Genomic DNA, 144179 nt, shown 5'->3' on the forward strand with positions numbered 1-144179 from the left:
CGCACCTTCATCAGGCTAAATGCCCTCATCACATAGTACAGGGGAACGCGCACCTTTATCAGGCTAAATGCCCTCATCGCTCAGTACAGGGGAACGTGCACCTTCATCAGGGTAAATGCCCTCATCGCACAGTACAGGGGAACGCGCACCTTCATCAGACTAAATGCCCTCATCACACAGTACAGGCGAACGCGCACCTTCATCAGGCTAAATGCCCTCATCGCACAGTACAGGGGAACGTGCACCTTCATCAGGGTAAATGCCCTCATCGCACAGTACAGGGGAACATGCACCTTCATCAGGCTAAATGCCCTCATCACACAGTACAGGGGAACGCTCCCCGCACCTTCATCAGGCTTAATGCTCTCATCGCACAGTACAGGGGAACGCACACCTTCATCAGGCTAAATGCCCTCATCACACAGTACAGGGGAACGCGCACCTTCATCAGGCTAAATGCCCTCATCGCACAGTACAGGGGAACGTGCACCTTCATCAGGGTAAATGCCCTCATCACACAGTACAGGGGAACATGCACCTTCATCAGGCTAAATGCCCTCATCGCACAGTACAGGGGAACGTGCACCTTCATCAGGGTAAATGCCCTCATCACACAGTACAGGGGAACGTGCACCTTCATCAGGCTAAATGCCCTCATCGCACAGTACAGGGGAAAGCGCACCTTCATCAGGCTTAATGCCCTCATCACATAGCAAAGGGGAACGCGCACCTTCATCAGGCTAAATGCCCTCATCACACAGTACAGGGGAATGCGCACCTTCATCAGGCTAAATGCCCTCATCGCACAGTACAGGGGAACGCGCACCCTCATCAGACTAAATGCCCTCATCACACAGTACAGGCGAACGCGCACCTTCATCAGGCTAAATGACCTCATCGCACAGTACAGGGGAACGTGCACCTTCATCAGGGTAAATGCCCTCATCGCACAGTACAAGGGAACATGCACCTTCATCAGGCTAAATGCCCTCATCACACAGTACAGGGGAATGCTCCCCGCACCTTCATCAGGCTTAAAGCTCTCATCGCACAGTACAGGGGAACGCACACCTTCATCAGGCTAAATGCCCTCATCACACAGTACAGGGGAACGCGCACCTTCATCAGGCTAAATGCCCTCATCGCACAGTACAGGGGAACGTGCACCTTCATCAGGGTAAATGCCCTCATCACACAGTACAGGGGAACATGCACCTTCATCAGGCTAAATGCCCTCATCTCACAGTACAGGGGAAAGCGCACCTTCATCAGGCTTAATGCCCTCATCACATAGCAAAGGGGAACGCGCACCTTCATCAGGCTAAATGCCCTCATCACACAGTACAGGGGAACGCGCACCTTCATCAGGCTAAATGCCCTCATCACACAGTACAGGGGGACGCGCACCTTCATCAGGCTACATGCCCTCATCACACAGTACAGGGGGACGCGCACCTTCATCAGGCTAAATGCCCTCATCACATAGTACAGGGGGACGAGCACCTTCATCAGGCTAAATGCCCTCATCACACAGTACAGGGGAACGCGCACGTTCATCAGGCTAAATGCCCTCATCACACAGTACAGGGGAACGCGCACCTTCATCAGGCTAAATGCCCTCATCGCACAGTACAGGGGAACGCGCACCTTCGGCAGGCTGAATGCCCTCATCGCACAGTACAGGGGAGCGCGCAACTTCATCAGGCTAAATGCCCTCATCGCACAGTACAGGGGAACGCGCACCTTCATCAGGCTAAACGCCCTCATCGCACAGTACAGGGGAACGTGCACCTTCATCAGGGTAAATGCCCTCATCACACAGTACAGGGGAACATGCACCTTCATCAGGCTAAATGCCCTCATCGCACAGTACAGGGGAACGTGCACCTTCATCAGGGTAAATGCCCTCATCACACAGTACAGGGGAACGTGCACCTTCATCAGGCTAAATGCCCTCATCGCACAGTACAGGGGAAAGCGCACCTTCATCAGGCTTAATGCCCTCATCACATAGCAAAGGGGAACGCGCACCTTCATCAGGCTAAATGCCCTCATCACACAGTACAGGGGAATGCGCACCTTCATCAGGCTAAATGCCCTCATCGCACAGTACAGGGGAACGCGCACCCTCATCAGACTAAATGCCCTCATCACACAGTACAGGCGAACGCGCACCTTCATCAGGCTAAATGACCTCATCGCACAGTACAGGGGAACGTGCACCTTCATCAGGGTAAATGCCCTCATCGCACAGTACAAGGGAACATGCACCTTCATCAGGCTAAATGCCCTCATCACACAGTACAGGGGAATGCTCCCCGCACCTTCATCAGGCTTAAAGCTCTCATCGCACAGTACAGGGGAACGCACACCTTCATCAGGCTAAATGCCCTCATCACACAGTACAGGGGAACGCGCACCTTCATCAGGCTAAATGCCCTCATCGCACAGTACAGGGGAACGTGCACCTTCATCAGGGTAAATGCCCTCATCACACAGTACAGGGGAACATGCACCTTCATCAGGCTAAATGCCCTCATCTCACAGTACAGGGGAAAGCGCACCTTCATCAGGCTTAATGCCCTCATCACATAGCAAAGGGGAACGCGCACCTTCATCAGGCTAAATGCCCTCATCACACAGTACAGGGGAACGCGCACCTTCATCAGGCTAAATGCCCTCATCACACAGTACAGGGGGACGCGCACCTTCATCAGGCTACATGCCCTCATCACACAGTACAGGGGGACGCGCACCTTCATCAGGCTAAATGCCCTCATCACATAGTACAGGGGGACGAGCACCTTCATCAGGCTAAATGCCCTCATCACACAGTACAGGGGAACGCGCACGTTCATCAGGCTAAATGCCCTCATCACACAGTACAGGGGAACGCGCACCTTCATCAGGCTAAATGCCCTCATCGCACAGTACAGGGGAACGCGCACCTTCAGCAGGCTGAATGCCCTCATCGCACAGTACAGGGGAGCGCGCAACTTCATCAGGCTAAATGCCCTCATCGCACAGTACAGGGGAACGCGCACCTTCATCAGGCTAAACGCCCTCCTCGCACAGTACAGGGGAACGCGCACCTTCATCAGGCTAAATGCCCTCATCGCACAGTACAGGGGAACACGCACCTTCATCAGGCTAAATGCTCTCATCACACAGTACAGGGGAACACGCGCAGCACCTTCATCAGGCTAAATGCCCTCATCGCACAGTACAGGGGAACGCGCACCTTCATCAGGCTAAACGCCCTCATCGCATAGTACAGGGGAACGCGCACCTTCATCAGGCTAAATGCCCTCATCGCACAGTACAGGGGAACGTGCACCGCACCTTCATCAGGCTAAATGCCCTCATCACACAGTACAGGAGAACGTGCACCTTCATCAGGCTAAATGCCCTCATCACATAGTACAGGGGAACGTGCACCTTCATCAGGCTAAATGCCCTCATCACATAGTACAGGGGAACGCGCACCTGTATCAGGCTAAATGCCCTCATCGCACAGTACAGGGGAACGTGCACCTTCATCAGGCTAAATGCCCTCATCGCACAGTACAGGGGAACGCGCACCGCCCCTTCTTCAGGCTAAATGCTCTCATCACACAGTACAGGGGAACGCGCACCTTCATCAGGCTAAATGCCCTCATCACACAGTACAGGGGAACGCGCACCTTCATCAGGCTAAATGCCCTCATCACACAATACAGGGGAACGTGCACCTTCATCAGGCTAAATGCCCTCATCGCACAGTACAGGGGAAAGCGCACCTTCATCAGGCTTAATGCCCTCATCACATAGCAAAGGGGAACGCGCACCTTCATCAGGCTAAATGCCCTCATCACACAGTACAGGCGAACGCGCACCTTCATCAGGCTGAATGCCCTCATCGCACAGTACAGGGGAACGCACACCTTCATCAGGCTAAATGCCCTCATCGCACAGTACAGGGGAACGCGCACCTTCATCAGGCTGAATGCCCTCATCACACAATACAGGGGAACGCGCACCTTCATCAGGCTAAATGCCCTCATCGCACAGTACAGGGGAAAGCGCACCATCATCAGGCTTAATGCCCTCATCACATAGCAAAGGGGAACGCGCACCTTCATCAGACTAAATGCCCTCATCACACAGTACAGGGGAATGCGCACCTTCATCAGGCTAAAAGCCCTCATCGCACAGTACAGGGGAACGTGCACCTTCATCAGGCTGAATGCCCTCATCACACAGTACAGGGGACCGCGCACCTTCATCAGGCTAAATGCCCTCATCGCACAGTACAGGGGAACGCGCACCTTCATCAGGCTAAATGCCCTCATCGCACAGTACAGGGGAACGCGCACCTTCATCAGGCTAAATGCCCTCATCGCACAGTACAGGGGAATGCGCACCTTCATCAGGCTAAATGCTCTCATCGCACAGTACAGGGGAACGCGCACATTCATCAGGCTAAATGCCCTCATCACACAATACAGGGGAACGTGCACCTTCATCAGGCTAAATGCCCTCATCACACAGTACAGGGGAACGTGCACCTTCCTTAGGCTTAATGCCCTCATCACACATTACAGGGGGACGCGCACCTTCATCAGGCTAAATGCCCTCATCACACAGTACAGGGGAACGCGCACCTTCATCAGGCTAAATGCCCTCATCACACAGTACAGGGGAATGCTCACCTTCATCAGGCTTAATGCCCTCATCACATAGCAAAGGGGAACGCGCAACTTCATCAGGCTAAATGCCCTCATCACACAGTACAGGGGAACGTGCACCTTCATCAGGGTAAATGCCCTCATCGCATAGTACAGGGGAACATGCACCTTCATCAGGCTAAATGCCCTCATCACACAGTACAGGGGAACGCTCCCCGCACATTCATCAGGCTAAATGCTCTCATCACACAGTACAGGGGAACGCGCACCTTCATCAGGCTAAATGCTCTCATCACACAATACAGGGAAACGTGCACCTTCATCAGGCTGAATACCCTCATCGCACAGTACAGGGGAAAGCGCACCTTCATCAGGCTTAATGCCCTCATCACATAGCAAAGGGGAACGCGCACCTTCATCTGGCTAAATGCCCTCATCACACAGTACAGGCGAACGCGCACCTTCATCAGGCTAAATGCCCTCATCGCACAGTACAGAGGAACGCGGACCTTCATCAGGCTGAATGCCCTCATCGCACAGTACAGGGGAACGCGCACCTTTATCAGGCTTAATGCCCTCATCACATAGCAAAGGGGAACGCGCACCTTCATCAGGCTAAATGCCCTCATCACACAGTACAGGGGAACGCGCACCTTCATCAGGCTAAATGCCCTCATCGCACAGTACAGGGGAAAGCGCACCTTTATCAGGCTTAATGCCCTCATCACATAGCAAAGGGGAACGCGCACCTTCATCAGGCTAAATGCCCTCATCACACAGTACAGGGGAACGCGCACCTTCATCAGGCTAAATGCCCTCATCGCACAGTACAGGGGAAAGCGCACCTTCAGCAGGCTGAATGCCCTCATCGCACAGTACAGGGGAGCGCGCACCTTCATCAGGCTAAATGCCCTCATCACACAGTACAGGGGAACGTGCACCTTCATCAGGCTAAATGCCCTCATCACATAGTACAGGGGAACATGCACCTTCATCAGGCTAAATGCCCTCATCGCACAGTACAGGGGAACGCGCACCTTCATCAGGCTAAATGCCCTCATCGCACAGTACAGGGGAACGCGCACCTTCATCAGGCTAAATGCCCTCATCGCACAGTACAGGGGAACGCGCACCTTCATCAGGCTAAATGCTCTCATCGCACAGTACAGGGGAACGCGCACCATCATCAAGCTAAACGCCCTCATCGCATAGCACAGGGGAACGCGCACCTTCATCAGGCTAAATGCCCTCATCACATAGTACAGGGGAACGCGCACCTTCATCAGGCTAAATGCCCTCATCACATAGTACAGGGGAACGCGCACCATCATCAAGCTAAACGCCCTCATCGCATAGTACAGGGGAACGCGCACCTTCATCAGGCTAAATGCCCTCATCACATAGTACAGGGGAACGCGCACCTTCATCAGGCTAAATGCCCTCATCACATAGTACAGGGGAACGCGCACCTTTATCAAGCTAAACGCCCTCATCGCATAGTACAGGGGAACGCGCACCTTCATCAGGCTAAATGCCCTCATCACATAGTACAGGGGAACGCGCACCTTCATCAGGCTAAATGCCCTCATCACATAGTACAGGGGAACGCGCACCTTTATCAGGCTAAATGCCCTCATCACACAATACAGGGGAACGTGCACCTTCATCAGGCTAAATGCCCTCATCACACAGTACAGGGGAACGTGCACCTTCATCAGGCTGAATGCCCTCATCGCACAGTACAGGGGAAAGCGCACCTTCATCAGGCTTAATGCCCTCATCACATAGCAAAGGGGAACGCGCACCTTCATCAGGCTAAATGCCCTCATCACACAGTACAGGGGAACGCGCACCTTCATCAGGGTAAATGCCCTCATCGCATAGTACAGGGGAACATGCACCTTCATCAGGCTAAATGCCCTCATCACACAGTACAGGGGAACGCTCCCCGCACATTCATCAGGTTAAATGCTCTCATCACACAGTACAGGGGAACGCGCACCTTCATCAGGCTAAATGCTCTCATCACACAATACAGGGAAACGTGCACCTTCATCAGGCTGAATGCCCTCATCGCACAGTACAGGGGAAAGCGCACCTTCATCAGGCTTAATGCCCTCATCACATAGCAAAGGGGAACGCGCACCTTCATCTGGCTAAATGCCCTCATCACACAGTACAGGCGAACGCGCACCTTCATCAGGCTAAATGCCCTCATCGCACAGTACAGAGGAACGCGGACCTTCATCAGGCTGAATGCCCTCATCGCACAGTACAGGGGAACGCGCACCTTTATCAGGCTTAATGCCCTCATCACATAGCAAAGGGGAACGCGCACCTTCATCAGGCTAAATGCCCTCATCACACAGTACAGGGGAACGCGCACCTTCATCCGGCTAAATGCCCTCATCGCACAGTATAGGGGAAAGCGCACCTTTATCAGGCTTAATGCCCTCATCACATAGCAAAGGGGAACGCGCACCTTCATCAGGCTAAATGCCCTCATCACACAGTACAGGGGAACGCGCACCTTCATCAGGCTAAATGCCCTCATCGCACAGTACAGGGGAAAGCGCACCTTCAGCAGGCTGAATGCCCTCATCGCACAGTACAGGGGAGCGCGCACCTTCATCAGGCTAAATGCCCTCATCACACAGTACAGGGGAACGTGCACCTTCATCAGGCTAAATGCCCTCATCACATAGTACAGGGGAACATGCACCTTCATCAGGCTAAATGCCCTCATCGCACAGTACAGGGGAACGCGCACCTTCATCAGGCTAAATGCCCTCATCGCACAGCACAGGGGAACGCGCACCTTCATCAGGCTAAATGCCCTCATCGGACAGTACAGGGGAACGCGCACCTTCATCAGGCTAAATGCTCTCATCGCACAGTACAGGGGAACGCGCACCATCATCAAGCTAAACGCCCTCATCGCATAGCACAGGGGAACGCGCACCTTCATCAGGCTAAATGCCCTCATCACATAGTACAGGGGAACGCGCACCTTCATCAGGCTAAATGCCCTCATCACATAGTACAGGGGAACGCGCACCATCATCAAGCTAAACGCCCTCATCGCAAAGTACAGGGGAACGCGCACCTTCATCAGGCTAAATGCCCTCATCACATAGTACAGGGGAACGCGCACCTTTATCAAGCTAAACGCCCTCATCGCATAGTACAGGGGAACGCGCACCTTCATCAGGCTAAATGCCCTCATCACATAGTACAGGGGAACGCGCACCTTCATCAGGCTAAATGCCCTCATCACATAGTACAGGGGAACGCGCACCTTTATCAGGCTAAATGCCCTCATCACACAATACAGGGGAACGCGCACCTTCATCAGGCTAAATGCCCTATTCACACAGTACAGGGGAACGTGCACCTTCATCAGGCTGAATGCCCTCATCGCACAGTACAGGGGAAAGCGCACCTTCATCAGGCTTAATGCCCTCATCACATAGCAAAGGGGAACGCGCACCTTCATCAGGCTAAATGCCCTCATCACACAGTACAGGCGAACGCGCACCTTCATCAGGCTAAATGCCCTCATCGCACAGTACAGGGGAACGCGCACCTTCATCAGGCTGAATGCCCTCATCGCACAGTACAGGGGAAAGCGCACCTTCATCAGGCTTAATGCCCTCATCACATAGCAAAGGGGAACGCGCACCTTCATCAGGCTGAATGCCCTCATCACACAGTACAGGGGAACGAGCACCTTCATCAGGCTAAATGCCCTCATCGCACAGTACAGGGGAACGCGCACCTTCAGCAGGCTGAATGCCCTCATCGCACAGTACAGGGGAAAGCGCACCTTCATCAGGCTTAATGCCCTCATCACATAGCAAAGGGGAACGCGCACCTTCATCAGGCTGAATGCCCTCATCACACAGTACAGGGGAACGAGCACCTTCATCAGGCTAAATGCCCTCATCGCACAGTACAGGGGAACGCGCACCTTCAGCAGGCTGAATGCCCTCATCGCACAGTACAGGGGAGCGCGCACCTTCATCAGGCTAAATGCCCTCATCGCACAGTACAGCGGAACGCGCACCTTCATCAGGCTAAATGCCCTCATCGCACAGTACAGCGGAACGCGCACCTTCATCAGGCTAAATGCCCTCATCACACAATACAGGGGAACGTGCACCTTCATCAGGCTGAATGCCCTCATCGCACAGTACAGGGGAAAGCGCACCTTTATCAGGCTTAATGCCCTCATCACATAGCAAAGGGGAACGCGCACCTTCATCAGGCTAAATGCCCTCATCACACAGTACAGGCGAACGCGCACCTTCATCAGGCTAAATGCCCTCATCGCACAGTACAGGGGAACGCGCACCTTCATCAGGCTAAATGCCCTCATCACACAATACAGGGGAACGTGCACCTTCATCAGGCTGAATGCCCTCATCGCACAGTACAGGGGAAAGCGCACCTTCATCAGGCTTAATGCCCTCATCACATAGCAAAGGGGAACGCGCACCTTCATCAGGCTAAATGCCCTCATCACACAGTACAGGCGAACGCGCACCTTCATCAGGCTAAATGCCCTCATCGCACAGTACAGGGGAATGCGCACCTTCATCAGGCTTAATGCCCTCATCACACAGTACAGGGGAACGCGCACCTTCATCAGGCTTAATGCCCTCATCACACAGTACAGGGGAACGCGCACCTTCATCAGGCTTAATGCCCTCATCACACAGTACAGGGGAACGCGCACCTTCATCAGGCTAAATGCCCTCATCACATAGCAAAGGGGAACGCGCACCTTCATCAGGCTTAATGCCCTCATCACACAGTACAGGGGAACGCGCACCTTCATCAGGCTAAATGCCCTCATCGCACAGTACAGGGGAGCGCGCACCTTCATCAGGCTAAATGCCCTCATCGCACAGTACAGGGAACGCGCACCTTCATCAGGCTAAATGCCCTCATCGCACAGTACAGGGGAACGCGCACCTTCATCAGGCTAAATGCCCTCATCGCACAGTACAGGGGAACGCGCACCTTCATCAGGCTAAATGCTCTCATCGCACAGTACAGGGGAACGCGCACTTTCATCAGGCTAAACGCCCTCATCGCATAGTACAGGGGAACGCGCACCTTCATCATGCTAAATGCCCTCATCACATAGTACAGGGGAACGCGCACCTTCATCAGGCTAAATGCCCTCATCACATAGTACAGGGGAACGCGCTCCTTTATCAGGCTAAATGCCCTCATCGCTCAGTACAGGGGAACGTGCACCTTCATCAGGCTAAATGCCCTCATCGCACAGTACAGGGGAACGCGCACCTTCATCAGGCTAAACGCCCTCATCGCATAGTACAGGGGAACACGCACCTTCATCAGGCTAAATGCCCTCATCACATAGTACAGGGGAACGCGCACCTTCATCAGGCTAAATGCCCTCATCACATAGTACAGGGGAACGCGCACCTTTATCAGGTAAATGCCCTCATCGCTCAGTACAGGGGAACGTGCACCTTCATCAGGCTAAATGCCCTCATCGCACAGTACAGGGGAACGCGCACCGCCCCTTCTTCAGGCTAAATGCCCTCATCGCACAGTACAGGGGAATTCGCACCTTCATCAGGCTAAACGCCCTCATCGCACAGTACAGGGGAACGTGCACCGCACCTTCATCAGGCTAAATGCCCTCATCACACAGTACAGGGGAACGTGCACCTTCATCAGGCTAAATGCCCTCATCACACAGTACAGGGGAACGTGCACCTTCATCAGGCTAAATGCCCTCATCACATAGTACAGGGGAACGCGCACCTTCATCAGGCTAAATGCCCTCATCACATAGTACAGGGGAACGCGCACCTTTATCAGGCTAAATGCCCTCATCGCTCAGTACAGGGGAACGTGCACCTTCATCAGGCTAAATGCCCTCATCACACAGTACAGGGGAACGTGCACCTTCCTCAGGCTAAATGCCCTCATCACATAGTACAGGGGAACGTGCACCTTCATCAGGGTAAATGCCCTCATCACACAGTACAGGGGAACGCGCACCTTCATCAGGCTAAATGCCCTCATCACATAGTACAGGGGAACGCGCACCTTTATCAGGCTAAATGCCCTCATCGCTCAGTACAGGGGAACGTGCACCTTCATCAGGCTAAATGCCCTCATCGCACAGTACAGGGGAACACGCACCGCCCCTTCTTCAGGCTAAATACCCTCATCGCACAGTACAGGGGAACACTCCCCGCACCTTCATCAGGCTTAATGCCCTAATCAAATAGTACAGGGGAACGCACACCGCACCTTCATCAGGCTAAATGCCCTCATCGCATAGTACAGGGGAACGCATAACTTCATCAGGCTTAATGCCCTCATCGCACAGTACAGGGGAACGCACACCGCACCTTCATCAGGCTAAATGCCCTCATCACACAGTGCAAAGGAACGCGCACCTCCATTAGGCTAAACGCCCTCATCGCATAGTACAGGGGAATGCGCGCCTTCATCAGGCTAAACGCCCTCATTGCACAGTACAGGGGAACGCACACCGCACCTTCATCAGGCTAAATGCCCTCATCACACAGTACAGGGGAACGCTCCCCGCACCTTCATCAGGCTGAATGCCCTCATCACACAGTACAGGGGAACGTGCACCTTCATCAGGCTAAATGCCCTCATGACACAGTGCAAAGTAACGCGCACCTTCATTAGGCTAAACGCCCTCATCACACAGTACAGGGGAACGTGCACCTTCATCAGGCTTAATGCCCTCATCGCACAGTACAGGGGAACGAGCGCCTTCATCAGGCTAAATGCCCTCATAGCACAGTACAGGGGAATGCACACCTTCATCAGGCTTAATGCCCTCATATCACAGTACAGGGGAATGCGCACCTTCATCATGCTAAATGCCCTCATCACACAGTACAAGAGAACGCGCACCTTCATCAGGCTAAACGCCCTCATCACACAGTACAAGGGAACGCGCACCTTCATCAGGCTAAATGCCCTTATCACACAGTTCAGGGGGAATGCGCGCCTTCATCAGGCTAAACGCCCTCATTGCACAGTACAGGGGAACGTGCACCTTCATTATGCTAAACGCCCTCATCACTCAGTACCTGGGAACGCGCACCTTCATCAGGCTAAACGCCCTCATCACACAGTACAGGGGAATGCGCGCCTTCATCAGGCTAAACGCCCTCATTGCACAGTACAGGGGAACGCACACCGCACCTTCATCAGGCTAAATGCCCTCATCACACAGTACAGGGGAACGCGCACCGTCATCAGGCTAAATGCCCTCATCGCACAGTACAGGGGAACGCGCATATTCATCAGGATAAATGCCCTCATCGCACAGTACAGGGGAACGTGCACCTTCATTATGCTAAATGCCCTCATCACACAGTACCAGGGAACGCGCACCTTCATCAGGCTAAACGCCCTCATCAAACAGTACAGGGGAACGAGCGCCTTCATCAGGCTAAATGCCCTCATCGCACAGTACAGGGGAACGCGCACCTTTATTATGCTAAATGCCCTCATCACACAGTACAAGGGAATGCGCACCTTCATCAGGCTAAACGCCCTCATCACACAGTACAGGGGAACGTGTGCCTTCATCAGGCTAAATGCCCTCATTGCACAGTACAGGGGAACGCACACCGCACCTTCATCAGGCTAAATGCCCTCATCACACAGTACAGGGGAACGGGCACCTTCTTCAGGCTAAATGCCCTCATCGCATAGCATAGGGGAAAGCGCGCACCTTCATCAGGCTAAATGCCCTTATCGCACAGTACAGGGGAACACTCCCCGCACCTTCATCAGGCTAAATGCCCTCATCGCATAGTACAGGGGAACGCGCACCTTCCTCAGGCTTAACGCACTCATCACATAGCACAGGGGAACGCGCACCTTCATCAGGCTAAATGCCCTCATCACATAGTACAGGGGAACACGCACCTTCATCAGGCTTAATGCCCTCATCACATAGCACAGGGGAAAGCACGCACCTTCATCAGGCTTAATGCTCTCATCACATAGTACAGGGGATCAATCCCAGCACCTCATCATGCTAAATGCCCTCATCACATAGCACAGGGGAACGCGCACCTTCATCAGGCTGAATGCCCTCATCACATAGTACAGGGGAACGCGCACCGCACCTTCATCAGGCTGAATGCCCTCATCACATAGTACAGGGGAACACGCACCTTCATCAGGCTGAATGCCCTCATCGCACAGTACAGGGGAATGCGCACCTTATTCAGGCTTAATGCCCTCATCGCATAGCACAGGGGAACGCACGCTGCACCTTCACCAGGCTATATGTCCTCATCACATAGCACAGGGGAACGCGCGCAGCACCTTCATCAGGCTGAATGCCCTTATCACACAGTACTGGGGAACGCGCACCATCTTCAGGCTAATTGCTATGCAGTTAGGTATTTTACTCACGGCATTACAAGGTTTTTTCTGCGTTCTGGCGATCGTAATGTGATTGACAGGAAGTGGGTGTTTCTGGGCGGAAACTGCCCGTTTTATGGGTGTGTGTGAAAAAACGCTACCGTTTCTGGGAAAAACGCGGGAGTGGCTGGAGAAACGGAGGAGTGTCTGGGCGAACGCTGGGTGTGTTTGTGACGTCAAACTAGGAACGACACTGACTGAACTGATCGCAGATGCCGAGTAAGTGTGGAGCTACTCAGAAACTGCTAAGAAGTGTCTATTCGCAATTCTGATAATCTTTCGTTCGCAATTTTGATAAACTAAGATTCACTCCCAGTAGGCGGCGGCTTAGCGTGTGCAAAGCTGCTAAAAGCAGCTTGCGAGCGAACAACTCGGAATGACCCCCAATGTGTGATGTAATGTGTAACGTGTGATGTACTGTGTAATGTAATATGTAATGTCTGATGTAATGTAATATAATATGTAACGTGTGATGTAATGTGTGATGTAATATGTAATGTGTGACGTAATGTGTAACGTGTGATGTAATGTGTAATGTAACGTGTGATGTAATATGTAACGTGTGATGTAGTGTCTGATGTAATGTAATGTAATGTAATATGTAACGTGTGATTTAATATATGTAATGTGTGATGTAATATAGGATATAATGTCTGATGTAATGTAATATGTAATGTGTAACGTGTGATGTAATATGTAATGTAATATATAATGTGTGATGAAATGTGCAATGTAATATGTAATGCAATATGTAACGTGTGATGTAATGTGTGATGTAATATGTAATGTGTGATGTAATATGTAATGTGTGACGTGTGATGTAATGTGTAACGTGATGTAATGTGTAATGTAACGTGTGATGTAATATGTAACGTGTGATGTAATGCCTGATGTAATGTGATGTAATGTGTGATGTAATGTAATATGCAGAGGCGGATTGGCCATAGGGTTTACAGGGAAGATTCCCGGTGGGCCGACGCACCCGTGGGGCCTGTTTTGTTTGAGGACATGTGGTCCTTTTTATAGACATAATGAATAAGATGTAAAATAATTTGCATATATGAAAATGACTTTGCCACTTAGCCTGTGATTGCAGATGATCTAGTGTATGCTCTGTCTGCTTGCCTGACGTATAAGATTGAGTGAATAGTGATTGGGATACGGTTGATGTAATAAGCAAGAAAATTTATCTTTCTAAAGAATGATATAGTGTCCTAAATTCTGAAGGTGTATCCTATAATGTGCTCATAATATTTAATTGTATTTCTTTTTAACTTCCCCCTTGATGCTGGACATGCCCACTATCTGGAAACTCTTGGGGGTACGGGGCTGCTGCCATGGCCCATGTCTAGACCGTACACCTCTGGTGCTGCCCATGTGGGGCCACTAGTACAAATTTTTCCAGGGCCGCTTTTTGTTCCCAATCCGCCCCTGGTAATATGTAACGTGTGATGTAATATATGTAATGTGTGATGTAATATAGGATATAATGTGTGATGTAACGTGTGATGTAATATGTAACGTGTGATGTTATATGTGATGTAATGAAGGATATAATGTGTGATGAAATATGTAATGTAATATGTGATGTAATGTAATATGTACTGTGTGATGTAATATGTAGCGTGTGATGTAATGTAATATGTAATGCAATATGTAATTTGTGATGTAATATGTGATGTAATGTAGGATATAATGTGTGATCTAACGTGTGATGTAATGTAGGATATAATGTGTGATGTAATATGTAACGTGTGATGTAATATGTAACGTGTGATGTAATATGTGATGTAATGTAGGATATAATGTGTGATGTAATATGTAACGTGTGATGTAATATGTAACGTGTGATGTAATATGTGATGTAATGTAGGATATAATGTGTGATCTAACGTGTGATGTAATATGTAACGTGTGATGTAATATGTGATGTAATGTAGGATATAATGTGTGATGTAATATGTAACGTGTGATGTAATATGTAACGTGTGATGTAATATGTGATGTCATGTAGGATATCATGTGTGATGTAATATGTAACGTGTGATGTAACGTGTGATGTAATATGTGATGTAACGTAACGTGTGATGTAACGTAACGTGTGATGTAATATATGATGTAATGTAGGATATAATGTATGATGTAATATGTAACGTGGCGCGGTACAGGTTGGAGTAACCGAGTGCTTTCTTGTCTTATGAAGGAGAGGAGGAGTGACGCGCAGGACTCTGGAGATGTACACACTAATGGGAGGCGGTCTGCTCTGCGCAGTCTCTGGATTGGTTCTGCTCATAGTGGCCACAGCGACTGATTTCTGGATGCAGTACCGGTACTCAGGGAATTTGAGCAATCAGGGACTCTGGAGATTTTGTGTGGCGGGGAAATGTCACACTCACACCATCACAGTTGGTAAGAAGACAATCTATGATAAGACAACACGAGCATTACAGAGTAGGCGGAAACATGCTCTATGTACATAGATGCTACAAGGAGCGCACAGAACAGGACACGGACTGTGAGGTGGACGGGCACACATGCCATGGGGCAGGCGATGGTGGTGGGGTAAATCAGTAGGCGTTCCTCTTGCAGATCCACAGACCCTGTCATTACCCCCACATATTCTGAGTTACGGTGTGTACACACGGGGAGATAAATCTGTAAGACTATATAGTCAAACTCTTAAGGAAAGTTAGTGCATATCTCATGGTGTTAGGCAGCTTGCGATACCGATTCAATCCTGATGCGCGCTCCCGTGGGGTCCGTATCGTAAGGCTAGATAGACTGTGCAGGCAAGTCAATCTCCACTATCTAGTACAAAGTATAGCCACAATGCTCTGCTCCTGCTCTTCCCTCTTACTGTATGATTACCATCACCTGTGCTGTACCCTAATACTGACCCAGTGCTCATACCTATGTCATACCTCCCAACATGACCTCTCCAGGAGGACACAATGCTCTGCTCCTGCTCTTCCCTCTTACTGTATGATTACCATCACCTGTGCTGTGCCCTAATACTGACCCAGTGCTCATACCTATGTCATACCTCCCAACATGACCTCTCCAGGAGGACACAATGCTCTGCTCCTGCTCTTCCCTCTTACTGTAGGATTACCATCACCTGTGCTGTACCCTAATACTGACCCAGTGCTCATACCTATGTCATACCTCCCAACATGACCTCTCCAGGAGGACACAATGCTCTGCTCCTGCTCTTCCCTCTTACTGTATGATTACCATCACCTGTGCTGTACCCCAATACTGACCCAGTGCTCATACCTATGTCATACCTCCCAACATGACCTCTCCAGGAGGACACAATGCTCTGCTCCTGCTCTTCCCTCTTACTGTATGATTACCATCACCTGTGCTGTACCCCAATACTGACCCAGTGCTCATACCTATGTCATACCTCCCAACATGACCTCTCCAGGAGGACACAATGCTCTGCTCCTGCACTTCCCTCTTACTGTATGATTACCATCACCTGTGCTGTACCTAATACTGACCCAGTGCTCATACCTCCCAACATGACCCTCTCCAGGAGGACACAATGCTCTGCTCCTGCTCTTCCCTCTTACTGTATGATTACCATCACCTGTCCTGTACCCTAATACTGACCCAGTGCTCATACCTATGTCATACCTCCTAACATGACCTCTCCAGGAGGACACAATGCTCTGCTCCTGCTCTTCCCTCTTACTGTATGATTACCATCACCTGTGCTGTACCCTAATACTGACCCAGTGCTCATACCTATGTCATACCTCCCAACATGACCTCTCCAGGAGAACACAATGCTCTGCTGCTGCTCTTCCCTCTTACTGTATGATTACCATCACCTATGCTGTACCCTAATACTGACCCAGTGCTCATACCTATGTCATACCTCCCAACATGACCCTCTCCAGGAGGACACAATGCTCTGCTCCTGCACTTCCCTCTTACTGTATGATTACCATCACCTGTGCTGTACCCTAATACTGACTCAGTGCTCATACCTATGTCATACCTCCTAACATGACCTCTCCAGGACACAATGCTCTGCTCCTGCTCTTCCCTCTTACTGTATGATTACCATCACCTGTGCTGTACCCTAATACTGACCCAGTGCTCATACCTATGTCATACCTCCCAACATGACCCTCTCCAGGAGGACACAATGCTCTGCTCCTGCACTTCCCTCTTACTGTATGATTACCATCACCTGTGCTGTACCCTAATACTGACTCAGTGCTCATACCTATGTCATACCTCCTAACATGACCTCTCCAGGAGGACACAATGCTCTGCTCCTGCTCTTCCCTCTTACTGTATGATTACCCTCACCTGTGCTGTACCCTAATACTGACCCAGTGCTCATACCTATGTCATACCTCCCAACATGACCTCTCCAGGAGGACACAATGCTCTGCTCCTTCTCTTCCCTCTTTCTGTATGATTACCATCACCTGTGCTGTACCCTAATACTGACCCAGTGCTCATACCTATGTCATACCTCCCAACATGACCTCTCCAGGAGGACACAATGCTCTGCTCCTACTCTTCTCTCTTACTGTATGATTACCATCACCTGTGCTGTACCCTAATACTGACCCAGTGCTAAGACCTCCCAACATGACCTCTCCAGGAGGACACAATGCTCTGCTCCTGCTCTTCCCTCTTACTGTATGATTACCATCACCTGTGCTGTACCCTAATACTGACCCAGTGCTCATACCTATGTCATACCTCCCAACATGACCTCTCCAGGAGGACACAATGATCTGCTCCTGCTCTTCCCTCTTACTGTATGATTACCATCACCTGTGCTGTACCCTAATACTGACCCAGTGCTCATACCTATGTCATACCTCCCAACATGACCTCTCCAGGAGGACACAATGCTCTGCTCCTGATCTTCCCTCTTACTGTATGATTACCATCACCTGTGCTGTACCCTAATACTGACCCAGTGCTCATACCTATGTCATACCTCCCAACATGACCCTCTCCAGGAGGACACAATGCTCTGCTCCTGCACTTCCCTCTTACTGTATGATTACCTTACCATCACCTGTGCTGTACCCTAATACTGACTCAGTGCTCATACCTATGTCATACCTCCCAACATGACCTCTCCAGGAGACAATGCTCTGCTCCTGCTCTTCCCTCTTACTGTATGATTACCATCACCTGTGCTGTGCCCCAATACTGACCCAGTGCTCATACCTATGTCATACCTCCTAACATGACCTCTCCAGGACACAATGCTCTGCTCCTGCTCTTCCCTCTTACTGTATGATTACCATCACCTGTGCTGTACCCTAATACTGACCCAGTGCTCATAACTATGTCATACCTCCCAACATGACCTCTCCAGGAGGACACAATGCTCCTGCTCTTCCCTCTTACTGTATGATTACCATCACCTGTGCTGTACCCTAATACTGACCCAGTGCTCATAACTATGTCATACCTCCCAACATGACCTCTCCAGGAGGACACAATGCTCTGCTCCTGCTATTCCCTCTTACTGTACGATTACCATCACCTGTGCTGTACCCTAATACTGACCCAGTGCCCATACCTATGTCATACCTCCCAACATGACCTCTCCAGGAGGACACAATGCTCTGCTCCTGCTCTTCCCTCTTACTGTATGATTACCATCACCTGTGCTGTACCCTAATACTGACCCAGTGCTCATACCTATGTCATACCTCCCAACATGACCTCTCCAGGAGAACACAATGCTCTGCTCCTGCTCTTCCCTCTTACTGTATGATTACCATCACCTGTGCTGTACCCTTATACTGACTCAGTGCTCATACCTATGTCATACCTCCCAACATGACCTCTCCAGGAGGACACAATGCTCTGCTCCTGCTCTTCCCTCTTACTGTATGATTACCATCACCTGTGCTGTACCCTAATACTGACCCAGTGTTCATACCTATGTCATACCTCCCAACATGACCTCTCCAGTAGGATACAATGCTCTGCTCCTGCTCTTCCCTCTTACTGTATGATTACCATCACCTGTGCTGTATCCTAATACTGACCCAGTGCTCATATCTATGTCATACCTCCCAACATGACCTCTCCAGTAGGATACAATGCTCTGCTCCTGCTCTTCCCTCTTACTGTATGATTACCATCACCTGTGCTGTATCCTAATACTGACCCAGTGCTCATATCTATGTCATACCTCCCAACATGACCTCTCCAGGAGGATACAATGCTCTGCTCCTGCTCTTCCCTCTTACTGTATGATTACCATCACCTGTGCTGTACCCTAATACTGACCCAGTGCTCATACCTATGTCACACCTCCCAACATGACCTCTCCAGGAGGACACAATGCTCTGCTCCTGTACTTCCCTCTTACTGTATGATTACCATCACCTGTGCTGTACCCTAATACTGACCCAGTGCTCATACCTATGTCATACCTCCCAACATCTCTCCAGGAGGACACAATGCTCTGCTCCTGCTCTTCCCTCTTACTGTATGATTACCATCACCTGTGCTGTACCCCAATACTGACCCAGTGCTCATACCTATGTCATACCTCCCAACATGACCCTCTCCAGGAGGACACAATGCTCTGCTCCTGCTCTTCCCTCTTACTGTATGATTACCATCACCTGTGCTGTACCCTAATACTGACCCAGTGCTCATACCTATGTCATACCTCCCAACATCTCTCCAGGAGGACACAATGCTCTGCTCCTGCTCTTCCCTCTTACTGTATGATTACCATCACCTGTGCTGTACCCTAATACTGACCCAGTGCTCATACCTATGTCATACCTCCCAACATGACCTCTCCAGGAGGACACAATGCTCTGCTCCTGCTCTTCCCTCTTACTGTATGATTACCATCACCTGTGCTGTACCCTATTACTGACCCAGTGCTCATACCTATGTCATACCTCCCAACATGACCTCTCCAGGAGGACACAATGCTCTGCTCCTGCTCTTCCCTCTTACTGTATGATTACCATCACCTGTGCTGTACCCTAATACTGACCCAGTGCTCATACCTATGTCATACCTCCCAACATGACCTCTCCAGGAGGACACAATGCTCTGCTCCTGCTCTTCCCTCTTACTGTATGATTACCATCACCTGTGCTGTACCCTAATACTGACCCAGTGCTCATACCTATGTCATACCTCCCAACATGACCTTTCCAGGAGGACACAATGCTCTGCTCCTGCTCTTCCCTCTTACTGTATGATTACCATCACCTGTGCTGTACCCTAATACTATACCAGTGCTCATATCTATGTCATACCTCCCAACATGACCCTCTCCAGGAGGACACAATGCTCTGCTCCTGCTCTTCCCTCTTACTGTATGATTACCATCACCTGTGCTGTATCCTAATACTGACCCAGTGCTCATACCTATGTCATACCTCCCAACATGACCCTCTCCAGGAGGACACAATGCTCTGCTCCTGCTCTTCCCTCTTACTGTATGATTACCATCACCTGTGCTGTACCCTAATACTGACCCAGTGCTCATACCTATGTCATACCTCCCAACATGACCTCTCCAGGAGGACACAATGCTCTGCTCCTGCTCTTCCCTCTTACTGTATGATTACCATCACCTGTGCTGTACCCTAGTACTGACCCAGTGCTCATACCTATGTCCTACCTCCCAACATGACCTCTCCAGGAGGACACAATGCTCTGCTCCTGCTCTTCCCTCTTACTGTATGATTACCATCACCTGTGCTGTACCCTAGTACTGACCCAGTGCTCATACCTATGTCATACCTCCCAACATGACCTCTCCAGGAGGACACAATGCTCTGCTCCTGCTCTTCCCTCTTACTGTATGATTACCATCACCTGTGCTGTACCCCGATACTGACCCAGTGCTCATACCTATGTCATACCTCCCAACATGACCCTCTCCAGGAGGACACAATGCTCTGCTCCTGCTCTTCCCTCTTACTGTATGATAACCATCACCTGTGCTGTACCCTAATACTGACCCGGTGCTCATACCTATGTCATACATACCAACATGACCTCTCCAGGAGGACACAATGCTCTGCTCCTGCTCTTCCCTCTTACTGTATGATTACCATCACCTGTGCTGTACCTAATATTGACCCAGTGCTCATACCTATGTCATACCTCCCAACATGACCCTCTCCAGGAGGACACAATGCTCTGCTCCTGCTCTTCCCTCTTACTGTATGATTACCATCACCTGTGCTGTACCCTAATACTGACCCAGTGCTCATACCTATGTCATACCTCCCAACATGACCCTCTCCAGGAGGACACAATGCTCTACTCCTGCTCTTCCCTCTTACTGTATAATTACCATCACCTGTACTGTACCCTAATACTGACCCAGTGCTCATACCTATGTCATACCTCCCAACATGACCCTCTCCAGGAGGACACAATGCTCTACTCCTGCTCTTCCCTCTTACTGTATAATTACCATCACCTGTACTGTACCCTAATACTGACCCAGTGCTCATACCTATGTCATACCTCCCAACATGACCTCTCCAGGAGGACACAATGCTCTGCTCCTGCTCTTCCCTCTTACTGTATGATTACCATCACCTGTGCTGTACCCCAATACTGACCCAGTGCTCATACCTATGTCATACCTCCCAACATGACCCTCTCCAGGAGGACACAATGCTCTGCTCCTGCTCTTCCCTCTTACTGTATGATTACCATCACCTGTGCTGTACCCTAATACTGACCCAGTGCTCATACCTATGTCATACCTCCCAACATGACCTCTCCAGGAGGACACAATGCTCTGCTCCTGCTCTTCCCTCTTACTGTATGATTACCATCACCTGTGCTGTACCCTAATACTGACCCAGTGCTCATACCTATGTCATACCTCCCAACATGACCTCTCCAGGAGGACACAATGCTCTGCTCCTGCTCTTCCCTCTTACTGTATGATTACCATCACCTGTGCTGTACCTTAATCCTGACCCAGTGCTCATACCTATGTCATACCTCCCAACATGACCTCTCCAGGAGGACACAATGCTCTGCTCCTGCTCTTCTCTCTTACTGTATGATTACCATCACCTGTGCTGTACCCTAATACTGACCCAGTGCTCATACCTATGTCATACCTCCCAACATGACCTCTCCAGGAGGACACAATGCTCTGCTCCTGCTCTTCCCTCTTACTGTATGATAACCATCACCTGTGCTGTACCCTAATACTGACCCGGTGCTCATACCTATGTCATACATACCAACATGACCTCTCCAGGAGGACACAATGCTCTGCTCCTGCTCTTCCCTCTTACTGTATGATTACCATCACCTGTGCTGTACCTAATACTGACCCAGTGCTCATACCTATGTCATACCTCCCAACATGACCCTCTCCAGGAGGACACAATGCTCTGCTCCTGCTCTTCCCTCTTACTGTATGATTATCATCACCTGTGCTGTACCCTAATACTGACCCAGTGCTCATACCTATGTCATAACCTCCCAACATGACCCTCTCCAGGAGGACACAATGCTCTGCTCCTGCTCTTCCCTCTTACTGTATGATTACCATCACCTGTGCTGTACCTAATACTGACCCAGTGCTCATACCTATGTCATACCTCCCAACATGACCCTCTCCAGGAGGACACAATGCTCTGCTCCTGCTCTTCCCTCTTACTGTATGATTACCATCACCTGTGCTGTACCCTAATACTGACCCAGTGCTCATACCTATGTCATACCTCCCAACATGACCTCTCCAGGAGGACACAATGCTCTGCTCCTGCTCTTCCCTCTTACTGTATGATAACCATCACCTGTGCTGTACCCTAATACTGACCCGGTGCTCATACCTATGTCATACATACCAACATGACCTCTCCAGGAGGACACAATGCTCTGCTCCTGCTCTTCCCTCTTACTGTATGATTACCATCACCTGTGCTGTACCTAATACTGACCCAGTGCTCATACCTATGTCATACCTCCCAACATGACCCTCTCCAGGAGGACACAATGCTCTGCTCCTGCTCTTCCCTCTTACTGTATGATTATCATCACCTGTGCTGTACCCTAATACTGACCCAGTGCTCATACCTATGTCATAACCTCCCAACATGACCCTCTCCAGGAGGACACAATGCTCTGCTCCTGCTCTTCCCTCTTACTGTATGATTACCATCACCTGTGCTGTACCTAATACTGACCCAGTGCTCATACCTATGTCATACCTCCCAACATGACCCTCTCCAGGAGGACACAATGCTCTGCTCCTGCTCTTCCCTCTTACTGTATGATTACCATCACCTGTGCTGTACCCTAATACTGACCCAGTGCTCATACCTATGTCATACCTCACAACATGACCCTCTTCAGGAGGACACAATGCTCTGCTCCTGCTCTTCCCTCTTACTGTATGATTACCATCACCTGTGCTGTACCCTAATACTGACCCAGTGCTCATACCTATGTCATACCTCCCAACATGATCTCTCCAGGAGAACACAATGCTCTGCTCCTGCTCTTCCCTCTTACTGTATGATTACCATCACCTGTGCTGTACCCTAATACTGACCCAGTGCTCATACCTATGTCATACATCCCAACATGACCTCTCCAGGAGGACACAATGCTCTGCTCCTGCTGTTCCCTCTTACTGTATGATTACCATCACCTGTGCTGTACCCCAATACTGACCCAGTGCTCATACCTATGTCATACCTCCCAACATGACCCTCTCCAGGAGGACACAATGCTCTGCTCCTGCTCTTCCCTCTTACTGTATGATTACCATCACCTGTGCTGTACCCTAATACTGACCCAGTGCTCATACCTATGTCATACCTCCCAACATGACCCTCTCCAGGAGGACACAATGCTCTGCTCCTGCACTTCCCTCTTACTGTATGATTACCATCACCTGTGCTGTACCCTAATACTGACCCAGTGCTCATACCTATGTCATACCTCCCAACATGACCTCTCCAGGAGGACACAATGCTCTGCTCCTGCTCTTCCCTCTTACTGTATGATTACCATCACCTGTGCTGTACCCTAATACTGACCCAGTGCTTATACCTATGTCATACCTCCCAACATGACCTCTCCAGGAGGACACAATGCTCTGCTCCTGCTCTTCCCTCTTACTGTATGACTAGGTGCATCATCGCGCCCTACGGGCACTCTTCACACCATCGAAAGGGGCTACGCCCCCTTAACCCCTGCACGCCTTGCTGCGGTTCAATATTTGTATGAGTATTACCTGCATTCCTAGGTTTGTTAGTGGTAAATTATTGCACGACGAAAGTGCTTCCAATGGTGAAGGGGGCGTAGCCCCTTGCGACGGCGTGAGCAGTGCCTGCAGGGCACGATGTACAGAATGTAGCGGGTGCGGGGGGGGACCGCGGATGAGGCAGGGAGTATGTAGATGCTGCGAGTGGACGGGGAGGTGGATGCAGGTGTGGGGGGAGGGGGTGTGGGACCTATACCTATGTCATTTTGTTTGTAACAATATATAGGACACGGATAAGGATGTATGTGATATAGACCTACCCGCATGAAGAGGCAAATAGTGTCATTAGACACAGAGGGGAGTGCTGGTACAATGCGGAGCAGGGGCAGCTGTGTCCTCTCTCTACACCGTACCATCCTTCAGGTGTAGCAACACGGACATGTTGCGCACGCAAGGTCTCCATGTTGCGCACGCAAGTTCTCCACGCGGCCGCAGGTGCACTAGTCCCCTCTGCATGCGCTATGTGCGCGCCCCCCTCAGGTGCAGTAGGAGGAGGAAGCGATGGCTGGAGCTGGTACCAGGGCCAATGGGCATGGACTGCGCGGTCATGTGCTCGGTGCTGGGCTTGCGCCCTGCGCTTGCTGTGTGAGGGATAGGGAGGAGGCGGCAGAGCGGAGCATCACCGATATACCGGTAACTATGGGGGGCACCGCAGGGGGTTATGGCTCCTGTACTCCTGGTGAGGGTTTGTCAGGGAAGTATGAAGGAGCCAGTGGTATGGACCGTGTATGGGATACAGGGCGGTAGGGAGGGGATACAGAGACGCGGGGCGGTAGGGAGGGGATACAGAAACGCAGGGCGGTAGGGAGGGGAAACAGAGACGCGGGGCGGTAGGGAGGTGATACAGAGACACAGGGCGGTAGGGAGAGGATAGAGAGACGCAGGGCGGTAGGGAGGGGATAGAGAGACGCAGAGCGGTAGGGAGGGGACACAGAAACGCAGGGCCGTAGGGAGGGGATACAGAAACGCAGGGCCGTAGGGAGGGGATACAGAAACGCAGAGCGGTAGGGAGGGGATACAGAGACACAGGGCCGTAGGGAGGGGATACAGAAACGCAGGGCCGTAGGGAGAGGATACAGAAACGCAGAGCGGTAGGGAGGGGACACAGAGACACAGGGCGGTAGGGAGGGGATACAGAGACGCAGAGCGGTAGGGAGGGGATACAGAGACGCAGGGCGGTAGGGATGGGATACAGAGACGCAGAGCGGTAGAGAGGGGATACAGAGACACAGGGCGGTAGGGAGGGCACACAGATGCAGGGCGGTAGGGAGGGGATAGAGAGATGCAGGGCGGCAGGGAGGGGATAGAGAGACGCAGGGCGGCAGGGAGGGGATAGAGAGACGCAGGGAGGTAGGGAGGGGATAGAGAGACGCAGGGTGGTAGGGAGGGGATACAGAGATGTGGGGCGGTAGGGAGGGGATAGAGAGACGCAGGGCGGTAGGGAGGGGATAGAGAGACGCGGGGCGGTAGGGAGGGGATACAGAGATGCAGGGTGTTAGGGAGGGGATACAGAGACGCGGGGCAGCAGGTAGAGGATACAGAGAGGCGGGGCGGCTAGGAGGGGATAGAGAGACGCAGGGTGGCAGGGAGGGGATAGAGAGACGCAGGGTGGTAGGGAGGGGATAGAGAGACGCGGGGCGGTAGGGAGGGGATACAGAGATGCAGGGTGTTAGGGAGGGGATACAGAGACGCGGGGCAGCAGGTAGAGGATACAGAGAGGCGGGGCGGCTGGGAGGGGATAGAGAGACGCAGGGTGGCAGGGAGGGGATAGAGAGACGTGGGCGGTAGAGAGGGGATACAGAGACTCGGGGGAGCAGGTAGAGGATACAGAGAGGCTGGGCGGTAGGGAGGGGATAGAGAGAGACGCGGGGCGGTAGGGAGGGGATAGAGAGAAGCGGGGCGATACGGAGGGGATAGAGAGATGTGGGGCGGTAGGGAGGGGATACAGAGACGTGGTGCGGTAGGGAGGGGATAGAGAGAAGCGGGGCGGTAGGGTGGGGATACAGAGGTGTAGGGAGGAGGGGATACAGAGACGTGGGGCGGTAGGGAGGGGACACAGAGACGTGGGGCGGTACGGAGGGGACGCAGAGACGCGGGGCGGTAGGGAGGGGATAGAGAGACGCGGGGCGGTAGGGAGGGGATAGAGAGACGCGGGGCGGTAGGGAGGGGATAGAGAGATGTGGGGTGGTAGGGAGGGGATAGAGAGATGCGGGGCGGTAGGGAGGGGACAGAGAGATGCGGGGCGGTAGGGAGGGGATAGAGAGATGCGGGGCGGTAGGGAGGGGATAGAGAGATGCGGGGCGGTAGGGAGGGGACAGAGAGATGCGGGACGGTAGGGAGGGGATAGAGAGACGCGGGCGGTAGGGAGGGGACAGAGAGATGCGGGGCGGTAGGGAGGGGACAGAGAGATGCGGGGCGGTAGGGAGGGGATAGAGAGACGCGGGGCGGTAGGGAGGGGATAGAGAGATGTGGGGCGGTAGGGAGGGGATAGAGAGATGTGGGGCGGTAGGGAGGGGACAGAGAGATGTGGGCGGTAGGGAGGGGATAGAGAGATGTGGGGCGGTAGGGAGGGGATAGAGAGATGTGGGGCGGTAGGGAGGGGACGCAGAGACGCGGGGCGGTAGGGAGGGCATAGAGAGACGCGGGGCGGTAGGGAGGGGATAGAGAGACGCAGGGCGGTAGGGAGGGGACAGAGAGATGCGGGGCGGTAGGGAGGGGACAGAGAGATGCGGGGCGGTAGGGAGGGTCCCCAGTGAGGAAGCTGATGAAGGGAGGGGGGGGGGGGGGGAATAGTGGAGGAGGAGGGCACCATTAGAGGAGACTTGTGTAAAGTGGGGACCACACATAGCATCAGTGGGTAGGATGGCCGGAGGTACTCACCGTTGGGGCTGTGGGCGGCTGCTGCAGGCTGGTAAACGGTACAGTGTTCAGAGACAGTCTGTGCTACTATTACACACATTCCCCCCCTGCTCGTGATGCGCGGTGGATGAAAAGGGGGCGTGGTCTGCTGTGAAAGGGGCGTGGCCTCGCGGGTCTTTTCTCTCTCGCTCCGGGGGTGTTTCCAGCTTGCCTGTAGATGCTGGCAGCCCCCGGAGAGAGACTGGAGTGTGTGTGGCGGCTCTTCTCTGTGACAGGAGGCGAGTGCTGCAGGAGATGACGTCACTGCAGCACTCGGCTCCTGTCACAGCAGGAGAGCGGACAGCTGGATGTGTGCGGAGGAGGCGGCGGGTCTGTGTACGCGGGGCAGGGAGGGCAATGAAAGCCTTCTCCTGCGCCACCCGTCCCTCCTAATGTGTATGCCGGGGGCGGCATCAGCCGTTGTTGTTGGCCCGGCGCCGCAGCCGGGGAGTCAGAGCTGCTGATGGGTGGGGGGAGGGGAGAGAGAGATGGACAGGCAGCAGGAGCAGAGACTTGCTGACTCCGCCCACCGCTGTGACTCCACCCAGTGTTACGGCCAGGCACAGAGTCACAGATGTAGCCAAATATATAGGAGATTACCATCATCATGTGAAAAAGAGCATTTTGTCCCTCCTGGAAAGGGTCTTGTTGGGAGAAGGCTTGTGCTCTGGTGGACAATCCCAGGAGAAAGTAAAACCAGAAGAGAGAGGGTTAAGTCCTTACATGGGGGGTAAGGGGGACAGCATGGCACTATTTGTGTAATCCTAGACCCACCCCTTGCAATATTTCCTATTATTCTTACCATTATGCTGTGTGGGCAGTGCCACTATGATGTGACTCACAGCAAATCTTGTTTCCACCAGTCTTCACCCCGCTACTCCCATCAGACCCCACCACTCCCATATGCCACCACTTCTCCCATCAGACTCTCCCTACTGCCATCAGACCCCTGCACTCACATATGCCACTACTTCTCCGGTCAGACTCCCTCCTACTGCCATCAGACCCCTGCACTCACATATGCCACTACTTCTCCGGTCAGACTCCCTCCTACTGCCATCAGACCCCGCCACTCCCGTGGGCCACTTCTACTCCCATCAGACCCCGCCACTCCCGTGGGCCACTTCTACTCCCATCAGACCCCGCCACTCCCATATGCCACCACTTCTCCCATCAGACTCTCCCTACTGCCATCAGACCACTCCACTCCCATCTGCCACTGCCACTCCTGTTAGACCCCGCCACTCCCGTCAGACCCCGCCACTCCCATCTGCCACTGCTACTCCCGTCAGACCCTGCTTCTCCCATCTGCCACTCCAGTCAGACCCCACCACTCCCATATGCCACTACTTCTCCGGTCAGACTCCCTCCTACTGCCATCAGACCCTGCCACTCCCATCTGGCACTGCTACTCACGTCTGACCCACCACTCCCATATGCCACCACTACTCCCGTCAGACTCCCCCTACTGCCATCAGACCCCACCACTCCCGTCTGCCACTTCTACTCCCGTCAGACCCTGCTTCTCCTGTCTGCCACTGCCACTCCCGTCAGACCCTGCCACTCCCATCTGCCACTCCCGTCGGACCCCCCCACTCCCATCTGCCACCACTTCTCCCGCCAGACTCCCCTCCTACTGCCATCAGACCCCGCCACTCCCGTGGGCCACTTCTACTCCCGTCAGACTCCCCCAACTGCCATCAGACCCAGCCACTCCCGTCTGCCACTGCATCTCTCGTCTGCCACTTCTACTCCATTTAGACCTTGCTTCTCCCATCAGACCCCGCCACTCCCGTCTGACCCCGCCACTCCTCTCCTACTGCCCTCAGACCCCGCCACTCCCATCTGCCACCAATTCTCCCGTCAGACCCTGCTACTGCCTTCAGACATAAAAAACCCAAATGCTATCTAGAAAAAAACAAAAACCCACGCTGTATTTCCAACACCCTCTCTTCTTCATACAAGAGGAAAGACTTATATTATACACACAGAGAGGATTAAATATAAAAAGTGATTTCATCTATGTGGCTATAAGAGGGTCCAATGTTTCCAGGAAGAGACCATGTAAGTAAAAGTCATACTGGTAATGTAACCCCAGCAAGAGGCGGAAATGTTACACAGAAATCCTGGAGAATGAGTGGGGGGGAGGGGGCACTGCGCTCCTGGAGGATGGGTGGGGGGGGAGGGGGCACTGCGCTCCTGGAGGATGGGTGGGGGGGGAGGGGGCACTGCGCTCCTGGAGGATGGGTGGGGGGGAGGGGGCACTGCGCTCCTGGAGGATGGGCGGGGGCACTGCACTCCTGGAGGATGGGCGGGGGCACTGCACTCCTGGAGGATGGGCGGGGGGAGGGGGCACTGCGCTCCTGGAGGATGGGTGGGGGGAGGGGGCACTGCGCTCCTGGAGGATGGGTGGGGGGGAGGGGGCACTGCGCTCCTGGAGGATGGGCGGGGGCACTGCACTCCTGGAGGATGGGCGGGGGCACTGCACTCCTGGAGGATGGGCGGGGGGAGGGGGCACTGCGCTCCTGGAGGATGGGTGGGGGGGAGGGGGCACTGCGCTCCTGGAGGATAACCGGGGGCACTGCACTCCTGGAGGATGGGCGGGGGCACTGCACTCCTGGAGGATGGGCGGGGGGAGGGGGCACTGTGCTCCTGGAGGATGGGCGGGGGGAGGGGGCACTGCGCTCCTGGAGGATGGGCGGGGAGAGTGCACTTACAGTAGTACATGTATTTCTGAGTATTTATACACATTGCTCTGCTCTATACCTTTCTTTACCATTGCTGCATTCTATATACTTTTGTTTTGTTCTATAACTGTTGTTCTAATTGTAAAGCGCAACGGAATATGCTGCGCTATATAAGAAACTGCTAATAATGATGATAATAATAGTAATAATAATAATAATAGTAATAAAAATAATGATAATATTATACCTGGCTTCTGCGTTCTCTCCTGTTTTCCAGCTTTCTGGGACGCCACACGAGCGTTCATGTTATTGTCCATCCTGTCCTGTTTCGCTGGCATCATCCTGGGGCTCACGGCGTTCTCCAGTGGGGCCAAATCTGCGAGGACGCGCTCTGCGGGCGTCACGCTGCTAGTTGCAGGTAAGTAGCCGGTGTGTAAGACTGTCATTAGGCGTCTTGTAGGGAATGTAGTAGAGATGAGCGGGTTCGGTTCCTCTGAATCCGAACCCGCCTGAACTTCAGTTTTTTCTTCACGGGTCCGAGCGACTCGGATCTTCCCGCCTTGCTCGGTTAACCCGAGCGCGCCCGAACGTCATCATCCCGCTGTCGGATTCTCGCGAGACTCGGATTCTATATAAGGAGCCGCGCGTCGCCGCCATTTTCACACGTGCATTGAGAGTCATAGGGAGAGGACGTGGCTGGCGTCCTCTCCGTTTAGAGAAGAGAGAGACACAGTAGAGACGAGAGAGACACAGTATTTTGGGGAGCATTATTACTATTAGGAGGAGTACTACTATACTACTATACTACTTGCTGAAGTGATATAGATTAGATAGTGTGACTGTAAGTGTATTGTATTATCTGACTTGTGGGGGAGACACTGACAGTGGGGAGCAGTTAGAGTCTGAGAGCAGGACTCAGGAGTACATATAACGTACAGTGCACACTTTTGCTGCCAGAGTCAGTGCCACACTGCCATTGTTGTGACCACACTGACCACCAGTATAATAATATATTTTGTGATTGTCTGCTTAGGACTCGGAGTACTAGTTGCAAGTTGCAACGTGACCTGACCACCAGTTTAATAATCAATCACCACCAGTTTAATATATATATATATATATATATATATATATATATATATATATATATAAAATTGTATATAATATATATATATATATATATATATATATATATAATATTGTATACCACCTACCGTGGTTTTTTTTTTTTTTCATTCTTCTTTATACATACTACTATAGTAGCTTACTGTAGCAGTCTGCGGTGCTGCTGACCTGACAGTGTCCAGCAGGTCCGTCATCAGTCATTACATAATAAATATATATACCTGTCCGGCTGCAGTACTAGTGATATTATATTGATTTCATCTCATTATCAATAATTTATCATCCAGTCTAGACTCTATATTAGCAGCAGACACAGTACGTTAGTCCACGGCTGTAGCTACCTCTGTGTCGGCACTCGGCAGTCCATCCATAATTGTATACCACCTACCCGTGGTTTTTTTTTTTCTTTCTTCTTTGTACATACTACTATAGTATAGTAGCTTACTGTAGCAGTCTGCGGTGCTGCTGAGCTGACAGTGTCCAGCAGGTCCGTCATCAGTCATCATTACCTAATAAATATATTATCTACCTGTCCGGCTGCAGTACTAGTGATATTATATATACATACATATATATATTGATTTCATCTCATTATCAATCATCCAGTCTATATTAGCAGCAGACACAGTACGTTAGTCCACGGCTGTAGCTACCTCTGTGTCGGCACTCGGCAGTCCATCCATAATTGTATACCACCTACCCGTGTTTTTTTTTTTCTTTCTTCTTTGTACATACTACTATAGTATAGTAGCTTACTGTAGCAGTCTGCGGTGCTGCTGAGCTGACAGTGTCCAGCAGGCCCGTCATCAGTCATCATTACCTAATAAATATATTATCTACCTGTCCGGCTGCAGTACTAGTGATATTATATATACATACATATATATATTGATTTCATCTCATTATCATCCAGTCTATATTAGCAGCAGACACAGTACGGTAGTCCACGGCTGTAGCTACCTCTGTGTCGGCACTCGGCAGTCCATCCATAAGTATACTAGTATCCATCCATCTCCATTGTTTACCTGAGGTGCCTTTTAGTTGTGCCTATTAAAATATGGAGAACAAAAATGTTGAGGTTCCAAAATTAGGGAAAGATCAAGATCCACTTCCACCTCGTGCTGAAGCTGCTGCCACTAGTCATGGCCGAGACGATGAAATGCCAGCAACGTCGTCTGCCAAGGCCGATGCCCAATGTCATAGTACAGAGCATGTCAAATCCAAAACACCAAATATCAGTAAAAAAAGGACTCCAAAACCTAAAATAAAATTGTCGGAGGAGAAGCGTAAACTTGCCAATATGCCATTTACCACACGGAGTGGCAAGGAACGGCTGAGGCCCTGGCCTATGTTCATGGCTAGTGGTTCAGCTTCACATGAGGATGGAAGCACTCAGCCTCTCGCTAGAAAACTGAAAAGACTCAAGCTGGCAAAAGCACCGCAAAGAACTGTGTGTTCTTCGAAATCCCAAATCCACAAGGAGAGTCCAATTGTGTCGGTTGCGATGCCTGACCTTCCCAACACTGGACGTGAAGAGCATGCGCCTTCCACCATTTGCACGCCCCCTGCAAGTGCTGGAAGGAGCACCCGCAGTCCAGTCCCTGATAGTCAGATTGAAGATGTCAGTGTTGAAGTACACCAGGATGAGGAGGATATGGGTGTTGCTGGCGCTGGGGAGGAAATTGACCAGGAGGATTCTGATGGTGAGGTGGTTTGTTTAAGTCAGGCACCCGGGGAGACACCTGTTGTCCGTGGGAGGAATATGGCCGTTGACATGCCTGGTGAAAATACCAAAAAAATCAGCTCTTCAGTGTGGAGGTATTTCAACAGAAATGCGGACAACAGGTGTCAAGCCGTGTGTTGCCTTTGTCAAGCTGTAATAAGTAGGGGTAAGGACGTTAACCACCTCAGAACATCCTCCCTTATACGTCACCTGCAGCGCATTCATAATAAGTCAGTGACAAGTTCAAAAACTTTGGGTGACAGCGGAAGCAGTCCACTGACCAGTAAATCCCTTCCTCTTGTAACCAAGCTCACGCAAACCACCCCACCAACTCCCTCAGTGTCAATTTCCTCCTTCCCCAGGAATGCCAATAGTCCTGCAGGCCATGTCACTGGCAATTCTGACGAGTCCTCTCCTGCCTGGGATTCCTCCGATGCATCCTTGCGTGTAACGCCTACTGCTGCTGGCGCTGCTGTTGTTGCTGCTGGGAGTCGATGGTCATCCCAGAGGGGAAGTCGGAAGACCACTTGTACTACTTCCAGTAAGCAATTGACTGTCCAACAGTCCTTTGCGAGGAAGATGAAATATCACAGCAGTCATCCTGCTGCAAAGCGGATAACTGAGGCCTTGACAACTATGTTGGTGTTAGACGTGCGTCCGGTATCCGCCGTTAGTTCACAGGGAACTAGACAATTTCTTGAGGTAGTGTGCCCCCGTTACCAAATACCATCTAGGTTCCACTTCTCTAGGCAGGCGATACCGAAAATGTACACAGACCTCAGAAAAAGACTCACCAGTGTCCTAAAAAATGCAGCTGTACCCAATGTCCACTTAACCACGGACATGTGGACAAGTGGAGCAGGGCAGGGTCAGGACTATATGACTGTGACAGCCCACTGGGTAGATGTATGGACTCCCGCCGCAAGAACAGCAGCGGCGGCACCAGTAGCAGCATCTCGCAAACGCCAACTCTTTCCTAGGCAGGCTACGCTTTGTATCACCGCTTTCCAGAATACGCACACAGCTGAAAACCTCTTACGGCAACTGAGGAAGATCATCGCGGAATGGCTTACCCCAATTGGACTCTCCTGTGGATTTGTGGCATCGACAACGCCAGCAATATTGTGTGTGCATTAAATATGGGCAAATTCCAGCACGTCCCATGTTTTGCACATACCTTGAATTTGGTGGTGCAGAATTTTTAAAAAAACGACAGGGGCGTGCAAGAGATGCTGTCGGTGGCCAGAAGAATTGCGGGACACTTTCGGCGTACAGGCACCACGTACAGAAGACTGGAGCACCACCAAAAACTACTGAACCTGCCCTGCCATCATCTGAAGCAAGAAGTGGTAACGAGGTGGAATTCAACCCTCTATATGCTTCAGAGGTTGGAGGAGCAGCAAAAGGCCATTCAAGCCTATACAATACAATTGAGCACGATATAGGAGGTGGAATGCACCTGTCTCAAGTGCAGTGGAGAATGATTTCAACGTTGTGCAAGGTTCTGATGCCCTTTGAACTTGCCACACGTGAAGTCAGTTCAGACACTGCCAGCCTGAGTCAGGTCATTCCCCTCATCAGGCTTTTGCAGAAGAAGCTGGAGACATTGAAGGAGGAGCTAACACGGAGCGATTCCGCTAGGCATGTGGGACTTGTGGATGGAGCCCTTAATTCGCTTAACAAGGATTCACGGGTGGTCAATCTGTTGAAATCAGAGCACTACATTTTGGCCACCGTGCTCGATCCTAGATTTAAAGCCTACCTTGGATCTCTCTTTCCGGCAGACACAAGTCTGCTGGGGTTGAAAGACCTGCTGGTGAGAAAATTGTCAAGTCAAGCGGAACGCGACCTGTCAACATCTCCTCCTTCACATTCTCCCGCAACTGGGGGTGCGAGGAAAAGGCTCAGAATTCCGAGCCCACCCGCTGGCGGTGATGCAGGGCAGTCTGGAGCGACTGCTGATGCGGACATCTGGTCCGGACTGAAGGACCTGACAACGATTACGGACATGTCGTCTACTGTCACTGCATATGATTCTCTCACCATTGAAAGAATGGTGGAGGATTATATGAGTGACTGCATCCAAGTAGGCACGTCACACAGTCCGTACTTCTACTGGCAGGAAAAAGAGGCAATTTGGAGGCCCTTGCACAAACTGGCTTTATTCTACCTAAGTTGCCCTCCCACAAGTGTGTACTCCGAAAGAGTGTTTAGTGCCGCCGCTCACCTTGTCAGCAATCGGCGTACGAGGTTACATCCAGAAAATGTGGAGAAGATGATGTTCATTAAAATGAATTATAATCAATTCCTCCGTGGAGACATTGACCAGCAGCAATTGCCTCCACAAAGTACACAGGGAGCTGAGATGGTGGATTCCAGTGGGGACGAATTGATAATCTGTGAGGAGGGGGATGTACACGGTGATATATCGGAGGATGATGATGAGGTGGACATCTTGCCTCTGTAGAGCCAGTTTGTGCAAGGAGAGATTAATTGCTTCTTTTTTGGTGGGGGTCCAAACCAACCCGTCATTTCAGTCACAGTCGTGTGGCAGACCCTGTCACTGAAATGATGGGTTGGTTAAAGTGTGCATGTCCTGTTTATACAACATAAAGGTGGGTGGGAGGGCCCAAGGACAATTCCATCTTGCACCTCTTTTTTCTTTAATTTTTCTTTGCGTCATGTGCTGTTTGTGGAATGTTTTTTGGAAGGGCCATCCTGCGGGACACTGCAGTGCCACTCCTAGATGGGCCCAGTGTTTGTGTCGGCCACTAGGGTCGCTTATCTTACTCACACAGCTACCTCATTGCGCCTCTTTTTTTCTTTGCGTCATGTGCTGTTTGGGGAGGGTTTTTTGGAAGGGCCATCCTGCGTGACACTGCAGTGCCACTCCTAGATGGGCCCGGTGTTTGTGTCGGCCACTAGGGTCGCTTATCTTACTCACACAGCTACCTCATTGCGCCTCTTTTTTTCTTTGCGTCATGTGCTGTTTGGGGAGTGTTTTTTGGAAGGGCCATCCTGCGTGACACTGCAGTGACACTCCTAGATGGGCCCGGTGTTTGTGTCGGCCACTAGGGTCGCTTATCTTACTCACACAGCTACCTCATTGCGCCTCTTTTTTTCTTTGCGTCATGTGCTGTTTGGGGAGGGTTTTTTGGAAGGGCCATCCTGCGTGACACTGCAGTGCCACTCCTAGATGGGCCCGGTGTTTGTGTCGGCCACTAGGGTCGCTTATCTTACTCACACACAGCTACCTCATTGCGCCTCTTTTTTTCTTTGCGTCATGTGCTGTTTGGGGAGGGTTTTTTGGAAGGGCCATCCTGCGTGACACTGCAGTGCCACTCCTAGATGGGCCCGGTGTTTGTGTCGGCCACTAGGGTCGCTTATCTTACTCACACAGCTACCTCATTGCGCCTCTTTTTTTCTTTGCGTCATGTGCAGTTTGGGGAGGGTTTTTTGGAAGGGACATCCTGCGTGACACTGCAGTGCCACTCCTAGATGGGCCCGGTGTTTGTGTCGGCCACTAGGGTCGCTTATCTTACTCACACAGCTACCTCATTGCGCCTCTTTTTTTCTTTGCGTCATGTGCTGTTTGGGGAGGGTTTTTTGGAAGGGACATCCTGCGTGACACTGCAGTGCCACTCCTAGATGGGCCCGGTGTTTGTGTCGGCCACTAGGGTCGCTTATCTTACTCACACAGCTACCTCATTGCGCCTCTTTTTTTCTTTGCGTCATGTGCTGTTTGGGGAGGGTTTTTTGGAAGGGACATCCTGCGTGACACTGCAGTGCCACTCCTAGATGGGCCCGGTGTTTGTGTCGGCCACTAGGGTCGCTTATCTTACTCACACAGCTACCTCATTGCGCCTCTTTTTTTCTTTGCGTCATGTGCTGTTTGGGGAGGGTTTTTTGGAAGGGACATCCTGCGTGACACTGCAGTGCCACTCCTAGATGGGCCCGGTGTTTGTGTCGGCCACTAGGGTCGCTTAGCTTAGTCATCCAGCGACCTCATTGCGCCTCTTTTTTTCTTTGCGTCATGTGCTGTTTGGGGAGTGTTTTTTGGAAGGGCCATCCTGCGTGACACTGCAGTGACACTCCTAGATGGGCCCGGTGTTTGTGTCGGCCACTAGGGTCGCTTATCTTACTCACACAGCTACCTCATTGCGCCTCTTTTTTTCTTTGCGTCATGTGCTGTTTGGGGAGGGTTTTTTGGAAGGGCCATCCTGCGTGACACTGCAGTGCCACTCCTAGATGGGCCCGGTGTTTGTGTCGGCCACTAGGGTCGCTTATCTTACTCACACAGCTACCTCATTGCGCCTCTTTTTTTCTTTGCGTCATGTGCTGTTTGGGGAGGGTTTTTTGGAAGGGCCATCCTGCGTGACACTGCAGTGCCACTCCTAGATGGGCCCGGTGTTTGTGTCGGCCACTAGGGTCGCTTATCTTACTCACACAGCTACCTCATTGCGCCTCTTTTTTTCTTTGCGTCATGTGCTGTTTGGGGAGGGTTTTTTGGAAGGGACATCCTGCGTGACACTGCAGTGCCACTCCTAGATGGGCCCGGTGTTTGTGTCGGCCACTAGGGTCGCTTAGCTTAGTCATCCAGCGACCTCGGTGCAAATTTTAGGACTAAAAATAATATTATGAGGTGTGAGGTGTTCAGAATAGACTGAAAATGAGTGGAAATGATGGTTTTTGAGGTTAATAATACTTTGGGATCAAAATGACCCCCAAATTCTATGATTTAAGCTGTTTTTTAGGGTTTTTTGAAAAAAACACCCGAATCCAAAACACACCCGAATCCGACAAAAAATATTCGGTGAGGTTTTGCCAAAACGCGGTCGAACCCAAAACACGGCCGCGGAACCGAACCCAAAACCAAAACACAAAACCCGAAAAATTTCCGGTGCACATCACTAGAATGTAGTCAGGATCACAACAGTCACAGTCCTGACAGTGGAATCCCGACGGTGAGTATTAAGGGGGGTACACACTAGCGCGACGTCGGAAGGAATCCCCGATAGATAGTGTGTACACACTGGGACATGTTCCGTCACCCATTAGCATAATACAAGACGCAGCACATAGAACCAAGCGTCCATCGCTAGTGGCCGCAGGAGCGCGCAATCACCCATACACACTGAGCCATGTAGGCAAAATGTCGTTACGAAACGGCAATTCATGTTGACATCGCTCTACTGTGTACCCACCTTAATTGTTAATTTTAGGGTTGGGATTAGGGGGAGGCACTAGGGGGAGGCACTAGAGGAAGAGGGTTCCGATGAGGCACTAGGGGGAGGGTTTGGGTGAGACACTAGGGGGAGGGTTAGGGTGAGACACTAGGGGGAGGGTTAGGGTGAGGCACTAGGGGGAGAAGTAGGGTGAGGCACTAGGGGGAGGGTTAGGGTGGGGCACTAGGGGGAGGGTTAGGGTGAGGCACTAGGGGGAGGGTTAGGGTGAGGCACTAGGGGGAGGGTTAGGGTGGGGCACTAGGGGGAGGGTTAGGGGGAGGCACTAGGGGGAGGGTTAGGGTGGGTCACTGGGGGAGGGTTAGGGTGAGGCACTAGGGGGAGGGTTAGGGTGAGGCACTAGGGGGAGGGTTAGGGTGAGGCACTAGGGGGAGGGTTAGGGGGAGGCACTAGGGGGAGAAGTAGGGTGAGGCACTAGGGGGAGGGTTCGAGTGAGGCACTAGGGGGAGAAGTAGAGTGAGGCACTATGGGGAGGGTTAGGGTGAGACACTAGGGGGAGGGTTCGAGTGAGGCACTAGGGGAAGAAGTAGGGTGAGGCACTAGGGGAAGGGTTCGAGTGAGGCACTAGGGGGAGAAGTAGGGTGAGGCACTTGGGGCAGGATTAGGGTGAGGCACTAGGGGGAGTGTTAGGGTGAGACACTAGTGGGAGGGTTAGGGTGAGGCACTAAGGGGAGGGTTAGGGTGGGGCACTAAGGGGAGGGTTAGAGTGAGGCACTAGGGGGAGGGTTAGGGTGAGGCACTAGGGGGAGAAGTAGGGTGAGGCACTAGGGGGAGAATCCGAGTGAGGCACTAGGGGGAGAAGTAGGGTGAGGCACTAGGGGGAGGGTTAGGGTGGGGCACTAGGGGGAGTGTTAGGGTGAGACACTAGCAGGAGGGCTAGGGTGGGGCACTAAGGGGAGGGTTAGGGGGAGGCACTAGGGGGAGGGTTAGGGTGAGGCACTAGGGGGAGGGTTAGGGTGAGGCACTAGGGGGAGAAGTAGGGTAAGGCACTAGGGGAGGGTTAGGGTGAGGCACTAGGGGGAGGGTTCGAGTGAGGCACTAGGGGGAGTAGGGTGAGGCACTAGGGGGAGGGTTAGGGTGGGGCACTAGGGGGAGGGTTAGGGTGGGGCTCTAGGGGGGAGGGTTAGGGTGGTGCTCTAGGGGGGAGGGTTAGGGTGGGGCACTAGGGGGAGGGTTAGGGTGGGGCACTGGGGGAGGGTTAGGGTGAGACACTATGAGGAGGGTTAGGGTGAGGCACTAGGGGGAGGGTTAGGGTGAGGCACTAGGGGGAGGGTTAGGGTGAGGTACTAGGGGGAGGGTTAGGGGGAGGCACTAGGGGGAGGGTTAGGGGTAGGCACTAGGGGGAGGGTTAGGGTGAGACACTAGGGGGAGGGTTAGGGTGGGTCACTGGGGGAGGGTTAGGGGGAGGCACTAGGGGGAGGGTTAGGGTGAGGCACTAGGGGGAGGGTTAGTGTGAGGCAAAAGGGTTAGAACACTCCCCTGGATCCTTTGGAATTGTGTCCATTGGGATTCTCACCATCAGGATCCTCTCCGCCGGCATTTCATATCCATCCCTCTTATACTTTCTATATTAGACTATACATGTAACCTTCCTTATACTGACTACACAGCGATGGTAACATGCATCCGGCTATTACACGTCACTGACACCGCACAGAACGGGGATTGCGTTATCCGGCAGCCGCAGTAATGTAGGTTATGCGTGTGCGCTGCATACGACAGCCTGTCCCTCCCACTGTTAATCAGCCATCTCTTGTATTTGAAACAACAGCTACCACGAGTCACGCCCCTTCTTCCGTCACGGTAGACAGTCCCTCTGTCTCCCTTGAATAGACCCTGCTATGTAGCCTCCCAACTGCACCCCGCCAACCACCACCACCACCCCCCACCACCACCACCACCGCGGGACACTGCAGTCCGCGGGTGGGACAGCGGGACAGTTTGGAGGTATGCCATATGAATCAGAGTGCTGTCAGTCTATAAGGATTCCGCCCTCCATCTGGACAGTGTACACAGATAACCTGTACAATGAGCAAGAGTGTCTCTCATTTATACACGGCCAGAGTTTTGTACCTAGTGTGGCACCCCAGAAAGTGGTGTGTGTGCGCCCCTTCAAGGCTAATATGCAGCAGTGAGGGTATAGTGCTTCACAGCAGGGGTTCAGGACGGACTCTAGTCTGATCACATGGTCCAGATACTGGTTGCGGACTGGACAAGGCAGTCTGGAAGCAGAGGAGACATCTGGGAAGAAGGAGAAGGAGTCTAATGGAAGTTGCAGGAGATCCTGGGTCATGCTGAGCGGAAAGCGGGAGCTGGGTAATGGATGCCAGCTATAGGGTCACGCTGAGTGAGGAGCGGGAGCTGGGTAATGGATGCCAGCCGCAGGGTCACGCTGAGTGAGGAGCGGGAGCTGAGTAATGGATGCCAGCCGCAGGGTCACGCTGAGTGAGGAGCGGGAGCTGGGTAATGGATGCCAGCTATAGGGTCACGCTGAGTGAGGAGCGTGAGCTGAGTAATGGATGCCAGCCGCAGGGTCACGCTGAGTGAGGAGCGGGAGCTGGGTAATGGATGCCAGCCGCAGGGTCACGCTGAGTGAGGAGCGGGAGCTGAGTAATGGATGCCAGCCACAGGGTCACGCTGAGTGAGGAGCGGGAGCTGAGTAATGGATGCCAGCTATAGGGTCACGCTGAGTGAGGAGCGGGAGCTGAGTAATAGATGCCAGCCGCAGGGTCACGCTGAGTGAGGAGCGGGAGCTGAGTAATGGATGCCAACCGCAGGATCACGCTGAGTGAGGAGCGGGAGCTGAGTAATGGATGCCAGCCACAGGGTCACGCTGAGTGAGGAGCGGGAGCTGGGTAATGGATGCCAGCCACAGGGTCACGCTGAGTGAGGAGCAGGAGCTGGGTAATGGATGCCAGCCGCAGGGTCACGCTGAGTGAGGAGCAGGAGCTGAGTAATGGATGCCAGCTACAGGGACACGCTGAGTGAGGAGCGGGAGCTGGGTAATGGATGCCAGCCACAGGGTCACGCTGAGTGAGGAGCAGGAGCTGGGTAATGGATGCCAGCCACAGGGTCACGCCGAGTGAGGAGCGGGAGCTGAGTAATGGATGCCAGCCGCAGGGTCACGCCGAGTGAGGAGCGGGAGCTAGGTAATGGATGCCAGCCACAGGGTCACGCTGAGTGAGGAGCGGGAGCTGAGTAATGGATGCCAGCCGCAGGATCACGCTGAGTGAGGAGCAGGAGCTGGGTAATGGATGCCAGCCACAGGGTCACGCTGAGTGAGGAGCGGGAGCTGAGTAATGGATGCCAGCCGCAGGATCACGCTGAGTGAGGAGCGTGAGCTGAGTAATGGATGCCAGCCACAGGGTCACGCTGAGTGAGGAGCGGGAGCTGAGTAATGGATGCCAGCCACAGGGTCACGCTGAGTGAGGAGCGGGAGCTGAGTAATGGATGCCAGCCACAGGGTCACGCTGAGTGAGGAGCGGGAGCTGAGTAATGGATGCCAGCCGCAGGGTCACGCTGAGTGAGGAGCGTGAGCTGAGTAATGGATGCCAGCCACAGGGTCACGCTGAGTGAGGAGTGGGAGCTGAGTAATGGATGCCAGCCGCACGGTCACGCTGAGTGAGGAGCGGGAGCTGAGTAATGGATGCCAGCCGCAGGGTCACGCTGAGTGAGGAGCGGGAGCTGAGTAATGGATGCCAGCCGCAGGGTCACGCTGAGTGAGGAGCGGGAGCTGAGTAATGGATGCCAGCCGCAGGGTCACGCTGAGTGAGGAGCGGGAGCTGAGTAATGGATGCCAGCCGCAGGGTCACGCTGAGTGAGGAGCGGGAGCTGAGTAATGGATGCCAGCCACAGGGTCACGCTGAGTGAGGAGCGGGAGCTGAGTAATGGATGCCAGCCGCAGGGTCACGCTGAGTGAGGAGCGGGAGCTGAGTAATGGATGCCAGCTATAGGGTCACGCTGAGTAAGGAGCGGGAGCTGAGTAATGGATGCCAGCTATAGGGTCACGCTGAGTGAGGAGCGGGAGCTGAGTAATGGATGCCAGCTATAGGGTCACGCTGAGCGGAAAGCGGGAGCTGAGTAATGGAAGCCAGCCACAGGGTCACGCTGAGTGAGGAGCGGGAGCTGAGTAATGGATGCCAGCTATAGGGTCACGCTGAGTGAGGAGCAGGAGCTGAGTAATGGATGCCAGCCACAGGGTCACGCTGAGTGGGGAGCGCGAGCTGAGTAATGGATGCCAGCCGCAGGGACACGCTGAGTGAGGAGCAGGAGCTGGGTAATGGATGCCAGCCACAGGGACACGCTGAGTGAGGAGCGGGAGCTGAGTAATGGATGCCAGCCGCAGGGTCACGCTGAGTGAGGAGCAGGAGCTGAGTAATGGATGCCAGCCGCAGGGTCACGCTGAGTGAGGAGCGGGAGCTGAGTAATGGATGCCAGCCGCAGGGTCACACTGAGTGAGGAGCAGGAGCTGAGTAATGGATGCCAGCTATAGGGTCACGCTGAGTGAGGAGCGGGAGCTGAGTAATGGATGCCAGCCACAGGGTCACGCTGAGTGAGGAGCGGGAGCTGAGTAATGGATGCCAGCTATAAGGTCACGCTGAGTGAGGAGCGGGAGCTGAGTAATGGATGCCAGCTATAAGGTCACGCTGAGTGAGGAGCGGGAGCTGAGTGATGGATGCCAGCCACAGGGTCACGCTGAGTGAGGAGCGGGAGCTGAGTAATGGATGCCAGCTATAGGGTCACGCTGAGTGAGGAGCGGGAGCTGAGTAATGGATGCCAACCGCAGGATCACGCTGAGTGAAGAGCGGGAGCTGAGTAATGGATGCCAGCCACAGGGTCACGCTGAGTGGGGAGCGCGAGCTGAGTAATGGATGCCAGCCGCAGGGACACGCTGAGTGAGGAGCGGGAGCTGAGTAATGGATGCCAGCCGCAGGATCATGCTGAGTGAGGAGCAGGAGCTGAGTAATGGATGCCAGCTATAGGGACACGCTGAGTGAGGAGCGGGAGCTGAGTAATGGATGCCAGCCGCAGGATCACGCTGAGTGAGGAGCGTGAGCTGAGTAATGGATGCCAGCCGCAGGGTCACGCTGAGTGAGGAGCGGGAGCTGAGTAATGGATACCAGCCGCAGGGTCACGCTGAGTGAGGAGCGTGAGCTGAGTAATGGATGCCAGCCACAGGGTCACGCTGAGTGAGGAGTGGGAGCTGAGTAATGGATGCCAGCCGCAGGATCACGCTGAGTGAGGAGCGGGAGCTGAGTAATGGATGCCAGCCGCAGGGTCACACTGAGTGAGGAGCAGGAGCTGGGTAATGGATGCCAGCCGCAGGGTCACGCTGAGTGAGGAGCGGGAGCTGGGTAATGGATGCCAGCCACAGGGTCACGCTGAGTGAGGAGCGGGAGCTGAGTAATGGATGCCAGCTATAGGGTCACGCTGAGTGGGGAGCGCGAGCTGAGTAATGGATGCCAGCCGCAGGGACACGCTGAGTGAGGAGCAGGAGCTGGGTAATGGATGCCAGCTATAGGGTCACGCTGAGTGAGGAGCGGGAGCTGAGTAATGGATGCCAGCTGTAGGGTCACGCTGAGTGAGGAGCGGGAGCTGAGTAATGGATGCCAGCCGCAGGGTCACACTGAGTGAGGAGCAGGAGCTGAGTAATGGATGCCAGCTATAGGGTCACGCTGAGTGATGAGCGGGAGCTGAGTAATGGATGCCAGCCACAGGGTCACGCTGAGTGAGGAGCGGGAGCTGAGTAATGGATGCCAGCTATAAGGTCACGCTGAGTGAGGAGCGGGAGCTGAGTGATGGATGCCAGCCACAGGGTCACGCTGAGTGAGGAGCGGGAGCTGAGTAATGGATGCCAACCGCAGGATCACGCTGAGTGAAGAGCGGGAGCTGAGTAATGGATGCCAGCCACAGGGTGACGCTGAGTGGGGAGCGCGAGCTGAGTAATGGATGCCAGCCGCAGGGACACGCTGAGTGAGGAGCGGGAGCTAGGTAATGGATGCCAGCCACAGGGTCACGCTGAGTGAGGAGCGGGAGCTGAGTAATGGATGCCAGCCGCAGGGTCACGCTGAGTGAGGAGCAGGAGCTGAGTAATGGATGCCAGCCGCAGGGTCACGCTGAGTGAGGAGCGGGAGCTGAGTAATGGATGCCAGCTGCAGGGTCACACTGAGTGAGGAGCAGGAGCTGAGTAATGGATGCCAGCCGCAGGGTCACGCTGAGTGAGGAGCGGGAGCTGAGTAATGGATGCCAGCCGCAGGGTCACGCTAAGTGAGGAGCGGGAGCTGAGTAATGGATGCCAGCCGCAGGGTCACGCTGAGTGAGGAGCGGGAGCTGAGTAATGGATGCCAGCTATAGGGTCACGCTGAGTGAGGAGCGGGAGCTGAGTAATGGATGCCAGCTATAGGGTCACGCTGAGTGAGGAGCGGGAGCTGAGTAATGGATGCCAGTCGCAGGATCACGCTGAGTGAGGAGCAGGAGCTGAGTAATAGATGCCAGCCACAGGGTCACGCTGAGTAGGGAGCGCGAGCTGAGTAATGGATGCCAGCCGCAAGGTCACGCTGAGTGAGGAGCGGGAGCTGGGTAATGGATGCCAGCTATAGGGTCACGCTGAGTGAGGAGCAGGAGCTGAGTAATGGATGCCAGCCACAGGGTCACGCTGACTGAGGAGCAGGAGCTGAGTAATGGATGCCAGCCACAGGGTCACGCTGACTGAGGAGCGGGAGCTGAGTAATGGATGCCAGCCGCAGGATCACGCTGAGTGAGGAGCAGGAGCTGAGTAATAGATGCCAGCCACAGGGTCACGCTGAGTGGGGAGCGCGAGCTGAGTAATGGATGCCAGCTATAGGGACACGCTGAGTGAGGAGCAGGAGCTGAGTAATAGATGCCAGCCGCAGGGTCACGCTGAGTGAGGAGCAGGAGCTGGGTAATGGATGCCAGCCACAGGGTCACGCTGACTGAGGAGCGGGAGCTGAGTAATGGATGCCAGCCGCAGGATCACGCTGAGTGAGGAGCTGGAGCTGGGTAATGGATGCCAGCCGCAGGGTCACGCTGAGTGAGGAGCAGGAGCTGAGTAATAGATGCCAGCCACAGGGTCACGCTGAGTGGGGAGCGCGAGCTGAGTAATGGATGCCAGCCGCAGGGACACGCTGAGTGAGGAGCAGGAGCTGGGTAATGGATGCCAGCCACAGGGTCACGCTGAGTGAGGAGCGGGAGCTGAGTAATGGATGCCAGCCGCAGGGTCACGCCGAGTGAGGAGCGGGAGCTGAGTAATGGATGCCAGCTATAGGGTCACGCTGAGTGAGGAGCGGGAGCTGAGTAATGGATGCCAGCCGCAGGATCACGCTGAGTGAGGAGCGGGAGCTGAGTAATGGATTCCAGCCACAGGGTCACGCTGAGTGAGGAGCAGGAGCTGAGTAATGGATGCCAGCTATAGGGTCACGCTGAGTGAGGAGCGGGAGCTGAGTAATGGATGCCAGCCGCAGGGTCACGCTGAGTGAGGAGCGGGAGCTGAGTAATGGATGCCAGCTATAGGGTCACGCTGAGTGAGGAGCGGCAGCTGGGTAATGGATTCCAGCCACAGGGTCACGCTGAGTAAGGAGCGGGAGCTGAGTAATGGATGCCAGCTATAGGGTCACGCTGAGTGAGGAGCGGGAGCTGAGTAATAGATGCCAGCCACAGGGTCACGCTGAGTGGGGAGCGCGAGCTGAGTAATGGATGCCAGCCGCAGGGACACGCTGAGTGAGGAGCAGGAGCTGGGTAATGGATGCCAGCCACAGGGTCACGCTGAGTGAGGAGCGGGAGCTGAGTAATGGATGCCAGCCGCAGGGTCACGCTGAGTGAGGAGCAGGAGCTGAGTAATAGATGCCAGCCGCAGGGTCACGCTGAGTGAGGAGCTGGAGCCAAGTAATGGATGCCAGCTATAGGGTCACGCTGAGTGAGGAGCGGGAGCTGGGTAATGGATGCCAGCCGCAGGGTCACGCTGAGTGAGGAGCAGGAGCTGGGTAATGGATGCCAGCCACAGGATCACGCTGAGTGAGGAGCAGGAGCCGAGTAATAGATGCCAGCCGCAGGGTCACGCTGAGTAAGGAGCGGGAGCTGAGTAATGGATGCCAGCCGCAGGGTCACACTGAGTGAGGAGCAGGAGCTGAGTAATGGATGCCAGCCGCAGGGTCACGCTGAGTAAGGAGCGGGAGCTGAGTAATGGATGCCAGCCGCAGGGTCACGCTGAGTGAGGAGCGGGAGCTGAGTAATGGATGCCAGCCGCAGGGTCACGCTGAGTGAGGAGCGGGAGCTGAGTAATGGATGCCAGCCGCAGGGTCACGCTGAGTAAGGAGCGGGAGCTGAGTAATGGATGCCAGCCGCAGGGTCACGCTGAGTGAGGAGCGGGAGCTGAGTAATGGATGCCAGCCGCAGGGTCACGCTGAGTGAGGAGCGGGAGCTGAGTAATGGATGCCAGCCGCAGGGTCACGCTGAGTAAGGAGCGGGAGCTGAGTAATGGATGCCAGCCGCAGGGTCACGCTGAGTGAGGAGGGGGAGCTGAGTAATGGATGCCAGCCGCAGGGTCACGCTGAGTGAGGAGCGGGAGCTGAGTAATGGATGCCAGCTATAGGGTCACGCTGAGTGAGGAGCAGGAGCTGAGTAATGGATGCCAGCCGCAGGGTCACGCTGAGTAAGGAGCGGGAGCTGAGTAATGGATGCCAGCCGCAGGGTCACGCTGAGTGAGGAGCGGGAGCTGAGTAATGGATGCCAGCTATAGGGTCACGCTGAGTGAGGAGCGGGAGCTGAGTAATGGATGCCAGCTATAGGGTCACGCTGAGTGAGGAGCGGGAGCTGAGTAATGGATGCCAGTCGCAGGATCACGCTGAGTGAGGAGCAGGAGCTGAGTAATGGATGCCAGCCGCAGGGTCACACTGAGTGAGGAGCAGGAGCTGAGTAATGGATGCCAGCCGCAGGGTCACGCTGAGTAAGGAGCGGGAGCTGAGTAATGGATGCCAGCCGCAGGGTCACGCTGAGTGAGGAGCGGGAGCTGAGTAATGGATGCCAGCTATAGGGTCACGCTGAGTGAGGAGCGGGAGCTGAGTAATGGATGCCAGCTATAGGGTCACGCTGAGTGAGGAGCGGGAGCTGAGTAATGGATGCCAGTCGCAGGATCACGCTGAGTGAGGAGCAAGAGCTGAGTAATAGATGCCAGCCACAGGGTCACGCTGAGTGGGGAGCGCGAGCTGAGTAATGGATGCCAGCCGCAGGGTCACACTGAGTGAGGAGCGGGAGCTGAGTAATGGATGCCAGCCGCAGGGTCACGCTGAGTGAGGAGCGGGAGCTGAGTAATGGATGCCAGCTATAGGGTCACGCTGAGTGAGGAGCGGGATCTGAGTAATGGATGCCAGTCGCAGGATCACGCTGAGTGAGGAGCAGGAGCTGAGTAATAGATGCCAGCCACAGGGTCACGCTGAGTGGGGAGCGCGAGCTGAGTAATGGATGCCAGCCGCAGGGTCACGCTGAGTGAGGAGCGGGAGCTGAGTAATGGATGCCAGCTATAGGGTCACGCTGAGTGGGGAGCGCGAGCTGAGTAATGGATGCCAGCCGCAGGGACACGCTGAGTGAGGAGCAGGAGCTGGGTAATGGATGCCAGCTATAGGGTCACGCTGAGTGAGGAGCGGGAGCTGAGTAATGGATGCCAGCTATAGGGTCACGCTGAGTGAGGAGCGGGAGCTGAGTAATGGATGCCAGCCGCAGGGTCACACTGAGTGAGGAGCAGGAGCTGAGTAATGGATGCCAGCTATAGGGTCACGCTGAGTGATGAGCGGGAGCTGAGTAATGGATGCCAGCCACAGGGTCACGCTGAGTGAGGAGCGGGAGCTGAGTAATGGATGCCAGGTATAAGGTCACGCTGAGTGAGGAGCGGGAGCTGAGTGATGGATGCCAGCCACAGGGTCACGCTGAGTGAGGAGCGGGAGCTGAGTAATGGATGCCAACCGCAGGATCACGCTGAGTGAAGAGCGGGAGCTGAGTAATGGATGCCAGCCACAGGGTCACGCTGAGTGGGGAGCGCGAGCTGAGTAATGGATGCCAGCCGCAGGGACACGCTGAGTGAGGAGCGGGAGCTGGGTAATGGATGCCAGCCACAGGGTCACGCTGAGTGAGGAGCGGGAGCTGAGTAATGGATGCCAGCCGCAGGGTCACGCTGAGTGAGGAGCAGGAGCTGAGTAATGGATGCCAGCCGCAGGGTCACGCTGAGTGAGGAGCGGGAGCTGAGTAATGGATGCCAGCCGCAGGGTCACACTGAGTGAGGAGCAGGAGCTGAGTAATGGATGCCAGCCGCAGGGTCACGCTGAGTGAGGAGCGGGAGCTGAGTAATGGATGCCAGCCGCAGGGTCACGCTAAGTGAGGAGCGGGAGCTGAGTAATGGATGCCAGCCGCAGGGTCACGCTGAGTGAGGAGCGGGAGCTGAGTAATGGATGCCAGCCGCAGGGTCACACTGAGTGAGGAGCAGGAGCTGAGTAATGGATGCCAGCCGCAGGGTCACGCTGAGTGAGGAGCGGGAGCTGAGTAATGGATGCCAGCCGCAGGGTCACGCTAAGTGAGGAGCGGGAGCTGAGTAATGGATGCCAGCCGCAGGGTCACGCTGAGTGAGGAGCGGGAGCTGAGTAATGGATGCCAGCTATAGGGTCACGCTGAGTGAGGAGCGGGAGCTGAGTAATGGATGCCAGCTATAGGGTCACGCTGAGTGAGGAGCGGGAGCTGAGTAATGGATGCCAGTCGCAGGATCACGCTGAGTGAGGAGCAGGAGCCAAGTAATAGATGCCAGCCACAGGGTCACGCTGAGTAGGGAGCGCGAGCTGAGTAATGGATGCCAGCCGCAAGGTCACGCTGAGTGAGGAGCGGGAGCTGGGTAATGGATGCCAGCTATAGGGTCACGCTGAGTGAGGAGCAGGAGCTGAGTAATGGATGCCAGCCACAGGGTCACGCTGACTGAGGAGCAGGAGCTGAGTAATGGATGCCAGCCACAGGGTCACGCTGACTGAGGAGCGGGAGCTGAGTAATGGATGCCAGCCGCAGGATCACGCTGAGTGAGGAGCAGGAGCTGAGTAATAGATGCCAGCCACAGGGTCACGCTGAGTGGGGAGCGCGAGCTGAGTAATGGATGCCAGCTATAGGGACACGCTGAGTGAGGAGCAGGAGCTGAGTAATAGATGCCAGCCGCAGGGTCACGCTGAGTGAGGAGCAGGAGCTGGGTAATGGATGCCAGCCACAGGGTCACGCTGACTGAGGAGCGGGAGCTGAGTAATGGATGCCAGCCGCAGGATCACGCTGAGTGAGGAGCTGGAGCTGGGTAATGGATGCCAGCCGCAGGGTCACGCTGAGTGAGGAGCAGGAGCTGAGTAATAGATGCCAGCCACAGGGTCACGCTGAGTGGGGAGCGCGAGCTGAGTAATGGATGCCAGCCGCAGGGACACGCTGAGTGAGGAGCAGGAGCTGGGTAATGGATGCCAGCCACAGGGTCACGCTGAGTGAGGAGCGGGAGCTGAGTAATGGATGCCAGCCGCAGGGTCACGCTGAGTGAGGAGCGGGAGCTGAGTAATGGATGCCAGCTATAGGGTCACGCTGAGTGAGGAGCGGGAGCTGAGTAATGGATGCCAGCCGCAGGATCACGCTGAGTGAGGAGCGGGAGCTGAGTAATGGATGCCAGCCACAGGGTCACGCTGAGTGAGGAGCAGGAGCTGAGTAATGGATGCCAGCTATAGGGTCACGCTGAGTGAGGAGCGGGAGCTGAGTAATGGATGCCAGCCGCAGGGTCACGCTGAGTGAGGAGCGGGAGCTGAGTAATGGATGCCAGCTATAGGGTCACGCTGAGTGAGGACCGGCAGCTGGGTAATGGATTCCAGCCACAGGGTCACGCTGAGTAAGGAGCGGGAGCTGAGTAATGGATGCCAGCTATAGGGTCACGCTGAGTGAGGAGCGGGAGCTGAGTAATAGATGCCAGCCACAGGGTCACGCTGAGTGGGGAGCGCGAGCTGAGTAATGGATGCCAGCCGCAGGGACACGCTGAGTGAGGAGCAGGAGCTGGGTAATGGATGCCAGCCACAGGGTCACGCTGAGTGAGGAGCGGGAGCTGAGTAATGGATGCCAGCCGCAGGGTCACGCTGAGTGAGGAGCAGGAGCTGAGTAATAGATGCCAGCCGCAGGGTCACGCTGAGTGAGGAGCTGGAGCCAAGTAATGGATGCCAGCTATAGGGTCACGCTGAGTGAGGAGCGGGAGCTGGGTAATGGATGCCAGCCGCAGGGTCACGCTGAGTGAGGAGCAGGAGCTGGGTAATGGATGCCAGCCGCAGGGTCACGCTGAGTGAGGAGCAGGAGCTGAGTAATGGATGCCAGCCGCAGGGTCACACTGAGTGAGGAGCAGGAGCTGAGTAATGGATGCCAGCCGCAGGGTCACGCTGAGTAAGGAGCGGGAGCTGAGTAATGGATGCCAGCCGCAGGGTCACGCTGAGTGAGGAGCGGGAGCTGAGTAATGGATGCCAGCCGCAGGGTCACGCTGAGTGAGGAGCGGGAGCTGAGTAATGGATGCCAGCCGCAGGGTCACGCTGAGTAAGGAGCGGGAGCTGAGTAATGGATGCCAGCCGCAGGGTCACGCTGAGTGAGGAGGGGGAGCTGAGTAATGGATGCCAGCCGCAGGGTCACGCTGAGTGAGGAGCGGGAGCTGAGTAATGGATGCCAGCTATAGGGTCACGCTGAGTGAGGAGCAGGAGCTGAGTAATGGATGCCAGCCGCAGGGTCACGCTGAGTAAGGAGCGGGAGCTGAGTAATGGATGCCAGCCGCAGGGTCACGCTGAGTGAGGAGCGGGAGCTGAGTAATGGATGCCAGCTATAGGGTCACGCTGAGTGAGGAGCGGGAGCTGAGTAATGGATGCCAGCTATAGGGTCACGCTGAGTGAGGAGCGGGAGCTGAGTAATGGATGCCAGTCGCAGGATCACGCTGAGTGAGGAGCAGGAGCTGAGTAATGGATGCCAGCCGCAGGGTCACACTGAGTGAGGAGCAGGAGCTGAGTAATGGATGCCAGCCGCAGGGTCACGCTGAGTAAGGAGCGGGAGCTGAGTAATGGATGCCAGCGGCAGGGTCACGCTGAGTGAGGAGCGGGAGCTGAGTAATGGATGCCAGCCGCAGGGTCACGCTGAGTGAGGAGCGGGAGCTGAGTAATGGATGCCAGCTATAGGGTCACGCTGAGTGAGGAGCGGGAGCTGAGTAATGGATGCCAGCTATAGGGTCACGCTGAGTGAGGAGCGGGAGCTGAGTAATGGATGCCAGTCGCAGGATCACGCTGAGTGAGGAGCAAGAGCTGAGTAATAGATGCCAGCCACAGGGTCACGCTGAGTGGGGAGCGCGAGCTGAGTAATGGATGCCAGCCGCAGGGTCACACTGAGTGAGGAGCGGGAGCTGAGTAATGGATGCCAGCCGCAGGGTCACGCTGAGTGAGGAGCGGGAGCTGAGTAATGGATGCCAGCTATAGGGTCACGCTGAGTGAGGAGCGGGATCTGAGTAATGGATGCCAGTCGCAGGATCACGCTGAGTGAGGAGCAGGAGCTGAGTAATAGATGCCAGCCACAGGGTCACGCTGAGTGGGGAGCGCGAGCTGAGTAATGGATGCCAGCCGCAGGGTCACGCTGAGTGAGGAGCGGGAGCTGAGTAATAGATGCCAGCCACAGGGTCACGCTGAGTGGGGAGCGCGAGCTGAGTAATGGATGCCAGCCGCAGGGTCACGCTGAGTGAGGAGCGGGAGCTGGGTAATGGATGCCAGCTATAGGGTCACGTTGAGTGAGGAGCAGGAGCTGGGTAATGGATGCCAGCCACAGGGTCACGCTGACTGAGGAGCGGAAGCTGAGTAATAGATGCCAGCCGCAGGGTCACGCTGAGTGAGGAGCTGGAGCCAAGTAATGGATGCCAGCTATAGGGTCACGCTGAGTGAGGAGCAGGAGCTGGGTAATGGATGCCAGCCGCAGGGTCACACTGAGTGAGGAGCAGGAGCTGAGCAATGGATGCCAGCCGCAGGGTCACACTGAGTGAGGAGCGGGAGCTGAGTAATGGATGCCAGCCGCAGGGTCACGCTGAGTGAGGAGCGGGAGCTGAGTAATGGATGCCAGCCGCAGGGTCACGCTGAGTGAGGAGCGGGAGCTGAGTAATGGATGCCAGCCGCAGGGTCACGCTGAGTGAGGAGCGGGAGCTGAGTAATGGATGCCAGCCGCAGGGTCGCGCTGAGTAAGGAGCGGGAGCTGAGTAATGGATGCCAGCCGCAGGGTCACGCTGAGTGAGGAGGGGGAGCTGAGTAATGGATGCCAGCCGCAGGGTCACGCTGAGTGAGGAGCGGGAGCTGAGTAATGGATGCCAGCTATAGGGTCACGCTGAGTGAGGAGCAGGAGCTGAGTAATGGATGCCAGCCGCAGGGTCACGCTGAGTAAGGAGCGGGAGCTGAGTAATGGATGCCAGCCGCAGGGTCACGCTGAGTGAGGAGCGGGAGCTGAGTAATGGATGCCAGCTATAGGGTCACGCTGAGTGAGGAGCGGGAGCTGAGTAATGGATGCCAGCTATAGGGTCACGCTGAGTGAGGAGCGGGAGCTGAGTAATGTATGCCAGTCGCAGGATCACGCTGAGTGAGGAGCAGGAGCTGAGTAATGGATGCCAGCCGCAGGGTCACGCTGAGTGAGGAGCGGGAGCTGAGTAATGGATGCCAGCTATAGGGTCACGCTGAGTGAGGAGCGGGAGCTGAGTAATGGATGCCAGCTATAGGGTCACGCTGAGTGAGGAGCGGGAGCTGAGTAATGTATGCCAGTCGCAGGATCACGCTGAGTGAGGAGCAGGAGCTGAGTAATGGATGCCAGCCGCAGGGTCACGCTGAGTAAGGAGCGGGAGCTGAGTAATGGATGCCAGCCGCAGGGTCACGCTGAGTGAGGAGCGGGAGCTGAGTAATGGATGCCAGCCGCAGGGTCACGCTGAGTGAGGAGCGGGAGCTGAGTAATGGATGCCAGCTATAGGGTCACGCTGAGTGAGGAGCGGGAGCTGAGTAATGGATGCCAGCTATAGGGTCACGCTGAGTGAGGAGCGGGAGCTGAGTAATGGATGCCAGTCGCAGGGTCACGCTGAGTGAGGAGCGGGAGCTGGGTAATGGATGCCAGCCGCAGGGTCACGCTGAGTGAGGAGCGGGAGCTGAGTTATGGATGCCAGCCGCAGGGTCACGCTGAGTGAGGAGCGGGAGCTGGGTAATGGATGCCAGCCGCAGGGTCACGCTGAGTGAGGAGCGGGAGCTGGGTAATGGATGCCAGCCGCAGGGTCACGCTGAGTGAGGAGCGGGAGCTGGGTAATTGATGCCAGCCGCAGGGTCACGCTGAGTGAGGAGCGGGAGCTGAGTAATGGATGCCAGCCGCAGGGTCACACTGAGTGAGGAGCAGGAGCTGGGTAATTGATGCCAGCCGCAGGGTCATGCTGAGCGAGGAGCGGGAGCTGTGTAATGGAAGCCAGCCGCAGGGTCACGCTGAGTGAGGAGCGGGAGCTGAGTAATGGATGCCAGCCGCAGGGTCACGCTGAGTGAGGAGCGGGAGCTGGGTAATTGATGCCAGCCGCAGGGTCACGCTGAGTGAGGAGCGGGAGCTGGGTAATGGATGCCAGCTATAGGGTCACGCTGAGTGAGGAGCGGGAGCTGAGTAATGGAAGCCAGCCGCAGGGTCACGCTGAGTGAGGAGCGAGAGCTGAGTAATGGATGACAGCTATAGGGTCACGCTGAGTGAGGAGCGGGAGCTGAGTAATGGAAGCCAGCCGCAGGGTCACGCTGAGTGAGGAGCGGGAGCTGAGTAATGGATGCCAGCCGCATGGTCACGCTGAGTGAGGAACGGGAGCTGAGTAATGGAAGCCAGCCGCAGGGTCACGCTGAGTGGGGAGCGTGAGCTGAGTAATGGATGCCAGCCGCATGGTCACGCTGAGTGGGGAGCGGGAGCTGGGTAATGGATGCCAGCTGCAGGGTCACGCTGAGTGAGGAGCGGGTGCTGGGTAATGGATGCCAGCCGCAGGGTCACACTGAGTGAGGATCGGGAGCTGGGTAACGGATGCCAGCCGCAGGGTCACACTGAGTGAGGAGCGGGAGCTGAGTAATGGATGCCAGCCGCAGGGTCACGCTGAGTGAGGATCGGGAGCTGAGTAATGGATGCCAGCCGCAGGGTCACACTGAGTGGGGAGCGTGAGCTGGGTAATGGATGCCAGCCGCATGGTCACGCTGAGTGAGGAGCGGGAGCTGAGTAATGGATGCCAGCCGCAGAGTCACGCTGAGTGGGGAGCGTGAGCTGAGTAATGGATGCCAGCCGCATGGTCACGCTGAGTGGGGAGCGGGAGCTGGGTAATGGATGCCAGCCGCAGGGTCACGCTGAGTGAGGAGCTGAAGCTGAGTAATGGAAGCCAGCCGCAGGGTCACACTGAGTGAGGAGCTGGAGCTGAGTAATGGAAGCCAGCCGCAGGGTCACGCTGAGTGAGGAGCGGGAGCTGTGTAATGGATGCCAGCCGCAGGGTCACACTGAGTGAGGAGCGGGAGCTGAGTAATGGAAGCCAGCCGCAGGGTCACACTGAGTGAGGAGCGGGAGCTGAGTAATGGAAGCCAGCCACAGGGTCACGCTGAGTGAGGAGCAGGAGCTGAGTAATGGATGCCAGCTATAGGGACACGCTGAGTGAGGAGCGGGAGCTGGGTAATGGATGCCAGCCGCAGGGTCACACTGAGTGAGGAGCGGGAGCTGAGTAATGGAAGCCAGCCGCAGGGTCACGCTGAGTGAGGAGCGGGAGCTGTGTAATGGATGCCAGCCGCAGGGTCACACTGAGTGAGGAGCGGGAGCTGGGTAATGGATGCCAGCCACAGGGTCACGCTGAGTGAGGAGCGGGAGCTGAGTAATGGATGCCAGCCGCAGGGTCACGCTGAGTGAGGAGCGGGAGCTGAGTAATGGATGCCAGCCGCAGGGTCATACTGAGTGAGGAGCAGGAGCTGAGTAATGGATGCCAGCCACAGGGTCACGCTGAGTGAGGAGCGGGAGCTGAGTAATAGATGCCAGCCGCAGGGTCACGCTGAGTGAGGAGCGGGAGCTGGGTAATGGATGCCAGCCGCAGGGTCACACTGAGTGAGGAGCGGGAGCTGAGTAATGGAAGCCAGCCACAGGGTCATGCTGAGTGAGGAGCAGGAGCTGAGTAATGGATGCCAGCCGCATGGTCACGCTGAGTGAGGAGCAGGAGCTGGGTAATTGATGCCAGCCGCAGGGTCACACTGAGTGGGGAGCGGGAGCTGAGTAATGGAAGCCAGCCACAGGGTCACGCTGAGTGAGGAGCAGGAGCTGGGTAATGGATGCCAGCTACAGGGTCACGCTGAGTGAGGAGCGGGAGCTGGGTAATGGATGCCAGCCGCAGGGTCACACTGAGTGAGGAGCGGGAGCTGAGTAATGGAAGCCAGCCACAGGGTCATGCTGAGTGAGGAGCAGGAGCTGGGTAATGGATGCCAGCCGCAGGGTCACGCTGAGTGAGGAGCGGGAGCTGAGTAATGGAAGCCAGCCACAGGGTCATGCTGAGTGAGGAGCGGGAGCTGGGCAATTGATGCCAGCCGCAGGGTCACACTGAGTGGGGAGCGGGAGCTGAGTAATGGAAGCCAGCCACAGGGTCATGCTGAGTGAGGAGCAGGAGCTGAGTAATGGATGCCAGCTATAGGGACACGCTGAGTGAGGAGCGGGAGCTGGGTAATGGATGCCAGCCGCAGGGTCACACTGAGTGAGGAGCGGGAGCTGAGTAATGGAAGCCAGCCACAGGGTCATGCTGAGTGAGGAGCAGGAGCTGAGTAATGGATGCCAGCTATAGGGACACGCTGAGTGAGGAGCAGGAGCTGGGTAATTGATGCCAGCCGCAGGGTCACACTGAGTGAGGAGCGGGAGCTGAGTAATGGAAGCCAGCCGCAGGGTCACACTGAGTGAGGAGCGGGAGCTGGGTAATGGAAGCCAGCTGCAGGATCACGCTGAGTGAGGAGCGGGAGCTGAGTAATGGAAGCCAGCCGCAGGGTCACACTGAGTGAGGAGCGGGAGCTGGGTAATGGATGCCAGCTGGCAGGATCACGCTGAGTGAGGAGCGGGAGCTGAGTAATGGAAGCCAGCCGCAGGGTCACACTGAGTGAGGAGCGGGAGCTGGGTAATGGAAGCCAGCCGCAGGGTCACACTGAGTGAGGAGCGGGAGCTGGGTAATGGATGCCAGCCGGAGGGTCACGCTGAGTGAGGAGCGGGAGCTGAGTAATGGATGCCAGCCGCAGGGTCACGCTGAGTGAGGAGCGGGAGCTGAGTAATGGATGCCAGCCGCAGGGTCACACTGAGTGAGGAGCGGGAGCTGGGTAATGGATGCCAGCCGCAGGGTCACGCTGAGTGAGGAGCGGGAGCTGAGTAATGGATGCCAGCCGGAGGGTCACGCTGAGTGAGGAGCGGGAGCTGAGTAATGGATGCCAGCCGCAGGGTCACACTGAGTGAGGAGCGGGAGCTGGGTAATGGATGCCAGCCGGAGGGTCACACTGAGTGAGGAGCGGGAGCTGAGTAATGGATGCCAGCCGCAGGGTCACACTGAGTGAGGAGCGGGAGCTGGGTAATGGATGCCAGCCGCAGGGTCACGCTGAGTGAGGAGCGGGAGCTGAGTAATGGATGCCAGCCGCAGGATCACGCTGAGTGAGGAGCGGGAGCTGAGTAATGGAAGCCAGCCGCAGGGTCACACTGAGTGAGGAGCGGGAGCTGGGTAATGGAAGCCAGCCGCAGGGTCACACTGAGTGAGGAGCGGGAGCTGGGTAATGGATGCCAGCCGGAGGGTCACGCTGAGTGAGGAGCGGGAGCTGGGTAATGGATGCCAGCCGCAGGGTCACGCTGGCTGGTGAGAGCAGCAGAGCAGAAGCAGCGGGGTGATACCAGTAAGCAGAGAGCCAGATGAGGCGTGACAGGTAGCAGTGGGGTCTGGACACTGCCAGGCCTACAGCTGCAGCCATCTTGTGCAGTGAGGAACCACTGAGACAGGTCCAGCTCGTGAGTACACAGAGACCGCTACTGTCATGAGCAACAGGCAAACCAAGTGCTTAGCCCAAGTGTCCATTTAGTCACATGCTGTGCACTATAAAGGGAACAAGCAATGTAGTACAGACCTGGTGTGTGTTGCTGTGGGGGCAGAGAAGCACTTGGTGTGTGCTGCTGTGGGGGCAGAGAAGCACTTGGTGTGTGTTGCTGTGGGGGCAGAGAAGCACTTGGTGTGTGCTGCTGTGGGGGCAGAGAAGCACTTGGTGTGTGCTGCTGTGGGGGCAGAGAAGCACTTGGTGTGTGCTGCTGTGGGGGCAGAGAAGCACTTGGTGTGTGCTGCTGTGGGGGCAGAGAAGCACTTGGTGTGTGTGTTGCTGTGGGCAGTAGCGGATCTTGCCACGGGCAAGCAGGACTTTTTGCCCGGGGCGCCGCCTTCCGGAGGGCGCCGCACCATGGCAAGATCCGCTACTGTGCCCCCCGCTGTGTTCCCCGCTGTGTCGGGAACTAGACGCTACCCGTCTAGTTTCCCTTCGTGGAGAGGACCTTTGCTGTGCGGTGCGCGATGATGTCGTTGCGCACCGCAAAGCATTGTGGGACTGACACAGGCGCTAGGGGTCATAAATGACCTCTAGTGTCTATCTATGCTGTGCTATGGGAGAGACGTCATGACGTCTCTCCCATAGATCCGAGGAGAGGAGCGGCGCCGGCGTAGGCCTGCAGCGGTCGGGAATCAGGAGCGGGGATAGTAAGTATTATTTTTTTTTTTTTTGTATAAGCGGCGCTTCTCCTACAGGGGGCACAAATGGGGGCACAACTCTACAGGGGGCGTGACTGACCACGCCCCCTGTATGAAGCCAACCCCTATTTTCCGTCCGGGGCGCCAAAAGGGCTAGAACCGGCAGAGAAGCACCTGGTGTGCGCTGCTGTGGGGGCAGAGAAGCACCTGGTGTGCGCTGCTGTGGGGGCAGAGAAGCACCTGGTGTGCGCTGCTGTTGGGGCAGAGAAGCACCTGGTGTGCGCTGCTGTGGGGGCAGAGAAGCACCTGGTGTGCGCTGCTGTGGGGGCAGAGAAGCACCTGGTGTGCGCTGCTGTGGGGGCGCTGCTGTGGGGGCAGAGAAGCACCTGGTGTGCGCTGCTGTGGGGGCAGAGAAGCACCTGGTGTGCGCTGCTGTGGGGGCAGAGAAGCACCTGGTGTGCGCTGCTGTGGGGGCGCTGCTGTGGGGGCAGAGAAGCACCTGGTGTGCGCTGCTGTGGGGGCAGAGAAGCACCTGGTGTGCGCTGCTGTGGGGGCAGAGAAGCACCTGGTGTGCGCTGCTGTGGGGGCAGAGTAGCACCTCGTGTGCGCTGCTGTGGGGGCAGAGAAGCACCTGGTATGTGCTGCTGTGGGGGCAGAGAAGCACCTGGTGTGCGCTGCTGTGGGGGCAGAGAAGCACCTGGTGTGTGTTGCTGTGGGGGCAGAGAAGCACCTGGTGTGCGCTGCTGTGGGGGCAGAGAAGCACCTGGTGTGCGCTGCTGTGGGGGCAGAGAAGCACCTGGTGTGCGCTGCTGTGGGGGCAGAGAAGCACCTGGTGTGCTGCTGCTGTGGGGGCAGAGAAGCACCTGGTGTGTGTTGCTGTGGGGGCAGAGAAGCACCTGGTGTGCGCTGCTGTGGGGGCAGAGAAGCACCTGGTGTGCGTTGCTGTGGGGGCAGAGAAGCACCTGGTGTGCGCTGCTGTGGGGGCAGAGAAGCACCTGGTGTGCGCTGCTGTGGGGGCAGAGAAGCACCTGGTGTGCGCTGCTGTGGGGGCAGAGAAGCACCTGGTGTGCGCTGCTGTGGGGGCAGAGAAGCACCTGGTGTGTGTTGCTGTGGGGGCAGAGAAGCACCTGGTGTGCACTGCTGTGGGGGGGCAAAGGAAACCTCCCACTACTCTAAGAACCACTGAACTAAAGGCTGCAGATATACTTCAAAGTCCAGGTAGTATTTAATCTTCCACTGGATGGCACTAGAAAACTGTGCGTCTAAATCACACGTACAGTATAATATATATATATATATATATATATATATAGATGATAGATAGATAGATAGATAGATAGATAGATAGATAGATAGATAGAGCGCGCGAGAGAAAGTAAAAATGTACAATATATATTAGTGATATATGCAACATTTATTTATTAACAACCGTGATAATACTAAATTGAGTAATAGACATAGAGGTAGGATATGAGGTGTATATTAGTGGTGATGATGTATATGAGGTGTATATTAGTGGTGATGTATATGAGGTATATATTAGTGATGTATAGGAAATGTATATTAGTGGTGATGATGTATATGAGGTGTTTATTAGTAATGATGATGTATATGAGGTGTATATTAGTGGTGATACATATGAGGTATATATTAGTGGTGATGTATATGAGGTGTATATTAGTGATGTATATGAGGTGTATATTAGTGATGTATAGGAGGTGTATATTAGTGGTGATGATGTATATGAGGTATATATTAGTGGTGATGATGTATATGAGGTGTATACTATATTAGTGGTGATGTATATGAGGTATATATTAGTGGTGATGTATATGAGGTGTATATTAGTGGTGAGGTATATGAGGTGTATATTAGTGATGATGTATATGAGGTGTATATTAGTGATGATGTATATGAGGTGTATATTAGTGATGTATAGGAAATGCATATTAGTGGTGATGTATATGAGGTGTATATTAGTGATGTATAGGAGGTGTATATTAGTGGTGATGATGTATATGAGGTGTTTATTAGTAATGATGATGTATATGAGGTGTATAATAGTGGTGATGTATATGAGGTGTATATTAGTGAGGTATATGAGGTGTATATTAGTAATGATGTATAGGAGGTGTATATTAGTGGTTATGTATATGAGGTGTTTATTAGTAATGATGATGTATATGAGGTGTATATTAGTGGTGATGTATAGGAGGTGTATATTAGTGGTTATGTATATGAGGTGTTTATTAGTAATGATGATGTATATGAGGTGTATATTAGTGGTGATATATAGGAGGTATATATTAGTGGTGATGTATATGAGGTGTATATTAGTGATGTATAGGAAATGTATATTAGTGGTGATGATGTATATGAGGTGTATATTAGTGATGATTATGTATATGAGGTGTATATTAGTGGTGAGGTATATGAGGTGTATATTAGTGATGATGTATATGAGGTGTATATTAGTGATGTATAGGAAATGTATATTAGTGGTGATGATGTATATGAGGTATATATTAGTGGTGATGTATATGAGGTGTATATTAGTGATGTATAGGAAATGTATATTAGTGGTGATGATGTATATGAGGTTTATATTAGTGGTGAGGTATATGAAGTGTATATTAGTGATGATGTATATGAGGTGTATATTAGTGGTGAGGTATATGAAGTGTATATTAGTGATGATGTATATGAGGTGTATATTAGTGGTGATGTATATGAGGTATATATTAGTGGTGAGGTATATGAGGTATATATTAGTGGTGATGTATATGAGGTGTATATTAGTGATGTATAGGAAATGTATATTAGTGGTGATGATGTATATGAGGTGTATTTTAGTGGTGATGTATATGAAGTGTATATTAGTGATGATGTATATGAGGTGTATATTAGTGGTGAGGTATATGAAGTGTATATCAGTGATGATGTATATGAGGTGTATATTAGTGGTGATGTATATGAGGCGTATATTAGTGATGATGATGTATATGAGGTTTATATTAGTGGTGAGGTATATGAAGTGTATATTAGTGATGATGTATATGAGGTGTATATTAGTGGTGAGGTATATGAAGTGTATATCAGTGATGATGTATATGAGGTGTATATTAGTGGTGATGTATATGAGGTGTATATTAGTGGTGAGGTATATGAGGTATATATTAGTGGTGATGTGTATGAGGTGTATATTAGTGATGTATAGGAAATGTATATTAGTGGTGATGATGTATATGAGGTATATATTAGTGGTGATGTATATGAGGTGTATATTAGTGATGTATAGGAAATGTATATTAGTGGTGATGATGTATATGAGGTGTATATTAGTTGTGAGGTATATGAAGTGTATATTAGTGATGATGTATATGAGGTGTATGTATATTAGTAATGATTTAATATTTATTTATTAGCAGTTTCTTATATAGCGCAGCATATTCCGTTGCGCTTTACAATTAGAACAACAGTTATAGAAAAAAACTGGGCAAAGACAGACATAGAGGTAGGAAGGCCCTGCTCGCAAGCTTACAATCTATAGGATGATGATGTATATGAGGTGTATATTAGTGGTGATGTATATGAGGTGTATTAGTGGTGATGTATATGAGGTGCATATTAGTGGTGATGTATAGGAGGTGTATATTCGTGATGTATAGGAAATGTATATTAGTGGTGATGATGTATATGAGGTGTATATTAGTGATGTATAGGAGGTATATATTAGTGGTGATGTATATGAGGTGTATATTAGTGGTGTTGTATATGAGGTGTATTAGTGATGATGTATATGAGGTGTATTAGTGGTGATGTATATGAGGTATATATTAGTGGTGATGTATATGAGGTGTATATTAGTGGTGATGTATATGAGGTATATATTAGTGGTGATGTATATGAGGTGTATATTAGTGGTGATGTATATGAGGTGTATATTAGTGATGATGTATATGAGGTGTATATTAGTGGTGATGTATATGAGGTATATATTAGTGGTGATGTATATGAGGTATATATTAGTGGTGATGTATATGAGGTGTATATTAGTGGTGATGTATATGAGGTGTATATTAGTGATGATGTATATGAGGTGTATATTAGTGGTGTTGTATACGAGGTGTATATTAGTGGTGTTGTATATGAGGTGTATTAGTGATGATGTATATGAGGTGCATATTAGTGGTGATGTATATGAGGTGTATATTAGTGATGATGTATATGAGGCGTATATTAGTGATGATGATAGAAACATAGAAACATAGAATTTGACGGCAGATAAGAACCACTTGGCCCATCTAGTCTGCCCCTTTTTTATTTTATCCTTTAGGCAATCTCAACCCTTTTTTAACCTCAATTCTTTGTAAGGATATTCATATGCCTGTCCCAAGCATGTTTAAATTGCCCTACAGTCTTAGCCTCTACCACCTCTGATGGGAGACTATTCCACTTATCCACTACCCTTTCTGTGAAGTAATTTTTCCTTAAATTTCCCCTGAACCTCCCCCCTCCAGTCTCAATGTATGTCCTCGAGTTCTAATACTTCTTTTCCTTTGAAGAATGTTTCCCTCCTGAACTTTGTTAAGACCCTTGATATATTTGAAAGTTTCTATCATGTCCCCCCTTTCCCTTCTCTCCTCCAAACTATACATGTTAAGATCTTTTAGCCTTTCCGGGTAAGTTTTGTGATGTAGGCCATGCACCATTTTAGTTGCCCTTCTTTGTACACTCTCTAATGTATTTATATCCTTCTGGAGATATGGTCTCCAGAACTGGACACAGTATTCCAGATGGGGCCGCACCAATGACCTATACAGTGGCATTATTACTTCTTTCTTTCTGCTGCGGATTCCTCTCCCAATGCAGCCAAGCATCTGACTTGCCTTTCTCATTGCTTTGTTGCATTGCTTTCCTGCCTTCAAGTCACTTGAAATAGTGACTCCTAAATCCCTTTCCTCCTCAGTAGTTTCCATTATAGTACCCTTGATACTATATTTAGCCTTTGGGTTTTTGAGACCCAAGTGCATGATTTTGCATTTTTTAGCATTAAACTGTAGTTGCCACAGCCCCACGTCTCTGTATCCCCTCCTCCCTACACCTCTGTATCCCCACCCTACCGCCCCGCTTCTCTCTATCCCCTCCCTACCGCACCACGTCTCTATATGCCCTCCCTACCGCCCCACGTCTCTCTATCCCCTCCGTACCGCCCCGCATCTCTCTGTCCCCTCCCTACCGCCCCGCATCTCTCTGTCCCCTCCCTACCGCCCCACGTCTCTGTATCCCCTCCTCCCTACGCCTCTGTATCTCCACCCTACCACCCCGCTTCTCTCTATCCCCTCCCTACCGACCAGCGTCTCTGTATCCCCTCCTCCCTACGCCTCTGTATCTCCACCCTACCGGCCCGCGTCTCTATACCCTCCCTACCGCCCCGCTTCTCTGCGTCCCCTCCGTACCGCCCCACGTCTCTGTGTCCCCTCCCTACCGCCCCACGTCTCTCAATCCCCTCCCTACCGCCCTGCGTCTTTCTATCCCCTCCCTACCGCCCCGCGTCTCTCTATCCCCTCCCTACCGCACCACGTCTCTGTATCCCCTCCCTACCGCCCCGCGTCTTTCTATCCCCTCCCTACCGCCCCGCTTCTCTCTATCCCCTCCCTACCGCACCACGTCTCTGTATCCCCTCCCTACCGCCCCGCGTCTCTGCGTCCCCTCCGTACCGCCCCACGTCTCTGTGTCCCCTCCCTACAGCCCCACGTCTCTGTATCCCCTCCTCCCTACACCTCTGTATCCCCACCCTACCGCCCCGCTTCTCTCTATCCCCTCCCTACCGCACCACGTCTCTGTATGCCCTCCCTACCGCCCCACGTCTCTCTATCCCCTCCGTACCGCCCCGCATCTCTCTGTCCCCTCCCTACCGCCCCACATCTCTCTGTCCCCTCCCTACCGCCCCACGTCTCTGTATCCCCTCCTCCCTACGCCTCTGTATCCCCACCCTACCGCCCCGCTTCTCTCTATCCCCTCCCTACCGCCCCGCGTCTCTCTATCCCCTCCCTACCGCACCGCGTCTTTCTATCCCCTCCCTACCGCCCCGCGTCTCTCTATAACCTTGCTACTGCCCCGCATCTCTCTGTCCCCTCCCTACCGCCCCGCGTCTCTCTATCCCCTCCCTACCGCCCTGCCTCTCTCTATCCCCTCCCTACCGCCCGCGTCTCTCTATCCCCTCCCTACCGCCCCGCATCTCTCTGTCCCCTCCCTACTGCCCCGCGTCTCTCTATCCCCTCTCTACCGCCCTCCCTCTCTCTATCCCCTCCCTACCGCCCCACATCTCTCTATCCCCTCCCTACCGCCCCGCGTCTCTCTATCCCCTCCCTACCGCCCCGCTTCTCTGCGTCCCCTCCGTACCGCCCCACGTCTCTGTGTCCGCTCCCTACCGCCCCACGTCTCTGTATCCCCACCTCCCTACGCCTCTGTATCCCCACCCTACCGCCCCGCGTCTCTCTATCCTCTCCGTACCGCCCCGCGTCTCTGTGTCCCCTCCCTACCGCCCCGCGTCTCTGCGTCCCCTCCGTACCGCCCCGCATCTCTGTCCCCTCCCTACCGCCCCGCGTCTCTCTATCCCCTCCCTACCGCACCACGTCTCTGTATCCCCTGCCTACCGCCCCGCGTCTCTCTATCCCCTCCCTACCGCACCACGTCTCTATATCCCCTCCCTACCGCCCCGCATCTCTCTGTCCTCTCCCTACCGCCCCACGTCTCTCTATCCCCTCCCTACCGCACCACGTCTCTCTATCCCCTCCCTACCGCCCCGCGTCTCTGCGTCCCCTCCGTACCGCCCCACGTCTCTGTGTCCCCTCCCTACCGCCCCGCGTCTCTCTATCCCCTCCCTACCGCCCCACATCTCTCTATCCCCTCCCTACCGCCCCGCGTCTCTGCGTCCCCTCCGTACCGCCCCACGTCTCTGTGTCCCCTCCCTACCGCCCCGCGTCTCTCTATCCCCTCCGTACCGCCCCGCGTCTCTGTGTCCCCTCCTCCCTACGCCTCTGTATCCCCACCCTACCGCCCCGCTTCTCTCTATCCCCTCCCTACCGCACTACTTCTCTGTATCCCCTCCCTACCGCCCCGCGTCTCTGCGTCCCCTCCGTACCGCCCCACGTCTCTGTGTCCCCTCCCTACCGCCCCACGTCTCTGTATCCCCTCCTCCCTACACCTCTATCCCCACCCTACCGCCCCGCTTCTCTCTATCCCCTCCCTACCGCACCACGTCTCTGTATCCCCTCCCTACCGCCCCACGTCTCTCTATCCCCTCCGTACCGCCCCACGTCTCTGTATCCCCTCCCTACCGCCCCACGTCTCTCTATCCCCTCCTCCCTACGCCTCTGTATCTCCACCCTACCGCCCCGCTTCTCTCTATCCCCTCGCTACCGACCCGCGTCTCTCTATCCCCTCTGTACCGCCCCGCGTCTCTCTGTCCCCTCCCTACCGACCCGCGTCTCTGTATCCCCTCCCTACCGCCCCGCATCTCTCTATACCCTCCCTACCGCCCCGCGTCTCTGCGTCCCCTCCGTACCGCCCCACGTCTCTGTGTCCCCTCCCTACCGCCCCACGTCTCTGTATCCCCTCCTCCCTACGCCTCTGTATCCCCACCCTACCGCCCCGCTTCTCTCTATCCCCTCCCTACCGCCCCGCGTCTCTCTATCCCCTCCCTACCGCCCCGCGTCTTTCTGTCCCCTCCCTACCGCCCCGCGTCTCTCTATCCCCTCCCTACCGCCCCGCGTCTTTCTATCCCCTCCCTACCGCCCCGCGTCTTTCTATCCCCTCCCTACTGCCCCGCATCTCTCTGTCCCCTCCCTACCGCCCCGCGTCTCTCTATCCCCTCCCTACCGCCCTGCCTCTCTCTATCACCTCCCTACCGCCCCGCGTCTCTCTATCCCCTCCCTACTGCCCCGCATCTCTCTGTCCCCTCCCTACCGCCCCGCGTCTCTCTATCCCCTCCCTACCGCCCCGCATCTCTCTATCCCCTCCCTACCGCCCCGCGTCTCTCTATCCCCTCCCTACTGCCCCGCATCTCTCTGTCCCCTCCATACCGCCCCGCGTCTCTCTATCCCCTCCCTACCGCCCTGCCTCTCTCTATCCCCTCCCTACCGCCCCACATCTCTCTATCCCCTCCCTACCGCCCCGCGTCTCTCTATCCCCTCCCTACCGACCCGCGTCTCTCTATCCCCTCCTCCCTACGCCTCTGTATCCCCACCCTACCGCCCCGTTTCTCTCTATCCCCTCCCTACCGCCCCACGTCTCTATATCCCCTCCCTACCGCCCTGCCTCTCTGTATCCCCTCCCTACTGCCCTGTGCCGCTGTATCCCCTCCCTACCGCCCCGCGTCTTTCTTTCCCCTCCCTACCGCCCCGCGTCTCTGTGTCCCCTCCCTACCCCCCTGTGTCCCATACAGGGTCCATACCACCGGCTCCTGGATAACTCCCTGATAAACCCTCACCAGGAGTACAGGAGCCATAACCCCCTGCGGTGCCCCCGTAGCTACCGGTATATCGGTGATGCTTCGCTGTGCCGCCTCCTCCCTATCCCTCACACAGCACCTGAGGGGGGCGCGCACATAGCGCATGCAGAGGGGACTGGTGCACCTGCGGGCGCGTGGAGACATTGCGTGCGCAACATGTCCGCGTTGCTACACTGAAGGATGGTACGGTGTAGAGAGAGGACACAGCTGCCCCTGTTCCGCATTGTACCAGCACTCCCCTCTGTGTCTAATGACACCATTTACCTCTTCATGCGGGTATGTCTAAATCACATACATCCTTATCCGTATCCTATATATTGTTACACATAACATCACATAGTTATAGGTCCCGCACCCCCCCCCCCCCACCTGCATCCACCCCCCCTCCACCCGCAGCATCTACATACTCCCTGCCCCCCCCTCCGCACCCGCTACATTCTGTACATCGCGCCCTGCAGGCACTGTTCACGCCGTCGCAAGGGGCTACGCCCCCTTCACCATCGGAAGCACTTTCGTCGTGCAATATTTAACCACTAACAAACCTAGGAATGCAGGTAATACTCATACAAATATTGAACCGCAGCAAGGCGTGCAGGGGTTAAGGGGGCGTAGCCCCTTTCGACGGTGTGAAGAGCGCCCGTAGGGCGCGATGAAGCGCCTAGTATATGTATATACTGGCTAGGAGGAAAGGGGACACACACACACATATATATATATATATATATTGGCTAGGAGGAGAGGGGGCACACTAACATACATATATATATATATATATATATATATATATATATATATACACACATACTGGTTAGGAGGAAAGGGGGCACACTAATGTATATACAGCCTAGTGAGCGGGAGCACACATACATATACAGAATAGGGAGGGGAGGCAAACTGATGAATACTGCATACAGACTAGGGAAATATCCCTAATACTAACATTATTACTGCTAATATATAATATGTATGTGCCTATGTATAGGTGTCTTGTTGAGTGCGTACATAAATGGAAAATATTTATTATATATGTTTGCCCCATTTTTTTTCTTTTTTCTGAGCACCTATTGTAGTAGGATGTAGTGTAGTGCCATGGTGTCCCCAGCCAGTGTTGGAATATAGGAGAGCTGCCTCAGGATGAAAAGCTTCTGAATAATACAGATAGTACACGGAGGAATGCATAGCAATAGCTTCATTGGGGTTAATTCAATTTAGCGCGGATTGAATAGCTCCGGGAAGGAGCTCCTGGTGCTATTAAATTCATCACACGGTTATGTCGGATAAGGCCGGTTCTTGCGGTGTTTAGTCAAGAGAACTGGCATTCTCCGAACTAAGGTGGTCATTCCGAGTTGATCGCTAGCTGTTCTCTTTTGCAGCGCATGCGTATGAGGCGCAATGCGCATGCGCGACGTACTTTCACAACAGCCAAAGTAGTTTCACACAAGGTCTTGCGAAGCTTTTCAGTCGCACTGCTGGCTGCAGAGTGACTGACAGGAAGTGGGCGTTTCTGGGAGGTAACTGACCGTTTTCTGGGAGTGTGTGGAAAAATGCAGGCGTGGCTGGCCGAACGCAGGGCGTGTTTGCGACGTCAAATCCGGAACTAAACAGTCTGAAGTGATCGCAAGCGCTGAGTAGGTCTGGAGCTGCTCAGAAAATGCACAATCTTTTTTGTAGCCACTCTGCGATCCTTTCGTTCGCACTTCTGCTAAGCTAAAATACACTCCCAGAGGGCGACGGCTTAGCGTTTGCACGGCTGCTAAAAGCAGCTAGCGAGCGAACAACTCGGAATGAGGGCCATAGTGCCCGGCGCGAAGCAGTTTCCGCCATGCTAAGCATCGCGACAGTACTTTTGTCAGATTTATGCTCCACGAGAAAAAAATCCTCTTGGCGGGCATCACATCGCTCTGAATTGAATAACTCCGGGAGCTCTATCCCCGGCACTGTTCAATAGGTACTGAATTGAATTGACCCCCATTGAGAGATAGGAAAGCTTAATTTAAGAAATAAAGGCCCAGATTCCTCAAACCTTGGAGAGTGATAAAATACCAACCAACCAGCTCCTAGCTGCCATGTTACAGGCTGTGTGTGAAAAATGACAGGAGCTGCTTGGTTGATACTTTATCCCCGTGCAATTTATCACTCTCCAACCAAGGCTTGATAAATCTGGGCCAAAATGTTTTACTATTCTCTTCTGGTGTTTTTTCTTCTTCAGATTTTGGAAAGGATATTTGTGTGTCACTTCTGGGTCAGGGCGTCCTGGTGAGTGAGGATATGACATTGGGTCAGTTGCAGTATGTGGTCAGGGAGTAGAGGTATAAAGTATTTCAAAGTTTTAGAGCAATTGTTCTCAACCTCAAACCTCAGGTTTTCCAAACCGGTCCAAGGCCCTCATTCCGAGTTGTTCGCTCGGTAAAAATCTTCGCATCGCAGCGATTTTCCGCTTAATGCGCATGCGCAATGTTCGCAGTGCGACTGCGCCAAGTAAATTTGCTATGCAGTTAGGAATTTTACTCACGGCTTTTTCATCGTTCTGGTGATCGTAATGTGATTGACAGGAAATGGGTGTTACTGGGCGGAAACTGGCCGTTTTATGGGCGTGTGGGCAAAAACGCTACCGTTTCCGGAAAAAACGCAGGAGTGGCCGGAGAAACGGGGGAGTGTCTGGGCGAACGCTGGGTGTGTTTGTGACGTCAAACCAGGAACGACAAGCACTGAACTGATCGCAGATGCCGAGTAAGTCTGAAGCTACTCAGAAACTGCTACGAGGTGTGTAATCGCAATATTGCGAATACATCGTTCACAATTTTAAGATGCTAAGATTCACTCCCAGTAGGCGGCGGCTTAGCATGAGCAAATCTGCTAAAATCCGCTTGCGAGCGAACAACTCGGAATGACCCCCCATGTTCTGAGAATTTCTGTCTGTGGAACAGGTGAGATAATTACTGATCTAGCAAAATAGATTGATAAATATCCACAAGCATGCCATGTTGGTGGCATGGAGAAGTGGTGCTGAGAACTGCTGGTGTGAGGAAGGGTTGTGAGTGAGGATTAGTTTATTGGTGGAGATGAGGGGTTGGGGGTAATAGAGGTTTGTCAGTGTTAGGAGAATATTATGTGTAAGTTGTAGTGGGAAGAGATTGCTGTATATAGATAGATAGGCGAGGTGTATAGCAGTGAGTGGGTGGGTGGTGTATTTGGTGAGGGGTATGTGTGATGGATGAGGTAGTGTTGTACAGCGGCAATAAATACACCTGAGCGTGCAATGACAGTGTCTGTCTCTGGTGCTCTATTTGGTCCAGGGCCCTAAAATGTATTGTTACAGCTCGCACACTACTAAACATCATGGGCCGGTGTCCATTGTCTGCGCTCTTGCGTTACACACTACACTGACGCTCGCAGAATCACACCGGTCAGTCAAGGACAGGCAACCATTCTGCGGTGCGGCTTAGGCTGGTCTTGCAGAGGATGCTGGGATGGAGGGACAGGAAGTGGGGTATTTCTATGTGTACTGTCAGCTGCTCAAGGCAAAGTCACAAAGCAGGTGATTGGTGGAAAGTATAACTAACACAGCACATGTGATCTACCGCCTCCTCCACCGTATGGTATCGTGCTCAATGCCCCCCTCAATGTCAGTGCAATCCTCGCCATCTGGGAGAGGACTAACACATTGGGGGCAGCAGGAAGTGGCTGGTACGAGGAGAGCACATGAATGAATATATATATGGGAGGGTGATCACACTTTAATATATAGATGGGGGAGCAACCATAGCTTGTGTTTTATTTTTTATTCTTTTTTTATTTAGTGATCAATAAAATGACAGGCGGTGCTTGTTTCATATAAAGCGAGGAGGAGAGGGAGATTGAGCTAGTTTAAGGTAGGTGTTAGCTATGCCCTCCATGGTGCTAGCCACACCTCACGGCACAGGCTATGCCCACAACCCATGTGTAGGTCACCTCCCACACAGCACTGGTCACACCCCCACATCACTAGTCACCCCCCCACATCACTAGTCACCCCCCCACATCACTAGTCACCCCCCCACATCACTAGTCACACACATATAGCGCTGGTCACACCCTCACATCACTAGTCACCCCCCCACATCACTAGTCACACCCCCACATCACTAGTCACCCCCCCACATCACTAGTCACACACATACAGCGCTGGTCACACCCTCACATCACTAGTCACACACATACAGCGCTGGTCACACCCTCACATCACTAGTCACACACATACAGCGCTGGTCACACCCTCACATCACTAGTCACACACATACAGCGCTGGTCACACCCTCACATCACTAGTCACACACATACAGCGCTGGTCACACCCTCACATCACTAGTCACACACATACAGCGCTGGTCACACCCTCACATCACTAGTCACACACATACAGCGCTGGTCACACTCTCACATCACTAGTCACACACATACAGCGCTGGTCACACTCTCACATCACTAGTCAACCCCCACATCACTAGTCACACACATACAGCGCTGGTCACACTCTCACATCACTAGTCACACACATACAGCGCTGGTCACACTCTCACATCACTAGTCACACACATACAGCGCTGGTCACACCCTCACATCACTAGTCACACACATACAGCGCTGGTCACACCCTCACATCACTAGTCACCCCCCCACATCACTAGTCACCCCCCCACATCACTAGTCACCCCCCCACATCACTAGTCACACACATACAGCGCTGGTCACACCCTCACATCACTAGTCACCCCCCCACATCACTAGTCACCCCCCCACATCACTAGTCACCCCCCCACATCACTAGTCACCCCCCCACATCACTAGTCACACACATACAGCGCTGGTCACACCCTCACATCACTAGTCACACACATACAGCGCTGGTCATACCCTCACATCACTAGTCACACACATACAGCGCTGGTCACACCCTCACATCACTAGTCACACACATACAGCGCTGGTCACACCCTCACATCACTAGTCACACACATACAGCGCTGGTCACACCCTCACATCACTAGTCACACACATACAGCGCTGGTCACACCCTCACATCACTAGTCACACACATACAGCGCTGGTCACACTCTCACATCACTAGTCACACACATACAGCGCTGGTCACACCCTCACATCACTAGTCACACACATACAGCGCTGGTCACACTCTCACATCACTAGTCACACACATACAGCGCTGGTCACACTCTCACATCACTAGTCACACACATACAGCGCTGGTCACACCCTCACATCACTAGTCACACACATACAGCGCTGGTCACACCCTCACATCACTAGTCACACACATACAGCGCTGGTCACACCCTCACATCACTAGTCACCCCCCCACATCACTAGTCACCCCCCCACATCACTAGTCACCCCCCCACATCACTAGTCACACACATACAGCGCTGGTCACACCCTCACATCACTAGTCACCCCCCCACATCACTAGTCACCCCCCCACATCACTAGTCACCCCCCCACATCACTAGTCACACACATACAGCGCTGGTCACACCCTCACATCACTAGTCACACACATACAGCGCTGGTCATACCCTCACATCACTAGTCACACACATACAGCGCTGGTCACACCCTCACATCACTAGTCACACACATACAGCGCTGGTCACACCCTCACATCACTAGTCACACACATACAGCGCTGGTCACACCCTCACATCACTAGTCACACACATACAGCGCTGGTCACACCCTCACATCACTAGTCACACACATACAGCGCTGGTCACACTCTCACATCACTAGTCACACACATACAGCGCTGGTCACACCCTCACATCACTAGTCACACACATACAGCGCTGGTCACACCCTCACATCACTAGTCAACCCCCCACATCACTAGTCACACACATACAGCGCTGGTCACACCCTCACATCACTAGTCACACACATACAGCGCTGGTCACACTCTCACATCACTAGTCACACACATACAGCGCTGGTCACACCCTCACATCACTAGTCACACACATACAGCACTGGTCACACTCTCACATCACTAGTCACACACATACAGCGCTGGTCACACCCTCACATCACTAGTCACACACATACAGCGCTGGTCACACCCTCACATCACTAGTCACACACATACAGCGCTGGTCACACCCTCACATCACTAGTCACCCCCCCACATCACTAGTCACACACATACAGCGCTGGTCACACCCTCACATCACTAGTCACCCCCCCACATCACTAGTCACACCCCCACATCACTAGTCAGCCCCCACATCACTACTAGTCACACACATACAGCGCTGGTCACACCCTCACATCACTAGTCACACACATACAGCGCTGGTCACACCCTCACATCACTAGTCACACACATACAGCGCTGGTCATGCCCTCACATCACTAGTCACACACATACAGCGCTGGTCACACCCTCACATCACTAGTCAACCCCCACATCACTAGTCACACACATACAGCGCTGGTCACACCCTCACATCACTAGTCACACACATACAGCGCTGGTCACACCCTCACATCACTAGTCAACCCCCACATCACTAGTCACACACATACAGCGCTGGTCACACCCTCACATCACTAGTCACACACATACAGCACTGGTCATGCCCTCACATCACTAGTCACACACATACAGCGCTGGTCACACCCTCACATCACTAGTCACACACATACAGCGCTGGTCACACCCTCACATCACTAGTCACACACATACAGCGCTGGTCACACCCTCACATCACTAGTTACACAATACAGCGCTGGTCACACCCTCACATCACTAGTCACACACATACAGCGCTGGTCACACCCCCACATCACTAGTCACACACATACAGCACTGGTCACACCCTCACATCACTAGTCACACACATACAGCGCTGGTCACACCCTCACATCACTAGTCACACACATACAGCGCTGGTCACACCCTCACATCACTAGTCACCCCCCCACATCACTAGTCACCCCCCCACATCACTAGTCACCCCCCCACATCACTAGTCACACACATACAGCGCTGGTCACACCCTCACATCACTAGTCACCCCCCCACATCACTAGTCACACCCCCACATCACTAGTCACACCCCCACATCACTAGTCACACACATACAGCGCTGGTCACACCCTCACATCACTAGTCACACACATACAGAGCTGGTCACACCCCCACATCACTAGTCACACACACACAGCGCTGGTCATGCCCTCACATCACTAGTCACACACATACAGCGCTGGTCACGCCCTCACATCACTAGTCACACACATACAGCGCTGGTCACACCCCCACATCACTAGTCACACACATACAGCGCTGGTCACACCCTCACATCACTAGTCACACACATACAGCGCTGGTCACACCCCCACATCACTAGTCACACACATACAGCGCTGGTCACACCCTCACATCACTAGTCACACACATACAGCGCTGGTCACACCCTCACATCACTAGTCACACACATACAGCGCTGGTCACACCCTCACATCACTAGTCACACACATACAGCGCTGGTCACACCCTCACATCACTAGTCACACACATACAGCGCTGGTCACACCCTCACATCACTAGTCACACACATACAGCACTGGTCACACCCTCACATCACTAGTCACACACATACAGCGCTGGTCACACCCTCACATCACTAGTCACACACATACAGCGCTGGTCACACCCTCACATCACTAGTCACACACATACAGCGCTGGTCACACCCTCACATCACTAGTCACACACATACAGCGCTGGTCACACCCTCACATCACTAGTCACACACATACAGCGCTGGTCACACTCTCACATCACTAGTCACACACATACAGCGCTGGTCACACCCTCACATCACTAGTCACACACATACAGCGCTGGTCACACCCTCACATCACTAGTCACCCCCCCACATCACTAGTCACCCCCCCACATCACTAGTCACACACATACAGCGCTGGTCACACCCTCACATCACTAGTCACACACATACAGCGCTGGTCACACCCTCACATCACTAGTCACACACATACAGCGCTGGTCACACCCTCACATCACTAGTCACACACATACAGCGCTGGTCACACCCTCACATCACTAGTCACACACCCCACATCACTAGTCACCCCCCCACATCACTAGTCACACACATACAGCACTGGTCACACCCTCACATCACTAGGCACACACATACAGAGCTGGTCACCCCCCCACATCACTAGTCACACATATACAGCGCTGGTCACGCCCTCACATCACTAGTCACACACATACAGCGCTGGTCACGCCCTCACATCACTAGTTACACACATACAGCGCTGGTCACACCCTCACATCACTAGTCACACACATACAGAGCTGGTCACACCCCCACATCACTAGTCACACACATACAGCGCTGGTCATGCCCTCACATCACTAGTCACACACATACAGCGCTGGTCACGCCCTCACATCACTAGTCACACACATACAGCACTGGTCACACCCTCACATCACTAGTCACACACATACAGCGCTGGTCACACCCTCACATCACTAGTCACACACATACAGCACTGGTCATGCCCTCACATCACTAGTCACACACATACAGCGCTGGTCACACCCTCACATCACTAGTCACACACATACAGCACTGGTCACACCCTCACATCACTAGTCACACCCTCACATCACTAGTCACACACATACAGCGCTGGTCACGCCCTCACATCACTAGTCACACACATACAGCGCTGGTCACACCCTCACATCACTAGTCATACACATACAGCGCTGGTCACACCCCCACATCACTAGTCACACACATACAGCGCTGGTCACACCCTCACATCACTAGTCACACACATACAGCGCTGGTCACACCCTCACATCACTAGTCACACACATACAGCGCTGGTCACACCGTCACATCACTAGTCACACACATACAGCGCTGGTCACCTCCTCACATCACTAGTCACACACATACAGCGCTGGTCACACCCTCACATCACTAGTCACACACATACAGCGCTGGTCACGCCCTCACATCACTAGTCACACACATACAGCGCTGGTCACACCCCCACATCACTAGTCACACACATACAGCGCTGGTCACACCCTCACATCACTAGTCACACACATACAGTGCTGGTCACGCCCTCACATCACTAGTCACACACATACAGAGCTGGTCACACCCTCACATCACTAGTCACACACATACAGCGCTGGTCACACCCTCACATCACTAGTCACACACATACAGCGCTGGTCACACCCTCACATCACTAGTCACACACATACAGCGCTGGTCACACCCTCACATTACTAGTCACACACATACAGCGCTGGTCACACCCTCACATCACTAGTCACACAATACAGCGCTGGTCACACCCTCACATCACTAGTCACACCCACACATCACTGGTCACACCCTCACATCACTAGTCACACACATACAGCGCTGGTCACACCCCCACATCACTAGTCACACACATACAGCGCTGGTCACACCCTCACATCACTAGTCACACACATACAGCGCTGGTCACACCCTCACATCACTAGTCACACACATACAGCGCTGGTCACACCCTCACATCACTAGTCACACACATACAGCACTGGTCACACCCTCACATCACTAGTCACACACATACAGCGCTGGTCACACCCTCACATCACTAGTCACACACATACAGCGCTGGTCACACCCTCACATCACTAGTCACACACATACAGCGCTGGTCACACCCTCACATCACTAGTCACACACATACAGAGCTGGTCACACCCTCACATCACTAGTCACACACATACAGCGCTGGTCACACCCTCACATCACTAGTCACACACATACAGCGCTGGTCACACCCTCACATCACTAGTCACACACATAAAGCGCTGGTCACACGCTCACATCACTAATCACACACATACAGAGCTGGTCACACCCTCACATCACTAGTCACACACATAAAGCGCTGGTCACACGCTCACATCACTAGTCACACAATACAGCGCTGGTCACACCCTCACATCACTGGTCACACACATACAGCGCTGGTCACACCCTCACATCACTAGTCACACACATACAGCGCTGGTCACACCCTCACATCACTAGTCACACCCACACATCACTGGTCACACCCTCACATCACTAGTCACACACATACAGCGCTGGTCACACCCCCACATCACTAGTCACACACATACAGCGCTGGTCACACCCTCACATCACTAGTCACACACATACAGCGCTGGTCACACCCTCACATCACTAGTCACACACATACAGCGCTGGTCACACCCTCACATCACTAGTCACACACATACAGCACTGGTCACACCCTCACATCACTAGTCACACACATATAGCGCTGGTCACACCCTCACATCACTAGTCACACACATACAGCGCTGGTCATGCCCTCACATCACTAGTCACACACATACAGCGCTGGTCACACCCTCACATCACTAGTCACACACATACAGCGCTGGTCACACCCTCACATCACTAGTCACACACATACAGCGCTGGTCACACCCTCACATCACTAGTCACACACATACAGCGCTGGTCACGCCCTCACATCACTAGTCACACACATACAGCGCTGGTCACACCCTCACATCACTAGTCACACACATACAGCGCTGGTCACACCCTCACATCACTAGTCACACACATACAGAGCTGGTCACACCCTCACATCACTAGTCACACACATAAAGCGCTGGTCACACGCTCACATCACTAGTCACACACATACAGCGCTGGTCACACCCTCACATCACTAGTCACACACATAAAGCGCTGGTCACACGCTCACATCACTAGTCACACACATACAGCGCTGGTCACACCCCCACATCACTAGTCACACACATACAGCGCTGGTCACACCCCCACATCACTAGTCACACACAAAGCGCTGGTCACACGCTCACATCACTAGTCACACAATACAGCGCTGGTCACACCCTCACATCACTAGTCACACACATACAGCGCTGGTCACACCCTCACATCACTAGTCACACACATACAGCGCTGGTCACACCCTCACATCACTAGTCACACCCACACATCACTGGTCACACCCTCACATCACTAGTCACACACATACAGCGCTGGTCACACCCCCACATCACTAGTCACACACATACAGCGCTGGTCACACCCTCACATCACTAGTCACACACATACAGCGCTGGTCACACCCTCACATCACTAGTCACACACATACAGCGCTGGTCATGCCCTCACATCACTAGTCACACACATACAGCGCTGGTCACACCCTCACATCACTAGTCACACACATACAGCGCTGGTCACACCCTCACATCACTAGTCACACACATACAGCGCTGGTCACACCCTCACATCACTAGTCACACACATACAGCGCTGGTCACACCCTCACATCACTAGTCACACACATACAGCGCTGGTCACGCCCTCACATCACTAGTCACACACATACAGCGCTGGTCACACCCTCACATCACTAGTCACACACATACAGCGCTGGTCACACCCTCACATCACTAGTCACACACATACAGAGCTGGTCACACCCTCACATCACTAGTCACACACATACAGCGCTGGTCACACCCTCACATCACTAGTCACGCCCTCACATCACTAGTCACACACATACAGCACTGGTCACACCCTCACATCACTAGTCACACACATACAGCGCTGGTCACACCCTCACATCACTAGTCACACACATACAGCGCTGGTCACACCCTCACATCACTAGTCACGCCCTCACATCACTAGTCACACACATACAGCGCTGGTCACACCCTCACATCACTGGTTACACACATACAGCGCTGGTCACACCCTCACATCACTAGTCACACACATACAGCACTGGTCACACTCTCACATCACTAGTCACACACATACAGCGCTGGTCACACCCTCACATCACTGGTTACACACATACAGCGCTGGTCACACCCTCACATCACTGGTTACACACATACAGCGCTGGTCACACCCCCACATCACTAGTCACACACATACAGCACTGGTCACACTCTCACATCACTAGTCACACACATACAGCGCTGGTCACACCCCCACATCACTAGTCACACACATACAGCGCTGGTCACACCCTCACATCACTAGTCACACACATACAGCGCTGGTCACACCCTCACATCACTAGTCACACAATACAGCGCTGGTCACACCCTCACATCACTAGTCACACACATACAGCGCTGGTCACACCCTCACATCACTAGTCACACACATACAGCCCTGGTCACACCCTCACATCACTAGTCACACACATACAGCCCTGGTCACACCCTCACATCACTAGTCACACACATACAGCGCTGGTCACACCCCCACATCACTAGTCACACACATACAGCGCTGGTCACACCCTCACATCACTAGTCACACACATACAGCGCTGGTCACACCCTCACATCACTAGTCACACACATACAGAGCTGGTCACACCCTCACATCACTAGTCACACACATACAGCGCTGGTCACACCCTCACATCACTAGTCACGCCCTCACATCACTAGTCACACACATACAGCACTGGTCACACCCTCACATCACTAGTCACACACATACAGCGCTGGTCACACCCTCACATCACTAGTCACACACATACAGCGCTGGTCACACCCTCACATCACTAGTCACACAATACAGCGCTGGTCACACCCTCACATCACTAGTCACGCCCTCACATCACTAGTCACACACATACAGCGCTGGTCACACCCTCACATCACTGGTTACACACATACAGCGCTGGTCACACCCTCACATCACTAGTCACACACATACAGCACTGGTCACACCCTCACATCACTAGTCACACACATACAGCGCTGGTCACACCCTCACATCACTAGTCACACACATACAGCGCTGGTCACACCCTCACATCACTAGTCACGCCCTCACATCACTAGTCACACACATACAGCGCTGGTCACACCCTCACATCACTGGTTACACACATACAGCGCTGGTCACACCCTCACATCACTAGTCACACACATACAGCACTGGTCACACTCTCACATCACTAGTCACACACATACAGCGCTGGTCACACCCCCACATCACTAGTCACACACATACAGCGCTGGTCACACCCTCACATCACTAGTCACACACATACAGCGCTGGTCACACCCTCACATCACTAGTCACACAATACAGCGCTGGTCACACCCTCACATCACTAGTCACACACATACAGCGCTGGTCACACCCTCACATCACTAGTCACACACATACAGCCCTGGTCACACCCTCACATCACTAGTCACACACATACAGCCCTGGTCACACCCTCACATCACTAGTCACACACATACAGCGCTGGTCACACCCCCACATCACTAGTCACACACATACAGCGCTGGTCACACCCTCACATCACTAGTCACACACATACAGCGCTGGTCACACCCTCACATCACTAGTCACACACATACAGCGCTGGTCACACCCTCACATCACTAGTCACACACATACAGCGCTGGTCATGCCCTCACATCACTAGTCACCCCCCCACATCACTAGTCACACACATACTGCCCTGGTCACACCCTCACATCACTAGTCACACACATACAGCGCTGGTCACACCCTCACATCACTAGTCACACACATACAGCGCTGGTCATGCCCTCACATCACTAGTCACCCCCCCACATCACTGGTCACCCCCCCACATCACTAGTCACACACATACAGCGCTGGTCATACCCTCACATCACTAGTCACACACATACAGCGCTGGTCACACCCCCACATCACTAGTCACACACATACAGCGCTGGTCACACCCTCACATCACTAGTCACACACATACAGCGCTGGTCACACCCTCACATCACTAGTCACACACATACAGCGCTGGTCACACCCTCACATCACTAGTCACACACATACAGCGCTGGTCACGCCCTCACATCCCTAGTCACACACATACAGCGCTGGTCACACCCTCACATCACTAGTCACACACATACAGCGCTGGTCACACCCTCACATAACTAGTCACACACATACAGCACTGGTCATGCCCTCACATCACTAGTCACACACATACAGCGCTGGTCACATCTGCGATGCCACCCAATAGGCCCTTCACAAATGTCAGCTCCAGGCCCATGTGAACCTTAATCGGGCACTGACCCTAACCCTCCTTCCTACCCTAACCCTTCTTGGTGCCAAACCTACCCCCCACTCACCCCCCTACCCCCGCATCCTAACCCTCCCCTCCACGCTGCTTAAACCTATCCGTCCCCCCTTGGTGTCTAACCTTAACCCCTCCCCCCACACCCTCACCCCCCTTAGTGTCTAAACCTAAACCTCCCCTCCTCCGCACCGGGGCGCGAGCAAGTCCCACTATACTTCCGTTTGGGATGTAGACGCCGGTCTCTTGACTGGGTTTCCACCCGGCATTATGGCCGTGAGTCAGGATTCCAATGGCCAGTATCCCGATCACCAGCATATCACCGGATGATCCTATTAAGTGATTGGAAATCCGCCCGAGGAAAAGAGAAATAACCATCGGTAAGAAGCAGATATTTCATCGCATGAAATGGAAAGTTGGAAACGTGTATTTTTCAGCCCAAGTTTCTAACAAAACTGATCCATTACTGCAGGTCCCTGGGTATATGGAGGGTGAATGTAGTGGTGTATGGGGGGCTGGGCTGTAAGGGTATATATTATGTATATGCTCATAGTGCGGGTGCAGAGGAGAACACTCACCCCAGGTTCATTTCTTAACTACTTCTGCTACAAATCAATACTTTCTATACTGGTTAACGTGTTTCCGTCCAGCTAATATAACATGCTCTGCCTTTTGTTGGTGTAACTCCACGTACGTTACATTTTGTAGTAATCCCGCCTACTTTGGTATTGGCTCCTCCTACCGTTGGTTTGGTGCTGCCCACATGAGGACACTTGTAGCATTTTTTCCAGGGCCACTTTTGTTTCACAATCTGCCCCTGGGTTTAAGTACAGCGGAATCCTATAGGAACGTTTAGTATATTACAGCCAGGTCTATAGAGGTAAATGTATGTAGGTGTAAGTACAGCAGAATCCTATAGGAACATATAGTATATCACAGCCAGGTCTATAGAGGTAAATGTATGTAGGTGTAAGTGCACCAGAATCCTATGGGAACGTATAGTATATTACAGCCAGGTCTATAGAGGTAAATGTATGCAGGTGTAAGTGCACCGGAATCCTATAGGAACGTATAGTATATTACAGCCAGGTCTATAGGAGGTAAATGTATGTAGGTGTAAGTACACCGGAATCCTATGGAAACGTATGGTATATTACAGCCAGGTCTATAGAGGTAAATGTAAGTACACCGGAATCCTATAGGAACGTATAGTAAATTACAGCCAGGTCTATAGAGGTAAATGTATGCAGGTGTAAGTGCACCAGAATCCTATGGGAACGTATAGTATATTACAGCCAGGTCTATAGAGGTAAATGTATGTAGGTGTAAGTGCACCAGAATCCTATGGGAACGTATAGTATATTACAGCCAGGTCTATAGAGGTAAATGTATGCAGGTGTAAGTGCACCGGAATCCTATAGGAACGTATAGTATATTACAGCCAGGTCTATAGAGGTAAATGTATGCAGGTGTAAGTGCACCGGAATCCTATAGGAACGTATAGTATATTACAGCCAGGTCTATAGGAGGTAAATGTATGTAGGTGTAAGTACACCGGAATCCTATGGAAACATATGGTATATTACAGCCAGGTCTATAGAGGTAAATGTAAGTACACCGGAATCCTATAGGAACGTATAGTATATTACAGCCAGGTCTATAGAGGTAAATGTAAGTACACCGGAATCCTATGGGAACGTATGGTATATTACAGCCAGGTCTATAGGAGGTAAATGTATGTAGGTGTAAGTGCACCGGAATCCTATAGGAACGTATAGTATATTACAGCCAGGTCTATAGGAGGTAAATGTATGTAGGTGTAAGTACACCGGAATCCTATGGGAACGTATGGTATATTACAGCCAGGTCTATAGGAGGTAAATGTATGTAGGTGTAAGTGCACCAGAATCCTATGGGAACGTATAGTATATTAAAGCCAGGTCTATAGAGGTAAATGTATGTAGGTGTAAGTACACCAGAATCCTATGGGAACGTATAGTATATTACAGCCAGGTCTATAGAGGTAAATGTATGTAGGTGTAAGTGCAGCAGAATCCTATAGGAACGTATAGTATATTACAGCCAGGTCTATAGAGGTAAATGTATGTAGGTGTAAGTACACCAGAATCCTATGGGAACGTATAGTATATTACAGCCAGGTCTATAGGAGGTAAATGTATGTAGGTGTAAGTGCACCAGAATCCTATAGGAACGTATAGTATATTACAGCCAGGTCTATAGAAGTAAATGTATGTAGGTGTAAGTACAGCAGAATCCTGTAGGAACGTATAGTATATTACAGCCAGGTCTATAGAGGTAAATGTATGTAGGTGTAAGTGCACCAGAATCCTATAGGAACGTATAGTATATTACAGCCAGGTCTATAGAGGTAAATGTATGTAGGTGTAAGTGCACCGGAATCCTATGGGAACGTATAGTATATTACAGCCAGGTCTATAGAGGTAAATGTATGTAGGTGTAAGTGCAGCAGAATCCTATAGGAACGTATAGTATATTACAGCCAGGTCTATAGGAGGTAAATGTATGTAGGTGTAAGTACAGCAGAATCCTGTAGGAACGTATAGTATATTTCAGCCAGGTCTATAGAGGTAAATGTATGCAGGTGTAAGTGCACTGGAATCCTATGGGAACGTATAGTATATTACAGCCAGGTCTATAGAGGTAAATGTATGTAGGTGTAAGTGCAGCAGAATCCTATAGGAACGTATAGTATATTACAGCCAGGTCTATAGGAGGTAAATGTATGTAGGTGTAAGTGCACCAGAATCCTATAGGAACGTATAGTATATTACAATACAGCCAGGTCTATAGAGGTAAATGTATGTAGGTGTAAGTACAGCAGAATCCTGTAGGAACGTATAGTATATTACAGCCAGGTCTATAGAGGTAAATGTATGTAGGTGTAAGTGCACCAGAATCCTATAGGAACGTATAGTATATTACAGCCAGGTCTATAGAGGTAAATGTATGTAGGTGTAAGTGCACCGGAATCCTATGGGAACGTATAGTATATTACAGCCAGGTCTATAGAGGTAAATGTATGTAGGTGTAAGTGCAGCAGAATCCTATAGGAACGTATAGTATATTACAGCCAGGTCTATAGGAGGTAAATGTATGTAGGTGTAAGTACAGCAGAATCCTGTAGGAACGTATAGTATATTTCAGCCAGGTCTATAGAGGTAAATGTATGCAGGTGTAAGTGCACTGGAATCCTATGGGAACGTATAGTATATTACAGCCAGGTCTATAGAGGTAAATGTATGTAGGTGTAAGTGCAGCAGAATCCTATAGGAACGTATAGTATATTACAGCCAGGTCTATAGGAGGTAAATGTATGTAGGTGTAAGTGCACCAGAATCCTATAGGAACGTATAGTATATTACAGCCAGGTCTATAGAGGTAAATGTATGTAGGTCAGAGGCGTATCTATGGCAGGGCGAGTGGGGCATGTGCCCTGGGCGCTGTGGAGACTCAGCAGAAGGGGCGCTGCCATCCAGGTAGCAGTGTTTGCAAAAACGAAGCATATTTCACCCGATAAGCGATGGTGGGGACCCGAAAATAAAAAAAATGCTGGGTTCATCAGGACGCGCTCTGACCAATCAGCAGCGCTGTCCTGTGCTGTCAATCACCCTCCTTGCCCAACTGCAGAGGAAGGGGAGGAGACCATGGAGACTAGAGTGTGATCTCCCTCCTTCCCTCACCCTCTGTTCCGCACAGGAGCACGGCATCAGGCAGAGTAGGAGGACATTACCTGCTGGCCTGACACAGATCCGTGCGTGTCAGTCATGCAGGAGCGCGGCGGCTGTGCTGCTTTCCAGCATCTGCAAATAAAGACGTCTTGTGGGGGCTGCAGGCAGCGAGGGGAGAGACGGCTGTGGGAGGGGAGGAGGCGAGGGGACAAACCCCCCCCCCCCCCCACTGGTTCCCCCCCTCTTCCCGGGAACGTGGTCATCTGGCGCACTGCGGTTGCCATGACAGCGTCAAAGCAGCCGCCAGGAGAGGAAGGAGCCCGTTCCTTATAGTGTCGCAGCTCTCCCCGGCCCCCTGTGCAGTGTGTATAATGCCGGAGGTGGAGTCACCAGCAAGTGAGTGACCCTGAGTTCTTTGCTCTATGAGGGGACGCTGCCTTCTGTCTGTCTGCTAAGGAGAATGTTCACCAGAGAGATAGCAATTAGGAGTTAGACTCGCTCCTTCATCCCCTCTACAGGGCCACCCTCCTCCCCTCTAAACTGCCACTCTATTCTAAACTGATCCCTCCTGGTCCTTCTCCTTCATCCTGTCACCCCAATTCTAATTTGCTCCCCCTCCTTCTACTCAACCCTCCTTGCGCCCTCATTCTGGGTTGGGGCTGAAATGCTGGCGGTGAGAATACCGACGGCGGCATCCCACTGTATAGAATACCTCCCCACCCCTTTCCCGCAGCCTAAACCCCCCTCCTCGCAGCCAATATGAAACCACCCGTTCCCGCAGCCTAACCCTCCCCACACATCCTAAACCTAACCTCCCCCTGCCCCTCCCCTTGCCCAAATGTGATCGGGATGACGGCGCCAACATTCTGACAAGTGTTGGGATTCCGACATCGCAATTTTGACAGCCGGCATCCCAACTGCCGGGATCTTGACCAGATCCCCTCGTTCTACCCTTTTGGAGCTCCAGAGGGCTGAGGAGCTGGGAAGTTATCCTGCAGGGATAATTTTAATGTTACTCTGTAGTGTACTGCAGTGATTTAGTGTAGTGGATTGTATAGTTAGGGGGATATAGTGTAGTGATGTAGTTCAGCATATGGAAGGGGGGGGGGGGGTGTAGTGATGTAGTGCAGCACCAACAACTGCGTCCTCCCCACACATTACACCCCCTGCCTCTCTCCCCACCCATTACACCCCCCTGCCTCCCTACCCACACATTACACCCCCCCTGCCTCCTTCCCCACACATTACACCCCCCCTGCCTCCTTCCCCACACATTACACCCCCCCGCCTCCCTCCCCACACACTACACCCCCCCGCCTCTCTCCCCACCCATTACACCCCCATGCCTCCCTACCCACACATTACACCCCCATGCCTCCCTACCCACACATTACACCCCCCTGCCTCCCTCCTCACCCATTACACCCCCCTGCCTCTCTCCCCACCCATTACAGCCCCCCTGCCTCCCCAAACATTACACCCCCCTGCCTCCCTCCCCACTCCTCTCTCTGTCACTCTCCCTGTCCCTATGTCCCTGCTGCCACTTTCCCTTTGAATTTTCGGTTCATTCTGTGTACTATAATGTAAATTTCAGCTCATTCTTTGTGCTATAATGTAAATTTCAGCTCATTCTGTGTGCTATAATGTAAATTTCAGCTCATTCTTTGTGCTATAATGTAAATTTCAGCTCATTCTGTGTGCTATAATGTAAATTTCAGCTCATTCTTTGTGCTATAATGTAAATTTCAGCTCATTTGTGCTATAACGTGAATTTTGGCTCATTCTTTGTGCTATAACGTGAATTTCGGCTCATTCTTTGTGCTATACTGTAAATTTTGGCTCATTCTGTGTGCTATAATGTAAATTTCGGCTCATTCTGTGTGCTATAATGTAAATTTCGGCTCATTCTGTATGCTATAATGTGAATTTCAGCTCATTCAGTGTGCTATAATGTGAATTTCGGCTTATTCTGTGTGCTATAATGTGAACTTATAGCACTGAAGGACACGTCCTCTTTTGAGTGGCCACGCCTCCTTTTCCGCCTTTTCCGGAGCGTGCGCGCCTTCGGCGCGCACATAATTGCACCCTTCACTTTTCTATACCCCCACTTCAAAAATTACACTTCAACCACTGCACCTACATCTATACATACACACCTGACATCTTTATATACAGTGACACCTATTTGTGCAAGAAATGATGATGGTAAGGTGCATGTAGAATTTAAAAGTATGTTCCCAGTATGACATGAAACAGCTGGAATGTCATGTTGGCCATTTTTTTTCAGTGCTTGCCAGTGGCGTGTGCACATACTTTCCTTTGTAGGTTTTTTTTTTCAGGGGGGGGGGGGGGGCGCCATAATTAATCTTGCCCTGGGCTCCAAAAGCCCTAGTTACGCCTCTGATGTAGGTGTAAGTACAGCAGAATCCTATAGGAACTAGAGATGAGCGCCGGAAATTTTTCGGGTTTTGTGTTTTGGTTTTGGGTTTGGTTCCGCGGCCGTGTTTTGGGTTCGACCGCGTTTTGGCAAAACCTCACCGAATTTTTTTTGTCGGATTCGGGTGTGTTTTGGATTCGGGTGTTTTTTTCAAAAAACCCTAAAAAACAGCTTAAATCATAGAATTTGGGGGTCATTTTGATCCCATAGTATTATTAACCTCAATAACCATAATTTACACTCATTTTCAGTCTATTCTGAATACCTCACAATATTATTTTTAGTCCTAAAATTTGCACCGAGGTCGCTGTGTGAGTAAGATAAGCGACCCTAGTGGCCGACACAAACACCGGGCCCATCTAGGAGTGGCACTGCAGTGTCACGCAGGATGGCCCTTCTAAAAAACCCTCCCCAAACAGCACATGACGCAAAGAAAAAAAGAGGCGCAATGAGGTAGCTGTGTGAGTAAGATAAGCGACCCTAGTGGCCGACACAAACACCGGGCCCATCTAGGAGTGGCACTGCAGTGTCACGCAGGATGTCCCTTCCAAAAAACCCTCCCCAAACAGCACATGACGCAAAGAAAAAAAGAGGCGCAATGAGGTAGCTGTGTGAGTAAGATAAGCGACCCTAGTGGCCGACACAAACACTGGGCCCATCTAGGAGTGGCACTGCAGTGTCACGCAGGATGTCCCTTCCAAAAAACCCTCCCCAAACAGCACATGACGCAAAGAAAAATTAAAGAAAAAAGAGGTGCAAGATGGAATTGTCCTTGGGCCCTCCCACCCACCCTTATGTTGTATAAACAGGACATGCACACTTTAACCAACCCATCATTTCAGTGACAGGGTCTGCCACACGACTGTGACTGATATGACGGGTTGGTTTGGACCCCCACCAAAAAAGAAGCAATTAATCTCTCCTTGCACAAACTGGCTCTACAGAGGCAAGATGTCCACCTCATCATCATCCTCCGATATATCACCGTGTACATCCCCCTCCTCACAGATTATCAATTCGTCCCCACTGGAATCCACCATCTCAGCTCCCTGTGTACTTTGTGGAGGCAATTGCTGCTGGTCAATGTCTCCACGGAGGAATTGATTATAATTCATTTTAATGAACATCATCTTCTCCACATTTTCTGGATGTAACCTCGTACGCCGATTGCTGACAAGGTGAGCGGCGGCACTAAACACTCTTTCGGAGTACACACTTGTGGGAGGGCAACTTAGGTAGAATAAAGCCAGTTTGTGCAAGGGCCTCCAAATTGCCTCTTTTTCCTGCCAGTATAAGTACGGACTGTGTGACGTGCCTACTTGGATGCGGTCACTCATATAATCCTCCACCATTCTTTCAATGGTGAGAGAATCATATGCAGTGACAGTAGACGACATGTCCGTAATCGTTGTCAGGTCCTTCAGTCCGGACCAGATGTCAGCATCAGCAGTCGCTCCAGACTGCCCTGCATCACCGCCAGCGGGTGGGCTCGGAATTCTGAGCCTTTTCCTCGCACCCCCAGTTGCGGGAGAATGTGAAGGAGGAGATGTTGACAGGTCGCGTTCCGCTTGACTTGACAATTTTCTCACCAGCAGGTCTTTCAACCCCAGCAGACTTGTGTCTGCCGGAAAGAGAGATCCAAGGTAGGCTTTAAATCTAGGATCGAGCACGGTGGCCAAAATGTAGTGCTCTGATTTCAACAGATTGACCACCCGTGAATCCTTGTTAAGCGAATTAAGGGCTCCATCCACAAGTCCCACATGCCTAGCGGAATCGCTCCCTGTTAGCTCCTCCTTCAATGTCTCCAGCTTCTTCTGCAAAAGCCTGATGAGGGGAATGACCTGACTCAGGCTGGCAGTGTCTGAACTGACTTCACGTGTGGCAAGTTCAAAGGGCATCAGAACCTTGCACAACGTTGAAATCATTCTCCACTGCGCTTGAGACAGGTGCATTCCACCTCCTATATCGTGCTCAATTGTATAGGCTTGAATGGCCTTTTGCTGCTCCTCCAACCTCTGAAGCATATAGAGGGTTGAATTCCACCTCGTTACCACTTCTTGCTTCAGATGATGGCAGGGCAGGTTCAGTAGTTTTTGGTGGTGCTCCAGTCTTCTGTATGTGGTGCCTGTACGCCGAAAGTGTCCCGCAATTCTTCTGGCCACGACAGCATCTCTTGCACGCCCCTGTCGTTTTTTAAAAAATTCTGCACCACCAAATTCAAGGTATGTGCAAAACATGGGACGTGCTGGAATTTGCCCATATTTAATGCACACACAATATTGCTGGCGTTGTCCGATGCCACAAATCCACAGGAGAGTCCAATTGGGGTAAGCCATTCCGCGATGATCTTCCTCAGTTGCCGTAAGAGGTTTTCAGCTGTGTGCGTATTCTGGAAACCGGTGATACAAAGCGTAGCCTGCCTAGGAAAGAGTTGGCGTTTGCGAGATGCTGCTACTGGTGCCGCCGCTGCTGTTCTTGCGGCGGGAGTCCATACATCTACCCAGTGGGCTGTCACAGTCATATAGTCCTGACTCTGCCCTGCTCCACTTGTCCACATGTCCGTGGTTAAGTGGACATTGGGTACAACTGCATTTTTTAGGACACTGGTGAGTCTTTTTCTGACGTCCGTGTACATTCTCGGTATCGCCTGCCTAGAGAAGTGGAACCTAGATGGTATTTGGTAACGGGGGCACACTGCCTCAATAAATTGTCTAGTTCCCTGTGAACTAACGGCGGATACCGGACGCACGTCTAACACCAACATAGTTGTCAAGGCCTCAGTTATCCGCTTTGCAGCAGGATGACTGCTGTGATATTTCATCTTCCTCGCAAAGGACTGTTGAACAGTCCATTGCTTACTGGAAGTAGTACAAGTGGGCTTACGACTTCCCCTCTGGGATGACCATCGACTCCCAGCAGCAACAACAGCAGCGCCAGCAGCAGTAGGCGTTACACGCAAGGATGCATCGGAGGAATCCCAGGCAGGAGAGGACTCGTCAGAATTGCCAGTGACATGGCCTGCAGGACTATTGGCATTCCTGGGGAAGGAGGAAATTGACACTGAGGGAGTTGGTGGGGTGGTTTGCGTGAGCTTGGTTACAAGAGGAAGGGATTTACTGGTCAGTGGACTGCTTCCGCTGTCGCCCAAAGTTTTTGAACTTGTCACTGACTTATTATGAATGCGCTGCAGGTGACGTATAAGGGAGGATGTTCCGAGGTGGTTAACGTCCTTACCCCTACTTATTACAGCTTGACAAAGGCAACACATGGCTTGACACCTGTTGTCCGCTTTTCTGTTGAAATACCTCCACACTGAAGAGCTGATTTTTTGGGTATTTTCACCAGGCATGTCAACGGCCATATTCCTCCCACGGACAACAGGTGTCTCCCCGGGTGCCTGACTTAAACAAACCACCTCACCATCAGAATCCTCCTGGTCAATTTCCTCCCCAGCGCCAGCAACACCCATATCCTCCTCATCCTGGTGTACTTCAACACTGACATCTTCAATCTGACTATCAGGAACTGGACTGCGGGTGCTCCTTCCAGCACTTGCAGGGGGCGTGCAAATGGTGGAAGGCGCATGCTCTTCACGTCCAGTGTTGGGAAGGTCAGGCATCGCAACCGACACAATTGGACTCTCCTTGTGGATTTGGGATTTCGAAGAACGCACAGTTCTTTGCGGTGCTTTTGCCAGCTTGAGTCTTTTCAGTTTTCTAGCGAGAGGCTGAGTGCTTCCATCCTCATGTGAAGCTGAACCACTAGCCATGAACATAGGCCAGGGCCTCAGCCGTTCCTTGCCACTCCGTGTGGTAAATGGCATATTGGCAAGTTTACGCTTCTCCTCCGACAATTTTATTTTAGGTTTTGGAGTCCTTTTTTTACTGATATTTGGTGTTTTGGATTTGACATGCTCTGTACTATGACATTGGGCATCGGCCTTGGCAGACGACGTTGCTGGCATTTCATCGTCTCGGCCATGACTAGTGGCAGCAGCTTCAGCACGAGGTGGAAGTGGATCTTGATCTTTCCCTAATTTTGGAACCTCAACATTTTTGTTCTCCATATTTTAATAGGCACAACTAAAAGGCACCTCAGGTAAACAATGGAGATGGATGGATACTAGTATACAATTATGGATGGACTGCCGAGTGCCGACACAGAGGTAGCTACAGCCGTGGACTATTGTACTGTACTGTGTCTGCTGCTAATATAGACTGGATGATAATGAGATGTAGTATGTATAAAGAAGAAAGAAAAAAAAACCACGGGTAGGTGGTATACAATTATGGATGGACTGCCGAGTGCCGACACAGAGGTAGCTACAGCCGTGGACTACCGTACTGTACTGTGTCTGCTGCTAATATAGACTGGATGATAATGAGATGTAGTATGTATAAAGAAGAAAGAAAAAAAAACCACGGGTAGGTGGTATACAATTATGGATGGACTGCCGAGTGCCGACACAGAGGTAGCTACAGCCGTGAACTACCGTACTGTGTCTGCTGCGACTGGATGATAAATAATGATATAAAAAATATATATATATCACTACTGCAGCCGGACAGGTATATATTATATAATGACGGACCTGCTGGACACTGTCAGCAGAATGAGTTTTTTATTTTATAGAATAAAAAAACACCACACAAGTCACACGACGTGTGTTTAACTTTTACAGGCAGACATTCACAATACAATATAGTATACTATATACTGGTGGTCAGGTCACTGGTCAGTCACACTGGCAGTGGCACTCCTGCAGAAAAAAAGTGTGCACTGTTTAATTTTAATATGTACTCCTGGCTCCTGCTATAACCTAACTGCTCCCCAGTCTCCCCCACAATTAAGCTGTGTGAGCACAGTCAGATATTATACATAGATGATGCAGCAGCACACTGGGCTGAGCACAGATATGGTATGTGACTGAGTCACTGTGTATCGTTTTTTCAGGCAGAGAACGGATTATATTAAATAATATAAAACTGCACTGGTGGTCACTGGTCAGTCACTAGTATAACTAACTAATACTATCAGCAAAATTCTGCACTCTCTGTCTGAGTACTCCTCCTAAGCTCCAGTAAATGAAGTGTCACTGTCTCACTCTCACTCTCCTATCTATTTCTTCTCTAAACGGAGAGGACGCCAGCCACGTCCTCTCACTATCAATCTCAATGCACGTGTAAAATGGCGGCGACGCGCGGCTCCTTATATAGAATCCGAGTCTCGCGATAGAATCCGAGCCTCGCGAGAATCCGACAGCGTCATGATGACGTTCGGGCGCGCTCGGGTTAACCGAGCAAGGCGGGAAGATCCGAGTCGCTCGGATCCGTGTAAAAAAAGCTGAAGTTCGGGCGGGTTCGGATTCCGAGGAACCGAACCCGCTCATCTCTAATAGGAACGTATAGTATATTACAGCCAGGTCTATAGGAGGTAAATGTATGTAGGTGTAAGTGCACCAGAATCCTATAGGAACGTATAGTATATTACAGCCAGGTCTATAGAGGTAAATGTATGTAGGTGTAAGTGCACCAGAATCCTATGGGAACGTATAGTATATTACAGCCAGGTCTATAGGAGGTAAATGTATGTAGGTGTAAGTGCACCAGAATCCTATAGGAACGTATAGTATATTACAGCCAGGTCTATAGAGGTAAATGTATGTAGGTGTAAGTACAGCAGAATCCTGTAGGAACGTATAGTATATTACAGCCAGGTCTATAGAGGTAAATGTATGCAGGTGTAAGTGCACCGGAATCCTATGGGAACGTATAGTATATTACAGCCAGGTCTATAGAGGTAAATGTATGTAGATGTAAGTGCAGCAGAATCCTATAGGAACGTATAGTATATTACAGCCAGGTCTATAGAGGTAAATGTATGCAGTTGTAAGTGCACCGGAATCCTATGGGAACGTATAGTATATTACAGCCAGGTCTATAGAGGTAAATATATGTAGGTGTAAGTACACCAGAATCCTATGGGAACGTATAGTATATTACAGCCAGGTCTATAGAGGTAAATGTAAGTAGGTGTTAGTGCACCGGAATCCTATGGGAACGTATAGTATATTACAGCCAGGTCTATAGAGATAAATGTAAGTACAGCAGAATCCTATAGGAACGTATAGTATATTACAGCCAGGTCTATAGAGGTTAATGTATGTAGGTGTAAGTACAGCAGAATCCTGTAGGAACATATAGTATGTTACACAGCCAGGTCTATAGGAGGTAAATGTATGTAGGTGTAAGTACAGCGGAATCCTATAGGAACGTATAGTATATTACAGCCAGGTCTATAGGAGGTAAATGTATGTAGGTGTAAGTACAGAGGAATCCTATGGGAACGTATAGTATATTACAGCCAGGTCTATAGTGGTAAATGTATGTAGGTGTAAGTACAGCGGAATCCTATGGGAACGTATAGTATATTACAGCCAGGTCTATAGAGGTAAATGTATGTAGGTGTAAGTACAGCGGAATCCTATAGGAACGTATAGTATATTACAGCCAGGTCTATAGAGGTTAATGTATGTAGGTGTAAGTACAGCAGAATCCTGTAGGAACATATAGTATGTTACACAGCCAGGTCTATAGGAGGTAAATGTATGTAGGTGTAAGTACAGCGGAATCCTATAGGAACGTATAGTATATTACAGCCAGGTCTATAGGAGGTAAATGTATGTAGGTGTAAGTACAGAGGAATCCTATGGGAACGTATAGTATATTACAGCCAGGTCTATAGTGGTAAATGTATGTAGGTGTAAGTACAGCGGAATCCTATGGGAACGTATAGTATATTACAGCCAGGTCTATAGAGGTAAATGTATGTAGGTGTAAGTACAGCGGAATCCTATGGGAACATATAGTATATTACAGCCAGGTCTATAGTGGTAAATGTATGTAGGTGTAAGTACAGCAGAATCCTGTAGGAACGTATAGTATATTACAGCCAGGTCTATAGAGGTTAATGTATGTAGGTGTAAGTACAGCGGAATCCTATGGGAACGTATAGTATATTACAGTCAGGTCTATAGAGGTTAATGTATGTAGGTGTAAGTACAGCAGAATCCTGTAGGAACGTATAGTATATTACAGCCAGGTCTATAGAGGTTAATGTATGTAGGTGTAAGTACAGCGGAATCCTATGGGAACGTATAGTATATTACAGCCAGGTCTATAGAGGTAAATGTATGTAGGTGTAAGTACAGCGGAATCCTATGGGAACATATAGTATATTACAGCCAGGTCTATAGAGGTTAATGTATGTAGGTGTAAGTACAGCAGAATCCTGTAGGAACGTATAGTATATTACAGCCAGGTGTATAGAGGTTAATGTATGTAGGTGTAAGTACAGCGGAATCCTATGGGAACGTATAGTATATTACAGTCAGGTCTATAGAGGTTAATGTATGTAGGTGTAAGTACACCAGAATCCTATGGGAACGTATAGTATATTACAGCCAGGTCTATAGAGGTAAATATATGTAGGTGTAAGTACACCAGAATCCTATGGGAACGTATAGTATATTACAGCCAGGTCTATAGAGGTAAATGTAAGTAGGTGTAAGTACACTGGAATCCTATGGGAACGTATAGTATATTACAGCCAGGTCTATAGAGATAAATGTAAGTACAGCAGAATCCTATAGGAACGTATAGTATATTACAGCCAGGTCTATAGAGGTTAATGTATGTAGGTGTAAGTACAGCAGAATCCTGTAGGAACATATAGTATGTTACAGTCAGGTCTATAGGAGGTAAATGTATGTAGGTGTAAGTACAGCGGAATCCTATAGGAACGTATAGTATATTACAGCCAGGTCTATAGGAGGTAAATGTATGTAGGTGTAAGTACAGCGGAATCCTATGGGAACGTATAGTATATTACAGCCAGGTCTATAGAGGTAAATGTATGTAGGTGTAAGTACAGCGGAAACCTATGGGAACATATAGTATATTACAGCCAGGTCTATAGAGGTTAATGTATGTAGGTGTAAGTACAGCAGAATCCTGTAGGAACGTATAGTATATTACAGCCAGGTCTATAGAGGTTAATGTATGTAGGTGTAAGTACAGCAGAATCCTGTAGGAACGTATAGTATATTACAGCCAGGTCTATAGAGGTTAATGTATGTAGGTGTAAGTACAGCGGAATCCTATGGGAACGTATAGTATATTACAGCCAGGTCTATAGAGGTTAATGTATGTAGGTGTAAGTACAGCGGAATCCTATGGGAACGTATAGTATATTACAGCCAGGTCTATAGAGGTTAATGTATGTAGGTGTAAGTACAGCAGAATCCTGTAGGAACGTATAGTATGTTACTCCTTTATCTGTGTAGGACTTGTAGGTAAGTGCGCTCCTTTCCCCGCAGGGTTCTTCGCTCTCCTGGCATTGTCCGTGTACACCGGGGTGACCGTGAATTTTTTTGGGAAACGTTATGCGGACTGGAGGTTCTCCTGGTCCTATATTCTGGGCTGGATCGGGATCATTCTCACCATGGCCGCAGGTAGGTGACACAAAGGGACCTTGTTTCCACGTTCCCACACACGTCTACACTGCCTCATTGTCTCCTCTCTCACTTCCAGGGATTTTCCACATCTGTGCCTACGCCAGGACCAGCTCCCAAGATGCGGCCAATGTATCCAGTGGATGAGATCCTAGTCCTATGTGCCCGTTGCCCACACCCCGCCAGTCATGGCGCTGGCACTGCCGCCCCACACCAGCTGTTAGACTTTTATATTGACCGAAGTTACAGTCCCCGATAATGCATTTTATATTGCTGTATGGCCGGGTCTGGCACTGTATTATAACTATTCTATTAATGTGATAATAAATTATAGCACAGGAGTATCTGTCAGACATTGACTAATGGAACACCGCACGTCACTGGCCTGTGCACAAACACCGCACGTCACTGGCCTGTGCACAAACACCGCACGTCACTGGCCTGTGCACAAACACCGCACGTCACTGTCCTGTGCACAAACACCGCATGTCTATCCCACTGGCCTGTGCACAAACACCGCACGTCACTGGCCAGTGCACAAACACCGCACGTCACTGGCCTGTGCACAAACACCGCACGTCTATCCCACTGGCCTGTGCACAAACACCGCACGTCACTGGCCTGTGCACAAACACTGCACGTCACTGGCCTGTGCACAAACACCGCACGTCACTGGCCTGTGCACAAACACCGCACGTCACTGGCCTGTGCACAAACACCGCACGTCACTGGCCTGTGCACAAACACCGCACGTCACTGGCCTGTGCACAAACACCGCACGTCTATCCCACTGGCCTGTGCACAAATACCACATGTCTATCCCAGTGGCCTGTGCACAAACACCGCACGTCACTGGCCTGTGCACAAACACCGCACGTCACTGGCCTGTGCACAAACACCGCACGTCTATCCCACTGGCCTGTGCACAAATACCACATGTCTATCCCACTGGCCTGTGCACAAACACCGCACGTCACTGGCCTGTGCACAAACACTGCACGTCTATCCCACTGGCCTGTGCACAAATACCACATGTCTATCCGACTGGCCTGTGCACAAACACCGCACGTTTATCCCACTGGCCTGTGCACAAACACCGCACGTCTATCCCACTGGCCAGTGCACAAACACCGCACGTCTATCCCACTGGCCAGTGCACAAACACCGCACGTCTATCCCACTGGCCAGTGCACAAACACCGCACGTCTATCCCACTGGCCAGTGCACAAACACCGCACGTCTATCCCACTGGCCAGTGCACAAACACCGCACGTCTATCCCACTGGCCTGTGCACAAACACCGCATGTCTATCCCACTGGCCTGTGCACAAACACCGCACGTCTGTCCCACTGGCCTGTGCACAAACATCGCACGTCTATCCCACTGGCCTGTGCACAAACACCGCACGTCACTGTCCTGTGCACAAACACCGCACGTCACTGGCCTGTGCACAAACACCGCACGTCACTGGCCTGTGCACAAACACCGCACGTCACTGGCCTGTGCACAAACACCGCACGTCTATCCCACTGGCCTGTGCACAAACACCACATGTCTATCCCACTGGCCTGTGCACAAACACCACATGTCTATCCCACTGGCCAGTGCACAAACACTGCACGCCACTGGCCTGTGCACAAACACCGCACGTCTATCCCACTGGCCTGTGCACAAACACCGCACGTCTATCCCACTGGCCTGTGCACAAACACCACATGTCTATCCCACTGGCCTGTGCACAAACCCCGCACGCCACTGGCCTGTGCACAAACACCGCACGTCTATCCCACTGGCCTGTGCACAAACACCGCACGTCTATCCCACTGGCCTGTGCACAAACACCGCACTTCTATCCCACTGGCCAGTGCACAAACACCGCACGTCTATCCCACTGGCCTGTGCACAAACACCACATGTCTATCCCACTGGCCTGTGCACAAACCCCGCACGCCACTGGCCTGTGCACAAACACCGCACGTCTATCCCACTGGCCTGTGCGCAAACACCGCACGTCTATCCCACTGGCCAGTGCACAAACACCACATGTCTATCCCACTGGCCAGTGCACAAACACCGCACGTCTATCCCACTGGCCAGTGCACAAATACCGCACGTCTATCCCACTGGCCTGTGCACAAACACCGCACGTCTATCCCACTGGCCTGTGCACAAACACCGCACGTCTATCCCACTGGCCAGTGCACAAACACCGCACGTCTATCGCACTGGCCTGTGCACAAACACTGCACGTCTATCCCACTGGCCAGTGCACAAACACCGCACGTCTATTCCACTGGCCTGTGCACAAACACCGCACGCCACTGGCCTGTGCACAAACACCGCACGTCTATCCCACTGGCCTATGCACAAACACCGCACGTCTATCCCACTGGCCAGTGCACAAACACCGCACGTCTATCCCACTGGCCTGTGCACAAACATCGCACGTCTATCCCACTGGCCAGTGCACAAACACCGCACGTCTATCCCACTGGCCAGTGCACAAACACCACATGTCTATCCCACTGGCCAGTGCACAAACACCGCACGTCTATCCCACTGGCCAGTGCACAAACACCGCACGTCTATCCCACTGGCCAGTGCACAAACACCGCACGTCTATCCCACTGGCCAGTGCACAAACACCGCACGTCACTGGCCTGTGCACAAACACCGCACGTCTATCCCACTGGCCAGTGCACAAACACCGCACGTCACTGGCCTGTGCACAAACACCGCACGTCACCGGCCTGTGCACAAACACTGCACGTCTAGGCAGTGTTAGTGTGAGGCATAGTGTGAGCTATGGGCAGTGTTAGTGTGAGGCATAGTGTGAGCTATGGGCAGTGTTAGTGTGAGGCATAGTGTGAGCTATGGGCAGTGTTAGTGTGAGGCATAGTGTGAGCTATGGGCAGTGTTAGTGTGAGGCATAGTGTGAGCTATGGGCAGTGTTAGTGTGAGGCATAGTGTGAGCTATGGGCAGTGTTAGTTTGAGGCATAGTGTGAGCTATGGGCAGTGTTAGTGTGAGGCATAGTGTGAGCTATGGGCAGTGTTAGTGTGAGGCATAGTGTGAGCTATGGGCAGTGTTAGTGTGAGGCATAGTGTGAGCTATGGGCAGTGTTAGTGTGAGGCATAGTGTGAGCTATGGGCAGTGTTAGTGTGAGGCATAGTGTGAGCTACTGTGACGGGTAACCTGCAGTACGCTTATACTGTATATAGGTATATATGTGTATACTGCTGCTGGACACCCGCCACTGCGGCAGTAACAGGCTGAAGGTGCCAGGAGAGCACACAGTGTGGTGACTGGTGGAGGTAGAATGGAGGGTGCGCAGTGTGCGGGCACCACGGTTACCCCGTATGTCCAGCTTCTGCCAGTGGTGCCACCTTCTATGTGATGTGGTCAGATGGTACTGGTGGACACAGTAAAGGTGCGCACACACACACACACACAGTGTATACACACACACACACAGTGTATACACACACACACAGTGTATACACACACACACACACACACACAGTGTATACACACACACAGTGTATACACACACACACACACACACACACACAGTGTATACACACACACACACAGTGTATACACACACACACACACACACACACACACACACACACACACACACACACACAGTATAAACACGCCGCCATATGCAGTCACATTCCTTGCCGTTTTGACTATACAGCAATGTTATATCGCACCTGTAGGGGGCACTGCCAAGCCCTAACCCCATGTCAGCATATCGGGTCTTCTGCATGTGATTCTACGAGACTTCCCCCATCTGCATCATTTCTCTCTGATGTACTATCACCTTGTAGAACCCGTCACCATGGCCCTCATTCCGAGTTGTTCGCTCGCAAGGCGATTTTAGCAGAGTTGCACACGCTAAGCCGCCGCCTACTGGGAGTGTATCTTAGCTTCTTAAAATTGTGAACGATGTATTCGCAATATTGCGATTACACACCTCGTAGCAGTTTCTGAGTAGCTTCAGACTTACTCGGCATCTGCGATCAGTTCAGTGCTTGTCGTTCCTGGTTTGACGTCCCAAACACACCCAGCGTTCTCCCAGACACTCCCCCGTTTCTCCAGCTACTCCTGCGTTTTTTCCGGAAACGGTAGCGTTTTTATCCACACGCCCATAAAACGCGGTGTTTCCGCCCAGTGACACCCATTTCCTGTCAATCACATTACGGTCGCCGGAGCGAAGAAAAAGCCGTGAGTAAAAAAACTATCTTCATAGCAAAATTACTTGGCGCAGTCGCAGTGCGAACATTGCGCATGCGCACTAAGCAGAAAAACGCTGCGATGCGAAGAAAATTACCGAGCGAACGACACGGAATGACCCCCCATACTCGCTTACTTGTGATAGAGCGTGGTCCCACCCATCAGCGCGGACGTGTACCGATTCATCTGAGAGCAGCGTCATACACTGACTGACAGCCGCAGCGCTACTACCATCTACTTGTGGAAGAGAAGACACTGATATTTTATAGAGATCACTGTGCCTCGTACCCCACGCAGGGAACTAGCAGCGATGAGCCATGGGGATCACTGTGCCTCGTACCCCATGCAGGGAACTGGCAGCGATGAGCCATGGGGATCACTGTGCCTCACATCCCATGCAGGGAACTGGCAGCGATGAGCCATAGGGATCACTGTGCCTCGTACCCCATGCAGGGAACTGGCAGCGATGAGCCATAGGGATCACTGCGCCTCACGCCCCATGCAGGGAACTGGCAGCGATGAGCCATAGGGATCACTGTGCCTCGTACCCCATGCAGGGAACTGGCAGCGATGAGCCATGGGGATCACTGTGCCTCACATCCTGGCAGCGATGAGCCATAGGGATCACTGTGCCTCGCACCCCACGCAGGGAACTGGCAGCGATGAGCCATGGGGATCACTGTGCCTCACATCCCATGCAGGGAACTGGCAGCGATGAGCCATAGGGATCACTGTGCCTCGTACCCCATGCAGGGAACTGGCAGCGATGATCCATAGGGATCTCTGTGCCTCGTACCCCACGCAGGGAACTGGCAGCGATGATCCATAGGGATCTCTGTGCCTCGTACCCCACGCAGGGAACTGGCAGCGATGAACCATAGGGATCACTGTGCCTCGTACCCCATGCAGGGAACTGGCAGCGATGAGCCATGGGGATCACTGTGCCTCACATCCTGGCAGCGATGAGCCATAGGGATCACTGTGCCTCGTACCCCATGCAGGGAACTGGCAGCGATGAGCCATGGGGATCACTGTGCCTCACATCCTGGCAGCGATGAGCCATAGGGATCACTGTGCCTCGCACCCCACGCAGGGAACTGGCAGCGATGAGCCATGGGGATCACTGTGCCTCACATCCCATGCAGGGAACTGGCAGCGATGAGCCATAGGGATCACTGTGCCTCGTACCCCATGCAGGGAACTGGCAGCGATGATCCATAGGGATCTCTGTGCCTCGTACCCCACGCAGGGAACTGGCAGCGATGAGCCATAGGGATCACTGTGCCTCGTACCCCATGCAGGGAACTGGCAGCGATGAGCCATGGGGATCACTGTGCCTCACATCCTGGCAGCGATGAGCCATAGGGATCACTGTGCCACGTACCCCATGCAGGGAACTGGCAGCGATGAGCCATGGGGATCACTGTGCCTCACATCCTGGCAGCGATGAGCCATAGGGATCACTGTGCCTCGTACCCCACGCAGGGAACTGGCAGCGATGAGCCATGGGGATCACTGTGCCTCACATCCTGGCAGCGATGAGCCATAGGGATCACTGTGCCTCGTACCCCATGCAGGGAACTGGCAGCGATGAGCCATAGGGATTACTGCGCCTCACGCCCCATGCAGGGAACTGGCAGCGATGAGCCATAGGGATCACTGTGCCTCACATCCCATGCAGGGAACTGGCAGCGATGAACCATAGGGATCACTGTGCCTCGTACCCCATGCAGGGAACTTGCAGCGATGAGCCATAGGGATTACTGCGCCTCACGCCCAATGCAGGGAACTGGCAGCGATGAGCCATAGGGATCACTGCACCTCACGCCCCATGCAGGGAACTGGCAGCGATGAGCCATAGGGATCACTGTGCCTCGTACCCCATGCAGGGAACTGGCAGCAATGAACCATAGGGATCACTGTGCCTCGTACCCCATGCAGGGAGATCGCTGCTGCTATGTCAGGGAGATCGCTGCTATGTCGGGGAGTCAGGGAGATCGCTGCTATGTCGGGGAGAACGCTGCTATGTCGGGGAGATCGCTGCTACGTTGGGGAGATCGCTGCTATGTCGGGGAGTCAGGGAGATCGCTGCTATGTCGGGGAGTCAGGGAGATCGCTGCTATGTCGGGGAGTCAGGGAGATCGCTGCTATGTCGGGGAGTCAGGGAGATCGCTGCTATGTCGGGGAGTCAGGGAGATTGCTGCTATGTCGGGGAGTCAGGGAGATTGCTGCTATGTCGGGGAGAACGCTGCTATGTCGGGGAGATCGCTGCTACGTTGGGGAGATCGCTGCTATGTCGGGGAGTCAGGGAGATCGCTGCTATGTCAGGGAGTCAGGGAGATCACTGCTATGTCAGGGAGTCAGGGAGATCACTGCTATGTCGGGGAGTCGGGGAGATCGCTGCTATGTCGGGGAGATCGCTGCTATGTCAGGGAGTAGGGGAGATCGCTGCTATGTCAGGGAGTCAGGGAGATCGCTGCTATGTCAGGGAGTCAGGGAGATCGCTGCTATGTCGGGGAGTCAGGGAGATCGCTGCTATGTCGGGGAGTCAGGGAGATCGTGTTATGATTCCAGCACTCTGGTCTGAGGAGATCTTATTGCAAGGACCGGAGCACTGGAACGTAATGCTGGGGAAGGGTGCGGGAATGGAAAATAGCCCCTAGCGCCCTAACTCCGTTGTCTCACCCATGCTGTCAGAAATCCCCTGCGAGACTATGGTTGCTTGAGCCCATGGCAGCCGCGTTTGAAGGGCGGATTATGTCTGCCCAACTCCGATGCCCCCTCAGGTCTTAATGGGAGACAAAGGGAAATCCGAGACAGGGTGATAACAAGGGGCCCTCTGACTAAACAACCAGGCCAGGGGCTACAAGCTAACTGGAAACTAGAATATGTGCGGAAAAACCGCCAGGGAAAAGGACAACCAAAATATCCGCTTGTCCACTCTCCTACCCGGCACCGCCAAGTTCCGGAGAGGACTTGTGGAAGTGGAACCCTCCGCAAATGCTCCGAAACAGAATATAAAGATAAAGCGGCTGAGCCGCAACACACGGCAGAGCCGCAACTCACGAACACCACTCGATATTCTCTGGTGATCGATGAGGACTACAGGGGACCAAACGACTTCTTGAGAGGAGATGATAACTCCAAGATACAGGACTTCTGAGGACAGGAATAACCGGACACAGCAGGACTGGTACAGACGTTCAACAAACCAAAACAGCATGCAGGAAGCTATTACCGGCGTCTGTGTGAAGCACTGAGAAGCATTTAACAAAGAGTCCTCCAATCAGATGCCCCCAGTCTAATTGCCCCAAATGCTGTGAAGCTGCCCTGCTGCACGCCCACAAGACCAGCGTGTATGTTGAAATCTGACCTTGCAACGGGGAACGCGGTCCATCCATGGCGTCCCCGTTGCCAGGGTCCAGGCGGCTCAGCCGCTCGGCGTCCCTGTGTTGCTAGGGAGCCGGCGGCTACGTACGCACGGCGTCCCTAGTTGCTAGGCGCCGGGCCGCGAGGACATCGCAGACCCCGGCGCCTAACAGTACCCCCCCCTTGAGGAGGGGTCAAGGAACCCCTAAAGCCAGGTTTCTGAGGAAATTCTCGAAAAAATGCCCTCTTGAGCCTAGGGGCATGAAGATCCTTATCCAGGACCCAAGACCTTTCCTCCGGACCATAGCCTTTCCAGTGCACTAAAAAATAAAGCCGACCTCGGGACAATTTAGAGTCAAGAACTTTCTCTACCAAGAATTCCTGTTGTCCCTGTACATCCACTGGAGATCTAACCTGAGAGATCCTCCGAGGAAATTTACTGGAAGAAACGTATTGTTTCAACAGGGAACAGTGAAAAGTATTTCCAATCTTAAGGGATCTTGGTAAACGTAGCCGAAAGGCAACTGGGTTGACCTTCTTAATAATAAGAAACTGTCCAATAAATTTGGGTCCCAACCTAGCCGAGGATTGTCGAAGCCTGATGTTGCAAGTTGACAACCACACCTTATCTCCCACTTTAAAAGTGCAAGGACTTCGGAGCCTGTCAGAAAATGTCTTCTCTCGGAAGGCCGCTTTTCTGAGAGCAAGGTGCACTTTTTTCCAAATTGCTCTGAGATGGGAGGTTAAGGTTAGCGAGGAGACTGGAGAATGATGAAAAAAAGAATTGGCTCTGGGGTGAAAACCAAAAACTGAAAAGAATGGAGACTCTTTAGTGGAGGAATGACAAGAATTATTGTAAGCAAATTCAGCCAAAGGGAGAAACTCGGACCAATCATTCTGGAGTTTGGCTGAATACAAGCGCAAATATTGTTTTAATGACTGGTTGACTCGTTCGGTTTGCCCGTTAGACTGTGGGTGGTAACCAGATGTTAAAGACAGTTTCATCTTTAATGAGGCACAAAAACATTTCCAGAATTGTGCGATGAATTGTGGACCTCGATCAGAAACAATATCAGTGGGCAACCCATGAAGCCTGAACACATGGCGGAGGAACAAAACTGCCAACCCTTGAGCAGAAGGCAATCGAGGAAGAGCAATAAAATGAGCCATTTTACTAAAACGGTCCACTACCACCCATATGACTCGGAATCTGGCTGAAAGGGGAAGGTCAACCACAAAATCCATGGAAATATGAGACCATGGCCTGAGAGGAACAGTTAAGGGCATAAGTTGATCGATAGGCAAGGAACGGGGAACCTTATGCTGTGCACAAACCTGACATGAATAAACAAATTCCTTAACGTCTTTAGAAAGACTAGGCCACCATACTGAGCGAGAGACTAACTCCAATGTCTTAGTGACTCCCGGATGCCCTGAAACTTTGTTGTCATGGAATTCAGTTAAAACAGTGGCTCTCAAAAATTCAGGGACGTAAAGACGACCAGCAGGAGTAAATCTAGGAGCTTGGTGTTGAAGCTGGTTTAACTGGGTAAATAAATCCTGTGTGAGGCCTGCCCGGATGACCGAAGATGGAAGTATGGGGGTAACAACAGGATTGCTATTGTGAACCGGAAGAAAGCTACGTGACAGGGCATCAGCTTTAGTATTCTTGGAACCAGGCCTGAAAGTGATTATAAATTTGAAACGAGTAAAAAATAATGCCCAACGTGCTTGCCGGGCATTAAGCCGTTTAGCTGATTCAATGTATTGCAGGTTCTTATGATCGGTCAAAACCGAAATAGTATGTTTTGCTCCCTCCAGCCAATGCCTCCACTCCTCGAAAGCCCACTTTACCACCAGTAACTCCCGATTACCAACGTCATAGTTGGATACAGCGGAGGAGAATTTCCTGGACATAAAGGCACAAGGATGTAACTCCAGAGACTCCGGATCCTTTTGAGAAAGGACAGCCCCCACTCCAACCTCTGAGGCATCAACCTCCACAACAAAGGGCAATTCCGGATTAGGATGTCTGAGGACTGGAGCCGAGACAAAGGCTTGTTTCAAGGCCCGGAAGGACAACTCAGCTTCATGCGACCAGTTGGTAGGATCCGCTCCTTTCTTTGTCAGAGCCACTATGGGAGCAACCAGGTCAGAAAAAGAATGGATGAACCTCCTATAATAATTCGCAAACCCTAAAAAGCGCTGAATTGCTTTTAAATTGGTGGGTTGCGCCCAATTAAGGATGGCCTGAAGCTTCTTAGGTTCCATGGAAAATCCCTGAGGGGAAATTATGTACCCTAAAAAAGATACTTCCGTGACGTGAAAATCACACTTCTCCAGCTTGGCATATAAATGATTCTCACGTAACTTTTGAAGAACCAGACGCACCTGGGTAACATGTTGTTCCATCGATTCAGAATAAATCAAGATGTCGTCTAAATAAACGACCACGAATTTCCCTAGGAAGTCACGGAGCACATCATTAATGAGGTCTTGAAAAACTGCTGGAGCATTAGACAGGCCGAACGGCATCACCAGGTATTCGTAGTGACCCGACTGAGTACTGAAGGCCGTTTTCCACTCATCTCCAGATTTAATTCGGATGAGGTTGTAAGCTCCTCTAAGGTCAATTTTAGAAAAAATCACAGCAGAACGTAACTGATCAAAAAGTACAGAAATCAACGGCAAAGGATAGGTGTTTTTTACTGAGATCTTATTCAGGGCTCTAAAATCAATGCATGGTCTAAGCGAGCCATCCTTTTTCTCCACAAAGAAAAAACCTGCACTTAAGAGATTTTGATGGTCTAATAAATCCTTTCTCTAAGCTCTCCTGAACATAATCATTCATGGCCGAAGTTTCTGGCCCGGACAATGCATATAATCTCCCCTTTGGCAATGCGGCACCTGGAACTAGCTCAATAGCACAATCATAAGGCCGATGGGGAGGCAGAATGTCCGCATTGCCTTTGGAGAATACATCGGCAAACTCCTGGTATTCCACAGGAATGAGCTCTGGAATTATAGCTGCTACTCTGACAGGATACGAAATACATTCCTTAGCACAAAATGTACCCCATTGGGAAATCTCCCCGGACCGCCAATCAATGGGGGTCATTCCGAGTTGTTCGCTCGCTAGCTGCTTTTAGCTGCTTTACACACGCTAAGCCGCCGCCTACTGGGAGTGAATCTTAGCTTCTTAAAATTGCGAACGACGTATTCGCAATATTGCGATTACACCTCTCTTAGCAGTTTCTGAGTAGCTCCACACTTACTCGGCATCTGCGATCAGTTCAGTGCTTGTCGTTCCTGGTTTGACGTCACAAACACACCCAGCGTTCGCCCAGACACTCCTCCGTTTCTCCAGCCACTCCCGCGTTTTTCCCAGAAACGCACACACCCATAAAACGGCCAGTTTCCGCCCAGAAACACCCACTTCCTGTCAATCACACTCCGATCACCAGAACGATGAAAAAGCCGTGAGTAAAATTCCTAACTGCATAGCAAAATTACTTGGCGCAGTCGCACTGCGGACATTGCGCATGCGCACTAAGCGGAAAATCGCTGCGATGCGAAAAAAAATACAGAGCGAACAACTCGGAATGACCCCCTATGGTGGGATTATGAAAGGCCAGCCAAGGGTGACCCAGAACAACTGGAACTGCTGGGCAATGTGTTAGGTAGAATACAATATTTTCGGAATGTAAGGCTCCTACTGTAAGTACTACGGGAGGTGTACGGTGAGTAATTACCCCATTGGAAAGCGGACTCCCATCTAAGCCGTGCATGGTGATACACCTATCCAATGGTAACTGTGGAATGCCTAAGGCCTTAGCCCAAATTAAATCCATAAAGTTTCCTGCAGCTCCACTGTCAACAAAAGCCGACACCAAAGAACTGAGGCTGCCAAAGGAAACCTTAACTGGGACTAAAAGGGAGTTATTCGAGGAGATAAGCTGCAGACCTAGGTGAACCCCCTCACAATTCACCTGGTCAACGCGTTTCCCGACTTGTTCGGACAATTACGAGCAAAATGTCCCTTACCCCCACAGTACAAACAAAGACCGGAATTATTTTTGCCTTCTGGTTTTTTCTCAGGAGACAGCCGGGAGAGACCCATCTGCATGGGCTCCTCGACGTCCTCTGGAATGGAATAAACACAGGGACTAGACCTTACAGATGTTCCTCTTTCAGCCCTCCGCTCTCTGAGACGACGATCAATCTTTATAGAAAGCTCCATGAGTTTATCGAGAGTCTCAGGAGCGGGGTACTGGAGGAGACTGTCTTTAATAAACTCTGATAAACCGAGGCGAAACTGACTGCGCAGGGCAGGGTCATTCCAGCCACAGTCGTTTGACCAACGGCGAAACTCAGTACAATAAACCTCTGCAGGATTTCTACCTTGTTTGAGAGCGCGCAGCTGACTTTCAGCGGACGCCTCTCTATCTGGGTCATCATACAAGAGCCCTAAAGACTTAAAGAAAGTGTCTACTGACAACAACGCAGGATCCTCTGCTCTTAAACCAAATGCCCAGGTCTGAGGATCCCCCTGGAGTAAAGAAATAATAATCCCAACCCGCTGAGATTCAGTACCAGAGGAAGTAGGTCTTAAACGAAAATAAAGTTTACAGGATTCTTTAAAATTAAAAAAATTATTTTCTATCACCAGAAAAACGGTCAGGCAAATGCATCTTTGGTTCAGGGACTACCTTTGGGGAGGCTCGCAAAAGATCTTCCTGCGACCTCACCCGAAGAGAAAGATCCTGAACCATCTGAGTAAGTTCTTGAATCTGATTGACTAAGAGCTGGCCAGGATTTGGCCCTAAACCTGTCGGATTCATGAGGCCAAAAAACTTAAACAAAAACTGAATGAGAAAAAATTAAACCCTGTTTAATTTTAGTTTTTGGTAGGGCCGGTAATAATGTTATGATTCCAGCACTCTGGTCTGAGGAGATCTTATTGCAAGGACCGGAGCACTGGAACGTAATGCTGGGGAAGGGTGCGGGAATGGAAAATAGCCCCTGGCGCCCTAACTCCGTTGTCTTGCCCGTGATGTCAGAAATCCCCTGCGAGACTATGGTTGCTCGAGCCCATGGCAGCCGCGTTTGAAGGGCGGATTATGTCTGCCCAACTCCGATGCCCCCTCAGGTCTTAAATGGGAGACAAAGGGAAATCCGAGACAGGGTGATAACAAGGGGCCCTCTGACTAAACAACCAGGCCAGGGGCTAAAAGCTAACTGGAAACTAGAATATGTGCGGAAAAACCGCCAGGGAAAGGGACAACCAAAATATCCACTTGTCCACTCTCCTACACGGCACCGCCGAGTTCCGGAGAGGACTTGTGGAAGCGGAACCCTCCGCAAATGCTCCGAAACAGAATATAAAGATAAAGCGGCTGAGCCGCAACACACGGCAGAGCCGCAACTCACGAACACCACTCGATATTCTCTGGTGATCGATGAGGACTACAGGGGACCAAACGACTTCTTGAGATGAGATGACAACTCCAAGATACAGGACTTCTGAGGACAGGAATGACCGGACACAGCAGGACTGGAACAGACGTTCAACAAACCAAAACAGCATGCAGGAAGCTATTACCGGCGTCTGTGTGAAGCACTGAGAAGCATTTAACAAAGAGTCCTCCAATCAGATGCCCCCAGTCTAATTGCCCCAAATGCTGTGCAGCTGCCCTGCTGCACGCCCACAAGACCAGCGTGTATGTTGAAATCTGACCCTGCAACGGGGAACGCGGTCCGTCCATGGCGTCCCCGTTGCCAGGGTCCAGGCGGCTCAGCCGCTCGGCGTCCCTGTGTTGCTAGGGAGCCGGCGGCTACGTACGCACGGCGTCCCTAGTTGCTAGGCACCGGGCCGCGAGGACATCGCAGACCCCGGCGCCTAACAGATCGCTGCTATGTCGGGGAGTCGGGGAGATCGCTGCTATGTCGGGAAGTCAGGGAGATCGCTGCTATGTCAGGGAGATCACTGCTATGTCAGGGAGTCAGGGAGATCGCTGCTATGTCAGGGAGTCAGGGAGATAACTGCTATGTCAGGGAGTCAGGGAGATAACTGCTATGTCAGGGAGTCAGGGAGATCGCTGCTATGTCAGGGAGTCAGGGAGATTGCTGCTATGTCAGGGAGATCACTGCTATGTCAGGGAGTCAGGGAGATCGCTGCTATGTCAGGGAGTCAGGGAGATCACTGCTATGTCGGGGAGATCGCTGCTATGTCGGGGAGTCAGGGAGATTGCTGCTATGTTGGGGAGTCAGGGAGATCGCTGCTATGTCGGGGAGATCGCTGCTATGTCGGGGAGTCAGGGAGATTGCTGCTATGTTGGGAGATTGCTGCTATGTCGGGGAGATTGCTGCTATGTTGGGGAGATTGCTGCTATGTCGGGGAGATTGCTGCTATGTCGGGGAGATTTCTGCTATGTCGGGGAGATTGCTGCTATGTCGGGGAGATTGCTGCTATGTCGGGGAGTCGGGGAGATTGCTGCTATGTCAGGGAGTCAGGGAGATCGCTGCTATGTCAGGGAGTAGGGGAGATCACTGCTATGTCAGGGAGTAGGGGAGATCACTGCTATGTCGGGGAGTCAGGGAGATCACTGCTATGTCGGGGAGTCAGGGAGATCGCTGCTATGTCGGGGAGTCAGGGAGATCGCTGCTATGTCGGGGAGTCAGGGAGATCGCTGCTATGTCGGGGAGTCAGGGAGATCACTGCTATGTCGGGGAGTCAGGGAGATCGCTGCTACGTTGGGGAGTCAGGGAGATCGCTGCTATGTCAGGGAGTCAGGGAGATTGCTGCTATGTCAGGGAGATCACTGCTATGTCAGGGAGTCAGGGAGATCGCTGCTATGTCAGGGAGTCAGGGAGATCACTGCTATGTCAGGGAGTAGGGGAGATCACTGCTATGTCGGGGAGTCGGGGAGATCACTGCTATGTCGGGGAGTCAGGGAGATCGCTGCTATGTCGGGGAGTCAGGGAGATCGCTGCTATGTCAGGGAGTCAGGGAGATCGCTGCTATGTCAGGGAGTAGGGGAGATCGCTGCTATGTCAGGGAGTAGGGGAGATCACTGCTATGTCGGGGAGTCAGGGAGATCACTGCTATGTCGGGGAGTCAGGGAGATCACTGCTATGTCGGGGAGTCAGGGAGATCGCTGCTATGTCGGGGAGTCAGGGAGATCGCTGCTATGTCGGGGAGTCAGGGAGATCGCTGCTATGTCAGGGAGTAGGGGAGATCACTGCTATGTCGGGGAGTCAGGGAGATCACTGCTATGTCGGGGAGTCAGGGAGATCGCTGCTATGTCGGGGAGTCAGGGAGATCGCTGCTATGTCGGGGAGTCAGGGAGATCACTGCTATGTCGGGGAGTCAGGGAGATCGCTGCTACGTTGGGGAGTCAGGGAGATCGCTGCTATGTCAGGGAGTCAGGGAGATCGCTGCTATGTCGGGGAGTCAGGGAGATCGCTGCTATGTCGGGGAGTCAGGGAGATCGCTGCTATGTCGGGGAGTCAGGGAGATCGCTGCTGTGTTGGGGAGTCAGGGAGATCGCTGCTATGTCGGGGAGATCGCTGCTATGTCGGGGAGTCAGGGAGATTGCTGCTATGTTGGGAGATTGCTGCTATGTCGGGGAGATTGCTGCTATGTTGGGGAGATTGCTGCTATGTCGGGGAGATTGCTGCTATGTCGGGGAGATTGCTGCTATGTCGGGGAGATTGCTGCTATGTCGGGGAGATTGCTGCTATGTCGGGGAGATTTCTGCTATGTCGGGGAGATTGCTGCTATGTCGGGGAGATTTCTGCTATGTCGGGGAGATTGCTGCTATGTCGGGGAGTCGGGGAGATTGCTGCTATGTCAGGGAGTCAGGGAGATAGCAGCGATCTCCCTGACTCCCTGACATAGCAGCGATCTCCCTGACCATGGCCGGATTAACAATGGGGCGGATGGAGCTGCAGCTCCAAGCCCCCCATTGAAAATAGGCCCACAGACCTCCCTGCAGTGCAGGCAGTAGCCAGTGCTGCCAGGAAAAAAACATTTCCTGTCAGCACATACATCAGCTCACTCACCTCCGGCTGCCCATTCACCCCCATCCCAAACTGGTCAGCCTGTGTCCTGACCGCTTTGTATTGCAAGGGGCGGGGCTTCGGAGGGGCAAGGGGCGGGACTTCGGACGGGCAAGGGGGTGGAGCCATGTAAATAGTTACGAGACAGCGGCCTCCTGTCAAGACCCTGCCCCTCTTTCATGAGACATGTTATTGTTGGAAAGCTGCAGCAGGAAAGGTATGCTGCAGCAAAAGCAATTATGTTTTGATGGGCGAGGGGGCGGGGCTTCGGATGGGCATGGGGGCGGAGCCTCGGAGATATCTTGACAGGAGGGTCTTGACAGGAGGCTGCTGTCTTCTAGGAGAGCTGGGTCCCTGGATGTCAGAGCTGAGGGGGCATGCAAACCATGTGAGTAGCAGCCCACACCAGGCCCCGAGGTCTACTATGTAAGTGGTGTCTGTCTATGTCAGTAAGTTTTGAAGGGGGGGGGGGGGGGGGGGGATGTGTGTGTGTCGCTAAGTAAGTAGTGTCAGTGTCAGTAGGTTTTGCGTGTGTGTGTGTGTGTGTGTGTGTGTGTGTGTGTCAGTAAGTAGTGTCAGTAAGTTTTGCATTGTGTCTGTGTCAGTAAATTTTGCATTTTGTGTGTGTCTGTGTAAGTTTTGTGTTGTGTCGTGTGTGTCAATATGTTTTGCGTTGTGTGTGTGTGTTAGTCAGTCCTGCAAGTATGGCAGTACGCTCCGGTATGGCGTACCATTAAGAATGTGTCCGCCAGTACGCCATACCCCCGCCACACTGTAAAACACCACCACCAAGCTCCTAGATCTTGCTCGGAGGCGCCGCCAGCACCTTCTTCCTTTTCCAGGAAAAGGACTGCTGGGAGCATGAAGGTGATGTCATCACCATCCCGCACCTGGCAGACTGGCAGAGAAAAAGTGATGATGGGGTGCTGGGCCACCGGTGTGTGGGTGGTATTCAGTATACCAGTTGTTGGGATTCCAGCGCACAGTATACCGGCGCCGGAATCCCGACAACCGGCATACCGACACCTTTTCTCCCTTTTGGGGGTCCACGAACCCCCTGGAGGGAGGATAGCGTGGCGCTTAGGCGCGCCACTGAGCCCGCAAGGGGCTCATTTGCGCTCACTTTGCTGTCGGGAAGCCGGCAGTCTGGATCCCGGCGCCGGTATGCTGGCCGCCGGGGACCCGGCCGCCGGCAACTCATACTACACCCCGGTGAGTAACTCTAATGGTCGGGACCCCTCCCCAGAAGTACAATGAGGCGGCACTACCAAGTTTTGCTGGTGCAGTAAGATTTATTGATCCAGAATCTTACTAAATAAATCTTACTGCACCAGCAAGACTCGGGAGTGCTGCCTCATTGTACTCTGTCCACAGCTTGAAAAACCGAAGGAGGGCACTGGAGCAAATATTCACATCATAACAGGATGAGTGCTGGGTACACAGCGTATATATAATATATTCACATCATAACAGGATGAGTGCTGGGTACACAGCTTATATATCATATTTTTTATTCTATAACAAGTGTCACATCCTGCTGTCCTTGTCTCTGTAGTCCGCAGGGACAGGGGGTGTCTGTGCCATGGATTCACATAATATATAACCACTTCACCTAGTGTCACATGGTAACATCCCTTAATGACATGTGACCACGCCCACGGCACGCAGGCACATTACCACTGAGAAAAAAATGCTGTGTGCACCACAGGTGTCAGTAAGAAGTGTCTGTCAGTAAGTAGTGTTTGTGTCAGTACATTGTGCATGGTGTCTGTGTCAGTAAGTTTTGTGTGTGTCAGTAAGTAGCGTTTGTCAGTAGGTTTTGTACTGTGTGTGTGTGTCAGTAAGTAGTGTCTGTCAGTAAGTGGTGGGTGTCTGTGTCAGTAATACCCCTTTCACACCGCAAAAATAACCTGGTATAGACTGGGTATATTGCTGGGTCGACACGTCCCGATGTGTGTTGTGAAAGGGGTCATGGGCGAATTCTGGATTGCCTGACCCGGTAATTCAACCCGGGAATAAAGAAGGGTTATTCTCGGGTTAAATACCAGGTCCGGTGCAGTGTGAACGGGTCACCCAGGTCGATGCAACCCGGGACCCGTTCACTGCATAGGGATGATCTCATCTCCCAGAACCGCCTCTGCACCTGATGCCGACTCCATCTCTGCCCACAGATGGCAACCCGAACCGGCAAATTGCCAGGTCGGGTTGGCGGTGTGTAGGGTCAAATGCCGGGTCCCACCCAGGAATGGACCCATTTCCAATTCCCAGGTGGGACCTGGCATTGTGATGGGAGAGCGGTATAAGTATTGTGTTGTGTGTGTGTCAGTAAGTAATGTCTGTGTCAGTAAGTTTATCTGTGTTGTGCGTGTGTGTCAGTCAGTAATATCTATCAGTAAGTGTCTGTGTCGGTAAGTTTTGTGTTGTGAGTGTGTGTGTTAGTAAATAGTGTCTGTCAGTAAGTGGTGATTGTGTCAGTAAGCTTTGTGTTGTGTGTGTGTGTCAGTAAGTAGTGTCTGTCAGTAAGTGGTGACTGTGTCACTCACATGGCATAGGCCACACCCCCTATTTAGACCACACCCACACCACACTGATCACACACCCACATCACTAGTCACACCACCGCAGCGCTTGTCACACCTCCTGCCGAGGCACACAATAGGCCCTTCCTAAATTTCAGCTCCAGGCCCATATGGACCTTAATCTGGCACTGTCCCTGACTCCCTGACATAGCAGCGATCTCCCTGACTCCCTGACATAGCAGCGATCTCCCCGACTCCCTGACATAGCAGCGATCTCCCTGACTCCCTGACATAGCAGCGATGTCAGGGAGTCGGGGAGATCGCTGCTATGTCAGGGAGATCGCTGCTATGTCGGGGATTCAGGGAGATCGCTGCTATGTCGGGGAGATTGCTGCTATGTTGAGGAGATTGCTGCTATGTTGAGGAGATTGCTGCTATGTTGAGGAGATTGCTGCTATGTCGGGGAGATTGCTGCTATGTCGGGGAGATTGCTGCTATGTCGGGGAGATTGCTGCTATGTCGGGGAGATTGCTGCTATGTCGGGGAGTCAGGGAGATCGCTGCTATGTCAGGGAGTCAGGGAGATCGCTGCTATGTCGGAGAGTCAGGGAGATCGCTGCTATGTCAGGGAGTCAGGGAGATCGCTGCTATGTCAGGGAGTCAGGGAGATCGCTGCTATGTCGGAGAGTCAGGGAGATCGCTGCTATGTCGGGGAGTCAGGGAGATCGCTGCTACATCGGGGAGTCAGGGAGATCGCTGCTACATCAGGGAGTCAGGGAGATCGCTGCTACATCAGGGAGTCAGGGAGATCGCTGCTACATCAGGGAGTCAGGGAGATCGCTGCTATGTCGGGGAGTCAGGGAGATCACTGCTATGTTGCGGAGTCAGGGAGATCGCTGCTATGTCAGGGAGTCAGGGAGATCGCTGCTATGTCATGGAGTCAGGGAGATCGCTGCTATGTCATGGAGTCAGGGAGATCGCTGCTATGTCAGGGAGATCGCTGCTATGTCAGGGAGTCAGGGAGATCACTGCTATGTTGGGGAGTCAGGGAGATCGTTGCTATGTCAGGGAGTTGGGGAGATTGCTGCTATGTCGGGGAGTCAGGGAGATCGCTGCTATGTCATGGAGTCAGGGAGATCGCTGCTATGTCAGGGAGATCGCTGCTATGTCAGGGAGTCAGGGAGATCACTGCTATGTCGGGGAGTCAGGGAGATCACTGCTATGTCAGGGAGTCAGGGAGATCACTGCTATGTCGGGGAGTCAGGGAGATCGCTGCTATGTCATGGAGTCAGGGAGATCGCTGCTATGTCATGGAGTCAGGGAGATCGCTGCTATGTCAGGGAGATCGCTGCTATGTCAGGGAGTCAGGGAGATCACTGCTATGTCGGGGAGTCAGGGAGATCGTTGCTATGTCAGGGAGTTGGGGAGATTGCTGCTATGTCGGGGAGTCAGGGAGATCGCTGCTATGTCATGGAGTCAGGGAGATCGCTGCTATGTCAGGGAGATCGCTGCTATGTCAGGGAGTCAGGGAGATCACTGCTATGTCGGGGAGTAAGGGAGATCGCTGCTATGTCAGGGAGTCAGGGAGATCGCTGCTATGTCAGGGAGATCGCTGCTATGTCAGGGAGTCAGGGAGATCACTGCTATGTCGGGGAATAAGGGAGATCGCTGCTATGTCAGGGAGTCGGGGAGATCGCTGCTATGTCGGGTAGTCAGAGAGATCGCTGCTATGTCGGGGAGTCAGGGAGATCGCTGCTATGTCGGGGAGATCGCTGCTGCTGTGTCGAGAAGATTGCTGCTATGTCGGGGAGTCGGGGAGATCGCTGCTATGTCGGGGAGTCAGGGAGATCGCTGCTATGTCGGGGAGTCAGGGAGATCGCTGCTGTGTCGGGGAGTCGGGGAGATTGCTGCTATGTCGGGGAGATCGCTGCTATGTCGGGGAGTCAGGGAGATTGCTGCTATGTCAGGGAGATTGCTGCTATGTCAGGGAGATTGCTGCTTTGTCAGGGAAATTGCTGCTATGTCGGGGAGATTGCTGCTATGTCGGGGAGTCTCCTGCAGGTATCTACGCCCTACAGTCAGTATAAAGCAGATGTGACACGGTACAATACAGGGGACACTGGAGAGAGAAATAACACGCAGTAACAGAAACCTGCCTGAGTATCAGACGTCACTCTCCCGGGCCTGCAGGCCTCTCACCGTGTGATAAAACCAGAAAAGCCACTATTAGACACAAGCCCCGGGACACTAAGGGGGCAGCAATAATACCACACTCACAAACTGGTTCTTCTGGAGACCGCACAAAGAGCCGTCTGTCACACTGCACATTCTCTGCCAGAAGCCATCTCATATAGAACCGTCTCCCTGCGAGACTTTCTCAACTGTCTCATCTAGAGGTCTCACACCCTAGCTCAGTGATTCCCAAACCGTTTTGAAGGCCAATGTCTGACCTGGAGTACCAGCGTTTGTCTCCCGACACCCCTAGGATAGAAAAGAAGGACATTGATTAAAGTGTGCCTAGCTGCCGAGCCAGCCAGGACAATTTCATGCCCTAGGCATAATATTGTATGGTGCCCCCTAGCACTGCCACTAGCTCCGCCTCTGACGCAGCACAGCGCCCATCACCCAACCGCACAGATCACAGTAAAAGCCAGCAACACCGACCCCTCACCCATAGCAATCCTCACTGGAGCCCTTGCCCCACATATTTGAAATAGGGACATGCCAAAAGGCGAACTGCTAAAAAAGGGGAGTGTACTTGTTGGGAAGGGGAGTGGCCACACAATAGTACCCTGAATTCAAATTAAGCCACGATAGTGCCCCTTATTCACATGGCATCTCACAGTAGTGCCCCTTATTCACGTTATGTCACACGATAGTGCCCCTTATTCACATGGCACCTCACAGTAGTGCCCCTTATTCACATTATGTCACACGATAGTGCCCCTTATTCACATGGCGCCTCACAGTAGTGCCCCTTATTCACGTTATGTCACACGATAGTGCCCCTTATTCACATGGCGCCTTACAGTAGTGCCCATTATTCACGTTATGTCACACGATAGTGCCCCTTATTCACGTGGCGCCTTACAGTAGTGCCCATTATTCACGTTATGTCACACGATAGTGCCCCTTATTCACATGGCGCCTTACAGTAGTGCTCCTTATTTACTTTACACCACACTATCACTTCTTGTTCACATTACACCACTAAATAGTGCCCTTTATACACATGCCACACATTAATGCCTCGTACACATATACTCCACATTAGTAGTGCCCTTATACACATAGTGCCAGTATCGGACAGGGGTAAGATGAGCCCTAAGTGGAAATGCAGTGGTAGGGGCCCATACTTAAAAGGCTTAGCTAGCCATTAGGGCATGGTTTGGACCACATATATACAATTCATACAAGTAATACATGATACTGTACCAGAAAAATACCAGCAATGCACTGAAGTGTATACAACATAGTCCTGTGCAGTATAAGGTATCATATGTATAATTCTAGTCCACAATCTAGAACCCGATACCTGGAGAAGGGGGTGGGTCCGCAGGCAGTGGGGCCCGCAAGGAGTTTACCCTATGACTCTGTGGGCCAGTCCAACCCTGCATAATACAACACTGTAATGCCCTACATTAGTAATGCCCTCATACACATATGCCCCACATTAGTAATGCTTACAAAATATATGTCACACAGTAATGCCCCTTACACATATGCCCATAATACACATGCCACACAGTAATGCCCCTTACACATTCCCCACATTAGTAATGCCCATAATACACTTCGTGCCACACAGTAATGCCCCTTACACATATGCCCATAATACACTTCGTGCCACACAGTAATGCCCCTTACACATATGCCCGTAATACACTTAGTGCCACACATTAAAGGCCCTTACACATATGCCCATAATACACTTAGTGCCACACAGTAATGCCCCTTACACATATGCCCATAATACACTTAGTGCCACACAGCAATGCCCCTTACACATATGCCCATAATACACTTAGTGCCACACAGTAATGCCCCTTACACATATGCCCATAATACACTTAGTGCCACACAGTAATGCCCCTTAAACATATGCCCATAATACACTTAGTGCCACACAGTAATGCCCCTTACACATATGCCCATAATATACTTAGTGCCACACAGTAATGCCCCTTACACATATGCCCATAATACACTTAGTGCCACACAGTAATGCCCCTTACACATATGCCCATAATACACTTAGTGCCACACAGTAATGCCCCTTACACATATGCCCATAACACACTTCGTGCCACACAGTAATGCCCCTTACATATATACCCATAATACACTTAGTGCCACACAGTAATGCCCCTTACACATATGCCCCACATTAGTAATGCTAGTATTTTTTTTATAAAACTTACTTTTGCTTGCTGGCAGTCCGTGTGTCTGCCCCTGCAGCTCCATGAATCTGTGACTGAGCTCAGTGGGGTGGGGGTGGCAGGCTGGGTAGCGCCGTGGCTGTAGGAAGATAGTAGTCTCTGCAAAGGCCAATGGGAGCTGCTGTTGCTGGTCCTGTGCAGCAGCCATCTTCCCGTGGCCATTTTTGATGCTCCACGCTGCCCCTCTCCCGTCAGCTCCCACTGCTGCTGTCTCCAGGCTGAGCTGTCCAATCGGAGCAGGACCTCCACCAAGGGGCAGATCCAGAAGAAAATGATAGAGGGAAAGGGAAGCGGTCAGCTTTGATACAGATGGGCATCTTGTGGTATCCGCGGGGTGGGCGTGTGCTTGCACCCACAAAAGAGGCGTGTCCTCGCTACAACGGATGTAGCCTCACAGGGTATGCAAGTCTCACCTCTTATTTTCATTTGTTGGACACAAATACAATTGCCCATATACTGTGCACTTGCTGGCTTGACACAGATAGTAGTAATGTCCAAAAATATACAGGTAGGTTAATTGGCTCCCAACTAATTAACCCTAGTATGAATGTGTGCGTGTACATGTGGAAGGGAATGTAGAGTGTAAGCTCCACTGGGGCAGGGACTGATGTGAATGGGCAAATATTCTCTGTAAAGCGCTGCGGAATATGTGTGCCTATATAAATTACTGATGTGCACCGGACATTTTTCGGGTTTTGTGTTTTGTTTTGGATTCGGACGCGTTTTCGCAAAACCTCCCTGAAAATTTATTGTTGGATTCGGTTGTGTTTTGGATTCGTTTTTTTTTTTTTTTTACAAAAAACCCTCAAAAACAGCTTAAATCATAGAATTTGGGGGTCATTTTGATCCCATAGTATTATTAACCTCAATAACCATAATTTCTACTCATTTCCAGTCTATTCTGAACACCTCACACCTCACAATATTATTTTTAGTCCTAAAATTTGCACCGAGGTCGCTGGATGACTAAGCTAAGCGACCCAAGTGGCCGGCACAAACACCTGGCCCATCTAGGAGTGGCACTGCAGTGTCAGACAGGATGGCACTTCAAAAAAATACTCCCCAAACAGCACATGATGCAGAGAAAAAAAGAGGTGCACCAAGGTCGCTGTGTGACTAAGCTAAGCGACCCAAGTGGCCGGCACAAACACCTGGCTCATCTAGGAGTGGCACTGCAGTGTCAGGCAGGATGGCCCTTCAAAAAAATACTCCCCAAACAGCACATGATGCAAAGAAAAATGAAAGAAAAAAGAGGTGCAAGATGGAATTGTCCTTGGGCCCTCCCACCCACCCTTATGTTGTATAAACAGGACATGCACACTTTAACGAACCCATCAATTCATCGACCGGGTCTGCCACACGACTGTGACTGAAATGACTGGTTGGTTTGGGCCCCCACCAAAAAAAGAAGCAATCAATCTCTCCTTGCACAAACTGGCTCTACAGAGGCAAGATGTCCACCTCCTCCTCATCGTCCGATTCCTCACCCCTTTCACTGTGTACATCCCCCTCCTCACAGATTATTAATTTGTCCCCACTGGAATCCACCATCTCAGGTCCCTGTGTACTTTCTGGAGGCAATTGCTGGTGAATGTCTCCACGCAGGGATTGATTATAATTCATTTTGATGAACATTATCTTCTCCACATTTTCTGGAAGTAACCTCGTACGCCGATTGCTGACAAGGTGAGCGGCTGCACTAAACACTCTTTCGGAGTACACACTGTAGGCGTGGCAACTTAGGTAAAATAAAGCCAGTTTGTGCAAGGGCCTCCAAATTGCCTCTTTTTTTCTGCCAGTATACGTACGGACTGTCTGACGTGCCTACTTGGATGCGGTCACTCATATAATCCTCCACCATTCTTTCAATGGTGACAGAATCATATGCAGTGACAGTAGACGACATGTCCGTAATCGTTGGCAGGTCCTTCAGTCCGGACCAGATGTCAGCACTCGCTCCAGACTGCCCTGCATCACCGCCAGCGGGTGGGCTCGGAATTCTTAGCCTTTTCCTCGCACCCCCAGTTGCGGGAGAATGTGAAGGAGGAGCTGTTGACGGGTCACGTTCCGCTTGACTTGACAATTTTCTCACCAGCAGGTCTTTGAACCTCTGCAGACTTGTGTCTGCCGGAAAGAGAGATACAACGTAGGTTTTAAATCTAGGATCGAGCACGGTGGCCAAAATGTAGTGCTCTGATTTCAACAGATTGACCACCCGTGAATCCTGGTTAAGCGAATTAAGGGCTCCATCCACAAGTCCCACATGCCTAGCGGAATCGCTCCGTTTTAGCTCCTCCTTCAGTGTCTCCAGCTTCTTCTGCAAAAGCCTGATGAGGGGAATGACCAGACTCAGGCTGGCAGTGTCTGAACTGACTTCACGCGTGGCAAGTTCAAAAGGTTGCAGAACCTTGCACAACGTTGAAATCATTCTCCACTGCGCTTGAGTCAGGTGCATTCCCCCTCCTTTGCCTATATCGTGGGCAGATGTATAGGCTTGAATGGCCTATTGCTGCTCCTCCATCCTCTGAAGCATATAGAGGGTTGAATTCCACCTCGTTACCACCTCTTGCTACAGATGATGGCAGGGCAGGTTCAGGAGTGTTTGCTGGTGCTCCAGTCTTCGGCACGCGGTGGCTGAATGCCGAAAGTGGCCCGCAATTCTTCGGGCCACCGACAGCATCTCTTGCACGCCCCTGTCGTTTTTTAAATAATTCTGCACCACCAAATTCACTGTATGTGCAAAACATGGGACATGCTGGAATTTGCCCAAATGTAATGCACACACAATATTGGTGGCGTTGTCTGATGTCACAAATCCCCAGGAGAGTCCAATTGGGGTAAGCCATTCTGCGATGATGTTCCTCAGTTTCCGTAAGAGGTTGTCAGCTGTGTGCCTCTTATGGAAAGCGGTGATACAAACCGTAGCCTGCCTAGGAACGAGTTGGCGTTTGCGAGATGCTGCTACTGGTGCCGCCGCTGCTGTTCTTGTTGCGGAAGGCAATACATCTACCCAGTGGGCTGTCACAGTCATATAATCCTGAGTCTGCCCTGCTCCACTTGTCCACATGTCCGTGGTTAAGTGGACATTGGGTACAACTGCATTTTTTAGGACACTGGTGACTCTTTTTCTGACGTCTGTGTAAATTTTCGGTATCGCCTGCCTAGAGAAATGGAACCTAGATGGCATTTGGTACCGGGGACACAGTACCTCAATCAAGTCTCTAGTTGCCTGTGAATTAACGGTGGATACCGGAAACACGTTTCTCACCACCCAGGCTGCCAAGACCTGAGTTATCCACTTTGCAGCAGGATGACTGCTGTGATATTTCATCTTCCTCGCAAAGGACTGTTTGACAGTCAATTGCTTACTGGAAGTAGTACAAGTGGTCTTCCGACTTCCCCTCTGGGATGACGATAGACTCCCAGCAGCAACAACAGCAGCGCCAGCAGCAGTAGGCGTTACACTCAAGGATGCATCGGAGGAATCCCAGGCAGGAGAGGACTCGTCAGACTTGCCAGTGACATGGCCTGCAGGACTATTGGCGTTCCTGTCTAAGGAGGAAATTGACACTGAGGGAGTTGGTGGTGTGGTTTGCAGGAGCTTGGTTACAAGAGGAAGGGATTTAGTTGTCAGTGGACTGCTTCCGCTGTCATCCAAAGTTTTTGAACTTGTCACTGACTTATTATGAATGCGCTGCAGGTGACGTATAAGGGAGGATGTTCCGAGGTGGTTAACGTCCTTACCCCTACTTATTACAGCTTGACAAAGGCAACACACGGCTTGACACCAGTTGTCCGCATTTCTGTTGAAATAATTCCACACCGAAGAGGTGATTTTTTTTGTATTTTGACCAGGCATGTCAATGGCCATATTCGTTCCACGGACAACAGGTGTCTCCCCGGGTGCCTGACTTAAACAAACCACCTCACCATCAGAATCCTCCTTGTCAATTTCCTCCCCAGCGCCAGCAACACCCATATCCTCATCCTGGTGTACTTCAACACTGACATCTTCAATTTGACTATCAGGAACTGGACTGCGTGTGCTTCTTCCAGCACTTGCAGGGGGCGTGCAAATGGTGGAAGGCGCCACCTCTTCCCGTCCAGTGTTGGGAAGGTCAGGCATCGCAACCGACACAATTGGACTCTCCTTGGGGATTTGTGATTTAGAAGAACGTACAGTTCTTTGCGGTGCTTTTGCCAGCTTAACTCTTTTCATTTTTCTAGCGAGAGGATGAGTGCTTCCATCCTCAGGTGAAGCTGAACCACTAGCCTTGAACATAGGCCAGGGCCTCAGCCGTTCCTTGCCACTCCATGTCGTAAATGGCATATTGGTAAGTTTACGCTTCTCCTCAGACGATTTTGATTTAGATTTTTGGGTCATTTTACTGAGCTTTATTTTTTTGGATTTTACATGCTCTCTACTATGACATTGTGCATCGGCCTTGGCAGACGACGTTGATGGCATTTCATCATCTCGGCCATGACTAGTGGCAGCAGCTTCAGCACGAGGTGGAAGTGGATCTTGATCTTTCCCTATTTTACCCTCCACATTTTTGTTCTCCATTTTTTAATGTGTGGAATTATATGCCAGTAATAGATCAACGTATAATACTGGTGGTCACTGGTCAGCAAAACTCTGCACTGTACTCCTCCTATATAATATACTGGTGGTCCCCAGTCCCCACAATAAAGCAGTGTGAGCACAGATATATGCAGCACACTGAGCACAGATATGGAGCGTTTTTCAGACAGACAACGTATACTGGTGGTCACTGGTCAGCAAAACTCTGCACTGTACTCCTCCTATAATACTGCTGGACCCCAGAATAAAGATATTTGCAGCCCCCTGAAACAAAGTGAGAGGACGCCAGCCACGTCCTCTCACTATCATTTCCAATGCACGAGTGAAAAATGGCGGCGACGCGCGGCTTTATATAGAATCCGACAGCGGGATGATGACGTTCGGGCGCGCTCGGGTTAACCGAGCAAGGCGGGAGGATCTGAGTCGCTCGGACCCGTGAAAAAAAAAGTGAAGTTCGGGCGGGTTCGGATCCTGAGGATCCGAACCCGCTCATCACTAATATAAATAACTGGTAATAATTAGTAAATGTCCAGATATTGCCATACTTGCTGGTTACACAAACATGTAGCCGCTGTCCAGTGTGTTTGCTGGTGTCTGTTGCCCCAAGCAACCGCATGCCCTTTATTTTATACTGTGGGAGGAATATGCTCTGCCCTGCAATGAGAAATCCGACAGTCACGCTGCCCTGACGTTTCACATAGAAGCAGCACAACGCAACTCGCTGACCACGTTTCATATAGAAGCATGACAACGCAACTTGCTGACCACGTTTCATATAGAAGCATGACAACGCAACTCGCTGACCACGTTTCATATAGAAGCAGCACAACACAACTCGCTGACCACGTTTCATATAGAAGCATGACAACGCAACTCGCTGACCACGTTTCAGTGCTGGGTGGCAGGGGAATGTTACGACGTAGACTGACTGAGAATAGTGTGGGAAGAACACTGCCCACGTTATGTCCCTGCAGACACCTGGAGTTTATACAGGTATGAGGGACACACACGAGGTGACAGGGACCCTCTCCATGTGCACACTTTAAGCACAAGCAGTATAGGGGATGTCAGTGTCACGTGGTATCCTATGGAGCTGTCCAGTAATGACATTACATAAACCCCTTTTCCACTACTGAGCACCGCAGCCGGGAGCCTGACACGGGTGCTACCCGGCTGCGGCCCGTGCTCAGCCCCCTTTCCCGCTGCGCTCGCCAACCCAGCATATTGCCGGGTTGGTGACGCTGCTAGTGACGCGGCAGGGGCGGCGCTGGAAGATCACATGATCTCCCAGCGCCGCCCTTCCATACAGTGTAAACGGGAGGCGTCCGTTTACACTACAACCCTACCCGGATCATTCCCGTGTCCTACTCCGGTATTTACCCGGGTAGGATTCACGGGTCACTTGATCCGGGTTTTTGCGGGGGGACCTTTTTCCACTAGCAAAAAACACGGGTATATGCGCGCCCTCATTCATTTACCCGTGTTTTTTGAGCTAGTGGGAAAGGGGTAATAGTCAGTGAGGTCCAAGAATTGCAGATCCCGGGCTTCTACTGCTTCTCTGCAGGTTCTCCGTCTCCAGGTCACACAAGCCACGCTGAGAGCAAGGGACCGTCTACAAGTAACACCCCTTTCACACTGACAAGAGCTGGCTCGCCCCCCGGGAATGTGTACGCGGGAGCTTCCCAGGTGCGCCCTGGCTTGAGACCCCTTCAGACTTGCAGCCCGACCTGGCATATTGCCAGGTTGGTGATGTCACCGCTGACGTTACCGGAGGCGGTGCTTGGAGGTAATCATCTCCAAGCACCGCCTTCTCCTATGCGGAGAACGGGTGCCGAGTCGCCTTGACCCAGCTTACCCATTCACACTGCACCGCATCCCGGGACGATCCCGGATTCAACCCTTGTCGAGACCTGGGATGAAATGCCGGAACGCTCGTCCCGGGATATTGTTCCTGTACCCTTTTACACTGACAAATTCCCGGGGTGATGCGCGTTCATGTGCAATAACCCAGCAGATATCTGTCAGTGTGAAAGGAGCATCACTTGCCGAATCCAAACAACAGGGGTAACGTAGCAGATAGTGTACAGACTGTCCCGTAACCCCAGCATCAGATCCTGCAGACATGCCCGAGAGCCCCTACGTGTTCCAATAGCTAGGGCCGTCTCTGCCTACCTGTCATCCTTAGGGCCAGGTATGTGGCGGGGCACAGCTGTACCTACCTGTCATCCTTAGGGCCAGGTATGTGGCGGGGCACAGCTGTACCTACCTGTCATCTTTAGGGTCAGGTATGTGGCGGGGCACAGCTGTACCTACCTGTCATCCTTAGGGCCAGGTATGTGGCGGGGCACAGCAGTACCTACCTGTCATCCTTAGGGCCAGGTATGTGGCGGGGCACAGCTGTACCTACCTGTCATCTTTAGGGTCAGGTATGTGGCGGGGCACAGCTGTACCTACCTGTCATCCTTAGGGCCAGGTATGTGGCGGGGCACAGCAGTACCTACCTGTCATCCTTAGGGCCAGGTATGTGGCGGGGCACAGCAGTACCTACCTGTCATCCTTAGGGCCAGGTATGTGGCGGGGCACAGCAGTACCTACCTGTCATCCTTAGGGCCAGGTATGTGGCGGGGCACAGCTGTACCTACCTGTCATCCTTAGGGCCAGGTATGTGGCGGGGCACAGCAGTACCTACCTGTCATCCTTAGGGCCAGGTATGTGGCGGGGCACAGCAGTACCTACCAGTCATCCTTAGGGCCAGGTATGTGGCGGGGCACAGCAGTACCTACCAGTCATCCTTAGGGTCAGGTATGTGGCGGGGCACAGCAGTACCTACCAGTTATCTTTAGGGCCAGGTATGTGGCGGGGCACAGCTGTACCTACCTGTCATCCTTAGGGCCAGGTATGTGGCGGGGCACAGCAGTACCTACCAGTCATCTTTAGGGCCAGGTATGTGGCGGGGCACAGCTGTACCTACCTGTCATCCTTAGGGCCAGGTATGTGGCGGGGCACAGCAGTACCTACCTGTCATCTTTAGGGTCAGGTATGTGGCGGGGCACAGCTGTACCTACCTGTCATCCTTAGGGCCAGGTATGTGGCGGGGCACAGCTGTACCTACCTGTCATCCTTAGGGCCAGGTATGTGGCGGGGCACAGCTGTACCTACCTGTCATCCTTAGGGCCAGGTATGTGGCGGGGCACAGCAGTACCTACCTGTCATCCTTAGGGCCAGGTATGTGGCGGGGCACAGCTGTACCTACCTGTCATCCTTAGGGCCAGGTATGTGGCGGGGCACAGCAGTACCTACCAGTCATCCTTTGGCCAGGTATGTGGCGGGGCACAGCAGTACCTACCTGTCATCCTTAGGGCCAGGTATGTGGCGGGGCACAGCAGTACCTACCAGTCATCCTTAGGGCCAGGTATGTGGCGGGGCACAGCTGTACCTACCTGTCATCCTTAGGGCCAGGTATGTGGCGGGGCACAGCTGTACCTACCTGTCATCCTTAGGGCCAGGTATGTGGCGGGGCACAGCAGTACCTACCTGTCATCCTTAGGGCCAGGTATGTGGCGGGGCACAGCTGTACCTACCTGTCATCCTTAGGGCCAGGTATGTGGCGGGGCACAGCAGTACCTACCTGTCATCCTTAGGGCCAGGTATGTGGCGGGGCACAGCAGTACCTACCAGTCATCCTTAGGGCCAGGTATGTGGCGGGGCACAGCTGTACCTACCTGTCATCTTTAGGGTCAGGTATGTGGCGGGGCACAGCTGTACCTACCAGTCATCTTTAGGGTCAGGTATGTGGCGGGGCACAGCTGTACATACCAGTCATCCTTAGGGCCAGGTATGTGGCGGGGCACAGCTGTACCTACCTGTCATCTTTATGGCCAGGTATGTGGCGGGGCACAGCTGTACCTACCAGTCATCCTTAGGGCCAGGTATGTGGCGGGGCACAGCTGTACCTACCAGTCATCCTTAGGGCCAGGTATGTGGCGGGGCACAGCTGTACCTACCTGTCATCTTTAGGGTCAGGTATGTGGCGGGGCACAGCTGTACCTACCTGTCATCTTTAGGGTCAGGTATGTGTCGGGGCACAGCTGTACCTACCAGTCATCCTTAGGGCCAGGTATGTGGCGGGGCACAGCTGTACCTACCAGTCATCCTTAGGGTCAGGTATGTGGCGGGGCACAGCTGTACCTACCTGTCATCCTTAGGGCCAGGTATGTGGCGGGGCACAGCTGTACCTACCTGTCATCTTTAGGGCCAGGTATGTGGCGGGGCACAGCTGTACCTACCAGTCATCCTTAGGGCCAGGTATGTGGCGGGGCACAGCTGTACCTACCTGTCATCTTTAGGGTCAGGTATGTGGCGGGGCACAGCTGTACCTACCTGTCATCTTTAGGGTCAGGTATGTGTCGGGGCACAGCTGTACCTACCAGTCATCCTTAGGGCCAGGTATGTGGCGGGGCACAGCTGTACCTACCTGTCATCTTTAGGGTCAGGTATGTGGCGGGGCACAGCTGTACCTACCTGTCATCTTTAGGGTCAGGTATGTGGTGGGGCACAGCTGTACCTACCAGTCATCCTTAGGGTCAGGTATGTGGCGGGGCACAGCTGTACCTACCTGTCATCTTTAGGGTCAGGTATGTGGCGGGGCACAGCTGTACCTACCTGTCATCTTTAGGGCCAGGTATGTGGCGGGGCACAGCTGTACCTACCTGTCATCTTTAGGGTCAGGTATGTGGCGGGGCACAGCTGTACCTACCTGTCATCTTTAGGGTCAGGTATGTGTCGGGGCACAGCTGTACCTACCTGTCATCTTTAGGGTCAGGTATGTGTCGGGGCACAGCTGTACCTACCTGTCATCCTTAGGGCCAGGTATGTGGCGGGGCACAGCTGTACCTACCTGTCATCTTTAGGGTCAGGTATGTGGCGGGGCACAGCTGTACCTACCTGTCATCCTTAGGGCCAGGTATGTGGCGGGGCACAGCAGTACCTACCAGTCATCCTTAGGGCCAGGTATGTGGCGGTGCACATCTGTACCTACCTGTCATCTTTAGGGTCAGGTATGTGGCGGGGCACAGCTGTACCTACCTGTCATCCTTAGGGCCAGGTATGTGGCGGGGCACAGCAGTACCTACCAGTCATCCTTAGGGCCAGGTATGTGGCGGGGCACAGCTGTACCTACCAGTCATCTTTAGGGCCAGGTATGTGGCGGGGCACAGCTGTACCTACCAGTCAACTTTAGGGCCAGGTATGCGGCGGGGCACAGCTGTACCTACCAGTCATCTTTAGGGCCAGGTATGCGGCGGGGCACAGCTGTACCTACCTGTCATCTTTAGGGTCAGGTATGTGGCGGGGCACAGCGGTACCTACCTGTCATCTTTAGGGTCAGGTATGTGGCGGGGCACAGCAGTACCTACCTGTCATCTTTAGGGTCAGGTATGTGGCGGGGCACAGCAGTACCTACCAGTCATCCTTAGGGTCAGGTATGTGGCGGGGCACAGCAGTACCTACCAGTCATCTTTAGGGTCAGGTATGTGGCGGGGCACAGCTGTACCTACCTGTCATCTTTAGGGCCAGGTATGTGGCGGGGCACAGCTGTACCTACCTGTCATCCTTAGGGCCAGGTATGTGGCGGGGCACAGCTGTACCTACCAGTCATCTTTAGGGCCAGGTATGTGGTGGGGCACAGCAGTACCTACCTGTCATCTTTAGGGTCAGGTATGTGGCGGGGCACAGCTGTACCTACCTGTCATCTTTAGGGTCAGGTATGTGGCGGGGCACAGCTGTACCTACCAGTCATCTTTAGGGCCAGGTATGTGGCGGGGCACAGCTGTACCTACCTGTCATCTTTAGGGCCAGGTATGTGGCGGGGCACAGCTGTACCTACCTGTCATCTTTAGGGCCAGGTATGTGGCGGGGCACAGCAGTACCTACCAGTCATCTTTAGGGCCAGGTATGTGGCGGGGCACAGCAGTACCTACCTGTCATCTTTAGGGCCAGGTATGTGGCGGGGCACAGCAGTACCTACCTGTCATCTTTAGGGCCAGGTATGTGGCGGGGCACAGCTGTGCTTGTGATTGGCCATGTGTTGTGTTATGGTCAGTTCTGCCTATCAGTGTGACCATAAGTCATTGGATGTGGTCGTGGCGGCACAGAAGCCTAGCGGCACACTGTTCTGGGCACCTGGCTGTAATCTCTGGCCAGTGACACTCCTCAACCCCATGTATAAAACTCCACCATACATGGAGTATTTATACAGCAAGATCAGTTCCTCTCCAGCCTTCTCTATCGCAGTCACTTACCTGTAGGCACTTCTACATGGTCCCTCTGGTGACCTACACACGGTGACATCTGAACTATGTGATTTCCGTTGAAGACCCAGGAGACAATGGGGCAGATGTATAACCTGGAGAAAGCATAAGGAAGTGATAAACCAGTGATATGTGCAAGGTGATAAACGCACCAGCCAATCAGCTCCAATATGTAAAATAACAGTTAGGATCTGATTGGATGGTGCCCTTATCAGGGCCGAAACTAGGACTAGCACCCGGGGCAAGGCAGTAAGTTAGCGCCCCCCCAATAAAAAATAAAATAAAAATAAAAATATAATAATAATAATAATAATAATAATAAAAAATAAAATAAAATTTAAAGTAAATAAATAAGTAAATACAAAAAATTAAAATAGATAAACATGAATAAGATGATAATAAAATTAATAACTAAAATTTCAGACTATGCCACACAGTAGTGGACAGACCCTTAATTTCTTAACACTGCACAATAGTACTGCATGATAATTACAACGTTTTGGGATTGCACACATTGGGGTAAATTTACTAACATTCGTATTTTCCCGTTTCAGGTCAAAGATCAATCACGAATGACATCGAAAGTGTAAAACTGCAACTTTTTGAATTTATTACGACTAATTTACTAAGCTGCCGTATTTTGCCTTTTCGGGTTTTCCGATGTCGATGTCATTCGTTTTTTTTTTCTGTTTTTTACGGCAGTGATTAGCAAAACACTGCCGACTTTTTAAAAATTAATCTCGGCCGGATCTGTGTGATCCGTGCTGGGGTTCATTTTTTTTTTTTTTTTAAATTAAACAGTGTAAAATCATTAAAAAAAAATGCGTGGGGTCCCCCCTCCTAAGCATAACCAGCCTCGGGCTCTTTGAGCCGATCCTGGTTGCAGAAATATTGGGGAAAAAATGACAGGGGTTCCCCCATATTTAAGCAACCAGCATCGGGCTCTGCGCCTGGTCCTGGTTCCAAAAATACAGGGGACAAAAAGAGTAGGGGTCCCCCGTATTTTTAAAACCAGCACCGGGCTACACTAGCTGGACAGATAATGCCACAGCCGGGGGTCACTTTTATATAGTGCCCTGCGGCCGTGGCATCAAAAATCCAACTAGTCACCCCTGGCCGGGGTACCCTGGGGGAGTGGGGACCCCTTCAATCAAGGGTTCCCCCCCCCCCAGCCACCCAAGGGCCAGGGGTGAAGCCCGAGGCTGTCCACCCCCATCCAATGGGCTGCGGATGGGGGGGCTGATAGCCTTTTGTGATAATGAAAAGATATTGTTTTTAGTAGCAGTACTACAAGGCCCAGCAAGCCTCCCCCGCATGCTGGTACTTGGAGAACCACAAGTACCAGCATGCGGCGGAAAAACGGGCCCGCTGGTACCTGTAGTACTACTACTAAAAAAATACCCAAAAAAAGACAATACACACACACCTTGAAAGTAAAGTTTTATTACATCCATCCACACAAACATACATACATACTTACCTTATGTTCACACGAGGGTCTGTCCTCTTCTCCAGTAGAATCCAAGGGGTACCTGTTGAATAAATTCTACTCACCAGATCCAGGGTCCCAGGCTCCTCGTAGCATCCATTTGTAATCCACGTACTTGAATAAAATAACAAAACGGATACCCGAGCCACGAACTGAAAGGGGCCCCATGTTTTCACATGGGACTCCTTTCCCCGAATGCCAGAAACCCACTCTGACTTCTGTCTAAGTGGGTTTCTTCAGCCAATCAGGGAGCGCCACGTTGTAGCACTCTCCTGATCGGCTGTGTGCTCCTGTACTGTCTCACAGGCGGCACACGGCAGTGTTACAATGTAGCGCCTATGCGCTCCATTGTAACCAATGGTGGGAACTTTCTGCTCAGCGGTGACGTCACTTTAGGTCAACCGCAGGGCAGAAAGTTCCCACCATTGGTTACAATGGAGCGCATAGGCGCTACATTGTAACACTGCCGTGTGCCGCCTGTCAGACAGTACAGGAGCACACAGCCGATCAGGAGGGTGCTACAACGTGGCGCTCCCTGATTGGCTGAAGAAACCCACTTAGACAGAAATCAGAGTGGGTTTCTGGCATTCGGGGAAAGGAGTCCCATGTGAAAACATGGGGCCCCTTTCAGTGCGTGGCTCGGCTCTCCGTTTTGTTATTTTATTCAAGTACCTGGATTACAAATGGTTGCCCCGCGGACCCCGGGACCCTGGATCTGGTGAGTAGAATTTATTCAACAGGTACCCCTTGGATTCTACTGGAGAAGAGGACAGACCCTCGTGTGAACATAAGGTAAGTATGTATGTATGTTTGTGTGCATGTATGTAATAAATCTTTACTTTTTCACGGTGTGTGTGTCTTGTCTTTTTTGGGGTATTTTTTTAGTAATAGTACTACAGGTACCAGCGGGCCCGTTTTTCCGCCGCATGCTGGTACTTGTGGTTCTCCAAGTACCAGCATGCGGGGGAGGCTTGCTGGGCCTTGTAGTACTGCTACTAAAAACAATATCTTTTCATTATCACAAAAGGCTATCAGCCCCCCCATCCGCAGCCTAATGGATGGGGGGGGACAGCCTCGGGCTTCACCCCTGGCCCTTGGGTGGCTGGGGGGGGGGAACCCCTTGATTGAAGGGGTCCCCACTCCCCCAGGGTACCCCGGCCAGGGGTGACTAGTTGGATATTTGATGCCACGGCCGCAGGGCACTATATAAAAGTGACCCCCGGCTGTGGCATTATCTGTCCAGCATGTGGAGCCCGGTGCTGGTTTTAAAAATACGGGGGACCCCTACTCTTTTTGTCCCCCGTATTTTTGGAACCAGGACCAGAGCCCGATGCTGGTTGCTTAAATATGGGGGAACCCCTGTCCATTTTCCCCCCATATTTCTGCAACCAGGATCGGCTCAAAGAGCCCGAGGCTGGTTATGCTTAGGAGGGGGGACCCCACGCAATTTTTTTTATAAAATAACCACTTTCCCACCCCTTCCCACTGATATACATGCACGGATCTCATGGATCCGTGCATGCCTATACAATCACGGATTAAAAAAGCAGGTCTGTTTTTTTTTAGCACTTTTTTACGAGTTGTAATTTTTCACGGCAGTGTTTTTTTTTTTTTTTGCTTTGCACTTCTTAGTAAATTACCGAGATTCATACTTAAACAGCCGCGTTTTGACAGATGGTGTATTCATTCGTAATTTTTTTGTTGGACTTCCATAAAATTACGAATGCCCTCATCACTGCCGTGATTATTGCTTAGTAAATTACCGAGATGACACTTTGATGAAAAAACGGCATCTCGGTCAAAATCGGGACCTTAGTAAATTTACCCCATTGTCTTCAGGAAGCATACGTTTGTGCAATCCCAGAAACGTCATAATTAGCATGAAGAGATATATATATATATATATATATATATATATATATATATATATATATATATATATATGCACAGAAGTCAGCGGCACTCAGCAGTCGGAATAAAGCAGTGAAGATTCTTTATTTAGGTCCTACGCCGTTTCGGGGGTTCACCCCCGTCTTCAGGGACAAGTCATATATATGACTTGTCCCTGAAGACGGGGGTGAACCCCCGAAACGGCGTAGGACCTAAATAAAGAATCTTCACTGCTTTATTCCGACTGCTGAGTGCCGCTGACTTCTGCACATATTGGGATCTTGCCATAGATCACAGAGGGCACCGCAGCAAGTATCACGTCACATTCCCCACAGAGTGCCGAACCTATCCGCTACATATATATATATATATATATATATATAAAAATAAATAAAACTATGAAATAAAAATTATATATATATATATATATATATATATATATATATATATATATATATATAAAAAAAGAATAAATAACTACAGTGCATATATAAACCCCGGGCCCCTCCACTCACCACTGCAGATCAATCCAAGCCTCCATGCAGTGAGTGAGGCCAGTGCCGGGGCTTGCAGCGGCTGCCGGATGTCAGAGGGGTGGCAGGTGACGGTGCGCGCACAGCCGCGTTTCCGTCCCCTGTAAGCAGCTCCCGCCAGCCGGTAAAGATGCGGGCGGGGAGGAGGCACTACTCGGCGGGCGGGTGGCCAGGCAGGCAGAGGGAGACACAGAGACGCAGCCGCGGTGCGTCCATGACGGCACCATTTGCGGCTGCGGGTGGCAATCGCCGGGGGGGTGGGGGGTGAAGGAGCAGCTGTCAGGGAGCCAGAAAGAGTTCCCTGCGCCCCCTCGACTCCTGCCCCTGGGGCACGTGACCCCTTAGCCAGCCCCCCCCCCCCCCTAGTTACGGCTCTGCCCTTATCACCTTGCACTTATCACTGGTTTATCACTTCCTTATGCCTTCTCCAGGTTAATACATCTGCCCCGGTATTGGATACCATGCTGAAAAAAAAAACCCTTAACGTAAGCAGTGGGCTGTATTACAGAGGATAGTGGCGGCCATTATCAGTAAAAACATCGGTGGTCAGTGGGTTGTAATACTTGCCAATACTCCATGCTCCGGCTTGATGGCTTCTTCCCATCCTCCGCGCAGCGTGGAAAGGGAGTGGCTTGGGAGAGGTAAATTGGGATTGTAAGACTTCTGTACACACGGTGCAATATACACCATATATGATGTGATTTAAACCATTTTGATTAAATCGCGGAAACATATCACACCGTGTGTAGGCCCTTATAGAGAGACATATGTGACACGTACATGTACACTGCATGATCTGATACCCACATGCATATAGCAAGACATATGTGACACATACATGTACACTGCATGACCTGATGCCCACATGCATATAGCAATACATATGTGACCTGTACATGTACACTGCATGACCTGATGCCCACATGCATATAGCAAGACATATGTGACCTGTACATGTACACTGCATGACCTGATGCCCACATGCATATAGCAAGACATATGTGACCTGTACATGTACACTGCATGACCTGATGCCCACATGCATATAGCAAGACATATGTGACACATACATGTTCACTGCATGACCTGATACCACCATTCATATAGCAAGACATATGTGACACATACATGTTCACTGCATGACCTGATACCCACATGCAGATAGCAGGACATATGTGACACATACATGTACACTGCATGGCCTGATACCCACATGCATATAGCAAGACATGTGAAACATACATGTTTACTGCATGACCTGAAACCCACATGCATATAGCAAGACATATGTGACACATACATGTTTACTGCATGGCCTGATACCCACATGCTTATAGTAAGACATATGTGACACATGTTCACTGCATGACCTGAAACCCACATGCATATAGCAAGACATATGTGACACATACATGTTCACTGCATGACCTGATACCCATGATACCCACATGCATATAGCAAGACATATGTGACACATACATGTACACTGCATGACCTGAAACCCACATGCATATAGCAAGACATATGTGACACATACATGTACACTGCATGGCCTGATACCCACATGCTTATAGCAAGACATATGTGACACATACATGTACACTGCATGGCCTGATACCCACATGCTTATAGCAAGACATATGTGACACATACATGTACACTGCATGATCTGAGTGACACTGATAGTAATCATGTAATGTATCTGACACAGGGCGCAGAATATCACCCACACGTCTGCTGGCGGCACCCGGGCGTGGTGAATAATTACTGGGAATATTACACATGCTCTTTGCTTTCATAATAAAAATAATAATAAACTGAGGAGCAAATAGCAACATGACCTCAGCAGACATGCTCATAGTGATGTATACTGTGCGCTATGTAACGCCGAGCCACAGCGCAGGCTCACCTCCTGCCTCTTACCTCTGCCAGCCAACGTGCCTCTTTCTATTGCATTATAACGCTGATAGGAAATTACATACCTTCCAACACCAGCCATTCTAGAAGGATGCAGCGCTGTGTACATGGTGTGCCCTCTGCATGTATGATGAACCTCACCTGTGCTGAGCTAGGTAATGGATGAGGCGTGTCCCCCACAGGTGATGGTAATCATACAGTAAGAGGGAAGAGCAGGAGCAGAGCATTGTGTCCTCCTGGAGAGGTCATGTTGGGAGGTATGACATAGGTATGAGCACTGGGTCAGTATTAGGGTACAGCACAGGTGATGGATGGTAATCATACAGTAAGAGGGAAGAGCAGGAGCAGAGCATTGTGTCCTCCTGGAGAGGTCATGTTGGGAGGTATGACATAGGTATGAGCACTGGGTCAGTATTAGGGTACAGCACAGGTGATGGTAATCATACAGTAAGAGGGAAGAGCAGGAGCAGAGCATTGTGTCCTCCTGGAGAGATCATGTTGGGAGGTATGACATAGGTATGAGCACTGGGTCAGTATTAGGGTACAGCACAGGTGATGGTAATCATACAGTAAGAGGGAAGAGCAGGAGCAGAGCATTGTGTCCTCCTGGAGAGGTCATGTTAGGAGGTATGACATAGGTATGAGCACTGGGTCAGTATCAGGGTACAGGACAGGTGATGGTAATCATACAGTAAGAGGGAAGTGCAGGAGTAGAGCATTGTGTCCTCCTGGAGAGGGTCATGTTGGGAGGTATGACATAGGTATGAGCACTGGGTCAGTATTAGGGTACAGCACAGGTGATGGTAATCATACAGTAAGAGGGAAGAGCAGGAGCAGAGCATTGTGTCCTCCTGGAGAGGGTCATGTTGGGAGGTATGACATAGGTATGAGCACTGGGTCAGTATTAGGGTACAGCACAGGTGATGGTAATCATACAGTAAGAGCAGAAGCAGAGCATTGTGTCCTCCTGGAGAGGTCATGTTGGGAGGTATGAGCACTGGGTCAGTATTAGGGTACAGCACAGGTGATGGTAATCATACAGTAAGAGGGAAGAGCAGGACCAGAGCATTGTGTCCTCCTGGAGAGGTCATGTTGGGAGGTATGACATAGGTATGAGCACTGGGTCAGTATTAGGGTACAGGACAGGTGATGGTAATCATACAGTAAGAGGGAAGAGCAGGAGCAGAGCATTGTGTCCTCCTGGAGAGGGTCATGTTGGGAGGTATGACATAGGTATGAGCACTGGGTCAGTATTAGGGTACAGGACAGGTGATGGTAATCATACAGTAAGAGCAGAAGCAGAGCATTGTGTCCTCCTGGAGAGGTTATGTTGGGAGGTATGACATAGGTATGAGCACTGGGTCAGTATTAGGGTACAGGACAGGTGATGGTAATCATACAGTAAGAGCAGAAGCAGAGCATTGTGTCCTCCTGGAGAGGTCATGTTGGGAGGTATGACATAGGTATGAGCACTGGGTCAGTATTAGGGTACAGGACAGGTGATGGTAATCATACAGTAAGAGGGAAGAGCAGGAGCAGAGCATTGTGTCCTCCTGGAGAGGGTCATGTTGGGAGGTATGACATAGGTATGAGCACTGGGTCAGTATTAGGGTACAGCACAGGTGATGGTAATCATACAGTAAGAGGGAAGAGCAGGAGCAGAGCATTGTGTCCTCCTGGAGAGGGTCATGTTGGGAGGTATGACATAGGTATGAGCACTGGGTCAGTATTAGGGTACAGTACAGGTGATGGTAATCATACAGTAAGAGGGAAGAGCAGGAGCAGAGCATTGTGTCCTCCTGGAGAAGTCATGTTGGGAGGTATGAGCACTGGGTCAGTATTAGGGTACAGCACAGGTGATGGTAATCATACAGTAAGAGGGAAGAGCAGGACCAGAGCATTGTGTCCTCCTGGAGAGGTCATGTTGGGAGGTATGACATAGGTATGAGCACTGGGTCAGTATTAGGGTACAGCACAGGTGATGGTAATCATACAGTAAGAGGGAAGAGCAGGAGCAGAGCATTGTGTCCTCCTGGAGAGGGTCATGTTGGGAGGTATGACATAGGTATGAGCACTGGGTCAGTATTAGGGTACAGTACAGGTGATGGTAATCATACAGTAAGAGGGAAGAGCAGGAGTAGAGCATTGTGTCCTCCTGGAGAGGTCATGTTGGGAGGTATGACATAGGTATGAGCACTGGGTCAGTATTAGGGTACAGCACAGGTGATGGTAATCATACAGTAAGAGGGAAGAGCAGGAGCAGAGCATTGTGTCCTCCTGGAGAGGGTCATGTTGGGAGGTATGACATAGGTATGAGCACTGGGTCAGTATTAAGGTACAGCACAGGTGATGGTAATCATACAGTAAGAGGGAAGTGCAGTAGCAGAGCATTGTGTCCTCCTGGAGAGGTCATGTTGGGAGGTATGACATAGGTATGAGCACTGGGTCAGTATTAAGGTACAGCACAGGTGATGGTAATCATACAGTAAGAGGGAAGAGCAGGAGCAGAGCATTGTGTCCTCCTGGAGAGGGTCATGTTGGGAGGTATGACATAGGTATGAGCACTGGGTCAGTATTAGGTACAGCACAGGTGATGGTAATCATACAGTAAGAGGGAAGAGCAGGAGCAGAGCATTGTGTCCTCCTGGAGAGGTCATGTTGGGAGGTATGACATAGGTATGAGCACTGGGTCAGTATTAGGGTACAGCACAGGTGATGGTAATCATACAGTAAGAGGGAAGTGCAGGAGCAGAGCATTGTGTCCCTCCTGGAGAGGTAATGTTGGGAGGTATGACATAGGTATGAGCACTGGGTCAGTATTAGGGTACAGCACAGGTGATGGTAATCATACAGTAAGTGGGAAGAGCAGGAGCAGAGCATTGTGTTCTCCTGGAGAGATCATGTTGGGAGGTATGACATAGGTATGAGCACTGGGTCAGTATTAGGGTACAGCACAGGTGATGGTAATCATACAGTAAGAGGGAAGAGCAGGAGCAGAGCATTGTGTCCTCCTGGAGAGGACATGTTGGGAGGTATGACATAGGTATGAGCACTGGGTCAGTATTAGGGTACAGCACAGGTGATGGTAATCATACAGTAAGAGGGAAGAGCAGGAGCAGAGTATTGTGTCCTCCTGGAGAGGTCATGTTGGGAGGTATGACATAGGTATGAGCACTGGGTCAGTATTAGGTACAGCACAGGTGATGGTAATCATACAGTAAGAGGGAAGTGCAGTAGCAGAGCATTGTGTCCTCCTGGAGAGGTCATGTTGGGAGGTATGACATAGGTATGAGCACTGGGTCAGTATTAGGGTACAGCACAGGTGATGGTAATCATACAGTAAGAGGGAAGAGCAGGAGCAGAGCATTGTGTCCTCCTGGAGAGGGTCATGTTGGGAGTTATGACATAGGTATGAGCACTGGGTCAGTATTAGGGTACAGCACAGGTGATGGTAATCATACAGTAAGAGGGAAGAGCAGGAGCAGAGCATTGTGTCCTCCTGGAGAGGTCATGTTGGGAGGTATGACATAGGTATGAGCACTGGGTCAGTATTAGGGTACAGCACAGGTGATGGTAATCATACAGTAAGAGGGAAGAGCAGGAGCAGAGCATTGTGTCCTCCTGGAGAGGGTCATGTTGGGAGGTATGACATAGGTATGAGCACTGGGTCAGTATTAGGGTACAGCACAGGTGATGGTAATCATACAGTAAGAGGGAAGAGCAGGAGCAGAGCATTGTGTCCTCCTGGAGAGGTCATGTTGGGAGGTATGACATAGGTATGAGCACTGGGTCAGTATTAGGGTACAGCACAGGTGATGGTAATCATACAGTAAGAGGGAAGAGCAGGAGCAGAGCATTGTGTCCTCCTGGAGAGGGTCATGTTGGGAGGTATAACATAGGTATGAGCACTGGGTCAGTATTAGGGTACAGCACAGGTGATGGTAATCATACAGTAAGAGGGAAGAGCAGGAGCAGAGCATTGTGTCCTCCTGGAGAGGTCATGTTGGGAGGTATGACATAGGTATGAGCACTGGGTCAGTATTAGGGTACAGCACAGGTGATGGCAATCATACAGTAAGAGCAGAAGCAGAGCATTGTGTCCTCCTGGAGAGGTCATGTTGGGAGGTATGACATAGGTATGAGCACTGGGTCAGTATTAAGGTACAGCACAGGTGATGGTAATCATACAGTAAGAGGGAAGAGCAGGAGCAGAGCATTGTGTCCTCCTGGAGAGGTCATGTTAGGAGGTATGACATAGGTATGAGCACTGGGTCAGTATTAGGTACAGCACAGGTGATGGTAATCATACAGTAAGAGCAGAAGCAGAGCATTGTGTCCTCCTGGAGAGGTCATGTTGGGAGGTATGACATAGGTATGAGCACCGGGTCAGTATTAGGGTACAGCACAGGTGATGGTAATCATACAGTAAGAGGGAAGAGCAGGAGCAGAGCATTGTGTCCTCCTGGAGAGGGTCATGTTGGGAGGTATGACATAGGTATGAGCACTGGGTCAGTATTAGGGTACAGCACAGGTGATGGTAATCATACAGTAAGAGGGAAGAGCAGGAGCAGAGCATTGTGTCCTCCTGGAGAGGGTCATGTTGGGAGGTATGACATAGGTATGAGCACTGGGTCAGTATTAGGGTACAGTACAGGTGATGGTAATCATACAGTAAGAGGGAAGAGCAGGAGTAGAGCATTGTGTCCTCCTGGAGAGGTCATGTTGGGAGGTATGACATAGGTATGAGCACTGGGTCAGTATTAGGGTACAGCACAGGTGATGGTAATCATACAGTAAGAGGGAAGAGCAGGAGCAGAGCATTGTGTCCTCCTGGAGAGGGTCATGTTGGGAGGTATGACATAGGTATGAGCACTGGGTCAGTATTAAGGTACAGCACAGGTGATGGTAATCATACAGTAAGAGGGAAGTGCAGTAGCAGAGCATTGTGTCCTCCTGGAGAGGTCATGTTGGGAGGTATGACATAGGTATGAGCACTGGGTCAGTATTAAGGTACAGCACAGGTGATGGTAATCATACAGTAAGAGGGAAGAGCAGGAGCAGAGCATTGTGTCCTCCTGGAGAGGGTCATGTTGGGAGGTATGACATAGGTATGAGCACTGGGTCAGTATTAGGTACAGCACAGGTGATGGTAATCATACAGTAAGAGGGAAGAGCAGGAGCAGAGCATTGTGTCCTCCTGGAGAGGTCATGTTGGGAGGTATGACATAGGTATGAGCACTGGGTCAGTATTAGGGTACAGCACAGGTGATGGTAATCATACAGTAAGAGGGAAGTGCAGGAGCAGAGCATTGTGTCCCTCCTGGAGAGGTAATGTTGGGAGGTATGACATAGGTATGAGCACTGGGTCAGTATTAGGGTACAGCACAGGTGATGGTAATCATACAGTAAGTGGGAAGAGCAGGAGCAGAGCATTGTGTTCTCCTGGAGAGATCATGTTGGGAGGTATGACATAGGTATGAGCACTGGGTCAGTATTAGGGTACAGCACAGGTGATGGTAATCATACAGTAAGAGGGAAGAGCAGGAGCAGAGCATTGTGTCCTCCTGGAGAGGACATGTTGGGAGGTATGACATAGGTATGAGCACTGGGTCAGTATTAGGGTACAGCACAGGTGATGGTAATCATACAGTAAGAGGGAAGAGCAGGAGCAGAGTATTGTGTCCTCCTGGAGAGGTCATGTTGGGAGGTATGACATAGGTATGAGCACTGGGTCAGTATTAGGTACAGCACAGGTGATGGTAATCATACAGTAAGAGGGAAGTGCAGTAGCAGAGCATTGTGTCCTCCTGGAGAGGTCATGTTGGGAGGTATGACATAGGTATGAGCACTGGGTCAGTATTAGGGTACAGCACAGGTGATGGTAATCATACAGTAAGAGGGAAGAGCAGGAGCAGAGCATTGTGTCCTCCTGGAGAGGGTCATGTTGGGAGGTATGACATAGGTATGAGCACTGGGTCAGTATTAGGGTACAGCACAGGTGATGGTAATCATACAGTAAGAGGGAAGAGCAGGAGCAGAGCATTGTGTCCTCCTGGAGAGGTCATGTTGGGAGGTATGACATAGGTATGAGCACTGGGTCAGTATTAGGGTACAGCACAGGTGATGGTAATCATACAGTAAGAGGGAAGAGCAGGAGCAGAGCATTGTGTCCTCCTGGAGAGGGTCATGTTGGGAGGTATGACATAGGTATGAGCACTGGGTCAGTATTAGGGTACAGCACAGGTGATGGTAATCATACAGTAAGAGGGAAGAGCAGGAGCAGAGCATTGTGTCCTCCTGGAGAGGTCATGTTGGGAGGTATGACATAGGTATGAGCACTGGGTCAGTATTAGGGTACATCACAGGTGATGGTAATCATACAGTAAGAGCAGAAGCAGAGCATTGTGTCCTCCTGGAGAGGTCATGTTGGGAGGTATGACATAGGTATGAGCACTGGGTCAGTATTAGGGTACAGCACAGGTGATGGTAATCATACAGTAAGAGGGAAGAGCAGGAGCAGAGCATTGTGTCCTCCTGGAGAGGGTCATGTTGGGAGGTATAACATAGGTATGAGCACTGGGTCAGTATTAGGGTACAGCACAGGTGATGGTAATCATACAGTAAGAGGGAAGAGCAGGAGCAGAGCATTGTGTCCTCCTGGAGAGGTCATGTTGGGAGGTATGACATAGGTATGAGCACTGGTGTCAGTATTAGGGTACAGCACAGGTGATGGTAATCATACAGTAAGAGGGAAGAGCAGGAGCAGAGCATTGTGTCCTCCTGGAGAGGTCATGTTGGGAGGTATGACATAGGTATGAGCACTGGGTCAGTATTAGGGTACAGCACAGGTGATGGTAATCATACAGTAAGAGGGAAGAGCAGGAGCAGAGCATTGTGTCCTCCTGGAGAGGTCATGTTGGGAGGTATGACATAGGTATGAGCACTGGGTCAGTATTAGGGTACAGCACAGGTGATGGTAATCATACAGTAAGAGGGAAGAGCAGGAGCAGAGCATTGTGTCCTCCTGGAGAGGTCATGTTGGGAGGTATGACATAGGTATGAGCACTGGGTCAGTATTGGGGTACAGCACAGGTGATGGTAATCATACAGTAAGAGGGAAGAGCAGGAGCAGAGCATTGTGTCCTCCTGGAGAGGGTCATGTTGGGAGGTATGACATAGGTATGAGCACTGGGTCAGTATTACGGTACAGCACAGGTGATGGTAATCATACAGTAAGAGGGAAGAGCAGGAGCAGAGCATTGTGTCCTCCTGGAGAGGTCATGTTGGGAGGTATGACATAGGTATGAGCACTGGGTCAGTATTACGGTACAGCACAGGTGATGGTAATCATACAGTAAGAGGGAAGAGCAGGAGCAGAGCATTGTGTCCTCCTGGAGAGGTCATGTTGGGAGGTATGACATAGGTATGAGCACTGGGTCAGTATTAGGGTACAGCACAGGTGATGGTAATCATACAGTAAGAGGGAAGAGCAGGAGCAGAGCATTGTGTCCTCCTGGAGAGGTCATGTTGGGAGGTATGACATAGGTATGAGCACTGGGTCAGTATTAGGGTACAGCACAGGTGATGGTAATCATACAGTAAGAGGGAAGAGCAGGAGCAGAGCATTGTGTTCTCCTGGAGAGGGTAATGTTGGGAGGTATGACATAGGTATGAGCACTGGGTCAGTATTAGGGTACAGCACAGGTGATGGTAATCATACAGTAAGAGGTAAGAGCAGGAGCAGAGCATTGTGTCCTCCTGGAGAGGGTCATGTTGGGAGGTATGACATAGGTATTAGCACTGGGTCAGTATTAGAGTACAGCACAGGTGATGGTAATCATACAGTAAGAGGGAAGAGCAGGAGCAGAGCATTGTGTCCTCCTGGAGAGGTCATGTTGGGAGGTATGACATAGGTATGAGCACTGGGTCAGTATTAGGGTACAGCACAGGTGATGATAATCATACAGTAAGAGGGAAGAGCAGGAGCAGAGCATTGTGTCCTCCTGGAGAGGTCATGTTGGGAGGTATGACATAGGTATGAGCACTGGGTCAGTATTAGGGTACAGCACAGGTGATGGTAATCATACAGTAAGAGGGAAGAGCAGGAGCAGAGCATTGTGTCCTCCTGGAGAGGTCATGTTGGGAGGTATGACATAGGTATGAGCACTGGGTCAGTATTAGGGTACAGCACAGGTGATGATAATCATACAGTAAGAGGGAAGAGCAGGAGCAGAGCATTGTGTCCTCCTGGAGAGGTCATGTTGGGAGGTATGACATAGGTATGAGCACTGGGTCAGTATTAGGGTACAGCACAGGTGATGGTAATCATACAGTAAGAGGGAAGAGCAGGAGCAGAGCATTGTGTCCTCCTGGAGAGGTCATGTTGGGAGGTATGACATAGGTATGAGCACTGGGTCAGTATTAGGTACAGCACAGGTGATGGTAATCATACAGTAAGAGGGAAGTGCAGGAGCAGAGCATTGTGTCCTCCTGGAGAGGGTCATGTTGGGAGGTATGACATAGGTATGAGCACTGGGTCAGTATTGGGGTACAAAACAGGTGATGGTAATCATACAGTAAGAGGGAAGAGCAGGAGCAGAGCATTGTGTCCTCCTGGAGAGGTCATGTTGGGAGATATGACATAGGTATGAGCACTGGGTCAGTATTAGGGTACAGCACAGGTGATGATAATCATACAGTAAGAGGGAAGTGCAGGAGCAGAGCATTGTGTCCTCCTGGAGAGGGTCATGTTGGGAGGTATAACATAGGTATGAGCACTGGGTCAGTATTAGGGTACAGCACAGGTGATGGTAATCATACAGTAAGAGGGAAGAGCAGGAGCAGAGCATTGTGTCCTCCTGGAGAGGGTCATGTTGGGAGGTAGGACATAGGTATGAGCACTGGGTCAGTATTAGGGTACAGCACAGGTGATGGTAATCATACAGTAAGAGGGAAGTGCAGGAGCAGAGCATTGTGTCCTCCTGGAGAGGTCATGTTGGGAGGTATGACATAGGTATGAGCACTGAGTCAGTATTAGGGTACAGCACAGGTGATGGTAATCATACAGTAAGAGGGAAGTGCAGGAGCAGATCATTGTGTCCTCCTGGAGAGGTCATGTTGGGAGGTATCACATAGGTATGAGCACTGGGTCAGTATTAGGTACAGCACAGGTGATGGTAATCATACAGTAAGAGGGAAGAGCAGAAGCAGAGCATTGTGTCCTCCTGGAGAGGGTCATGTTGGGAGGTATGACATAGGTATGAGCACTGGGTCAGTATTAGGGTACAGCACAGGTGATGATAATCATACAGTAAGAGGGAAGAGCAGGAGCAGAGCATTGTGTCCGCCTGGAGAGGGTCATGTTGGGAGGTATGACATAGGTATGAGCACTGGGTCAGTATTAGGGTACAGCACAGGTGATGGTAATCATACAGTAAGAGGGAAGAGCAGGAGCAGAGCATTGTGTCCTCCTGGAGAGGTCATGTTGGGAGGTATGACATAGGTATGAGCACAGGGTCAGTATTAGGGTACAGCACAGGTGAT

The 144179-nt window shown here is 51.8% G+C and overlaps 1 protein-coding gene across 1 annotated transcript; it reads left to right on the plus strand.

Annotated features, from left to right (window-relative positions):
- The first annotated feature begins 15367 nt into the window (after positions 1-15367).
- LOC134983017 (lens fiber membrane intrinsic protein-like) lies at positions 15368-95618 on the plus strand. The gene is made up of 4 exons (XM_063948711.1): positions 15368-15542; positions 30274-30414; positions 95151-95285; positions 95365-95618. Exons 1-4 carry the CDS (start codon positions 15368-15370, stop codon positions 95430-95432), a joined length of 519 nt encoding a protein of 172 aa, XP_063804781.1. The 3' UTR covers positions 95433-95618.
- Positions 95619-144179: the final 48561 nt, after the last annotated feature.

The sequence above is a fragment of the Pseudophryne corroboree genome (genome assembly GCF_028390025.1).
Source record: "Pseudophryne corroboree isolate aPseCor3 chromosome 12 unlocalized genomic scaffold, aPseCor3.hap2 SUPER_12_unloc_2, whole genome shotgun sequence".
Lineage (NCBI taxonomy): Eukaryota > Metazoa > Chordata > Amphibia > Anura > Myobatrachidae > Pseudophryne > Pseudophryne corroboree.

Coding starts and splice junctions, on each gene's coding strand:
- LOC134983017 (XM_063948711.1), top strand. CDS start 15,368: ATGTACACACTAATGGGAGGCGGTCTGCTCTGCGCAGTCTCTGGATTG. Junction 15,543..30,273: donor CACTCACACCATCACAGTTG/GTAAGAAGACAA, acceptor CCTGTTTTCCAG/CTTTCTGGGACGCCACACGA. Junction 30,415..95,150: donor CGTCACGCTGCTAGTTGCAG/GTAAGTAGCCGG, acceptor CTTTCCCCGCAG/GGTTCTTCGCTCTCCTGGCA.